This window comes from Scleropages formosus, chromosome 23, assembly GCF_900964775.1.
Source record: "Scleropages formosus chromosome 23, fSclFor1.1, whole genome shotgun sequence".
Classification (NCBI taxonomy): domain Eukaryota; kingdom Metazoa; phylum Chordata; class Actinopteri; order Osteoglossiformes; family Osteoglossidae; genus Scleropages; species Scleropages formosus.
Genome location: NC_041828.1, coordinates 19708401 through 19852579, shown reverse-complemented (window position 1 = coordinate 19852579; position 144179 = coordinate 19708401). Strand labels below are relative to the sequence as shown.

Sequence of the window (144179 nt, the reverse complement as noted above, 5' to 3'; positions counted from 1 at the left end):
GGAGCAGATCTGTTGATGGTTTTGTAGGTCGTAACCAGAGTCTTGATTTTTCTTGTGAAGTTAGATTATCTACTATTGGGACTTGTATAATAAAGATCTTTATGTGTTTACAGGAGTGTGGGGGGTGCGGTGGCGCAGTGGGTTGGACCACAGTCCTGCTCTCTGGTGGGTCTGGGGTTCAAGTCCCGCTTGGGGTGCCTTGCGACAGACTGGTATCCCGTCCTGGGTGTATCCCTTACGCTCTGTGTTACTGGGTTGGCTCTGGTTCCCCGTGACCCTGTATGGGACAAGCGGTTCTGAAAATGTGTGTGTGTGTGTGTGTGTTTATAGTAAAGGTGTTCTGTATGTAGATATGTTTCTTTTCATTTCCTCTCTGAATATTAATGTTTCTGGTAATTCTTGGGTTAAGTATGAAATATCTTTGAACATTTCAGTGTGGTATTATATGAACTCGGAACTCAGTGTACTCTGTAATAGTTCTGCTGTAACGGAGTACTGGTTATACGGCTGTCGTGTGGCGCTTGTGATGTGTACAGCGCAGTTTCCTTTGACGAAAACAGTTGACACACAATGAAAATGTGATACTTTCATAACAGGGAAATACTTTTTTGGTACAGGTACTGTAAACACCAAAATGGAAATATAACCTATATTGCTATCAATAAATCTGTTTCAGTACATTTTCCATATTGTCAGTATTTGCCTTTAACTTGCCTTTGTAGGCATGTCCAAGGTGGCATCAGGACCTGGTTGTATTGTCTACTTTATTGGAGTTACAGTTAGGTTTATGTTTAAGGGTAATGGTTATTGTCTGCTTTACTAAGACTATTTACTTAAACTGTTACTTTTCAGGGGGGTGTGGTGGTGCAGTGGGTTGGACCGGGTCCTGTTCTCCAGTGGGTCTGGGATTCAAGTCCCGCTTGGGGTGCCTTGCGACGGACTGGCATCCCGTCCTGGGTGTGTCCCCTCCCCCTCCAGCCTTACGCCCTGTGTTGCTGGGTTAGGCTCCGGTTCCCCACGACCCTGTATGGGACAAGCGGTTCAGAAAGTGTGTGTGTGTGTGTGTGTGTGTGTTTTCTATTCACACTTGCAAAACCTAGAGGGCAAACCTGATGTTCAGGACATGTGATGCTTACGTGGCGGACGTGCCTCTCTGCAGGCCCTGTGGGAGTGGTGCTGGTGATAAGGCTCCAGCATTTATCTCCTCCCTCACCATAAACACTTGTGCCCCCCCCAGTGTGACTTACCAGCAAATTTTGCTCTGGGATCAGCGCCAAGTCCTGAGGTTCTGGTAAACAGTTCTGGCCATGGAGGGCGCCTGTTACGTGTCCTTCTACTGTAGTGTTCTTAGACTTACAGTGAAAAAATTGTGTGCCTTTTCAATGGTTCTGGGAGTCGTCTTTCATTTACATTTAAGTTTACATTTATTCATTTAGCAGACGCTTTTGTCCAAAGCAACGGACATCTCAGCAAAAGTACAATTTATGCATTACATAAATATTTTGTATTCTCAGTATAAATACTGTGTCATATTCTGCCAGTGTCCTGCATCTGTCATCCATGAGGGGACTTTTATTATTATTATTATTATTATTATTATTATTATTATTATTATTATTATTATTACTTTTCTAAGAATAGAACAGCACCAGGCCACAGCAACACAAAGGGAGAAACAATACTCCAAGACATTACAACCAACAAACCAATGTCTATAACCACTTGTCACAACCGGGATCACAGCGAGACGGAGCTGAACCCAGCAACGCAGGGCGCAAGGCTGAAGGGGGAGGGGAAACACCCAGGACTGGACGCCACTCTGTAGCAAGGCACCCCAAGCAGGGCTCAAACCCTAGACCTTAAGAAATTACAAATATATCCAATATATTTGTAATATGTAATATTTGTATATATTTATATATAAACCAAGGTGAAGGATTAAAACTGGCAGTATTTCACAGGTATGAACACTGTCAGGTGATTTCCAATCACAGGTGTATTTACAGAAGGAACTTTGGGTGTCAACCACAGCATTAAAATACATTTCCTTGCCAAGTAGGTAATAGTGTAATAGCCTATGTTCCATAACTTCATCAAAGAAGAATCTGGATTGTGGTTTAACAAGAAAATAAAGACAAATTAAACTTTTGCAAAAGTTTTTTAAATGGTTTTGTGAACCCCGGCCAACAAACTTATATTCCTAGAATTTGCATTACCAGAATAGAGTAATGAAATTGGGCAAAGAGGTCTTACATTTGAAACAGATCTGAGATGTGCTGAGAAGATCCTGTGAAGACTCATTGCAGTGAGGAAGGTTCTGTGAGTGAGTTTGAAGTTTTGCTCCTGGATCCTGAGGGGGAGGGGGCGCAGTGGCGCAGTGGCGCAGTGGGTTGGACCGGGCCCTGCTCTCTGGTGGATCTGGGGTTTGAGTCCTGCTTGGGGTGCCTTGCAACAGACTGATGTCCTGTCTGGGTGTGTCCCCTCCCCCTCCAGCCTTGTGCCCTGTGTTGCCGGGTTAGGCTCTGGCTTCCCTGTGACCCTGTGTGGAACAAGCAGTTCAGACAATGCGTGTGTGCATGTGTGCGTGCGCTGAGGAAGGTGCAGGCAGGGAAGACTTGAGCATATGTAGTAGATGACCCTTCATCATCAGTAAAGACAAGTCAAGGTCCTGTTCCCATGTTTCCCTTAGTGTAACATAGCAGCAGATACCAACAAAGGTGTGTAATGAAGGGATCATCCCCTAGGAACTGCTTGGTTCTGGGAGCTGTTCTTGCCAGCACTGGAGCGCAAACACTGGTTACAACACGTTCCACTCCCCCACGGACCCAGCCAGACCTGATCCCCCACTCAGATCCAGATTCCTTACATACTCCAGCTTCCTCCTGCCTGTGGACAATGACCACAATGGCACATGTGGTGCGACACAATCTTTTCCACTGTTGACATCCAGTCTGACTCTGAATTTTCCTTGGGGATCCTCAAGCCCAGTAAACAGGTGTGAAAAACAGCAGCATCTGAAATGACAATATTTCAGAGCTGTGCATCTTACAGTACCTTCCTTAGTAGCAGAGTAGTACACTGTTATAGAGCTGCTGATTAGCTACTGTAAGGTATAATTTTGACTCTGAAGTTCTATACAAGCATTAATATTAACATCACACACAACATCTGAAACCGCTTGTCGTGTACAGGGGCGAGGGGAGCCGGAGCCTAACCCGGCAACACAGGGCAAAAGGCTGGAGGGGAAGGGGACACACCCAGAACGGGATGCCAGTCTGTTGCAAGACACCGCAATCAGGACTTGAACATCAGACCCACCCGAGAGCAGGACCCGGTTCGACCCGCTGCACCACAGCGTCCCCCACGTTAACATTTTTTGTGCAAATTTATGTTCTAGGTTAGCTCTATTTGCTCCATATACCAATTATTTAGCAGCTTCTGTTGTGTGTGATACTCAAAAAGATAAAGCTTATGGCGATATTGTTAATTCATCCATATTGCTTGCACAAAACAGTCATTGCCTTGGTTAACTACTTTAGTAAAGGCAAGGACCTCATCAATTATTCTCTCTAGGAAAAATACACACACTTAGCTGAAGCCACTTGTCCTGAGTAAGGGTTGCATCAACCCAAAGCTGAACCCCACCACACAGAGTGCAAGGCTGGAGGGGACACACCCAGAAAGGGACACCAGTCAGTCACAAGGCACCCCAAGTAGGACTTGAACCCCATACCCACGAGCAAGCCCTGGACAAACCTGCTATGCCACCACACTTCTCTTGGAGGAGTGTTGCTGTATAAATGATGTATGTTGCATGTTGAGCAAAGCATAGCAGAACTGCAACCAGCAAATACAATCAATCATCTTACATTAGTACTGGAAAATAATATGAGCGAGTTGGCTTTCATTTCTGTTTTCTGAAATTGTTAGTGTCTTTCAGTCTCCTTGTGCTTGTTAATGCTGCTGGTGCCGTGCCATGTGTTGGTTCAGGGGCCCACAGTGAAGTCCTTTTGACTGATCTGTGACATTTGTATTCCCACCAGTTGTTTTCCTGTATGCTTCTCTTGTAGAGGTTTAGAAGAGAAGGAAAGTAACCCAGTAAAGAGACAGCAAGCCCAGGTAAGGAACAAAAGATTGTCAAAGTGTTTTAGAAATGCAAGAAAGCAAGCAAAATTAAAAAGCAGAAAGAACAGCCTCAGTAAAAAGATAAATAAACAGCTGAAACTGAATGGCAAGTAGGATAAAGGCAGTTCTGCCTATTGTACATGGGTGTCTGTTGATGGTGGTGTTCATAGTGAAAACTTCACTCAACAAGGGCTCAGTGATTATTTTTTCATATGCTGCCCAATGTCATTCTGTGTTGTGTGGCTACAGGGACCTCCAAGGACAGGGAACAGGGAAAGTAAGAGACTCACCAAACACATGTCTTTTTGTCATCCGGAGTTAAGCAACATCATGACCGCAGTTGTGTTCTAGAAACATGCTGACAGAGGCCCAGATGGGGAAGTAGACTCCAGGGCACAAAGTAAAACAGCACAAATTACCATTCATGGGTCTAGAGAAACCCAACTGCGATAAGCTTTTTCATGAAACCAGCTCCTAAACTGGTTCATTTAAAAGTAATATGCAAATTATAAGTGATGTAAGAGACTGTGTCAAAGCTCCCTTATGCTATACAGTATATACTGATGAGCCACAACATTAAAACCACCTGCCTCATATTGTGTAGAGCCCCATCGTGGCGCTCTGACCTGTCGAGGCATGGACTCCACAAGACCTCTGAAGGTATCCTGTGATATCTGGCACCAAGACTTTAGCAGCAGATCCTTTAAGTCCTGTAAGTGGTGAGGTTGGGCCTCCATGGATCGGACTTGTTTTTCCAGCACATCCCACAGATGCTTGATCGGACTGAGATCTGGGGAATTTGGAGACCAAGTTTCCAAATTCCTGAACAATTTTTGCAGTGTGGCAGGATGCATTATCCTGCTGAAAGAGGCCACTACCATCAAGGAGTACTGTTGCCATGAAAGGGTGTATGTGGTCTGCAACAGTCTTTAGGTAGGTGGTACGCGTCAAAGTAACATCCACATGAATGTCTGGACCCAAGGTCTTCCAGTAGAACATTGGCCAGAGCCTTCACCTGTCAGTGGTTTTAATATTGTGGCTGATCCATGTATTTAAAAGTAAAACAGACCCATCCTGCTGGGTTTCTGTAACCTGTTTGAATATACAGACTGGCACTCAAAAGCTAAAAGAAGTATACAGATGTGAAAAATCTTACATTTATTAGCTACTTGTCCTTTTAAATATTACAACAGTGTACTGGAGGATTTTAACTCCAGTAAGTTCATTTCTTTGGGACTTGAACCTAAAACCTTGAAGACTACCGTAAATTAAAGCATCACTATACAATAGGTAACTGTTTACTGAGGGACAAACCAGAGTATCTTCTAGCTTTAAACTTTCCAGTCTGTAGCAGCCAACAGGTTTATCTAGATGCCATAAATAAAGCACAGTGGCCATGAGTTCACTTTTAGATCTTGAATGCCGAGTCTTCCTTTGATACCTCTCCTTCTTATGAAAGACCTCTATTCTTAGGCCTGAGCCCCAGGAGATCAACATTTTCAAGCTGCTGGTGCAGTCTGTGCACCAGAGTTTTTTCACTGGAACACACTAATGAGTTTTCCAAACAAACTCCAGGGACCCAGCCTTAGGGCAAAGAGATCTTTTCTTGGCTTATGACAATGGCATGAGATGTCATGACATGTACAGCATAGGCCTACGGCTACACATGCACTACTACATGCAGTTATGTTGCTAGAACCGAAATAGAAAAGAGTCAGTATAAGATGGACAGCTCGGGTATGAGGGGTTTCTATATTCTTAGCATAAGGGTGACATTTACAGGGTTCATAGGATAAGTTTATATGATTTTAGCTGAGACATCAAAGAGCAGAGGAGACTTTTTCTTTGTAAGTTCAAAATACAACTGTCACTGGCATACCAAGTGAAATCTCAGTTGAGGAACTGAAATCAAAGGTCCAGTAAAAACTAATGGAGCTTCATCCTCTCCATTGCTGGTATCACCTGCTGATGGGTGAGATGCTGCCAAAGACAAAACAAACATCGTCTGGAGCTCAGTCAAAATCGTCATTTAGCAGAATTGATTTTTCACTGATGGTCTCCCTTTGAATAGTAGCCCTTCTTAAAATGTGAAAGCCAGGTTCCATTCTCTTACACCATAGTAGTTGTATCATGAAGGATAAAGAGGTTGTGCTGTTTCTTATATAACTTCTAAGTAGAACAAAGGTTAATGACTTCATTTAGTTTCCATCACCAGTAGACCAGTGACATTGGGCCAATGCTGTGCTTCTAACTTTGAAACAGTTCTGCATGCATGGTGGTCAACCATTAGACCGTTAAACAGCCCGAGCGAGCACTAAGACAAGCAAGGTCAAAATAGCCAAAATGTTTAGTTTCCCATTTACTTGGAAAAAAAAGATGGCTGAGCTTTCACATTGTCATGTACCTTAGGAGCTCAGACTCCACCTCCTCAACCTAGGTGCAGTTCACATCTCACATCATTGATCATTCAAGAGATGTGACACAAGTCACATCTGACATCACTGGGACCTCAGGAGATGTGTTTGTTCCCATATGGCTTCACAGGTAACTTGTTACAACCAGAAACTGTTCTCTTTGCTTACTTTCTGGACTCTACTTAATTTATTTTCTTGCCTTCTTCATTCTGTGTTGTATATTATTTCATGTCATCTATTAGTTTTCTGTGCCTGCCTTGCCTAACATTAAATATCATGGCCAGTATCTGAATATTTGATCAAATTCTGCACCTGAGTCTACCACTGTTACTCCCCTGGGATCAAGCCGAGTGACTGCATCTGTGGCTTATGAACCCGGCCAGGTATAAAGGGAGCCCCGTAACTGCACAGAGGTGCGGATTCTTGCAAATGCCTCCCTTAGCAGTTTTGCGGATTCAGCGTATACTTCTTGCCCCTTCATCCTGTTTCATGTTCTGATCTCCTGGCTCCTGACCCTTGCGTGTTTTCCCGGGTCCTGAGGCTTGCTTCGTCGTGTATCGACATTTGCGCCTCAAATGACCTTCGCCTGTCCCTGACCATTGTTTTTGTCTGCCGCAACATTCTCCTCCTGAACTAAAGCCGACCCGCACTTAGGTCGATTACCTTACTTCCTGTCTTAAGTCCTCTTGCCTGACAACCACCATCCTTGGTGTCTAGTTTATTTCTGCACGACACACACCAAAGTCTGGTTGACTGACTGCAAGGTCTGTCTGCAAGGATATAAAGTATTTTCAAATCCATCGTTGGCTGCATGTTTCAGAACAAAGCATTTTTTGATTGACCAGAGAGGGGTGCGGTGGCGCAGTGGGTTGGACCACGGTCCTGCTGTCCGGTGGGTCTGGGGTTCGAGTCCCGCTTGGGGTGCCTTGCGACGGACTGGCGTCCCGTCCTGGGTGTGTCCCCTCCCCCTCCAGCCTTACGCCCTGTATCGCCGGGTAGGCTCCGGTTCCCTGTGACCCCGTATGGGACAAGCGGTTCTGAAAATGTGTGTGTGTGTGTGTGTGTGTGTGATTGACCAGATTTGAAAATATTTTAAATTTAAGCACATTGTCATCAGCAATAGTTTCAGAACAATCTTACTGACTTTGATGGTACAGAGAATTACCAAAATATATGGTAGTCCAAGAATCACTCATAGCCCAGAACCTGTCTATAACAAATATGACTGGTTGTATGAAAAAAATACTCTACACAGCAATTGCAATTGCAAAAGAAGGACATTATAAAATTCAGTCACATTTGATGGCAGCAACAGTTGTAAATAACCATACCAACAGGTACTTCTAGAAAAGGCTTTTGGATCACCTTCATCAGGCAGCTAACCAACAAAGCATCAGTTAATGAAATTCAATTAATGAAGTTCAATATCCTGGGAGCCTTCCAATAAAATTCAGGTGAAGCCTAGGTTGAAATCAAAAACAACCATTTAATTTGTGTGTGTTCCAAACAGTCACTGCACTGAGAACAGCCTATGGTGAGAAAGTTACAAGATGGAGATACTTGGTCAAGAATTGAGGAAGTCTTCAGACTCTACTGGAAACTAATTTCATAGACTACAGAGTGTCATGATACAGCTGTAATTATACATGCAGTCAGGAGGATCTCCTTTCAGCAGAGCAGGATAAATAAACTTTATAAATATTGTGGCATTGTGGGAATAAATATCACTCTCATGGAACTGTCATGCACACTACCAAGACTGTTGTAGATGGTGCCCAGCATTTCACGGTATGAACAATCAAGCCATTGATACATACACTGGTTTACTCCGAACCTAGTGAAGTAAATACTCAGCTTGCAATTTCTTAAAGCTGAGTAAGTTTCTGAAGAGTATCATAGTGATAACCTTTCAACCAGTGGACCATTTAACTTTCTGACTGAATGTGTAGTTCTTAACCTACAGCTCCACTTTGCCAATGGCTGTAGCACCAAGCAATTCTAATCCTGAGATTACCAAAGTCCAATTTTATCTGTACTGTATCCTCTCGTGTCCTCAAGTTTGGCTTTAGAGCTATTCTAACTTCTAGAACCTGTTTAGAATAGTTAATGTCGGTCAGATGAAGGACTAATGGGTATGCCCAGCAGAGGTCTAATGATGCCTTGTTGATAAGGCAGGTTTGCCATTGTGCCTGTCATATCTGTTGTCTTCAGTGAGAATGAAGCTACGAGTCATGCTTGGCTGACTAGACATGAAATCATCAGTATGCAACACAGACCTGAATATGTCCAGGGTCAGAACTGATAATGGGTTTGACACAGTAAGGAATGAAGGAGCATTACCAATAAATTAGAGGATCAGATATCCACTGAGCACATTAGTAACAATGCTGTGCAGAGAAATTAATCAATCAGTTTTATATCACTATAAACTGCTAATTGTATATGTACAATTTCCAGAGAAAAAGAGTACCTCAAATTGTCAACATAGCGACCGTAAAAATTGTTGACCACAGTAGAGTAAGTCTTTTGTAAAACTGTCTAGTCACAGATTAGTTTGCAGAAAGGAAGAAAGAGCCAGAGTGTCTTCACAGTAGCTGGAGATTGTATTGCCTTGGTGCTGCTATTGTGCTTCCTGACCCATTCCCTGTAAATGAGGCTAAAAGGGAATGGATGCAGAGCACTGCACAGAAAACTGGATGGGACTTGGCTTCTGTGGGTCCTGCCACAAAGATGATGTCCAGATTCCACAGGTAATCTGTCAGAATGAGGCTGAAAGCGTTCTTCTCAAAGAGCGAGATCAATGAACCTGCAGAAGTACCTGCATGAGAGCAGTACACTATTCCCCCATATAATGGGGTCCCGTACAATGACAAACTGCTACAATGGCTTACATATACCATTTTTTCTTACAACATTAAGTACAACAGCTTTTTTTTTCTAGCAATGTGGTACTTTTACATCTGAAATAGGTATTTTATTTACTGCCTACTATGAGTTTCACTCTGCAAAGCAGGCACATGCTATGCTCCTTGTGTAAAAAACCAACCACTGTACATACTTCCTGCTTCCTGTTACATGAGTGCCTCAATCAATCACATTGATTATGGTAAACCTAACTGACACTGCATAAACATGTAAATCTCTCATGTTCAAGAAGGGGTCACAGCAGTCTGGCACTGGGAGCAAAGCTGGTCACGGCACAGCCTGGATGGGATGCCACTCAACTGCGGTTAATGTAAATATTAACTCAGTTGTTTAAATTCATTTGAATTTGAGGCTTTTCCAATAAATGACTTGGAATGATTTGCCTGTTTATACAGCAGAGTGTTCTTACTGGACCTATTTGGTGTGAGCACTTTGCTGAAGGGTACTGCAGCAGGAGTGAGATTTAAACCAAAAACCTCCAGAACAAGCCACTGCAGCCCTACCCTTAAGGAGCAGAGCACAGTACAAGAATGCAATATAGAGGTGTGCTGGGGGCATTGGGAAAACACACCATTGTGTGTGACGGAGCTCAATGACAGCGGTTAAGATGTAGATGACTCTGAGTAAAAATTAGAATATAGGAACACAAACAGAGATATATTAGCCTTTGTTTTGTTGGGGTCCATCCATCTGCTCATCCTACACACCTTCGATGGACCCTGAGTGACCACAGAACAGTGCACACATAAGCAGGTATCCACAGAGATACTGAGTGCTAACGGCTAGTCTCTCATTTCACATCCAGGGCTGATGGAACCCCAATGCCAGGCAGCTTCGATGGCACATTTTTGCTTTTTTCAAGTCATCTTGGGTACAGCCTGGCCTGTATATGCAAATCCTGCTGGCTTCTGCTCTTTGCTCCAGCAGACAGCTCTAGCAAATGTGCTTAACTTTCACCGTTCTCCTAGCAGCTCAATAAAAAGCACATTAGCGGCTAATCGAGGTGAACAGCCCATCCCATTGCCCTAAATCTCTTTAGGCTGACCTGCAGGAAAGGAGAAGAAAGGGAACAGATGATTCAGTGCTGATTTATCTTCAGCAGGTTCGATTATGGGAAATCAGAGGGGAAACTCCAGCCTTAGTATTTCTACATTGTGCCCTTCATAGTCTGGAGTAGAATGGTAACTGAGTGTGGCTGTTAGAGTTAGTGCCGTTGGATCTTAAGTTGGTTGGTTCATACCTCACCTACTGATACAGTAGTCTTAAGCAAGTACTTGCCCTAAATTACTCCAGTAAAAATTACCCAGGTGTATAAATGGGTAAATAATTGTAAGTACCTTAACATTGTTAAGTCACTTTGGAAAAAAGCATCAACTAAATGATAAACGTAATGTAAATGTACTCCAGTAAAATTTCCCAGCTTTATTAATGAGTAAACAGCTGTATGTAACATAATACTGTAAGTCGCTTTGGAGAAAAGCTTCAGCTAAATAAATACAGAAGACTTGTCTTTTATTCATATAGACTATGGATGTTAACCTTCACCAGTCTTTTTATTTTTATTAAAAATATGTTTTTACTTCATCTGTCATTCTCACGAGAATAAATATATTCACAAAACAGTACACTGCAGTTTTAAATATGTTTATTTATAAAACACAACTGTCAAGGAATTCTTTTAACATTTATTGAATGCTAATGTAGGGGGTGCAGTGGCGCAGTGGGTTGGACCAGGTCCTGCTCTCCAGTGGGTCTGGGGTTCGAGTCCTGCTTGGGGTGCCTTGTGATGGACTGGCGTCCCGCCCTGGGTGTGTCCTTTCCCCCTCCGGCCTTACGCCCTGTGTTGCCGGGTAGGCTCCGGTTCCCCGCGACCCCGTATGGGACAAGCGGTTCTGAAAATGTGTGTGTGTGTGTGTGTGTGTGTGTGTGTGTGTGTGTGTGTGTGTGTGTGTTAATGTATTGAAGTTTCAGGATGATTCATTCAGTTCATCTATGTTCTGTAGACTCATACTTGCTGAGTTTTCACATTGCAACAGTGGCTGCACATGTGAATATGAGTCTTGACCAATAGGATGCTGAGTGAGAATCCTGGAGCAGCCAATCAGGGAACAGCTGAGTTTAGCAATGAAGAAAGCGGTAGAGGTGACAAAACAATGTGCTTTCAGTAACATTATGATAGATTTCCTCCCATTTCACCATATTACAACCATTTAAAATCAAATCTAATATTGTCCCTTTCAACCATTGTTCTGAATGCCAATAATACAATTATATTGCTACTGCTGTCTAAAAACTGAATAACCATATTTACTGTAAAGCCTTGTTGATTAGACTGAAACTGGACTGAAATGTATTGTATGGAGTTAATTAAACTACTTTTTCTTTTCAAGAACACTTTTTGCCTAGGGCTTGATGTTCTGGACCTGTATAACAGTCATATGGAGAGAAGATTCTGCATGCATGTATATACAAGGTCATCATGAGATCAGGCTTATGAAGGTCAAATTATTTAATAATATTTTGTATACCCTTATAATGGGTGAGTGACCCATTGTAACTAGTATGTATCTAGCAGTGTAAGTCACCTTGGTGAATAAGGTATGTGGGCTGATAATACCATATAGATTTTGTTGGAAATTGTTTTGGAGAAAACCACCTGCTAAATAAATAAATGTAACTGTAAGTATTTTTGAGATAATAAGATCCACAACAATGCAAAATGTGTCAAATTTTCTCAGTATATTCCTTCCTGTATAGTACTTTTAAAAATATTAAGGACACTGCAAAGAGCTTTTCCTGTTAACAGTGCTTTTATAGTTCTTTGAAAAGTTGTGGATTTACTTTCTGTTTTCTATGGTGTAGGTGGAAATAGGGTTACGGAGCAAACTTAATATGATGACCTCACCCTGAGCCTGAGTAGTAAGGCACAATGGCCAGACGTGGACAGAGGAGGCTTTGAGGAGAACTGCTATGACATATTAATGATGCTGAACTGGATTTATGAAGCAAAATTGCCTGGAGTCAGATAAGTACAAAGGATTCCTATCTGATAATGTACGATGCTCTCGCTGACCAAACAAGGGCAGCTTGCTTTTGGAGAAGGCCCAGTAACACTCTGGTATGTAAATATATGTGGAATGTGGGGGACAGTTCACTGAGTCCTGCTCCTCTGCTGCTTAAAGACATGGAGATGGTTCTTGAGGGGAATGTAGTCTGACCATGACGCATGCAGTGCTTTCCTAACCTGGAAAATTGGGATTTGGGGAAAAAAATGTTTAAAAAATATAAAAAATCTCTACGCTATTGTCTACTTCAAGCCCCGAGAAAAAGATGTCAAACATTAAAGAAAATCTGCAAGGTGATCCAAAAGAAGTCTTTATCAACAATACACACACATTTCAGAACCGCTCGTCCCATACGGGGTCACGGGGAACCGGAGCCTACCCGGCAACACAGGGCGTAAGGCCGGAGGGGGAGGGGACACACCCAGGACGGGACGCCAGTCCGTCACAAGGTACCCCAAGCGGGACTCGAACCCCAGACCCACCGGACAGCAGGACTGCAGCCCAACCCACTGCGCCACCGCACCCCCTTTATCAACAATAGCATAACAGAAAATCCTAGTTGACAGTTACATTTTTATGATGCACTCTAGAAAAGAATGAAGCACAAATTTGAATATGTTTTTGAATAAGACATTTCATTGCCAGCAACCACTGCTGTATGCTGCATTGTTGTGCATTTGACAAATAGACCTTTGATTGAAGTTTAAGGTAGATTACCTACCTATTACCTAGCTGTATAAATGGGTAAAAGATTGTAAGCATGTAATAATTGTGACCTTAACATTGTAAATCGCTTCGGAGAAAAGCGTCAGCTAAATGAATAAATGTAAATGTAATGTAAATGTAGCTGTTAAGCCTACTTCTTATTTAAGTCAAAGTCAAATTCAACATTATTGTCATTCCCACTATATGGGATGAAGTGCAGTGGTGTGTTCAGTTCAATAAACAGAAATGTATACAGAAAAAGTGGTAGTGCAAGAAATAGGGCAGCATGTAAAATTATCTGAAGATTTTATCAGTATTTGAATATCTTTGCCAGAAACAACCATTAAAAATGTGCATTTTTCCCTCCAGTTTTTTTAGTGCTGTGCAGGTGAAAATCCCCTGCTGCTTCACAACTATATTTCACTTTATCTAGATAGTTGCACTTTCTGACTCACTGCCACAATGGCGCCAACTTGTTAACATGTCATTGGCTGAGGCCCAGTGATCACTGCACTCTGATTGGTCCAGCTTGCTGTTCACGGGCAAGACCATTCAAGAAGCACGTGCTCATTGGTCTCAGCTGATACACAGACACACTCAGGCACACGCACACGCACATGCACCCTGATCTTTGTCCCACGGATTTCCTGCTCTTGGTGACACGTGGGTGCCATGTTGTTCAGCCTCTTGTTTCTTCCACACTGAGATGAGCTTTGGGCTGCCGGACGGCAGGGAACAGCTGGTGTGTCTTACCACAGCTAGACAGCTCATGTGACAGCTATCTGTTAGGTCCGACCTGTGGGAAAAGGGAAGACATGTCCCACTAAGAGTGTATATTATGTGTGTGGCTATATTCTACAGTGTGAATAGACTTGCAAAATAGATCTGTACTATGTATATAAAAGCAACTTATGAATAATTGTGGACGATAGACTTTTACAGACTCACTGTTCATACTCTCCTTGTCTCTTTAATAATTAATGTGTGGTACAAAAATTCCACAGAAGCATGTTATTATTAGGTAATTTATCTAATGGTTTAAGGAATCAGCAGGCTTGGGTCTGGACAACGAATTTAGCTTCCATAAACTATGGCTTGGTCTTCACAGTTGTACAGGTCTTTTTTGTATTAAACATATCCACACTGGTCTAATGTTACCACATTAGTATGCCAGCACTGAGACTTGGACCCCCCCCCCACAAAGGTTTATTCTTCTTATCTTTTCCTTTATGTTGTTTTTTTGTTTTCCCCTCCTCAACAGCCAGCTACCACACTCTCCTGTCAACTATAATTGTTTTAAATGTAAAACTGGATCATTCCCAGTAAGTTTATTCAGTGCTCTGTGTTGCTGTGCTGAGATGAGCACTTTATAAAAATCAGCTGAACTGATGTGAATTGAATTCAATTATTTACATACAAAGTTACCTTTCCCATACCTCATCAATTGTACGCACGTAGTCCTTCAGTAACAAATGTCTCAAATTCACACTGAGAGTCGGCCCTATCAGATCATATGACAAAGGGCATTTGTTGTCTGGCTGGCCAATTTCTGAGCAACAAAAACAGGGAATGTGTGAATTTTCTGCTTGGCACAATAACCCAGGAAACTGCAGTTGCGGCAATCTGACACTGATGACCTTCTGGGATGTGTGTATGAATACACACACACACACACACACACACACACACACTTTCTGAACCGCTTGTCCCATACGGGGTCGCGGGGAACCGGAGCCTAACCCGGCAACACAGGGCGTAAGGCCGGAGGGGGAGGGGACACACCCAGGACGGGATGCCAGTCCGTCGCAAGGCACCCCAAGTGGGACTCGAACCCCAGACCCACCAGAGAGCAGGACCCGGTCCAACCCACTGCGCCACCGCGCCCCCCCTTGTGTATGAATAATTGAATAAATAAACATTTTATTGTATATGGTGCCTTTATACGCAGCTTCTCAAAGATTTTGACACTGAGTCTGCGAAATTTAAATCAACAAAATTAAAAAGCAAACTAATACACAAAGATACAGGGAGATTAAAATACAAGTTATGGTGAAGTAAAAGGTGTGGGACTGTCACGCCCCCGGGTGTGAGGCAGGCAGCCGCACCTGCGTCCACTCAGGAAGACCGGGCATAAAAGGGCTCAGCGTCCACACTCGGAATCTTGCAATCGCCTCGTGCTTTGCAGTCTCAGTGTTCTTGCCATTAGTGCCTTGCCTGTTTCCTGTTCCTGACCTTTGCCTGTTTTCCTCGACCACGACTTGGATTACGCCGTTTATGACGTTCGCGCCTCTCAGACCTTCGCCTGTCCCCAACCTTGATTCCACCTTGTCCCTGGAACCTGGTTACTTGAATAAAACTCACCCGCACTTGGGTCCTCCACTTACCTCCCTGAGTGTTCGTCCCTGACACAGACAAAGGGGAAAGGAAAGGAGCACAGAAATCTGTCAGCTGAAAGCAACTCTGAGCATGAGCTTTCTAAACCTTGATGTGAAGGTGCCCAAAGTAGGAACCTTTATCTTGTTGGGGAGGGAATTCTAGAGGTTATGGGCACTGGCAGGAGATACTCTAATCACCCAGGGGTAAGAATCAGGCAAACCAACATTATGAGACTGACAGAATGACAGAAAGACACAGGTGCCAGCAAGCCTTATAGAGCTCTAGAGGTGGTCAAGAGGATGTTGTTGACTCGAACTCTTGCATGTGCACAGGTGTGAAGTGATCACTTGATTCGGAGTTGGTCAGGATCCTGAACATCCTGATCTTTGTTTGAGATTGAGTTTGAGGCCCAAGCGAAGAAAGCTTTACAGCAGTCAATTCTAGAAAAGATAGGGGTATTAATTAGATTTTTATTAACAGGAAAAGAACACGACATGCAATCTGGCAACCAATGCTTCTCAGAAGGATGGAGGAGATTTGTTCTACATGTGTGAAACAGCAGCATATTTTATCACAGTTTTTTTTTCTTTGGGGGGGGGTCATTCATCAAGATAGAACTGTGCCCTATTTTTATTGATAATGTTCAATTGTTATATGATACTTTGAAGAAACCCCATCATGACAATATCATATTTACAATCTCTTTTACACTTTCGCTTTTTACAGTTTTTCTTGATATCTGCTCCTCAGTATTGCTCCTTTTAATAAGTAACATCTAAACTTTGGTAGTGAGCTTTGAATCAATGTGAAGCTTCAATAAAAGGGCTCATTTCTCCCACGCACTATTTCGGCGCGACTTGTTTCTGTTGCTCACACATGGCAGTAAATTCCTCTCATTGCTTCACTTCCTGTCCCATTTTCAGTGGCTGAAACACATCTGATTGGTCGCCGGGAGTGTCACTCGCTTCCTGATTGGTCAGGCAGGCTGTTCACGAGCCTTGCACTCCGGCAGCGCATGAACACGCCCTCGTATTATTGTCTCCAGTAGTACACAAATTTCCCAAGGAGGACGGCTGCCTTCGGCCAAGTTTCAGTGACTAAGCCAGTGAGAGATATAGTTTCGACTTCCTTGATTTTATAAAACCGAGAAACAAGGTTGCTCAAACATCACAAAGTGCTGTCCTTCAAGCCATTGGGAGCTGTGACCTTTGCTCAGGAGATCCTGCTGTCCTCTATAGAGGCATTGCTCACAAAGCCTGTAGAGCGAAAAGCGATGCTGAGAAGCAACCATCTGCATCTTCAGATGCTGTACAGTCCTGTTTCTGCCAACACCTCGTGCCTGATGGAGCACAGATACTCCAGCTGCATTTAGGACGTTCAGTGACCACATACAACTCGTTGTTTTGCAATGTTTTCACACCGTGCCACGTTCAGTTTGTTACAACCTCTAATTTTAGTGCCTGTTTTCAATCTTTCTTTTAAATCTGCTTTTGTATTCACATATTTTTTTAAATGAAATAAGTTAATGAATACTTACAAACATAATTCCTGGTTTAATAATTATTCAGCCCCTACAGTCAATATTCCACTCAGTGTCTTTGGCAGCATATGACTTGTCACGTGTTAGCCTGGTTTTCACATTCTGCGTTGGGAAGATCTTTTAAATATATCTTTTATATCTATTAAAATATATTATTTTTATTTATATAAATAATTATTATCATTACTGTTGTTTCCGATGTTTTTGATGTTGTATCATTTTAATATACATCATTAAGGCAGTACTGTGGTGCTGCAGCTGTGTGTGGGTTATCTCCAGGTGCTCTAGTTTCTTCCCACAGTCCCATGATGGATTTATATTTTTATTTTAGTCATAATTATTTTCTGTATAATTATTAAAATCTGGTCTTTAGGTGGTTCGATTTTTAAACCCTTCATGTCACTTTTGTCATCTTCCTGCAGAACCACAATTGTTCATCTTTGCTTTTTTGTAGACTGGAGCACGTTTTCCACAAGAATAATTTAGTCATTCAGTTGTTGGTAATTTCCCAGTATCTGCCATCAAAAAGCATTTGATAAAGTAAGAAAATACTAGACTATTGCTAATCAAAATACGGTTTCATTTTGTTATTCTTTTCTAATTAAAATGAATACATTTAACTGGCTCAGTTTCACTTGAAGCTGTTTTCTGTTTAGGACAAGTGAAAAGCGAAACTGTGCTCCCAAGTCACACATCCAGTTTTACAAGATCTGTGCAATGAATGGTCTGTCTAACTGCTAGTCAAGGCTGAGCAAACAAGACTTCAGCTGGAACAAAAAGCATCAAACCCTACAGCCTGCGGGACCATTCACAAGACACCTTCACTGCATTCTTGGGTTTTTAAACATGGAGCTCTTGCCCATGGGGCATTGAGAAAATCACATTGTCAGATTTTACCGTAAGATGTCCCTTTTAAACTATTGCATTCATCTTTAGCTTTTATTTTCTTTCTTTTTTTGTTTTTGTTTATGTACTTTTGTATTTTGCTTCCCTTACTGTTAAACAAACAATTAATAAAATAAAACTGGTTGCCTTTGATAGGAGGGCATGCTGGTGCAGCAGGTTTGGCCGGGGCCTGCTTTCCGGTGGGTCTGGGGTTTGAGTCCCACTTGGGGTTCCTTATCCCGGAGTGGCGTCCTGTCCTGGGTGTGCCTCCTCCCCCTCCCTCCTTGCTCGCTGCAACCCTGCTCAGGACAAGTGGTTTCAGAGAATGTGTGTGTGTGATTGCCTTTGTGGCTGCTGCCTATACTCGGATTCTGTACACAGCACTGCTCTCACACACAACGTTCACAGCCACTTGTCCCGAGTGGGGTTGCAACAAGCCGGAGCCTAACCCTGCAACACAGGGCACAATGCTGGAGGAGGAGGGGACACACCCAGGATGGGATACCAGTCTGTTGCAAGGCATGCCAAGTGGGACTCAAACCCACCACAGAACAGGCCCCGGCCAAACCTGCTGCGCCACTGCACCCCCTACAGCCAGGAGAGAATCACTTAATTCTGTTTGTTGCTTGTTTGAGATAAATATCTAATTTAGACCTTACAGGGGACTAATGCTGGACTCACTGCTTCTTTGTTTGTTTCGCTGTAGCTGACGGTATTTGGACAGTACACCACCTCACCTCATCAACCCCAAGTTACATGTGTCCTGTAAAACCTGTTACACTGCAGCCTGTGTGGAACCACCCTGTTTTCTACCCCTCTGTGACTTGGGCATCACAGAATCAAATGATTTACTGGTCTGACATGAACGTGTTATGAAATGGGAGCAATATGAGGAGCAATCCCAGAAATGACCTCCAGGTCCTCCCCCAGTGCCTTGTCTCGTAACAACGAGCAGAGCTGGACTTTTACACAGCAGCCCTTTCCGTCACACAAACTTAATACACCTTTACACGCCTTTACCAAAACTGTCACCTGAAGGACAGCAATACATTTCTTACTCTTAAATTAATAGAACAATTATATTAAAGACAAAACTTCCAGTGTCGCAGGTATGACGAAAGACGAGACTTGTTAGTATTTATGAGAGCAGCCAGAGCTGGACAAACCGTGAAGACCTGAACCCCATAAGGACAGTGACACGTCCTCTTTGAAACCAGGCGTGACACAGCGAATAATCACTTAATGACTCCTTTCTGAGCCATTAAAACTCAGAAAAGAAAGCAAACTATTGTGAACTTCAGGTGTTTTTCAACAAACTTTCTAAGACTGTGGAGCGCTACCTCATTAAAAAATTATCCACGGTGCATCTGAGAGTATGAGGGAGTCACTGTTAACTGATACATTCCCGAGCTATTAAATTAGTTTTTTAGGTGGCATAAATTAATTTGCTCTGTTTAAATTTGTAAAATTTTTCCACCATCAATGGCAAAATAACAGAGGCAAGACTCAAAAACATGGGCCATGTAATAGGCTTCAACACATTTAAAAACAGTACAGTATGAAATAAAAGCAAGAGCGGAATTTTCATTATGCATTTTTATTAAATGCATATATAGCATTTTCACTGTCAAATGCCGAAGTGTGTGGAAGTGTGTGTGGCCCAGACATTACAGTGGACAACACAGCGACAACCTGCAGCTCTGCAAAATATCCAGCACAGTGGATCACGGTATTAAAAATCAAACATTTATATGACTCCTTTTCGATCAGTTTCATATCTATAGTGTGTGTAATATTCCTAGGCTGACAGCACTCAGGATGATTTTATAAAAAATATAAATTAAATGTATTTATTTTTATTTTTAATTAAAAAATATATTGTTGTTCTTATTCAATATATAATAATATTCAAAATATATCAATATTCAATATATACGTATATATTAATATTGTGTACAAACATTATTGTATTTATTATATAAATAAAATATTTTTCTTATTTTTATAATACAAATAAAATAATATAAAATAAAAATAAATTTAAAAAATTAAGTATAACCTAGTGAACTTGGTGCCATATATAGCCGCAGGGTGTATCCTGTGCAGGCGCACTGAAAACACGTTGAGAACTTGTTTACGTTCCCTTGGCAGGGAAACTGAAACATGGTAAGTCAATGATGCAATATCACTTTGACGCACACGCACACAAGCGGAAGAGCTGATGCACAACAGCCTCCTGAATGCTTTTTAATGTAACGAACAGTGAAGTCAGCAGCTTACATTGATAACCTGCCAGTGGTGTTTAGATCTTGCATTGACAGAAAAATATATACTGTTAATACGTGTCATTTTATTGTGCAAATAAAAACATATTTGTACCAAGAGATATCCAGATATGTGACATGTCGAAAACATTTCACATGTTCAGGCATGATGTAACACATGAATGCTGCCATTTCTTGTCTGGAAATGAGTCACACAGACTGTAATTTTGGTGTTCCTGTAGAAGAGAAGAATTAATACTGTAAACTGATTTGAACAGGAGTAGGCTGGATGGATCTGCCGGCTGTAGTGAGTAGAACAGTGAACAGAAGATTCACACAGATAAAAGTGGATGGCCTCTTGAAATCAATGGCCCCATGAAGGTGAGAAGGGTTTACTGGAGTTCAGTTTCCCATCCTTGGACTTGAATCAGGTGGCTTTTCCAGCTTCATTGTTCCTTCTCTGGAAGGTGCTCATTGGCCATCATGTGACAATTGTGAAGTTCGTACAAATTACATGAACAATGAGACATCAAGTAATGTTTTTCCTTTATTGGAAGGCATATTATCAGAGATTTTCAAAGAGTCTGAAGCCTCCAGCCTTTGACTCCAAAAGCAGTAGCTCTAACCACTAAGCCACCTGCTGCCCCTACATGGGACACTGTTGTTCCTTGTACCTCCCAATCTCTAACCCTGTTTTGACACATGGTTTGGGAAGCTGAGTGAATGAACTCCTGCATCAGTATGAGGGACTACACAGTCACCCAATTACCAAATCAGAAATGCTGAATGCATGTCAGGACAGTTACTGTACTGCACTCGTGTTTTTTGACACCTTCACTGGACACCTGTGGTCACATGGTACCTCTTATCTGGGCTGCAGCTTGTTATGCTTGTGCCCTTAGGGAATTGTGGGGTCAGTCTTTCTGAACCCGAGACTCTGACGTCACTGATTCAGAAGAGAAAGAGGCCTATCCCACAGACCGCCCTTGGCACCTGGGTATGGTCAATCATCTGTTGCTTTCTGGGGCCACTTGGGAATAATGGTTCTATTTCTTTAGAACAGAGTAAATTGCTCAAACTGTTTTTTGATGCCAAATTTGGGGTTATGTTCTTCAATATTATGTATATTTTTTAAAAATGCGTACGTACACAGATATTGATGTTTATTCGTGGCCCATTTTGTCGCCATGTTGGATAATGTAATATGTGCTAAACAATATCTGATAGCAGAAGCATCCACCACTGAAGTTCACTCTTGTATGTTTTGGTGATTTTTCTGACTATTGTGTGATCTTTATCTTCGGGAAATGTTGCGGTGGATTGGCTGAGAGACTGCAGGAAGTATTTTCCATTAACTGTTAACTGAACCCTATTCCAGACTTTAATTGTATTGCTAATGCTAACGCTAACCCTAACCCAGTGCTAACGCTATCGCTAACCCTAAGGCTGTGCTATAAAGGAGTACGTGGGATATTGGTCTTATAGCTCAAAAGTGCCACCAGCTGAAATGTGCTGTTTTTGCCTAGCACTGCAGTTTTAGACCGTGGTATTTGAACCTCTCCAGCAGCAGTGACTTGTAGGCCTACTATTTGTTGAAGCAGGAACTGAGATTAGTCTTAGCTAAACACAGCACATGCCAGAGGACGAGGGCGGGGGAAGCGAAAACTGTGGAACAGGCAAACACAGGACATCCGAACTGCGTTCGTTCCTCGGAGGAAGCTCAGAGAGCGAACACTTATGGTTGCCAGGACAAACAAGAAGCAGTCCTCTGGGGAGCAAGGCCTGGATGGCTGTGTTATGGTGAGCCCAACACATCTGTCTGAACTCTTCTTCTGCAAGGTACAGAAACTCTGATCTCAGATAGCACCACCCTAAGCGTGTTTGGTTTTGCAGTGGACTTAAAAAATGTGTATTTCCCGTTCGGCACATTTCTCTCCGGTCCGAGGCAGCTGCATCTCCCGTCTTGCCGCCATCATGGGCAACTCCCCGGTCCACTCAAATTGCCCTTTTAGCCAAGTTTAAGATGCATCACACTGCAGATGTGTGTCCACGTCAGGGGAAGCCCAAAGCCAGGGCTGTGAGGAGGTGAATGAAGCCACTCCGCCAGCTGGCCAAGGGTGACAGCCCACATTCTGATGACTGATCCAGCCAGTGTGGTGCCAAGGGGCTCGAGATTATCCTAGGCTGGAGGGTAGGGACAGTGGATTCTGGCACATGCCTGTCACTGCATAACACAGATAGTTTGTTGATAATAGTCACTGTCAACAGATTTCACAGACTCTTTATACTCAGGCTATTTATGCCCAGACTCTTCATACCAAGATTTTTTTACATCCATGATATGACCAAAAAATATAGATGGGCATGTAAAGATCATGAAGAAGGGAATATTTACACACATATTGTCTGAAGATGCTTATCCCAAGCAGGGTTGGGGCAAGCCAGAGCCCTACCCAGCAACACAGGGCTCAAGGGCGAGGGGACTCACCCAGGATGGGACGCCAGTCCGTCACAAGGCACCCCAAGTGAGACTCAAACTCCAGATCCACCAGAGAGCAGGCCCTGGCCAAACCCACTGCACCACCATGCCCCCCACTAGAGGGGAACATTTGAATTATAAAATTTGAATTAAAAAAGTATTACTATTACATTATTAATAAATTATCAATTTAATATAATTTTTTTAATGTTATGTATGTGAACATTATATATGCATAGAACACAGATTCATACTTTAAAAACTGAAAAAGAAAACTAAACACTGAAGATGGTTAAAGGAACATATAGATGTACACTGATATTTACTGTGGACAGCAACAGTCGGTTTAATAGAGAATGTCCCCTCAGAGAAACATTTCAAAGGCACAGGGCAATATATCATACCATGTTTACATCATATACATATAAGAAAGTAGATATTTTTCAGTTTTCTAATGAAACTCTTCTCTATTATTTAGCAAGGTTCTAGCAAGCCCTACCTAATCATAGCTTTGGATGAATATCTTGCATCTGGGGTTATTTGCCACATATTAAAAGTCAGTTACACAAGGAATCAGATGCAGTTCTTTAATTTTCAGTGCTATAAACAGCTACATTGTAGTGCATTTGATTTGTCTGCAGTCGTGTTAAATGCCAAATTATTATTAGAGTCCATGTGGGTGCAGGAGCACAACTAAACCACAAGGCAAAATAAATGTGTTCGCATACACACAGTGTCACACGTGGGGTTTGTTCCTGCAGCGAGGCTAATGTTCGAAGCAAACCTGTGGGCTGCTGCACAAGCAGAAGGAAACATGTGACTGTGTGCACGTCCTGAGGACAAACTGTACTGACTTCAGTGGAAAAAATAAAAGGCATGACTAATAACAAAAGGGTTCGGCACCTGCCATAAAACATAAGTGCCGTTGTGTCTGCAGTAGTGTCAGCTTATTGTTTTATTCCATAAACCTGCATTTATGTCCTTTCTGCAGGAAAGCACTTACTCTATTCATGGAACTTCTTAGACTAAGCTTATTATATTTACATTTACATTTATTTATTTAGCAGACACTTTTCTCCAAAGCGAACTTCCAGCAAACTCTGTAGCGTTATCAGCCCTCACACCTACTATAAGCTGCTTTGTAATGAATAATGATGAAAATAATAACAGTAATAACAGTAAGATAAGATAAAAACACCACACTCATTGTATGGTGTTTACTACGCTACAGTGACATGTGAACCGGATTTTGATACTGGGACGTGTAAAAGTTGTGGTTACCCTTCAGCACTCAGTGTTCTCAATTTACAAACAGAAATTTCTCTTTTCCGTATTCCATGACAACAGCTGAACATGCTGTACGCAGAAGCATTTAAGTTAGACCATTTTCAGTCATCTTGAGACGTCAGGTGACGCGGAGGTTAGAGCTGCTGCCTTTGACTTGAAGGGCCCAGGTTTGAATCCCATCCCCTGCTGTAGTACATTTGATCAAGGTTCTTACCCCAAACTGATATAGTAAAAATTACCTTGCTGTATAAATCCTTTAAAGTCAGCTAATGTCGCAGAGCTGCTTGCTGTGTTGTCCACACAGTGACGTTGTCCACCTAGCCTAGATGTATTGCTATGACCTCTCTGTTCAGCACATAAAGCTGAGCCTATATTAAGGACCTGGTTTTAAAGTTCCTCCGAACTGTTGCCAGCAAAGGACATAAGGACGTGGCTCCCGTGTTCTGATAGTGCTACTGACACACACAAAAACATTTGAAAACTTTGTGCAGTGCACTTTTGTACACATTGAGCTATATATCACCGTGGAGAAAAGGGCCCGCCAAATCAACAAATGAGCAGCACAATGGTGCAGCGGGTAGCACTTGTGCCTCTCATCTGCTGAGCTGTGGGGTTGGATATGGGTTTGAATCTGGCTCAGATTGTGTGGAGTTTACATGTTCCTGTGGTTCTCCTGCCACAGTCCTAAGATATGTTTTCTCTGAGATGTGCGTCGCTTTGGAGAAAAGCGTCTGCGCAATAAATAAATGTAATATGTTTCAAGTTAAGTGGGGAGTTTAAACAAGTGGGTTACATTACCCTCTTGTGTGGTTGGGTACATACGGAGTAAGTTGATGTAATTAGCATTATAGCTTTCCTGGAACAAAAGTATTGGCTAACTGTGAAATAATCATTCAAATAAATACAGTTAATGTGTCTAAGAAGAAAATGAAGAATTCACCATTTCTGTTGTTGGAAGGCATCTCTAGCTGTGGATCTATTTGTGGATCAACATGCACTGTGTGCTGAGTTTGCACTGTGGAAAGCGGAAGTCCTGGTGTAAAACAATGCGTTTGTGGGGGGGGTTTGGGCTCAATGCTGCTTAGTCCAGTACATGTTCTTCTGGAGCAGAATAAAGGAACAGAAACCTTCTCACTTCCCTTGTCTTGGGAAGACGAGCAGCTTTTAATGCCTGCACGTAAACTTCAGAGAAGTTTTTGACTGTAGGAGTGTTTTAGCATAAAGTATAATAAAAAAAAAAATTCATGTTTTTCTATCAGCGCAATTGAGCCGAAATGTGATTAGACAGTACATGCAATGGGCAGATCAACTGCCAATAGTGGAAAAATAATAATGTTTAAATATCAAATAATTTAATTAAAAACTCAGTGACTATTTTTTATATTTTCAATATTATTTTCATGAAATATTGGTATATCCAAGGTGCTGATCTGTGTTACTCATCTGAAAGCATGACAGGATTTGAAGTTACTGTCAAAAGTATTACACAATGTGGCTCTTGCTCAACCACAGGAAAGTTTCTGGTGTTAAATATTGTTTACCAGTGCACTTGTCCCTCTGAGACTGAAGTTAACCCCCTTCTGTCCTGATTATTTTCCTTCTTCTTTTTGTAAAAGCATTATATTTCACCCTGATACATCTGAATTTTCTATATTAGCAGTAAATTAGATACATTAGACATTTTTCTCCAAAGATACATACAATTCAGCATAAACAAAACTGAATTGATGAAGAGCTACAAACACAGACATGTGACTGTTGAAGAACAATCTGCTTGTCCAATACCTACATCTTTGGTGGTGCATATCACACCAGTAACCTGTATGTAGCATTGGTAGGGAATACAAAGGTGATGGTGACAGATGGCGTGATGTAAGTTTATGGAGCAGTTAGGAGACCAGGAGAAAAGTGAGTCTGAAAGACATGTGTTTTGACACCCTTTTGGGTATTGAGAGGGTTTCAGCAGTTCTGAGGGGTATAGGGGGTTCAATTCTGCCACATTGGAGCCATGACAGAGAACTTACAGACTTTTGATCTGTTCCTTTTGTGAGTTGGACCACGAAGCAGTCAGAGATGGAGGAGTACAGTGTTCTTGCTGGGCTGCTGGGAGAGATCAGATTCTGGCAGGTATAGGAGTGCAGATCCTTTAACCATCTTATAACCAAAGTGTTGAACCGGATGCTGGCAGAAACAGGCAGTTAATGGAGAGATGAAGAGGAGAGAAACATGTGAACATTCCGGCAGGTCAAACACAACGTGTACTTCAGTATTCTGCATCAGCTAGAGAAGGCTGAGGATGGAGGCCAGAAGACCAGAAGTAGACGATTTGCAGTAGTCCAGGAGGGACATCACCATGGCTTGGACCCAAAACTGTATTAAGTGTAGTGTGACTGCAGGACTGGGATATTCCTTCAGCATGCTGACTTGAGTCAACTGTAACTTTAGTTTCTACACTAGTGTGTTCCATTGATGAATGAATGAGTGAGCCATTGTAAGTAACGTATCTAGGAGTGTAAGTCACCTTGGTGAATAAGGTGTGTGGGCTGATAACACTACATAGAGTTCATTGGAAGTTGCTTTGGAGAAAAGTGCCTGCTAAATAAATACAATGTAAATGTAGACTGACGAAGCAGACGAAAGGAGCAAGTTTTCCACTGTGACAGAGTTTTCCAAAAGAAGAACAGGCCAGTGGGGTGATGAAGGATCTCAGTCTTGGAAAGAACAAGTCGTAGATGGTGGTCATTCCTTTAATACTTTATAATATTAATTGAGATTTATTTCCTCAATGGAAACAAGATACTTAAAAAAAGAGAACACAGATGACTCTTAGATGAGTTGCAATTAGAAAAGAGCTTAAGGTGCCTGTTCCAGTGGTGCAAGAATAAAGCCCATGAACAACAAAAACAAAAAACAATAAAAAGGAGTGAATAGGAAAGGACTCATGACAATGTCCACACGATCGGGTAACATGGTGCTGGTGCACAGCGCAGGTCCATCACTCGCATTAGTCACTCTTTCACTGGAAGAGTCCCTTTAATATCAAGAGCTCCAACAACGGCACAGAAGCTGCTTCCTTCTTTTAGGTCCATATCTTCACACTGTCGGCCCAAAACACATCGCATACAGGAAGACCCTGCTGTCAGGGCTATCAGATAGATCTCAGTACAGTGTTGCTGTTGGATGGTCTCAGACAAGCAGAAACCTGCGTTCTAAACACACTGTTCTTCAAACTTCATGTGCCTGGGTGGTGGGACAGGTCATATCCTGAATTCAGATGTTAATGTATTGATGCAGGAAGCTGCTGAACAGCCCTTCAGGAATCCTTAGTTTTGTAGCGCCCCATTGTGGAAGAAAAACTCTTTTCCCAATCAATTATTTATCCATCTATCCACCTATCCAATTAATTTTTTAATTACCTATTTATCTCTCCTTCTGTTGATGTAATGCATGCATTGTATTTTTCTCGGAGATGCACGTTGCTTTGGAGAAAAGTACCTGCTAAATGGACAGCTGGCAGTGTAGTGGTCTGTGCTACTGCGTCTGGATCCAAAGGTGGGAGGTTTGATCCCCACCTCTGACTGTAGTACCCTTGAGGAAAGTAATTCCCCTAAATTACTCCAGTAAAAAAAAAAAAAAATCCAACTATAAATGGGTAAATAAGTGTAACCTTAACATTGTAAGTTGCTTTGGGGAAAAGTGTCAGCTAAACAAACACACACACATTTTCAGAACCGCTTGTCCTATACAGGGTCACAGGGAACCAGAGCCTACCCAGCAACACAGGGCATAAGGCCAGAGGGGGAGGGGACACACCCAGGACGGGATGCCAGTCTGTTGCAAGGTACCCCAAGCGGGACCCGAACCCCAGACCCACCAGACAGCAGGACTGTGGTCCGCGCCACTGCACCCCCTAAACAAATACATATAAATTTAATACTGCCAAGCAGCATTATTGCATGCAAAAAGAAAGCCCAAATAACTTTGAATAAAAGGCATTAATGTTTTGAACTTAGATACCATTACACAAGAATGATCTTCATGTGTACAGATACGATGAAGGACTATTATAGCAAGGCAGTCATCACAGGCCAGCAGCAAACTGGTCAGCAGAACATAATTATTGAACTTGGCTTAGTTTGTCAAAGTACTGCAGAAGTAGCTGATGTATGTAATTTCAGGGCTTTAACAGAACACAACAGGAGAACATCTCGGGTGTTCACAGGATATGAAGGAACAGCATGACCAAGTAGATGGACATAACGCCTTTAGTTTGGGATAGTGACCAAAAATCAACCCCCCCGACTGACAACTGTGCCCTGACACGACTAATACGTGGAACGAATGCTGGGATGTTAAAATTGGTGCAATTTACCTTGTTCTACTTTATCATTAGTACAGAAATACCATCCCGACCTGTCTCGGTGCCTGGTCGCAAAGCCTGAAAATCATTCTTCCTGCAAGGGCAGTAAGGGGAAGTAAGCAAAAAACCAAATGGTTAACTGCAAATATTAAACACTATACTTTGAACAAAACAGATGCATTTCAAACAGTTGCCTTCATCAGTGTGGGTGTACATTATGAAAGGAGCGACATATACACACACCATGTGAAAACCATGTCACTGGCTATGACTTCATCGTCCTTGGGCCAACAGCTGAGGACAATACTTAAATGGTAACCAGAACACAAAGGAAAGGAGGATTATAAGTTCAAGAACAACAGTAGTCAAAGTAATAGATCAACAAGACAGGGACAATGACTGAAAGAGAGACAGTAGTCAAGAAAGTCATCAAAAATTATTGATGACGAAGTGAAAAACTGGATTCATTAAGAACTGTCCTCATTCCATTCAGTGATATATTTGCATTTATTTATTCAGCAGACACTTTTCTCCAAAGCAACTTCCATTGAACTCTGCTTAGTGTTATCAGCCCACACACCTTATTCACCATGGTGACTTACACTTCTAGATACACTACTTACAATGGGTCACTCAGCCGTACATCAGCGGAACACACTCTTACTGACACACTTTGGGGGAACCTGAACAGCATACCTTTGGGAGGAAACCAGAGCACCTAGAGGAAACCCATGCAAACTCCATACAGACTGAGTAGGGATCAAACCCACGTCCTCTCACACCCCTCAGGCACTGTGAGACAGCAGCGCTACTCTCTGTGCCACCATGCTGCCGCGTAACACGCGTGTCAAGTTATCAAGAAGAAGGGGTGCTGAGGGGCACACCCTTCATCATTTCTGTATGAAACCTCTTCTTGATAACTTGACTCACCTGAGACCCATAAAACACAGAGCGCCATATTAAAATATTCCAAATCAACAGATCATTGAGCTATAGAAGGCAACTTTTAGATGTTAAATGTACTATTGCTGACTGTTGAGCTCAACTTTTTCCTCCCCTGCAAAACACGTGCATTTAAATATAAATTAATCCTTTGAGGACATGCAGCACTAACTTTCACACTGCAGTTCCATCCTTTTAACAACTGCCCTACCTGCTGATTCAGGCAGAAGATGATGCGTGTGTCTGTCTAACGCTATCATTTCAATTAATGACAACTTCTCTCAGTCTCCAGCAGACAAGATTCTATTTAAAAGTCTTTCATTATATTTCTTGTATCATAATGAGGATTTCAGTGTATTTTCTATAATTCACCCATATAAAAAACACAAAATTTAGAAAGGAAGCTACTGAATAATAGCTGCGTTATACCAGAATTACTACTTGTATTATACTTTGTATAATTATGCTGTGCAGGTGGAATGTTATATGGCGTAAAAATTTAATCAGCAGTATGCTGTCAAACATATACTTCTGAATCAGAGTCACACGACTTCTCCACGACTGAGAGACTTTGGGCCGACTGGAGAAAAACACTGATGAAGCTGTTTCACTGAGAGATCCGCTGGATCCGATGTTCATTCTGCTAAAAGCCTCTAACTGGTGCCCGATTGCTTTCCATGATGGTTCCTGCCATCCCACCAGGCCGCAGCCACACCGCGGTAACAGGGGGTTAACTGGGATGTTTCAGCTGACTGCCTCTTGACTGTTGAGTCAGTCAGGAGTGCGAAGACTGCTCAGATCACCAGAGTGTACAAGACATTCGTGGAAAGCTGAAGTTCCCGTTATTTAAAGTAAATCCAGGGGCTTTCAGTTGTGAGACTGAACATTTCCTATGAATTTCTTTTCTCAAATGTTACTGCTGTTTTCCAGCGAATGGCGACACTTGAAAAATGGGTGTCTGTCTCCCTCTGCAGGTGGAAAACTGTAACTGCAGACAGTTTCCTGCACACCGAAATTGGGCCCCATCTAATAAACGATATAGGCGTCTGCTTGGAGCGTCACGGCCGCCAGGGGGCGCACTAACAAAAGTTTACCAAGTCGAGAGTTAAAGGGGCCGTTTTCCTTAGATTCGGTCGCAGGTCACTATGGATGAAGGTCACGTAATCCAAGGATTAAAGTGTTTTTTAATTATACTCTTTGGCACCATTAAATTAGTTATCTGGATAATTTGTTCTGCGTTAACAAAATTGTGTTATTTCATAAATTCCATTTCATTTAATGCGTCAAACAGTTTACTTTTACTATTTGTAAGTATTCATTAATAGTACTGCTCTTGTAAGCACAGCAAGATTGTTATTGCTCTCTTTGCACTTTGTCAAAATTCAGGTACCAGTTTACACTTTTGTAATTTTGTGTTTTTTGTCACTGCAATTGTTGCTTTATTGGGGGGGGGGGAATATTCTGCCCCCTCTTACATTACTGCATCTAACAAACTTAACAGATCAAACCTTTATTTAGTACACAATATGAGTCTGAGTATTATAGTCATATGAAGTCAATTTTAAAAAGATATTGATATAAAATCATACTTAAGGTCCCCAAAAGCCATGGCCTCCAATTTATTGCACATCTAACTTGACTTCCCATTATAACAGCAACCAATCTGCTCTAGAAACTTTTGCCACGTACAGCTTTCACCTGCTCAGGTTCTGCACCCATTGACCACAGACCCTCAAGGACCAGACCTCAGTGCTAGACAAGGCTGAGCAGGACAAATCGGAGATTACAAAGACCTGTCATCAATACCCTGAATGCCCCTGCTGCCCGTTTCCCTGAATGTGACGCAAAGTGGTCCTTCTAGGCTGTGGGGGCAAATTTCCTATGAAGAAGAGGCAGGCCACATGGGCACTGGGACTCCCAGGACAAGGACAGAGAGAACCACAAATGACTTGGTTAGCCCTCCTTCTAGCCTCTGCTCCGGAGGAACAGTCACTCCAAACATCTTGAGGAAGTCACTCCGGTGGGGATGTGGCTGCTGATCCACCTACTGTGCTCGCCTGCCCCCTGCAGGCCAACAGAGGGCCGCGTAGAGGTGGGGGGAGAACCTGTGCTGTGCAATTTTATGGTTAGTATTGCAGTAGGAGGTTGGATTTGAAGTGTTTAGAGCTGCCACCTCTACACTTCGAGGTCACAGCTTTGTATCCCATCTCCTACTGTAGTACCCATGAATGAGGTGCTTACAGTGAATTGTTCATTAAAAAGAGTAAATTACCAGCTGCACAAATGGGTAAAATTATTGTACATCACTTTGGAGAAAAGGCTCAGTTAAATTAATAAATGTAAGTCTCCAAATTCAGATTCAGTGCTGACTGCTACCATTTTGACCCCATAAACACACAGAACATTTGTCACCTTGTTATTGATCCACTTTCCTGAACAGCAGATAAGCTTTTACCGCTGTGGAGCAGAGTTGAATTATGCCTGTCCCACACTTCGACTGTTTGGATACAGTTTACTGACGCCTATAGGCTGGACACAAACACAGGTTGCATCCAATCTGCAACTATTTTTATTTTTATTTTTTTTAAACAAAATATATAAGCAAAGAAAACAAAAATAGAGAAATGTATCTTCGAAACAACTGTTTGCGAGACAAGGAACCATTAGACCATTATTTTGTTTACAGTAATGCAACAGACCCCACAGCACCGGTAGGCTGTCAGTCAGTACGGAATCATCAGATATCTCAGCAAACTAAACTGCATAAATATATAAACATAACTGCATAAACAGAGCTATTGTGGATTCATTTGGGACACAGGAACTCAGAGGAACACAACACGAGCATGCTGTGGCCTCCACCACTGTCGTATTTGTGTATCAATGTTCGGAGCATCATATTACTCGAAATTTTACATTTTCAAGAGTTCAGGTGCTCCTATACCATGTGGTACCACAAATGCCCAAGTTCTCCTTTGCTCAACACAAACCACACATCCAGGTTGTAAACTGCTCCATCCTTTATTAAACATAGCTTGCAAGAGATAAATATTACAAAGTTATTTCCTCCAAAATTAGCTTATTTTTTCAGTCAATGCATAATCGTTATTAATCAACTGGCAGTATTCAAACAGCATTATTTTTTTCCATTTTATCTTTTTAAAGACAGTTAAATATCAAGGATGTGCAAAAGGTTTGGATTAATGTTCAGAATAAAAACGAAAATTTAAAAAAAAAAAAAAAAAAAAAAAAAAAAAAAAAAAAAAAAAAAAAAATGCTTTCTTCAGGAATCAACACACACTTTAATATCAGACCCATGCTCTTCTCTCCATACAGAATTGAGAGATTTGCCTCCCATTTTGGCAAAGTGGATCTACCTCCTGTTCCCCATGATCTTTTAAGTCGTTGATCAAGTGACTTTGCAAGGAAATGTAAATCTTAGGAAAGATAAACAAGCAAATGTCTAATGAAATGTTCACCTTGGAAAACTACATCCCTCTCCCTGAAACTCAACCCTTCTCCAAAAGGTTTGTGCAAAAAAGTACTACTGCTAAAACCCAAAATTACTTCAGTTAGAGGGTTCAACATGAACAATCCAGTACAGCTGATCAACATTAAGTCAGAGCAGTGGAAAAACTCAAAGCTCACCTGCGTGAAGTCCCAACAAAGACCGATCTTTTGTGTATTAAAATTGCAAATGACTATGGGGAACAGAATGGATCCTCCCTTACATTGTAAATATAAATCATCCTACAAAATGTGTCCAACTAATTAAGGAGGAGAGGATTTACACAGTTTAGACAACTACTACATTGTGAAACACTGAAGACGGAAAATGAATTAAATGCAGATTTGTTCAATATATGGTACTTCTAAGAAAAACCTTATAGCAGTAAGCCTGGTTCCTTAAATTTCTTCCCTGTCAGAATGTTTATTTTTTTATTTTTTTTTTTTTACAGTAAAATGAAGAAAATGACTCACATACAGTACAAAATACCTAGCAGGGTTCTTTTAACCCTCTGACACTGAGCAGACTTTAAATTGTACAATTAAAGATGACGGAAAAACAAATAGTTTGGGCCAGCTCATGTTGTAGAAAGATGAATGACACAGCGGCACAGGCGAAGATTGCATTGGCCCCCATCAGACTGTGTCAACGCTCTAAATTCTGTTCATTTCACTATCCCACGAAAAGATGAGATCCACCACGTCCTTGGTCAGCCCTTTCATTGGTTAAAAAGATAAAATCCACTTTAAATGGTCTTTCATTTGACTGCCATTGACACAAAATTAAACAGAGAAGGAGGGAGGGGGGGAAGGAGGGGAGGAAAAAAAAAAAGGGGGGGGGGGGGGGGGAGGAGGAGGAGGAGTTCTACACCTAGTACTATGCATGGCATTCCCTCCGGAAATCCAACCTCCCCGGGTTACCATCATTCCCCAGCTAACAGGATATACTACAAAAATAAACAAGAGGATGATAAGCATTTTGATAGATCAGTAAAAAGAAGAGCACTGTAATCTCATACATTTTGCACATTTTGGTACACAATGATACACAGTGATCACAAAACAAAATTACAAGCTTCACAATATTCATGGCTTTTTTGTTTGTTTTCTACACAATATACATCCATTTTTAATTTCATGTTTTTTAAACCAAGGGAAAAAAGCTTATTTACAATAATTCATTATTATTACTTCTGGCCTAGCAAATATTGTGTCATTTCATAGTCCATACATTTTTTTTTTTTTAATTGATTATTTTGCTTTATTACAAATTAAAGTAAAATTAAACCAAGAAATAGCTAAAGAAAAAAGACATTAAAAATCTGCTCTTATGATTGGTAATAAAGTTATATGTATGCAACCTAGCTGTTATCACAGCTGGAGAAATCTTTAATTTTCGCAGCAATGGACACAAAGACAACCCAACACACGAGAGGTGGGGAGAAATAGCTACCTTTCCACATGAAGTCAAAACACGACCTACGTAAAACTGTATTGCAATCGTGTCCTCGAGAAGGAAAAGGGAATTTCTTCACACTCCAATAAATAATACGTCAAGAGAATGTCTTGAGTGTAAACTTCCCTACCGCTCCATATTGCACCAGCAGATCAAATTTACCCACAGGGCTACTGATTGGGGCATCACTGCCATGTGGGACAGTGAATGCCTTCACCCTGTGCCAATGTCTAATGCGAAGGCAGCGACGACAGCCCAACAGCGAGTAATGGGGAGAGGTGGTCAGGAGCCCAAAAGGTAGAGCTGCCATATGTTGTCAGCTGAAGGCTGAGCCACTCGAAAACATCGAATTGGGTCCATTTGTCACAGAAATCCTGGGGTCCCTCCTCTCCGGTCACTTGTCAACAGCCTCGCTCCTGTGGGCCGGAGGGTATGTGAGAAAGAGGTGAGGATTTTGAGGATTTCACTTGACCCTGAGGTGCTGAGTCTATACAACTTGAATGAAACCCACTGAACCAACTAGTGCCACCTGAGAAGGAAGAGCCTGGTAAAGAGGCTAAAGAGATAAAGGCAGCAGAATTTACCACTGCCTTTGCCGGCCGCGTACTTTAACGACATAAACCGGTTATCCTTCCACTACCTGCCTCGAAGCGAAGAGTCACCGAGGACCCCAAACACTAGCTGGTTAAACTGCTTTTCTCATGCCAAAATAAGATCCCACTGCACTGGTATCCAGATCCATGGGAAAATTCAACCTCCCACAGAATTTTTTTAGCCCCCCCTCCCACCAATAAAAATGACCGGGGCACTAGGTCCTTCTGACCAGAGGTCCAACATGACGCCAAAGGGATCAAGTGTAATACTGCACGTGGCTGAACACTGCCATTTCTCTTTCGACACAGAAGTGCTTTCTTCCACAGACATCCAGCCTCCTTTGCTGACCTGTGATGCATCAGAGGCTGTCAGAGAAGATTCACCCACTAAACAGTCATTCTAGGGGCGTTGCTGCATGCACTTCGCGTTAGACCTCTGACACAATGATACTCGTTTTTTTTAAAAAATAAATAAATTGAAGACCCACAGGGGCTTTAATGTTTTCTTTTTTTTTTAAAAAAAAAAAAAAAAAAACAACATTAGAAATTATAAAGGCAAAGTAATTCAGAGCAGAATTTGCAAAGACTGAACCTTGATACAGTATGTGGAAGTACGTTCCATCCTTATACTACATGACCGTATTTTCAGAGACTTGTGAAGCATGACACTACCAAGTTTCCACTGTCTCACTGAAAGTGCTTTCCCTCTGTGTTGTCACAACACAATGATTGACCCATGTCTGGTTGCTATAGATACAGTATACTCTTGTTATTACACATCTCAATCTAGCTGTTATATATACTCCACATAGATAACCACCATTTTTCCATTCATTTAATCATTATTGTCTCCCTGGAAAGTACCTTTGAGATACCAAACCAAATTTAGAGGAGACACAGGAAACCCAAACTCTGAGCTTACAGCTACAAAACTAGTATATCCCAACTTGATGCCCATGAGTCTTCATTCAAGCAAAGAAGTAGGAAACACAAAGGGTCTGATCTTCTAAAGTCCTTCCTCAGCCATGCTGAATGAGGGCAACAGATAGCAAGATTTCTCTTAGATTATCCTCACTGTGCAACGCAACCGAAATGTAAGTCAAAAAGAGACTCATGCTTTCGATAACCTTTGACCCCTCAGGACATAGACAACATGGCTGTGGCTGTTCTGCTGAATCCCATCGCAGTCTCTGGTCCTTTGTGCTGTACGCTGTTGCTGCTGCAGTCCATTCCCAGTTTTGTGTTTGGGGAGGGAGGGGGGCACAAAAAAAAAAAAAAAAACTTCCGCTGGCACACATATCTGCAGAAAGCTTCCAACAGAGAGACGTAACGGTCCAAAAAAAAAAAAAAAAAAAACTTCCCTTCGTTCAGACTTGGTCCAAACACGCTCCAACTCTGACACACAGTATGACTAAATTAGATATTCTGGAGTGTAAATAAGTGCATGAATTTCTCCATACATACATCAGTACCCACCTACTAAGCATAGCATTATATGCAAAGAAAAACAAATCTTGAGTGTGTCTCTTACCCATAATAAAGAGGGACTGTTGCAGAATGGGGGTCTTCCGTAAGCAAAGTCCAGCTATAATGCCCAGCCCACACCCAGAAGGTCCATTTTTGAACTGGACAAAAGTTTGGTCATGTCTGCGAGTGATTGCCGGACCATGAGAGCAGGCAGTGGTGGGTGCCACCCCTTCTGGGACTGGATGCCCAACAACACCTAACCCACTGTAAGTGCTGCACTGCCACCCCAGTGACCGACAGCAACAGACTTCAGTCCTGCGCAACCTTGACCTAAATGACTGGGGGGGTATGGAGGAGCCAAACAGACTACTGCTAAAGAGAGGGGCGCAAAAAAAAAAAAAAAAAAAAACCGTGCCACCCTGCTATTCAGCCACCCTCTCTAAAAAGCAAAGCATAACCTTAACAGAAGCAGTAATAATAATAAAAATACGACAGCAACAACAATAAGAAGTAATAATAAGAATGAGAAAGTTTGCTATAGTAATAAAGCAGCCTCAGGTTCTCTGACAGCTTGGTGGCTTTTTGCTCTTGTTGATTGTGTCGTTCTCACGGGTTAGTAGGTAGGCACACGGACAGGCACTGCATGCGACGGGCTGGGTTGGGGTGTGGGGTGGGGTGTGGAGGAAGGGAAGCAGGCTCATTTCTGTCCGGTGATGGACTGAGATATGGATCGGGGTGGGATCATGTCCAGCAGGTACTCCCGCTGCCGGTCAGCCAGGCTGGATGCCTTGTGCCCACCGACTCCAGCCGGGTTCAGGTAGGTGATGTTCAGCCCTGCGCAGCGACAGACGGCGAGGGAAAGAAGAGAGAGACAGAAGGACAGACCGGTTCACTGCAGTCCGCACTAGCAGCAAAAACACAAACATCTGTACAAGGCTGATGTGAGGGACTCACCAGGGATGTTGTAGAGTTGACGCCGGCTCTCCTCGGCTGTCCGGCCGCCACCGGAGCCGCAGCGCTTGCCTGTCATGCCCAAGAGACCACTGGCCACGGAGAGCTGGGAGGCCTGGGCAAAATTGGAGAGCACGCCCCGCGCAGAACTGGAGATACCCCGCTGGAGGGAAGCTTGAGGCTGGGGTGGCTGGGGAGGCTGGGGGGGCTGGAGGAGGGAAGGGGCAGGGTTCACTTATTGTTCTGCACAGCAACTGGGAAAGCACAGCTGTGTGAAAACCTCACATTTTCACTTACATGGAATCAGAAGTAAACTAAGTAAAAAAAAAAAAAAAAAAAAAAAAAAAAAAAAAAAAAAAAAAAGGGTGCTGCTAGGGTGGGGTTGTGTCGCTGCTGAGTGGAATCTGTTTTCTTTAGAGCTGATGGTGATCCACAGGGGTGGCCTGAGGAAATATTTTGCGCAGAGGGGAATGGAAGAAGGCGGAAACACACCTGCCGAAGAGCGTGGTGTCGGATCATGGACTCCGCCTTGCTGACGCTGGGGACGGTCTGGGCAGAGCTGGGGGACAGAGCGGCCTGCTGCTGCAGCCTCTGCTCAATCTCCTTGTGTGGCACACAACCACAAACAAGTGAGTTCAAACACATGGTACTGATCCGCAAATGCACATAATCAATATTTGTAGAGCATCTTCAGCTTTTGTGAGGCTGACTAGTGCTGCAGGCAAAACGCTGAACCAAAAGTGATGGCACAACAGAGCAGAACCTGAGACAATGCAGCAGGGCCAGCTTCCATAAGTAACATTTAATAGTCTTCACTTTTGGCACTGCATGTTACAATGACAGAATTATAGGAAACTGGCTCAAGAGCCACACGGATGAGTAAACAACCACTGATGGACCTCTATGTAATCACCTGGCAAAATGAGCACTGACTGAGCGTGCATGTCACCAATACGGTTTTCTGCCCCCCCCCCCCTTCTAAACTATGCAGCTGTATCAAATTGATTAATTGGCTAATGATTTAATTAACTCAACAATGAATTTGGACTAAAACTGCCTTTCAATGGCCTCTTTGTCTTTGAGTTTATCCAGTCTATCAAAATTGTTGAAACACACAACCCCGACTGACTGGAGAGAAGAGGGGAAGAAAAAAAAAAAAAAAAAAAAACATGGATACCCACCACTCAGCGCTGTACTACAGCAAATTTTCATACATGTGCAGAAAATTACAAGTACAAATCTTTGTGTGCTCTGATCAACTCCACAAATTGCACAATTACATATTTAGTGCTTGCATTTATTTACTGTGCTAATTTTATAATCAAAGCTAAGTTCAAAAATTGTGTAAAACTACAGATTTTTACACATGCAAAGACAGAAAGACAGTGTCATTCATATTTTTATGCATAACTCACAAAGCAAAATGTTTCACAGCTAATGATCGCAGTTTATTATTCTTTACCAATCTTACACCTCTGTCCAGTGTTAGGTTATGTACACTAAGCTATTAGCAATTTCTTAACCCATTTATACAGTATGGTATTCATACTGGAGCATTTAGGGCAGGTGCTTTGCTCAAGTGGGACTTGAAACAGGAACCTTCAGGTTGACAGCCAAAGCAACTACACTACCCACTACTGTCTGTCCTTTCAGGACAATAGAAATCTTATCACACATAAAAACCATTTGGACAAAATTTTTTGCATGTGAAATTTTTCTTGGGGTGTTACCATGGTGCACTCAGTAGCAATTAGTCTATGCATTTTGTTTAGTGCAGTGTGCCGAAGTATGAGCTAAATAGTACGATATTATTGTACATTGGTTTGTAGAAAAGATTCTGCTAAACAAACACATGTACACACCTAACACATACTGGGTGTGTCTGAATATTACCTGGGTGCCCTTGATAATGACAACTGACTGCCACTATTTTGTTATTGAATGTGGTTTAACAGAGGTCTCCAACCAATCTACATTAGATATTTTCAGTAATATTCTGGATGTGTTCAGATAGTGTCCTTCCAAAGTCTGTCTATAGTATATATAAGTTTAAGGCTGTGTAATTCACAATTCTGATAGGCTCAATAATCACACAAGGAGTAGTGATGAAAGGTTGATGAATACTTTTAATTGACACATGGTAGATGACACATCCAACACAATTAAAATGCTTTTAATTTGACGAGTATTGGCAAATGGAACTTAACTTTGTGAATTAATTAAAGTGTTGGCAAATGAATGAATTAAGCCATTCAGGTAATTTCAATGAAGTCATCAAATTCTTTCATTTAACCAGATTAAACAAATTAATTTAGTAACTTCTGCCCCTCACTGGAAACTGGGCTTCACAATCCAAAGAAAACCAAACAAGTGAACCACCACTGAAAAGCGGAAGGGTTCGTACCTGCTCCTGCTGCAGGGCCTTGACGAAGGCGTTCTTCAGTCGGTTGGTGTGCTCTGCCTTCAGGGCCTTCTTCTGGTTGGATGTCATACACTGCTCACACAGGATGCGTCCGCTCTTCTCCTGCTTCCAGTGGGGGGTGAAGTCGGTACGGCACTGGGCGCAGAAGAAAGGCTCCGTACGGGAAAGGGAGCCACGCATCTTACCTGTGGCGAGACACCGGAAGCATTTTAAGTGACCAGTTACCGCATTGTACTGACATGCAAATAGCACCACGCTACAGAAAGATCTGGAAGGACTGTGGAATTTGCTCAAGGGACTGCTGCGACTCTGCCTCAAGACAAGCGATTTTTAATCACTAGTGAACGAGAGTGTGAATAATGAATTGATTGATTATTGGAACTAAGGCTTGCCCAGAAGTCTGGGACACATTCTGGCCAACCTGCAAAGAAACAACACTTTACACGGTTAACCACCCTGCTCTGCTACATCCATGTTCTCCTTCTGCACCTTTATGCTTAACGGTTTTGCTGAAAATGGTAACGGTCTCCTGCAAATACTCATGAGCACGATGCACATTAGCAGTCCAGTTCTAATTGTTAGCATGTTAATTTGATCCGGGTCTGCTAATTTACGAACCCGTTTCGCCATTGTTCCACACAACAAGTTCTACTAAGCTAAAGAGAAGCACAAGGCCTCCATAGATCACTGAGTCTGAAATTCTTTCAAATGTTAAGTTTACAATTTTTTAAAATGATTTCCTCTGCCTTTGAATGCAAGAATTATATTTGTACTCTAAGAAAGGCTATTTATGCAATACTTGCAATTACAGTGTGCTACGTGCTTTTCATTTTCACTATTGTTGCAATGGAGCCCACAAAATTAGATATGGTCTGGTGAAACTGAAAATTCACTGCAATAAAGGCAAATTCAGGCAGTAACTGCTGGACTTCAAGTGTTGAAACACACTGATAAGGGTAACAGAAACAAAGATTGTCATGCCATGAATTTATCAAAGTTCACCATCCACACAATGTGGCTTAATGGAGTAAAAACTAGGAGTTTTGCTGGTGGTGCCAAATTAAGCCTCAGTGCACATACAGGACATGAAATATGAAAAAGTGTTCCAGCAATGGACAGATGGTCAAAAAAAACACATGGCCACTTTAGGATACTGAGACATGTACAGACTTGTTTAAAGATGTTAAGAAGAAAAACTTGGAAGAGGAGATGAGTATCAGGGTATTGGTGTTTCAAAGAAGCCATGGTTTAAATGCACAAAGAGTGCTTTTCTACACAGTATTAAGTGTTAATGGATACCTAGTCAGCATGAAACGATCCTCTTGGAAGATCAAAAAAAAAAAAAAAAAAAAAAAAAGAACAAGGTCGACACCTGACAAAGCATACTTACAGTGCCAACAAGAGATGACTCTTTTGGAAGCGAACAGTCGGACATTTATCTCACAAAAAGAAACCAATGTGAAGGCAAATATACCTTCTATACTTGGAGGCTGACACCATTGTCAAGTTATTAGCTTAAAATTAAGAGAAAAGCTCATAAAGGACTGAAATTCAGATTTACCAGTAGTATCGTAGTTGGAACAGGTAATTTAGGTAGGTCAGGTCTTCACTAAGTATATCAACAGGTAGAAACACTGTGCAGAAATAACCTTGAAAATAAACCTTTGTTCATTAATTTCCCATCCATCTGGAAGCAGAACCCCGAAACATCATTCAGTTGCCGATTCTGTCCAACCGCACTGTAACCAGCGTGCAATCTCCACTGATGGTGCAAAGACTAGTGCCAGGATAACTAGTAACAAAGTATGATATAAAAGGGGAAAAAAAAAAAAAAAAACCCACACACAAAAGTCCTGCCTTAGGATGTTCAACACTTCACCATTTTCAGCAGTGAAGTAGGTCAACAGCATCGCTGTGAGTCTGACAGACAGTGCTTGTTTCAAAGATGTCAATGCAGAAGCGATGTGCAAGATTTTTTTTTTTTTTTTTTTTTTTTACAGCAGTCAAATAGCAACGAGCTAAGAACCCGTAAACTGCTTCATCTTGACAGTCACTGTTCGTCAGAAGGATGAAGAGGAAGACATCACAGTGGTTAGTCCTCTCCACACAAGGAAACTGAAGGCAATCTTTGCAGTTCCTGAAACACTAACTTCACTGACGGAGCCAAATGATAAAGCTGACAACAGCAGAAAACTCCTCCATCAATAATGCTTTTGACCTTAAGGCCAAAAAAAATTTGAGGCTAAGCAATCATCTATTCTTTGGCCAAAAAGAGTCAACAGAACATCTAACTGGTGAATTTATTCAATCAACGGCTCAGTCAAGGTTAATTGGAGGTCGAGTTTGAACAAAAACCAGCACTGACAGTAGATACCCAACAAGAGGACTCACAATCATTGGCTTTATACACACACTCGTGTGCTAATAAAATATATTCTCCTTAAACATTCGTAGAAAAAAGAAAATACTTAAATGAGCAATATAGTTATATCAAACAGTTTATTTAGCGTATTATATAATGAGATGTACGTCAATTTGGAGAAAAGCATCTGCTAAATGAATAAATGTAAATATAATAAAGAACAGGAATAATATCATCATAATCCCACCTATCTGAAATTCCATAAACTCTTTTCACTTTTAAAAAAATAGTAGGTCAGCAGTTCTCTCCTGAACAATGACAGGACCAAACCACATGATCCTTTGAACTAACCATGTATTTTGAAACATCCACCATTCTGCTGAAACGTATTTTTGCACTGCTGTGTCTATGGATTGTTTTCCAAAAGCTATTAAGGAAAACGCTGTAACAATATACACCATTTCTAGACTGTCAACTATTTTTGCTGTAAAATCTGGAGGTATTAATAAGTGTTAAATCTGTGCAGAAACCCTGCGGGCTCTGCTGTGCTACCATGCCCATGCTGGCTTCTATTAACCCATGTCTTGCTTGCCAACGGCTGACTCACCCTGGCTGTCAATGACACTCTGCACCACCTCCTCTAAGCCGACCATGTAGATAAACTCGCTGTTGGCAGCAGAGGGTAGGAAGTGCAGCAGGGGGGCCGGGGGCTTGGGGGGTGGGATCTCCAGCAGAGTCTTCTCCAGCTGCTTGCGAAGTGCAAGCTTGGCTGCCGCCTGGCTGCTCACCGGCTCCCCTAGGGTGCCCACCCCAGGGCTGGGCAGGGTGGAAGGGCTGACTGTCCCCACATTTGCAACACCACCTGCCCCAGCTGCCTGCATGTGGGCCAGGTTCATGTAAATGCCCGAGGAGCCAGAGCGCTGTGAGGCTGACACCTGCTGACCGGTAGCCTGTGTTACATATAGGAAGAGGAGCAGAAACAACTGAGTCAGACACCATGTCTACTGATTCTCTTACAAACAGAGCAACAGCAAGACGGGAGAGGCACTGGAGAATGTATTCCAATAGGTGGCAGAAAGAAGTTTTACTTGTACTAGAAAGTGGTGTTACTGAGGGCATTCAGGTAAAGAAGTACCTGCTGGTAGCTGACAGCACTACTGATGCTCCCTGAAGAGGGGCGCACCACAGTAGGCTTGGATGGCACCCTTTGGCCTTGCAGCTGGGCAGGGTTGGGGGCAATAACTCGCTGAGACATCATCATTGGGGGCAGTGAAGCATTGGCAGCAGACCTGATCACACTGTGACCCTGCTGGAGAACACAGGGTACAAGAAACTTTAGAAAAATGGAAAAAACAGGCTGACCAAAAAAAAAAAAAAAAAAAAAAAAAAAAAAAAAAATCAGAACAAGAATATTCATTCTTGTTTGTCTACATTAACTGAGGACACCCAGCGTCTTTCCCCATCAGGGAAGTGACGTCCAACTTTGGTGCGATGGTGGTAGTGTTTGTGGGTCAGTGAAATCAGAGCCGTTTTATCTAGAGCCTCATGTTCCTGATAGGGTCCCCCTTGGCAAAACAGATCTGAGGTGAGGGTCTATACAAATGAATGCACTATGACGACTCCCATATTAAGTACAGATATTTTTATAAAACAAACTGTTCTTTTGAAATATTCCCAACTCAGTTTCAGTTTGCTTGTTTTGTTGACACGTTTGGCTTACTTGAAGAAGCTCAATTAAAAATTTACTGCACTTTTAAAAACAAGGTTATGAGTCCTTATCATTTCTGCACTTTCCTCACTTTTAAGAAAAGTATCCCTCTGTATTTGTCTATTACAAAAACAATAAGCACATAACAGCTACTGTTACTACAAAATCTGTTTTGTTGATTTTGACCTTTTCATTCATACCGCTTATTTTTAATTTCTTAGTATGAAATAAGCGCGTAATACTTGTTCATGCTGTGGAAAATAAAGTAATGACACTAGAACACTAGCTGTAGTGTGTTTAATATCCATGTGTGCAGTTTTTATATATACATACACATACAGTACACATCTGCACAAGCACTTTAAAAGAGTACAATAATTCTAAAACTCCTTACAGCCAAAAGGTGGCGTCAGATCTCAGACTGTCACAGTAGCAGAGAATGAGAAGGTACAAACATCAGAACATCTGACTGGCAGTCCTCAGTTCACTGCCCACTTTCATACAACCCTGGACCTGTCATACTGTGTGTGTGTGCTTGTGAAGAGCCAAGAAAGTTTGTAAATATAGACATAAAACATGTGAACATAGATTCTGATGTAAACACAAGGCTGCTATAAGGAAAGTGAAATGTAAATGACAAACTCAGAAGTAAATGTAAATGAGTGTTCAGGTGCAGAGCCATCAGAGCACAGAAGGAGGCCAACCTGTGCAGTGCGGAGGTTCTGGGGCTCGGCAGCGTGGAGCCCAGGGCGCACTGGTATCTTGGCCACGCTCTGAGAGCTGTGCATGGGGGAGGCCTGGACCGAGGAGGCTGCATTCTGGACCACCGGCACCTGAGGAGCAGGACAGATGTGGCGTCAGAGTATAACAGGAAGCCAAGAAGTTCTGCCGAAGCAGTTTTGTTGTTGGTGTTCTGGTTCACTAACATTAACACCCTCAAAGAAGTACAGGAGCTCTATTACAGTAAGTTTTTATATTTTATATAAACATTCTTCAGCTGATATCAGACCATCTGGCCAATGGTTGGTGGATTACTACTGTAGAGAATAGAGGCGGAGCACATTCATGAGTAGGGCAAACATAGTGAGAGGTTCAGAGGTCATGGGTACAAGAGCATGGCCAACCTTCTGGACCACATTCTCCTTTTGCATCTGGCTCTGTCGGAGCTTCTTGAGGAGCACCAGCCGTGCCTCCTCCAAACGCAACTCTTCCCTTAGGGCCTTGATCATCTGCTGCCGCTCCTCTCCACTTTTACCCTAAAATGACAGATGGAAAGACAGATGTGACTCGAGAGCATCAGGAGAACATGCATAACACAAAGGATTGGTTTTTTTAAAAAAAAAAAAAAAAAAAAAAAAAAAAAAACCAAAAAGTTCCATATTTGTGTATATATAGTTCAAGACTCCCATTTAACATGCCTCATGAGAAGTTTTATATTTGCTTATGTAGCATCTCTTAGTTTCTCACTAATGCCCAAATCAGCTCTCTAGGTATCCCTCCCATACCTTAAACATCTCGAGGTTGGCAGCACGGATCTTCTCCTCCACTTGTGTGGTTGCCCGGGGGCTGGAGGCCTCATTATCTGACAGGATGATCACATCTGGTGATGGCGTGCGGCGCTCTCGCTCCACATCTCTGATGAACATCAGGTAGAGAAATAAGATTGAAGACTCTCCCTCAGAATCAGATGATCCTTCTAGTTTACTAGTTCTTCAGTGGTGCTTTAATTCCCATACAGATCATCCAGACACCCATTGACACCAGCTCCACAGCACTCACCCTCTTCTGGCGCTCATGTCTACAGGCTCATCTACCATGTTCTCCTTCCCGTTCTTTCCCATACCCCCGTGGGTTAAGGTTCCACCACGAAGGCTCCCATTCAGGCGCTCTTCATAGCCCATTGGTCCTGCTGGTCCTTGGCCACTGACTGGAGAGACCTTAGCTTCACCCAGGTGTCCTGCAGTACCCTCCAGGCCTGCAAGGTCTTTGCGTTTGAGCAGAGCCAACATCTTTAGACGCTCCATGGCCTCATGGCCCTCCATCTTAAGCCGCTTGGTCAAGGCCTCTTCCCGCTCCTCAGGTACCTCCAGACCTCGTTTCAGCATATTGAGCCGTAGGGCCTCCTCACTTATCCTCTCCATCCTGGGAAGGGCAGAGAGCAGGAAGAACAAAAAAAAAAAAAAAAAGGTTAGAGAGCGCTGGCACAGAACACTGAGGACTGCAGCATCTTTAGTGTTCCAGCTGCTGATCTGTGGGGGGGGGGAAGGAAAAAAAGAAAATAGTCCCAACACCTGGGGTACGCAAGATTTATCAAAGTGATCAAGAGTGCAACCAAACTCCAATAGTTTCTAGCAATTTCACTGCTACACAACACTCAAATACTATGATAAAGCTTATTTTATGTGTGTACACACACACACACACACACACACACACACACACACTTTTTCCTGGAAAAATATATTAGAATTAAGCAACAGTAGACATTACATAGTGGTTAAGAAAGTACGGCCATACTGACAGAATTTTATGTGATCAATCGTAGTTGATCTAATTATTTCAATAGCAAATTGGAGGACTGGCACATAAAGCCCAACATCTATCACAGAAAACCAGTTTTCCATAAAAACTTTATGGGATACTTCATCATAAGCTTTAACTTACACAAAACACTGAAAGATAGGTAAGAAATTTAAACAGTAAGTTTAAACAGAGATACATCGATAAACCATTCCTTTCCATTAAGCATGACCAAAAAAAAAAAAAAAAGCCATTAATGAATCAGAACACAGGGAAACTGGGCTGAATCACACACAAATCTGAGACTAAAATATGCATGCAAGTTACAACAGGATGGTATTAATTTCACCCATCCATGCAGGTGAGTCCTTTTGCTATCAAGTATGATAAGCCAGTTTACTCTCACTAGCCATGCCAGTTAATGTGATATGAGTTAATAGTGAATTCTAATATAACATGGAGTGTTAAAACTATTTTTGCTATGTTAGTCAGACAAAATGTCTTGCTTTCAATACTACAATAATTCTCCTCCAAATAAAGTGTAGCAGCTTGCCTTGCTCAGTTCTCCCTCTATTGGTTTATACTGACAAAGTTATCAAAAATGATGCATTGGGAAATGTGCCTGATAATATAGCCAATTCTTCCGTTTCCGTTTGCTTCTTCCTGGACAGATCAGTATCTGCAGCAAAAATTACTTAGTCATATCTTTATATGTGCTTCATTTATCATCTTGCTACAGACCATAATGTAAATGTCATGCAGATATGCACTGTGATTTATGGACGGCACATTGATTTTATTTAGTTAGAACTGCCTCGGTAAATATCCAGCTATAGAACAGAATAATAAATTTTTAAGGCACCTAAACATCTTTGAACATGCAGTATTTATACATCAGTCAATGTCCTAATTGTTCCGGATTAAAAACAGATTAATACTCTTTTTCTACGGCGTTAGAATTTCATTCAACTTTTGTACAGAAAGTATTTAGCTACATGGGGGAGACAGCTAGTAGTGTAGTGGTTGGAGCTGCTGCCTTTGGATCCAAAAGATGGCAGGTTCAAGACCACCTCTGACTATAGTACCCTTGAGCAAGGTACTTATCCTAAATCGCTCGTTACATTACCCTGCTGTATAAATGGAGAAATAATTGCAAGTAGCTTGATATTATAAATTGCTGAAGGGTTACCTAAATGAATAAATGTGATGTGAAAATGCAGAACAACAGCAGATGCGTGTTCTCCTTTGAACAGCGGTGCTCAATGCACTGTGGACAGTTAGTATAGGTCAAGTGGAACACAGCAGAATGCAAAAAATCAGCTCCGTTGCTCTGTTCTGTTGGAACTGCAACCACCTAGGTCTGTACACCTAGGTCTGTACAGGGTCAGATGACTCTATATCACACAGGACACTACAGCAGCAGCCCCACCCGAAGAGCTGGCCCAGGGGGGTTATTTGAACAGAGCTTTACATGTGAAGGTCTCAGCACTGAGGCATGTAAGACGTGGCTGTATAGTCATACACACCAAAATGCCCACATGAGCCATGCTGTGGTGAAAGTGTGCACACACTATAACCGGTGCTGGCCACCGTTCGCCAGTCTTGGTGAGTGGAACAGGTAAGGATGAGTGTAGCAGGCCAGACTCCAGAAAATAAAGGTTAAAAGGTAATCAGATGCTTGGCCCTTCTGGCCAGCTTCACATTCATGTCATTAAACAAAGGCTAGAATTCACACTACATATTCTCTCATACTGTGTCATCCTGAGACGTGAGGATGTTTTAAAGACAACCAAGATGTTGTCACTGGTTTGTTCATGGGCTTGGCTCCATCCATTGAAGACACAACAAGTAGGGATGAGCACACAATGCCCTTAAGACAAGAACAAAGCAGGAGGTAAGCAATGCGGCCACAACACAGGAAAACACAAACAGCCAGAAGGCGAGTAAAACAATACAACTGCAACACAGAAGAGGAACATCTAGCACAGCATGTCTGGAGTTGACCCTGGGCTGACCTTACAGCTGAACTGACAGAAAAGGTCCATGTTTCCCATGTAATTCTCCCTCACGAAGTCTCTCCTGGTCAAGAGGTCAACGGAACAAAGCAACTGCATGGTGGCTACCATCGAGTATGAACAAGAAACACTTTGGGCTCTGAGCTAGACGACTAAAGGAATAGTCAAGAGAACTTGTGAAGCAGCTGGCTGAAACGTAACATTTTTAGTCCATCAATAAAGGTCAAAGTTCATTTCAGCATGGCCAACAGCAAGCTTCCTTGCAAGGAATCAGCCAGGTGCTGCATCACAAGTGTTCTTTGGTGCACCGCAGAATCCAGCAAGTGTATGGTTTCATTTTCCTCCATCAAATATTCCATGCAGACAATAGATGCAAATTAACACTTTATTTAGGCCACGCATTGCCAAGGAGAAATCTTAAAACATAATATCAGACAGTCCATCAATGCTTTGCTTTACACAGCGATAGAAGTTTGTAGTGAAGAAATAATCATAAAGGCTCGAACAAGGACGGGTTAACTCAACATTTGCTTCTCAGAGAGACATGGACAGTGAAACAGGACTGATTTTGCCAGTTTCCCAGTCTCACATGTTTAGCACTCATTACATGGGCAAAAGCCTCCAAGTGAAGCCATGGAGCCTCAGAACAAAATGTCCCTGTGAATATGACTATTGTGCTATGGGCATCGATGGAGGAGGGACGGGAAAGGGAGAAGGAAAAAAAAAAAAAGCCACAAACTCCATTATATCAGCCCTGAACAGAGTAACATTCGGCATGGACACAATGGGCAATGTCAAGTGTAGAAAAAAGTGCCTCTTTACAAAAGGTCCTGCACTCAAACAATATTTACTATGCACAACAGAAATCATGCATAATACTAACTCTGATAGGTGTCACATTTTGAATTGATATTTAAAAAAAAAAAAAAAAAAAAAAAAAAACCTCAATACTAAACGCCTACATGAGTACTTCTACATGTATTCATTTAGCAGACACTCGTCTCCAATGCAACATGCAATGATTATTAACTAGGATTCAACTGACACCTCAGTCCAAGGCGACTTACAGCGCTCAATACACTACACCTATCAATACAACAGAGTAATGCAACAGACACACTCTCATTAAACGGAGCATAAACAATTCACCTGAAACACCTCTTCACCAGGACTTGCCCGTCTCTCAAACCACACTCTACAGAGCTGCTGGTCCAGGCCAGTGATTCCACCTGGAATACTGTAACTCCCTCCTGTCTGAACTTCTGGCTTCCACCAACAACCTTTTCCACCTGATCCAGAATGCTGTAGCACAACTGTGTTTCACCTGCCAAAGTGTTCTCATGTATTTCTTGTCCTCCTAGTGGTCGCCATCAAGCTCAACTTATTACAGCCCACAAACTAGCTAAAGAACCTGTGCTGCGATACTTAGAGGACCTGGCCACTCCTTACACTCCACTCCCCTTCACTTCTCCGACTGCTTGGTGGTCCACACCAGAGACAAAACCTAAAGTCAATCAATTTTGGGTCAAATTTAGCAAAATGAGATATGTCCCTCTGAACTGCTGAATCCTTTTCAACATTCAAGAAGAGCTTGAAAATGCATCTTTCAGTTAAACCCTCTTCTCTCCTGATCTTTACCCTGCAGCCAAAAAGAAGAAGATGTATGTGTCCTACAATGTAAATATTCTTGAACTACGTGAAGAAACCGGAGCACCCGGAGGAAACCGACATGAAGACAGGGAACATGCAAAGTTCACACAGACTTAGCTGGGGTCAAACATGCCTGAAAGCACAGCTCAGGAGCCATGAGGCACAAGCGGTACCCACTGTGCCACCCCATCATAGACATGAATGGTAAATCTTAATATTGGGGCTTAACCAAACAGAAAATAAAGGCAGTCTAGTAGGGGGAAAAAAGTGACTTGCAGGCCTATATTAGAACACCTAGGATAAATTATAGGCTTCTATAAGGCTTTCACAAAACATCTTATGGAGAAATGCTGAGCTGGCTGTGAATCTCAGGATGACGGGGAGGGGAGGTGTGGCATCTCTTGTTTTACCTGCATCCACAGTGTGCCCTTTATGGTCTTCTCAATAAAAAGAAGCTGGTCTGCGCTGAACCCGAAACAGCAGGTTTATAGTGTGTATGTCAGTGTGCTGGGAAGGTCTGCCCAACACAGCCCCCCTGCCACCCATGTACTGTAGTCCTTAGACTAACAGGCAACTCCAGAGGGGTCCTGACCGACGAATAACAAATCCATTCATAAAATAGTTCTTTTTTGACGGAGAAACATGAGGCCTTCCACTGGTTAAGTGAAGCCCCTGAGCGAGTTCATTTCTCTGTGACAACTGCAGTCTTAGGTCCTGCGTTGCATCAGTTGTCCTTTGTTTTTTGTACTTGTGCCATTTAGCCAAGAAGCAAAAGTTAGAAACTGGCAGCACCCAGGGAAAGCAAGAAAGCACTGAACTCTAAAAGGAGCGATGGAAGCAAAAGGACAAGCAGAAAACCCTGGAAACGCCCAAGCTACAAAACTGCGGTAAAACGACAGCTACTGCTAATATTTTAAGAATTAATACTGAAATGCAATTATTCACTACACAAGGGTGTGGCTGTGCTGTTGGCTGCCATGGCTTGGCCAGTACCCAGAATCCATTTAGAGGCTATGAACATGGTCTCACCTGCCCCATCACTGGCCACAAGTCAAAATCCCAGATGCCACCAGGCTTTTTGTGCAGCTGGGGACTCTCAGAAATGCCATTTTTTATACTGCCAGCTGCTCTTCATACTATGGGTGTAGCACACATGCTTCCTGTTGTTCATTACTTCACACTGTCAATGCGTTGTTTACCGTACATGTTAATATGCAGACATTTCTGTTCTAAAGGATGAAAACATTGTATTGTACAGTGCTCCTTGGCTAAGCATCCATGAAATGTTCTACAGAAAAATAAATTTAGTCTGAAACACTTGTATTATGGGCAACACATGCAGTGGGAATGAAGGGACTCCAGTTTTACGCCACTCGGATATTACGTCCTTTTCACACAGCACTGCCTCACCAGGAACCGATTCCCACAAGCACTACGTGCGAAGAGCACCATTTTAACCACGAGCACTGGAGACTCTACTGTCTGAGTTTGAGAGTGAAAGGCCAGTGAGACTGAAACAGCATACACAAACACCTACCTGAAAGGATACAAAAAGAGTTTTCTAAGTGGTCCTAGTGGGCGACTGGATGAGGGTTTGATCCCTACTCACTCTGGACTGTGGGAGGAAACCCACACAAACACAGTACGAACACAGAAGACACGTATCTCAAGGTGAGCTGGTAACTAAATTGCCCTTAGCCTCTGTGTGTGAGCTGTAGGTAGTTCACCGTAGTGAATTGAGCAACGGCAAGTCACCTTGGGTAAAGATGTTGGCTAAATGTTAGCCGATAACCATTCTAAGTCACTTTGGCAAAAAGCGTCTACTAAATAAAATTGTAAATGTAGCATTCTCTTCCCTGCAGAATGCTCAGACATGTTTCCCAGTGTTGCTGTGTTAAATAGCTAAATTAATGTTCAATACACATGACATTCTATTCATCCAAAAATGGATCTCAGTTGGATTATCTTAACTGTAATGGCTAAAGACACCAAATCAGTGTCATGTTGTAACTGAATTTTCACATGAAAATTTCATTCAGCGATAACTGATCTTTTTAACATTTAATCGTCAACTAAAATTGTCCTTCGGGTGTTATCACAATTATATCATTACATCATTTGCGTCACCCATACTACAATACAGTTTTAAATTAATTTTTGTATGGACTGTTTGTAAGACATTTACGTCATGGAGGAGAGGAGAAAAAAAAAAAAAAAAAAATTTCTCACACAAGGATAAAGTAAAACCTCTGCAATCAGAACTGAATTAAAAGAAGGGGGTTACGAAGGAACATTCATCTGCACACTCTGTCTCCCATGGAAGTTTCCATTAACATTATTTGTAAAAAGAGACAGAAAGAAAGGAAGAAGGTAAGGAAGAGAAAGGAAAAATCGCCTGCAGACCCAAAGTCTGGCAATGCCCAAGCCGAACCACCCACTGTGATTAAGATGGGGGCAGAGAGTGTGCGCAGGCATGAGCCAAACCAACAATGGCACCGGTGAGCCAATGGGAACAGCCCCGCGGTACGTGCGTCCGTCCGCACCCCCCATAAGCCCCCCCTTATATAATGACTGTTTCAGTCGGCTGCTACACAAGCCAGACTCTTTCTCCTTAAACCCACCCCCCCAAAACCACAAAAACCCGCACACGCGCACTACACGACAGACACACAGCCCCGGGCGATCTGCCAACCAACAGCAGCTCCAAGGAGAGGCAAAAAGGAAAGATGGGGGGGGGGGGAAGAGGTGTGGAGCCTGAAGAGATGGCGAAAGGGAGACTGACATGATCTAAGCACAAAAAGGATAAAAACACTAGGATTCCTTTAATTTATCACCACCCCAAAACAGTCCTCGTTTGTTTTCACCACACACACACACACACACACACACACACACACACACACACACACACACACACACGACAGCTTTATGAGAGGGCAGGTCTCAGTGTCGAGGGGGAGTAGGAGTGGATGGCCCCATGCTAAAAAAAATAGCGTCAAACAAAATGTAGACAGGAGAATTTCACACACCCTTTTGTTCCCGGCTCCACGAGCCCTTCCGTTCTGTGTGTCATGCCACGCTGCGCAGCAGCACCCTCCACCCCCACCCGCTGTCCCACCTTCCCAAGCTCGCACACATTCTTCCGCTTGCTGTAAAAATAACCACCACACTTATTTTGGGGGGCCAAAAGAGGTAGCGAAAGAAAGGTTCTTTTTTAAATTAATGTTTAATATGCAACCCCAAGGCCTGAGAGAGGAGGAGGGAGGGGGGGGAAAAAAAAAAAAAAAAAAAAAAAAAAAAAAAAAAAGGGTGGTTGGGGGAGTGGGGGTTAGAGTAGGCTGCATCGTCTTGAAATGCCTCAATTCCTATTGCACCCTCCCCCCAATGTGACTACTTTCTTTTTTGTACACGGCTCATCTGCCTGCCAGTCAGAGAGCTGAGCGACGCCAAAACCCCCACCCGCCACCACACACACACACACACACACACACACACACACACACACACACACACACACAGAGCCTCTAGCCATAACAGGTCTGAGATTTCCCAAACAGACCAACACCAGGCCATGGATATAATAAGACTATTTGCACCCAGACTGTGGAATCTGATGCTCATTTCACGCATGGGCTACATCATGACAATTCGCTCAGCTGACGCAACTTGCGCAAACCCTAATGCAATTACAGCAGGGCTTCCTTCTCCTGTGGGTCCGGCTCCTTCAGAGCATGCGATCAAAATGTCCTCGCGTCGGTCCTGGGCGGAGGACGCACGGTGCAGCTTGGTGGTTTCGCTTGCCGCGGCACTGGCGTCAACACAGAAGCCCCAGCCAAGCTCCCGCTCCCATCTGGCTGCCTCTCGAGCCACCGGCCTAATTGGCAGCGCCCAGGCCTGCTCTCCACGCAATGGCTCGCGAGCAGGGGGAACATTCCGGCACAAAATGGCTGCCATCCATCAGACAGGTGGGGCTGCTGCCTGGGGCACCATCAAGGCTTGGAGAGCAGCGCTTTCTGAGTCTGACCAAGGAAAGGTGAGTGCTGGCTAGCTGTGGGGCGGACATGGTTCCCCATTTCCACTACCCAGAGCGGGTGGGGGGGGGGCACTTTTTCCATATTCAAACTGCACATGTAATGGTGATGAAAGGATTTACTGGAAACATTAAATATGTAGCCTACAACTGGATAATAAATCAGAAAAATTACAAAAATTGCTTAGCCAAATATTTCACCCAAGCTGACCAACAATTTTGCCCCTTTATACAACTGCATATTTACAAAGACCATGATGGGACTTCACCCAGGAACTTTGATTACCAGTCCATGTCTTTAACCACTACACTAAGATATTCAGTAAAGTAGGAGAACAAAAAACAAGCAGGATAAACCTACACTCACAGAACCAGCTATAATCGTTATTACCATCAACCATTTCATTTGCAAACAATAACTTATCTGATGCTTTGGCCACAGTGACTTGGAGCTTCCCTGCGTATACAAGTCAGGTGTGTTCTGTAGGGACACTACAGACGTTACACTATCAACAGTGCAAGTCATCAATAAAGCACCACAGGAACCAGGAAGCTGAAAGCTGAAGCTGATACACTCAAATCCTACTATGTACTTCAACAGTACAGTTAATGGCACACTCTTGAACATGAATTAATATTACTGGGGGTAGAGAAAAAAAAAAACCTTATGAACTGTTCAGCATAACATATCAGCTCTCATAAGCACAGTCCGAAAAGGTGAAACTACAGTTAGAGGTGTGAAGAACCTCAGTGTTGCTGTAGTACTTTGGGAAGTTACTGCCACCATTTGAAAGCTGTAAAAATAGTGCATTGAAAGTGGTGAGAAAGCTACTATGGCTTCTGCTGAAAAATGAGTGTGATGGAGTGCAAGACAGACAGGGAAGCCCATCCTTGCAGGGGGTTTCCTGCATGTCACACCTGAGGGGAAGCGATCACGCCGAGTGAGATGTGCTATTCCTCCAACCAGAAAGGCCATCTGAGCCCAGCTACCTGCAGGGGGATTTGCCAAAGCTTTACCCACGCAGTGCCGCACCAGAAGCAGATTCACCGCTAACTTGCATGACCCCGCTGTAGCCGTGGTGCGAGTGTTTGAGCATGAAAAATACCGAATGCCAGCTGAGCAGGTCGAGCTGAGAGGACTAGCATCAACTGCTGACAGTGGAAAAGCGGCCATGCTTCGGCACAGTAGTGCTATATCTTCCCACCTGTAATAGAGAAGTGCAATGGATATATTCTATAGTTAGATATGACATCTTTACTCATTCTCTACAACTTATTTTGAGGGACTGTTGTGAACATTGTGTGCCTGAAGGAACTGAACATTTTACGGTGTCCAAAAAACAGGGTTCATTAATTAAAATCCTGATAAATAAATGAAAACACCAACCTGTGTCTTCAATGACAAAGTATGTGGACTTGCGAACAGGTTGCTGGTTTGAATTCCGAGTCACCCTGCTATAGCACCTTTACCTATTTATGCTCCAGAGATATATCCACCGACATAGATAAGTAAAATTTCAAGTGGAAAAAAATAAAGTTTTTGGTGAATTACAAAAGACTTGCAGATTTAATGCACAGCCGCTGGTTTGGTTGTGTTTTGAAATTATCCGACTGCTGTGCACTCAAGCATGCTGAAAAAAACCTGACATTTTAAGTATAAGACCAAACTGACACCATTGTTTTTGTGGTACCAAGGACTAAGTCATATGCACCAACTGGAAACTGCATACAGTCCTGTGTAGATTTAATTAGTTTTGTTTATTCATAACTGCAATACTTTGCAATTGTCAAAACCATCATGGAGCTTCCTTGTTATATTAAATTCATCTGGAGATTGTTACTACCTGCCTCTCATGCATCTTAAAAGATTCACTTAGATGCTCTACACTTAAAAACACATACATCAGTCTATGTGTCTGAATTTTTATCAAGTGTATTTTGATAAACTGTGCTCTTATACTTCGAGACAAAGCTCCTTTCCTCCATCTCCCAGAACTCACTTCTCACTCAAGCACTCAGAGGGACAAAAGTACAGAAAATAAATACACCTTCAGCCTTTTTTGAACGCTGCTGCCAACCACAGTGAAAAATAAATTAAATAAATAAATAAATAAATAAATACAGATCAATCCAATCGGAGTTGACCGAAGCTAAACTTCACTTCTTCAGACTCTGAAAACTTTGCCTTTTTTACACTATTACTGCACTGCTCAGAGGCTGTGTTTCAAAATAGAACTAGCAGACTTGAGCACAAACATATTTTCAGAGGCTTTCACAGGTTTTTTTTTCTCCCATTCCCCCCCATTAGGACCATAATAATTAAGAAATTAATCATTTGAATTATAAAACAGTATTCTTGCAGTGATTCCTTGGGAAAAAAAAAAGCCATTTAACCTTTACTTTGTTCAATGTCCTACATGTGTATTGTAATATTTAAGGGGAAAGAATGTCACTGGCTGCCCAAAGCTGAGTGTACTAAGTTTTTGAATTTTTTTAAAAAAAAAAAAGGGCGGGGGGGGGGGGGGGGTACCTTAAAACATGAGAACACTGCTTAACCAAAGCCTGCATACATGAGCAAGTGTGTTTTGGTGGTGCCTACATACACAAGCTCTAGATTAAAGTGAACAGTGAAAGAACAATCAATGGACCATCCTTAGCAACCAAACCTGCTCTACTTGCTTGAAGCAGCTGTGTGCAATTGTTAGAGCTGCTGCCTTCGGACTCAAAGGCTGCAGGTTCAGATCCCACCTTCTGTTGCAATACCACTATATGAATTTAATTCAATGTATTTTTAGTGTTTTTTTAAACACATTGACAGTGCTGAACAAAGGATCAGAAGACATTTAAAAAAGTTTAGCAATAAATTACTACAAGAAATATTACTACTAAAATATATACCCAGCTGTATAAATGGGGAAATGACTGTAGGTAGCACAACACTGCTATAAACTACATCTATTCATTCAGTTGATGCTTTTCGCTGTAACCATTATTTTAAAATGTTCCCATGACAAATGGGGGGGGGGGGGGGGGGGGCTGAAAGGACTGTGCTAACCAGTTAAGACTTTTGAATTCCCAAGTGGCATTCTGGCCTGCTACCAATGACACCTACTTCTGTTTTCACATTTTCTTCACATTTTGGTACGTTATATTTACTCCAATTCTTTAATGATCTTCATCAAGTTAAATGTAATGTTTTTCCTCCAAGCTGCTTTGTCCGGAGCACTGGGTCAAACTCTGTTCTGTTATTTGGTATCCCATAGGGGGCAGCAGTTGCCATTTTTTGTTTGTTAGGGCAGTCCTTAACCGGTCCTAAGGGGCATTTTTAGTGGCTATGTTTGTTTTCCAATCTACAGTACTAGACTGGTACACAAACATGCCCTCACCATAGGATGATTTCCTGTCCATCGTTTTTAGTACTTAACGTGGCATCTATTGCTCATCTTGGAAATTTTTCGGCTTACCATCTGCAGCTGCAAATAAAACCGTAAAGGTCCATTTTAATCCGAGACTATACATACACTCGATTTCCCTGGAATGGCCTGACATCCTGCTCAGGGAGTACCCTGCCTAATGTCTTATACTTCCATAAGATCTGGACCCATTCCTTCAGGTGTCCCCTGTTTCTCCTCATAGTCCAAAAAACACTGCATTTTATGTTGTTTGATAGACTGATGACAGATATGTCCACAGTGTGCGACTGTGTGTGTGTGGCTACCCTGCAGTAGTCTGGGGCCTGACCGGGGTGCACCCAGCTTAGCCTTATGACCTTTGCCTTTGGGAAAGGCTGTGCATCACCACAACCTATGAGAGTATTGGATTTTTTTTTTTTTTTATTTAAGGGGGGGGGGGGTTCACGGGTAAATGTGACTTGATTCACATACCTTCTGGTGCCAGTTTTATCAATAGGCCGAGGAACCAGTGTATTTAATATTTATTTTGGAAGGATATTTGACAACGATATGTGGTACTTAAGGAAAACACAATAGAGCAAAACTGTAATGCATCCAATTACTAAATCATGGAATGTGCGCACTGGTAAAGATACCTTTTACAAGCAACAAAAATACAGAATGCCGACTGCACTTTAAGGATATCATTTCTGGGGTGAAGGAATTACCATTTTATTTTCCACTACTGGCCTTTTAATGCCTGAATACATGCAGAATATATTCAGATTGACCATGTTCCTTTATTTGTTAAATAGTGCTGACCATTCTGTAGATTTAAACCAGAAATCATTGGACAAAAACCGGCATTCCCGCACATACCTCTTCTGATTCTAGCACTGCAGTGTTAGTTTGGAAATACCTTGCTTTTAAAAGCCAAATCTTCTGGATTTATGGCCATAATGTGAATGTTTGGTCTACTGGTCCTTCCCAGTAAACCAGTATCTTCAGAGTGTAGCTACGAAAATTAAAAAAAAAGTATTGAACAATAGAAACTGCTTTCCTCACGATCTAGAACCACCTTACATTTCAGCAGCTGCACTGCTCAGATAATATCTCAATGCTCTGAGGACAACAGAAAAACTGATAATCACATTTCTTCAATGAACGGCTGTAGAGAACAGTTAAGGATCTACTAACAACATATAAGGGGAAAAAGAAAAGCATATCATTTATTTTAAAAAAATGCAGTCAGACAAATGGGTTACCAAAAAAAAAAAAAAAAAAGACAACTTGCTAACTGGCAGGTAGAAGGAATTCAAGGGCTTCATACATTACAGGAGATTCAATCACAATTCATAAACTGTAACAACTATCTGTTGAAAGGTCATAATTCTGGTCATAATTCTGTATCCCAAAATTGATTTTCAATGCCACGGTAAATAAGGTTTCTGGCAGACTCATACAAATATATTCTGGATACAAGGACTAACCATTGAAGTAAAATGTTAAAATTTCCTGTCACACTCAATACATATGGGAAATCAACTGCATGTTACCACAGAAGAAGTATAAGGTTGGAACCACAGTTATAATTTGCATACCTCAACTTTGTGAACCTGTTGGGTTATATGGAACAGAATCTCCCAGTTTTCATTTAAATGGGGCTTGGCAGTGCTGTGCCAGCTTTTCTAGAGTATACCCGTCACAGATGTAAAGGACATAAACTCATAGTCACCTGGACAGATGATTCAAAAAGAGAATACTAGCAGAAGTCTCCCTGATGCCCAACTAGAGCTAACACACACACACACACCCGAATGCAACTATCAAACACACCCCTCCCAGTCCCACAAACTCTCTCAACCACAACACTTAAACCCTGGTCTTCATTAAACAAGACAACAGCTCATTGTGGCCGTTGCCATGGTGACATGCCTTTCTATTTTTAAAACAGCACCACTAATCAATTCCTTTTCTGTTGTCATTGCCCAGGGGAGGGAGTGTTGGAGATTTTGTATGTACCATGGGGCAGATGGGCTAGGGTGTCAAACTGAGCAGTAATGGTAATGAAAAGCAATGGCTGGACAAACAACTTGAGGAACACCAAGAAGCACCATTTTCACCATGGCTGTACTTCAGCCTCCATCTTATACCACTTGTCACCACCGACTCATATTGAGCAACACCATAATCTGTACCGTGTATATCCACTACTGAGAGCAGTACGTGTGTACATGCCCAGCATCTGTGGCCCGAGAACCTGTGTGGGCTAGCGCTCAGAGCTTGCATGTCCCACAGCTGGGCTGTTCTACTCCAGCACAGCCAAAACACCTGCAGGTCCTTAATGTTGTGCCTAAATGCTCACGTTAATAAAGTCACTGCATGGATATGGAGCAACACCACCGCTGACTCCAGATCCCCTACTGAGCTCCAAGTAAGGAAAACTCTGTGTCCAGGCAAGATGTCTCGATAAGGTGATATTCTCACCTGATATGTCAGCAATTTACCTTTACGGTCATCAAGTCTGGATATAATTGTTATTGTCCTGATAGACAACATGACTGTGTTACTGTTTCTGCAATTTTCAAATTCATTAGCATATTCTTCTAGTAAACAAGGTAGAAACAAACTTTGCAACAAAAGATTTTGATAGAAGCATTGAGACCAAATAGAAACAAAGGCATATTCCATACTGAGGCAGATCATATAGAGGAAGAAAATCTAGACTATTACCTCCAACAGCAGCCCATCTTGTGCTGACAGTGAAACATAATATACAGAGGGGCTGATTCACTGCCAGTCTGAACCACATTAATGTACATACAGATATCTGAGCAAAACATATAAGAGCATGTTTGAAAGTAAGGATTTTTTTGCATTACTAAACTACCTAAATGTAGATTGAGCCAAGCACACTTAAATGCTCAAATACATGCTGTCTTTCACTACGGCAAATCAACTGTGCTTTATTCATTCTGAAAATCTTCGGCCCTGCCTTCGACCACAAACTACTTGCGTGTATGTCGAGGAAAAAAATTGGGGCAGAGCAATTTTTGGGACACATCCTTGGCTTAGACTTTAACAGCTGTGCAGAGACATAAGTTTCAGAGAGTGCTTCGATCATAGACCTGTACGGGATTAAGATTATGACAATACGCAGATTGACCTTGGCTGCTCTGGGCAGACCTTTGGGTGCAGAGGTCCTCCTGGTGTCACCTTGCATGTGAATTAAGACCCTGTGCCTTTAAAGGAGAGCCACAGTTGCGTTTACTTATTTATTTTTTTACCCATGGTGCCCAGCGCAGTCAGAATGCACAAGCCAGTCTAAGCCGGTTTGTAACCTCAGGATATGGAATTATCTCTTAATATGTAGCCGTCAGTGGTCAAAACGTCACACAAAGAGAGAGGGAGAGAGAGGAAGAAGGAGTCAGCCAAGGTGGGGGAGGGGCAGAACTCCCCTCCTTCTGGCTTGGGGGTCAGAAAAGAAGGGGGGGGGAATTTCTACTTCCACCAAGAGGCTAAATCTAAACCTGGCACCTTTACAAAAAGACTCACTGCAGAACTTCAGACCAAAGGGTGGGGCTTACGTTGTTTAAATAAATACAAAAAAAGGCTGGGGGGGGGGGGGGGGGTGAAGCTGGAACTTGAACCATCTGGTGTGGCTGAGGTAGCAGAGATTCTGACATTGGGCGGCAGTGGGGGGGGTTGGCGCCTCAAGACAGAACGTGACAAAGAAAACCATACAGACAAACACGCAGCCGCAAACAGCCATTTTAAATATGAAATGTGTCTGTATTCGTGTATCATAAATGTGTCCTGAGCCAACAACAATAGTGACGCATTCGCAGGGTCCATGGGAGCGTGGATATCGTGTGCTTCGTCAAGCCAAGATAACATCTATGAGTAAAGCTGTCTGTGTTGAGCCTAAGAGACACTGGACTGACTGATATACATGGCTGAGAACAAGTGGGTGGGGGAGGGAAGGAAGGTGGGACAGTTCTCCCTTTCAGTTCAAATCTATACTACAACCAGTGGGTTCATGAAAAGGGAGTGAGGGTGGAAAAAAATTTTATATAATAAGTAAAAAGGTGTCCTAATCTTATTCGTGGACATGCAACATGTTGGTAATGACGCCATGAAATTAAAAGCTAGCTGCCGGTGTAATGACAAATTATCTGAGTAGAAACTTCCATTTTCAGTTCCTACAAGAACTGCTGTTGTAACCTTGACCACAGAAATTATTTAGGACCCCTCCAGCCATTTGAAAGGGAAGGAGTATAAGAAGCGCATGAGACATTCTTTGGCACAAGGATGTCCATTACAGAAAAAAAAAAAAAAAAAAAAAAAAAAAAAAAAAAAAGTACAGCTTGAAGAGTTAGAGATGTCGCTGTCTAGGCATAGTCCTTTAAAAGAATTTCTACCCATTTAAGATCTAACAAACTACTGAGGATGAGACCATTAATGCAGTGGTGGAAAAAATATTGTCCAACAACTGCACCGCCATTCTTAAACAATTTCCTACAACACATAATACATGTACCAGGCAGCCCTTATTGTTTTAGGATTCCAGAGATGTAAACAGGCAAAAAAGTATTCAGATGTTGTATGAAAGGCAAACAAACAAACATTCAGATCACAAAACAAGCCAGGCAAATTTTAAATCTGTGACAAACGTGTGCTTTTATTGTACTCCATTAAAATAGGCATTATGTTGCTAAATTTTGTCATCGCAAGCATATCCCAGATTTAAATTTATTCATTGAAGTAATGCATTTCTCCATGGCAACTTGCAATATTAAGTTACATATTACCCATTTATACAGCTGGGTAATTGTACTGGAGCAATTGAGGGCAAGTACCTTGCTCAACGGTACTACAGCTGGAGGTGAGATTCAAACCTGCAACCTTTGTATCCAAAGGCAGCAGCACTACCCAACACACTACCTGCTATCTCCCATATCCTCACAAAAAGTAGAAAAAAATCTGCATAAGCAACGAGTTAAACATACACCTGCTCAGTGACTTGATAAAGTTGTTTAAGTGCAAACAATTTCTGACTAACTATACTTATGGTTAAACAATTAACATAAATCAAATTATTTGGAGTGGACTAACAACATTTTCTTAGCCTACAGTTCAGGTGATGGGGCCAGTTCAATTGCTGATCTTCATTAAACTCAACAGGATTGGACACAATGGAAAAAAACTTTCAGATCACTTTTTCAGTGTCTCACCTATGAAATTCCCTGTCAACAACTCACCTACAAAAACTGGGACTGGTTGTTTGTAAAAGATTTGTACATCATTTGTGTTGATCGAGCCGTCATACCTTTTACAGCATTATATTTGTTCACAACCATGACTTAAGAGAATGCAGCTAACAGCCTGATGAGTACAACCAGAGGAAGACCTAACCATTGTCCAGCTCCATACGACAAGGTCAAGAAGCCTTATGAAAGGGACTAAAATGGATCGAAAAAATTTCACCTTACAGCAAAGCATTTCTAGTTTTCTGTGTGGCCCGAAAAAAAAATCATTCACTGGGGGGCATAAATATTTAAAATACCAAAGTTATTTTTAAACACTGGGATGGTTTTTACAGCAAACAAATGTATTTACAATTCTGTACACATATTAAGGCAGCACAGGTGAACTGAACGCAGTAGTAGCAGAAGGCAAACTTTTTCCTCATTAATGCAGAAAACATCTAATACTGTAAAGAAAGTCTACTTATACATTTTCCTCAAAGACCTTTAAGAATAAGAATTTTAAATTTTACTTTTTAATAATTATTGATTTAAAATGTGTCTGTGCATCTTGCAATGCACAATGAATACCAGAAAACTATACACCACTAATGAAGTTTCTTGCTCTACAGCATGATATCAAAACAAATCATGTCAGTCACCCCCCTCCACCCCACTTTTAATAAAAGTCTTGTAAAACAGTATAATTCTAAACTGAGCAATTTCAGGAAAAAAATTGTGCAACATTCACTGCCTTGATAGCATAAATGTACACACTAATATTTCATGAAGCACATTTTGCTTTGATGGGTGGGTCTATCCCACCCTTCTTTAGAGAACAGGTCAAGCTCTGTAAAACTGAGAAGAGCTTCTGTACACAACTCTTTAGGTCAGTCCACAGAATTTCCCAAGGACCACTGCAGAACTGTGATCTTCCTTTTCATAGCCATTACTTAGTTGAGATGGCATAAAAAATGTTTCTTAATTTAGCATACCTTTTCTCCAAAACAAAGTATAATGATTACTATGTAAAAACATTTAGCAGACCTTTATCCAAGGTGAGACTTTCACTGCCTGATGCACTAGACTCCTGACAATCATTCACCCATCGCTGCACCAGAACTGCATAACACACACATACAGACATGCACATGTCACAGGGAATTTAGAGTTAGCAGTTCACCTTAAACAGGTCTATGGATCAGAGGCGTTTCTGGGGGCACTGCCCCCCCCCGGAAATATGATTGGTGGCCCCCCAACACCACTGGACTAGACTAGACTACTGTCAATTTGACAATGCCTAACACTATTGGATCAGAGTGCTGTCAATAGCTGCTGGATTTGCGACACAGTACCACATTTTTCAAACAGCAGGAGACACACAACTCGACCACAGACCAGTTTATGTTATGAACACACTCAGTTGTATATGTTATGAACACACTCAGTTGTATATGTTGAAATATCTGGACTGGGGTGTTGTTCTCTGCTGCAATAACACACATTGGTGAACTCCATATAGCAGCAACAGTAGTGGGTGATGTAGCCTACTGATGGAGGAAGCCTCGATTGCCCTAGAAAAGACTTCAAAAGCTCCCAAGAGTCCCCATTATGATATTACGTAGTTAGTTAGCTTAACTAACATAACTTTGGCAAACTAGTGAATGGCTATGACTTTCCCATGTTATTCAACAGCAGTGCACCACCACATAAATAGAAAAACACACACACACACACACACACACACACACACTTTCAGAACCGCTTGTCCCATTCGGGGTCACGGGGAACCGGAGCCTACCCGGTAACACAGGGCGTAAGGCCGGAGGGGGAAGGGGACACACCCAGGACGGGACACCAGTCCATCATAAGGCACCCCAAGCGGGACTTGAATCCCAGACCCACTGGAGAACAGGACCCGGTCCAACCCACTGCACCACCACACCCCCCTGAAAAGTAACAGTTTAAGTAAATAGTCCTAGTAAAGCAGACAATAACCATTACCCTTAAACATAAACCTAACTGTAACTCCAAAAAAGTAGACAATACAACGAGGTCCTGGGGTGCGGTGGCGCAGTGGGTTGGACCACAGTCCTGCTCTCCAGTGGGTCTGGGGTTCAAGTCCCGCTTGGGGTGCCTTGCGACGGACTGGCGTCCCGTCCTGGGTGTGTCCCCTCCCCCTCCGGCCTTACGCCCTGAGTTGCTGGGTTAGGCTCCGGTTCCCTGTGACCCCGTATGGGACAAGCGGTTCAGAAGAGTGTGTGTGTGTGTATGTGTGTGTGTATTATTTTTAGTACAAATTTACTTCATTTCTTAAAGAATTTTCAGATTTCCCATGCACCCCCCCCCCGTGCCACCTCATTTAAAAAAAAAAAAAAAAAAAAAAAAAATCTTGGAATTGCCTCAGCTTTGGACTGAGGCAAGAAATCAGAGAATGTGGAGGAAACCCATGCATTCACAGGGAGAACATGCAAACCACACAACCCAGTGAGGATCAAATCCACATCCACATTAAATCGCACAGCTCAGGCACTGAGAGACCCCTGTGCTACCCAGGGCACTACTGGGGCACCCCAACCAGCAACTGGCGCCACCATGCAGTCTTCTTAGCAGTTACAGCTCGGCTTGTGCAGCATCACATTTCTGACCTCCATTACTCCTTGTTTGCTACTTTCATCTATTATAATATCAGTAATCATGGCTCCCATTTGAACCACTCAAACTACAGCAACTTATTTGGCAATTATGAATTCATTTGCATTGCCGTCACTATTTTTCTGCTTTTATTTTTCAGTTTTCATGACTGAATAAATGCATAACTTTTTGCTGTTGCATGTATGCATGCATTTTTCTTCTGAGCACTTAAGTGTACAATACATAATAGCTACAAAAGAGCTAAACAAGCACAGGTATTATAATTAAAGGAAATCTGATTTGTTCTGTCCTAATTATTCTTAAGTCCTACCTATTGAAGTAATTGTGTTGATTTTAAGTGGATCTGGTAATACACACACACACACACACACACACACACACACACACACACTTTCAGAACCGCTTGTCCCATACGGGGTCGCGGGGAACCGGAGCCAACCCCGCAACACAGGGCGTAAGGCCGGAGGGGGAGGGACACACCCAGGATGGGACACCAGTCCGTCGCAGGGCACCCCAAGCAGGACTTGAACCCCAGACCCACCAGAGAGCAGGACTGTGGTCCAACCCACTGCGCCACCGCGCCCCCACAGGATCTGGTAATATTTTAGCACAAATGAGATTTCTGAGCCCCAACATTAAATGTATAAAAGTTACCATTGAAGACGTAATTACCATTAGCTTTAATTTGTGAAAAAATTGATATTACAAAGGGTTTTTCAGGAATACATTGCATTTAGCTGACGCTTTTCTCTAAAGCAACTTAGTGTTAAGCTACTTACAATTACACAACAAGGTAATTTTTACTAGAGCAATTTTAGGGTTAGTACATTCTTACAGCTGAAGGTGAGACTTAAACCTGCAACCTTTGGGTCCAAAGGCAAGAGCGCTAACCACTATGCTACCAGTTGCATTATATTCATAAAGTATGGGCAGAATGCATTTAGATTTCTCATACAAGTGTGACTTAAACTACTTGTCTCCATCCAGAGTATAAGAGGGAACTCAAACCACTACTTGTACATTATTGTTCACTGCTTACATGGTAATGTAATATACTAGATTTAGTCATAAAAAGCCAACCCATTGATGTGGATAAAATTAAGACCTTAATGAAACTTTTTAGAAAAGAAAACTTTAATATGAAAAGAAATAATGTTGTTCCAAACCAGCTGAAGGTAAAGGCTGAGTTCAGTAATTGGTACAAGACTCTAAGATACAAGTGAAGAAAACGTGGTGGAGTATAAAGTGCGGGGGGGGGAATACATGTGAAGCAATTTAACACCTTTCTGAAAACTCAGTTGTCACTCTGGTGTCTGCACTATAGTGCAATGCATCGACCAAAGACGACAGGATCTCAGAGCCCTACTGACAATGGTAAAGTACGCAGCATGAGTAGGTGACTGCTATCAAAGGACTGACCATTCTGCTCCTGAATGTAGCTGGGGTGCTGACTCCTGCTGTGTATTTTACATTCCCGAACTGGACTTCTCAACCTGGACACTTTCTTCACTAAACTGCTTTGCTAGGCTGAAGCAACTCCAGCTACTCATCTTAGGGGCAGTCGTGGTTCACCTAGAGCAGCACGGTTGCAGCACAACAACTAACACACCTCAACACACATCCTGCTTTTAGTAAAAGTTCATGTACAACATGATACAGAAGATCTTAACACAATCCTTCTCACTTAAAACTCTGCAGTGCTAATAACTGTGACTGACATTAATGGCCACTTTGCCCCAGTATTTTGAAGGAGCAAAATGGATGCTATAAGAATATTTATTTTTGCAAATGTGAGAAAACCTTAAAATTTAAACTAATCAGGAATGCTGGCTCAGTCATGAGAGCTGGGCTAGATTCTCTGGAGGAAGTGGTGAAGAAAAAGACCCTAAACAAACTTCTTGCCACTATGGATAATCACTCTTACCCTCTGCACACAACCATGGATAAACAGAGGAGTAGATTTAACAACAGACTGGTCCAGCTATTCTGCACCAAGAAGTGCTACGTGATGTCAAATCTTGCCAATGGCCAATATGCTCCATGAGCCCTCAGACTGACTTTTCATCCATCTATCTCTAATCTAACACTTAAGCAACTACTGCTTCAAAAGTATACCCATAAATTCTAGTATACAGTAACAATCATAGGATTGTTTCTGGTAGGTTTTAGAAAAGCCTTATTGTAAATATGTGCGTTCTATGAGTCAAAGTCTTTACAATAAATATACTGTAGATCTTAGGTAGGCTGTAACAATATTAGTTAAATCAGGAAAAAGGCAGGTTTGCAATCCATTCACAGAGAAGCCAGCTGCTGGAAATCCACTCCCCTCCTGCAAGAATGAAGCAGGGATGTACGGGTACAGTTTAGCAATGTCTGTCGTGTTCTCATCTGTCATTTTGTTATAGAATTAACATCACCCAGAGAAAGCAGCATGGTAACATTTCACACCTTGTCAACATCAGAACTACACAAAGAAACTAATTGTGTAATTCAATTGTATAGTCATAACTGACACTACACGAGCTGAGGACAGCTACCTGAAGAGTATAGACATCACAGGTAGACCTCTCACTTTCCAACTGGACAAGAACTTTGAGTCAAGCAGTCATACCCATTTCTGTGTTCTATGTATACAAACTGGCTCTTACTAGTACAAATATTCCAATTACAAATTTTCAAAGTCAACATTCTGATCATGAACCGCTTGTCCCATATGGGGTCACGGGGAGCCAGAGCCTAACCCAGCAACATGGCATAAGGCTGGAGGGGGACACACTTAGAATGGGACGCCAGTCCGTCACAAGGCACCCCGAGCGGGACTTGAACCCCAGACCCACCAAAGAGCAGGACCCACAGGTCCAACCCACTGCGCCACCGCACCCCCCGTATTATATTCACGGGTTTTCTAAATATTTCTGCCACCAGGGAAAAAAGCATTTCTACATCCAACCATTAGTAAATGAAACACACTCAATCAGAAGTCAACGCCAGCTTCCAGCTCTTTGCTTTAGCCTGCAACACAATGAAATGGTCAACCATTGGCATTTAATGAGTTTGTTGGGGCAAGTTGTTTTACATGTTATAGCTTTATGCAAGATTTTTACAGAAACTAAGCCATAAATCCTAAGATATCACCTTTGTTAATCTTCTGCTTGTGATAAATAAACTTGGAAATTGGTCAGAAGTCAGTAAACTCCTCATATGCTAACAGGATGAAACCAGATTGCAGTCAATCTTGACAGTTAAGTGGAAGTATTTTTTCCCCTCACCCAATAACTTAAAATTGCTTTATTTTAGTAAAAACAAACTAAATAAGTCTTGTAGGGCTTTTTTCATTACCGCTTTATCTGAGGGAAGTACATTCATGGTCGTGGCAGCATCGATGGAAGGGAGAATTTCACACAAACTTGCCATCCATGTTCTCTTGATTATCTACCATTTCCATGCAGTGGAAACAGAACCAGGAGAAAGAGGCCAAATCAAGAGCCTGTTCCAGTCCCTGCTTTCCTCACCCCTCAGAACCATGACAGTCCTGTCACTTTGCAGTACACCTGTCCAACATGTGTTTTCAAATGTATCATGAATAAATGGGGATGTTTCGCTCATACCCAGTGTCTTATCAGTCCTACACCCAAACAAAGCCATCGTGTGATGCAGGTTTTTAGAAGCTTTAAGAATAAAGACTAAATCGAAAGGTATTGGTATTAAGTGTACTAATTAAGACAATGGTAAAAGTGACTTAGGAATCTGGATGCAAGTACAAATTAACTTAGTCTTTTTGGCCCTAATTATGCTCACAGGTCATGAAGATAGTATGCACACATTTCTTCCCCCCCATATTCCTACACAAATATACAACTCCTCCAAGGAATGCATTTAGAGATGGGTGAATACAAAAACACTCAAGAATAACTTCAAAAACTAAGTAAAACCACATTTTTAAGACAATATTGACAATGACAATGAGAAAGAACAGCATGCAATCCTCATGCAATGCAGATTGCTTTAAATCAAGATTAATGTGGGCCAAAGCACCACAAGACCTGGCAAAAAGAAGAGGGCACTGGGCCAAACTAACAATGCAAAACCAAAAATACTGGTTATAACTTGCAATTAAAAAAAGTTAAGTTCAAGTGGCACATACAGACCTAAATGCCCTATAAATCCTCTTTTACAAGTTTGCCAATTTCATACTTAACCCTATTTTTACAGATCCAAAAATGTAAGACTCAAATTTCACACACAAAGATAGTAGCACAGTTAAGGATCTGTGGACCTAGTTATGGTGACTTTGTTCAGCATGACTACACCATCTAACCCCAGTTTCTCTAAAAGGGAGAAGAGAGGTGAAACACAAAAGCCTTGGAGTACTAAACCGCAAAAGCTCTGTCCCTAGACCGGTAAAAGAAAATTAGCTACGTCCAGTCTGAACCACATCACGTGACTTCCCTCAACACCAACTAGTGAGCTGTGAATCTCTGCAGAGCAGGTTTAAATGAGCAGAGTCAAACTCAAATCTGGAAGCTTCTTTGGTGTCATGCTTGCCTAGCAGGCAGGCCTGCCAGCATGTATACGGTAGGACCCCTCCAGCAGGGAACCACATTCAATTGGCATTCTTACCAGCTAACACAGCGACTGTGCCCAGTACTGGGTGTCATTTATTAAGCTAAATGGCCAAGAAGACTTATAAACTTCACACAGAGAGCTATTCATTGCAGTCAATTGTTTCCTTGCACTTGACTATATGCTATCGCATGCCCAGCATGATCCCTTGACTTGTAAGCCCTGCTTAGGTGTTAATACAATGAGCACATCACACGGCAGCCGACCTGCAATTAAGAAGAAAAATAAAATCTGGGGTTCAAAACAAACAGAATGGCCTCAGCTGTTCAAAACAGTTCTGATCCAAATACATTTCTTTTTACAATTTACCTGGCTGACATCATTAAGTATACCCGCTCTCAAGTGTAAATGCACACATACATTTAAACAGAAATTTTAATTAAAAAAAAAAAAAAAAAAAAAAAAAAAAAAAAAAAAAAAATTAGCAGGTGGCTGGCTTTTAACAACTTACTTAAAAGTATTAAAAGCAAAATTATTCTTGCTAGATAATCATCATTACAAAAATACCTAAAGGAAGGCTCCCACTCAAAGTGAAAGTACATTTATTCAGTGTCAGTACAAAAACAGGATGATGAGGGACTAAAACCAGGATCGTTATTTTGCCTTATTCAACTTCACTTAAAACTTTGTGTGTCTATAAACTTTGCCCACAAGCACTGAAATTGCAGGGCTCAGCATTTACTAACACATTCTTTGAAGTCTGCTTGAAATGATTGGGAACAATAGAGTCTGTCGCAGTACAAATGCAGCAGTCACATGCAATGGTCCAATGGCTTAAACAGTGACGACATTCACAAGCACAAATGCAGAATGAGTCAAAACCATAACTAAGACTTTGCAAGAAGATTTCAGAAGTAATAGTATGAGATTAAACTAAGGAAACCAACTTCCTGAATGTGAAAAAAAAATGTGTACAATTCACAAATTCCCAACCACCAGCTCCAACATACCTTCACTCAGAATTTGCAATGAAGCTAAAAAAAAAAAAAAAAAAAAAAAATTTTTAAAAATTGAAACCATTTTCACAGTCCGGGTGAAAAACTTTGTCAGTGACATACAATACATTTGTAATGGGATATAATGCACAAGCTCACCAACTACAATAGCAATTAAGTTTCCTTTTAGTTTGTTTCCATTTTTTGGAGTATGGTAACCTCTGGTTTTATATCCATTCATTGTTATAAGAGATTAATCCCTTGCTTATCACTACACTTCAAATGTGTTAATTAAAACCACATATCAATTAATTCCACATGCCATTTACTACCACACTGCTTTTAGTCCTGGGGGACGTTTTTTTTTTTACTTCAGTAAATTTTTAAATAAAATGTAACATTCCTGATTAAATGCTAATTAAACACCCCTCTTTAAATGGAAAGTATTGATCTCTCAATTTTAAGAGGAAGGAAAAATATTAATAGAGATCAAATAATTGTGCAAGTGGTACACAATGACAGAAAACTGCCAAAACATATGAGTTTTTAATAAAATATGAGGTAATAAGAAAGGGAGATCAGAGGTTTAGCCTCATAAGACCCATATTACCAGAAGTCTGGAACAGGATGAACCAAAGAAAGGCACATGTGCAGGTATTACCAACTTAGACGTATACCAAGACTGCTCAGTCTGCTATGCTAAGCACTGCTGTTTCCGAGTCGGTGTGTCAGATCATGGTATTCACCTGAATTGTCATATTTGTTTGTATCAAGGTGCAGGAAAAATACCTGTGAAATGCTGCAAAGGCCACCAAAAGCACAAGTAAACAAAACAGGTTGTGTGTGCCTGCCTACATGTAACAAGGCCTGCAGCAATTAGTGCAGAACACGCATCAGAGCCTCCTTTGGCACACCGTTTGCTTCCCATTACCATATAAATCCGTGTGGGTTTAGGCATGCATTATCAAGCAGCAGAGTCTCCCAAGACAGAACTGTGCACTGTGGCCAAGACACAGGGTGTAATCCTGTGCTCTAGATTGTCCAACTCTGCTCCAATATCAATATCGAAAGAGCAGCTGATTGCATAGTGAATAGAGATGTTACCTTCAGACCCAGAGGTTGCAGGTTCAAATCTCACCAACTGCTGTAGAACCCCCAAGCAAAGTAATTACCCTTATTTCCTGCAGTTCCCAAAAAAAAAAAAAAAAACCCCCCCCCACACACAGCTGTACAAATAGGTACATAACTGTAGGAAGCTGACATTTAATTGATGCCTTTCTCCAAAGCAACTTACAATGTTAAGCCATTTACAATTACTTACCCATTTACACAGCTGGGTAATTTTACTGGAGCAATTTAGAGTAAGTACCTTGCTCTAGCATACTACAGATGCCCTCACCCCTTCAGGGACAGCTGGTAGTGTAGTAGTTAGACCTACTGCCTGTGGCTCCAAAGGTTGCGGGTTTGATCCCCACCCCCGGCTATAGTACCCTTGAGCAAGGTACTTACCCTACATTGCGCCAGTAAAATTATCCAGCTGTATAAATGAGTAAATAACTGTAATTTTAACATTGTAAGTTGCTTCAGAGAAAAGCGTCAGCTAAGTGAATAAATGTAAGTCGATCAGGAAAAGCGCATCAGCTAAATAATCGTAACTGCAAAAAGAGTAAATCTGGTGGATAAGCAGAAAAATATGGAGCTATTACAGTCAAGGGGCATCAAGTGTACAATTTCTCCCATGGTTTTCAACAACAGCTGGGATACGCCTTTTCACCAATTCAGTGTAAGCAGGCCTCTCTGAAAATATTTCTGTCTGATCCTAAATTGGCATAGCACACTCGCAGATTTCTTGCTCCATTCCCATGCAACCGTCACACGCGACTGATGGAGCACGGCCCATGTCCGGGACACCAGCGAAACCGTGACAGCCCGGCACGCCAGAGACAAGCAGGTCCACTCACTAATCCTCAGACTGACGGTGAGGGGACGCTTCTGGACAGCATGTATATGATGGGGAGGGAACAGGCCTGGGACATGGCAAACAAGGAGAGAATCATTCAGTCATGCATAAAATGAAAAGATAGGTATGGACAATTTAAAAGATGCTTATTGAAAAAACAGACTTCCGGGGGGGTGGGGGGGGAGGAGAAAAAAAGTCAACAGCTCCCTAAAAAATTGAAAAGAAAAAAAATTGTGGTTGTAAGAATCCTGAGTTACTAGGGAGGTCCCAGAGGCAGTGACAGTCTCCCCATTTTACACAAAACAGATCAAGTAGATACAACTCCAAGCAATATTTCAGTCCAATATTTTGCTCAGAAAAATATAAAAATCTGTGGCTAATTAGCAACCCTGCGAATTGGACAGAAACCAAATTCAGCGTACAGTAAACCGGAGCTTTTCATTTTTAAAAGTCCCGTCTCTTTCGCTTTTCGAAGCATTTTTGGGAATTAAGTATTTTACAGCTATACAAACATTTTATCCTTTACTGCAACTTGAAACTCTACTGTAAATCCCTGCAAGGTGAATTAGAACGACACCTTCTCTAAGTCTTATGTCTTCTGAGAAACAAGCCGTACGCGTACATTTTTTTTTTGTGGCAGAGCAGAAGTCAGTCGCCAGATTTTTAAATTAAAATATACGAAGGTTGAGGAGATATTTTGTAATCACACTTAAGTTTTAGAGAAAAAAAAAAAAGGAATAAAGAAACCCCAAGTCCAGATTCTGAAAACGGCTGCAGTAGACCAAACTGACCGCGCCGTTAGGACAACGGTCCTCCTCGAGCGCGAAGCGGCAGCGCGAGGGGCGGCACGAGGGGCTCCCACGAGGCGGGCGTTCCGCCGGGCTCGCGCACCTTCTCTATATAAACGAGGGACCTTTTGACGAGTAACGCGTTCGCTGCACCATCATGGCACGTCAGACCAGAGGTTCGCGTAGGAATCTCCCTCAGCCTCACATTCCGCTATTTATCTGACATTCCTCCTGAGTTACGGTGAACACACACACACCACGTCCGCGGTACAGTTAATCACCGAGGCGACGGTAGCCATTTGCGTGCATATGAACAAGTTGAGAAAACGTCTTCACTTACGTAAATGGCCGTGTCTCCTGTACATCCATCTGCTTCGCCGCACTTTACGTCTAGCCATTTAGAACAGCACTGCCACTGATGATTTAAATAAAATTGTCATCCTACCTGTAGGTTTCATTTAGAGGAGCACGATAAATGAGAAAGACTGCGGACTCGACTGTACTCCCACAGCCGGGAGCCGATGTGGGTTAACCCCTGGAGACGCGACGTGAAACAATGAAACGGATTTCACACCCCGAAACAAACCATTTGCTTCACTCAGACGTTGGATTTTGACCCCTGCAATCATTTTAATATTCAAATAGGCTAAAACGATACATTTACAGGACGCCGAGAATCCCAGAGCGGATTACTCGGCTGCTTTAACACAGTGTCGTTGACTGACACTGAACAAACCCCACGTCTCTAGAACAATGTATGTCTGCATTTTTCGGGGCATATTCAACCGCCGTATCTAATCCGATTTATCAAACTACAGTCAAATGTGGGAAGAAACCAGCACGTCAGACGACGATGCTCGCCGTCAAACAGAAGATTTTCATCTCCCATTCGTCGTCGTTATTTCAAAATTCCTGTCAAACGGCGGCAGGCCGCAGCGCAATCCTCGGACTCACCTGACTCGCCTTTACCCCCTCAGGTTCCGCTTGCTCCGGGTGCACTCTCCGATCCTGAATCGCCGCAGAAGCTCCTCGCGACCAGTCCCCGGCACCGGCAGGCAACACAAAAGCGCTGATTGGGCCCCGGCGAGCGCTCGTCCCCCTCGGTCTCAGCCCAGACAGACGGGTTATTGGTCGGCGGCTGCGCCGGAGACGCGCCCCTATTAAGGTGTGTGTTGTTGTCTGTGTCTGGAGGGGAGGGGACAAGAAGCGGCCAAATGATGGGAACTAAATGGGTTGTTACGCGAGCTCGCGCGCGCCCGCGACGCTGACAGATAAACTGCGGACAGCCATGTTAACGGTGCCGCGCGAGGGGTGTCGGGGCCGCGCGGGTTGGATTCCTCAACAATACCCGCAAAAAATGTCAGCAGTGCCAAAGTCCTTTCACTGCCACCATGGAACAACTTTAAAGTTAATCCTAAAGGGGACTTTAGTTTTGACATTGCAATTGCATAATTTTCCCAATATTTACCCAAAATACAGTATATTTACCTGTGTATCTGATTTATTTTCGGTCCCGGCGTCTTAATGAATGGCGGCTGACTTGTTGGTGACGGAAAATCGCGGAGGGCTTCATTTATGATCCCATTCATGTTTGTTATGATAGCACTTAAGACAAAACATTCATTGAGCTGATTTATGTCTAATTGGTACATAATTACTTAGCTGCGCAATAGCAATATGCGCTGGCTAATTACAGTTGCTGATTATATTTAATTGCGTTCATTAGCCAAAACAAGGGTTTTACATTGAAATACCTGCAATTATGATGGCAATAGGCTGTCAGTGTGTGCACTCGTGCGTTACTCTGTTCATGATTGTATTTAAAAAAGGCAGAGCGTTTGTTCGTGAATGATCTGCGCCTTCCTCGGAACTGCCCGCTCGTGAGAGGGACTGAGGAAGGTGAGGAATACAGCAGTTCGGGCAGGACAGGTCATCATATTCACGTTCAAAATGAGATTTTTGCATTCATGTTCAGATTCGCGTGTTCGCAACGTCTGAGCTTCTCTGGACCGTTCGGTCGCGTGTGCCGTGTGGGAACTGCTGCACGTGCTTACAAAGCATCCGTTCTAGAACTGTCCAGTTGATCTGGATCTCTGTGTGTGTGTGTGTGTGTGTGTGTGTGTGTGTGAGAAAGAGACACACTGTTTTTCTTCCATTGCTGGTCAATTGTCATACTTACATTCTGCATTAGTCCTCATCATGTGTTGAGGACTAAAACGGCAAACTCTTCTGCATCAAAATTCAGATGCAAATAATATATAGATATTTGACACACACAAATGAACACAGATTTTGCTATTAACAAAGGATCGAAATGTTCAATACAGAAAGAAACCGACGAACGCTATACTTAGAAGTTAAATCTAAATGGTCTGTTTCCTTGTCCTGCGGTATAATAATTATGGCGCCGTTATAGCATATATGTATATTTAATAGAAATGCATTTTGTTTCGAGTTTGAGAACACGTTCTGAATAAACTGGTCAGTTGCGTGTCTGTATACTGTACACTTGCGTGTTCACAAGTACAATATGTGTATTCTAACATGCGCATTTATAACAAAGTATACGCATACACAGGACAACAAAGTACGCGCATTCCGAGCAATACCATTTTTGTCTTGCATCAATGGACTGATGTTCAGTGTGAACATCTGGTTTTCGTTGCCATTCAAAAATGTGTTGCGTCGTCTAGTGGTCGTGTACCGTTAATACACTGAACAGGTGGTCCACATGTCCCTGCTTATGCAGGAAAGATATTGCCATGGTTGTCTGTATCATACAATTTAATGATAGTCAAGAAAAAGTCAAATTTTCACAATACAACATTCATTAATTTAGTAAAGCTTTTCATTTCTGGTAGGGGAGTATGTAGGTGGTCAAGTATTTGCAGCGTTTAGAAAATAGCATTTTGTTCATGGTGTTTGAACCCTGACTATCTCCACAGCTGTTTTTTTTAAGGAAAGTTAAATAATAGCTTGTACACAGAACACAAATAGTATAGTTTCTAGGATTTCTTCTTCAATTAGTGATGAACTGTAATTAAAATCAGGCTGCACATTTTTTAAAGGGATTCCAGTAGTTGAACTGCGGAGAAATTGACAACACTGCTTTTGAGCTTTAACCAGAGCTTTAATGTTTGTTATTGTGCTGTATTCTATAGAACCCTGATTTCCCAGCATCCTCCCGTCACAGGTCTGCAGTTTTGGAGCTGAAATAAACCACAATAGCAGGAAGCTGCATTTTGCTGCTGCCACTTCCTGTGACTGATGTACAAGAGAATGTGCATTTGACAAGTGGTCATAATGGAAATGCATAATGTTTTTGCTGTAATGCATTGGGTTACTCTTTTTTTTTTTTTTTTTTTTTTTTCCCCCCCACGGGGGGGGGAAAACATAATAGAATGAACTAATGAACAACCTATATATGTCAATTCTAACAAGTCTGCCAGTATGAACTTTTCTATAACTTTTAGGGGGAAGAAAATCGTAACAGTTTAGAAGATGCCAAGTTGTTGGTGTCTGAATTGCAGGACAGGTTAAATTTTACGGGGCAGCAGGAACTGTGTGAAATTAATATAATCGCATTGGGGGGAGATGGGATGATTGAAAATAGGAAGTTATACATTTTTCTGACAACTTAACTCGTGCTTGGGATAGTTGATAAAATCTCAGAATAGCCTCAAAGTTCATCAAGCTCTCTTTGCTTCAGTCCAAGTTCAAGTAAAAACTGTGTGCTGTTACTGATGGCAGCGCTTGTGTTCCCAAACCACTTCCATTCAAGGCCACTGGGCAAGAACCGTAAATGCAAAAAATAGCTACAGAACCCTATGCCATAATCTGATGTTTTGGTTTACTCTTTTTATATCTAAGAGGGTTTATGTTTGAAAATGGCAGCATATACCTTCAGCCAGTGTTGTTGGTTATCAGCCATTAACCAGGATGGTGGGCCTCCAACAACAGTCTGTGAGACTCGCTGTGTCCAGTGATTACACTGTATTGTAATATAGAAAAAAAAATTGAAATGTGAATTCATTTCAGGAACCCGTAGGTGCAAATAGGGTTTCTTCACAATTTTCCCTCATTTAAACAGTGTAACTCTTCCATATGCAGTTACATGTAGGTTCATAATACCAGGATGAATATTAAACACCTACCATGGCCTTTTCAGTCACTAGATCAAAACATCAGGGATGCAGCAAGTAAATATCTGCCTCCCTTGCTCTTCATTGAACCACAGCAGCAGGTTGCAAAGTGGTTAGAGGTTGCAGGTTTAAATCCCACATCCTGCTGTATTATTCTTGATCAAGGTAGCTACCCTAAATTGTGCTAGCAAAAAAAAAAAAAAAACAGCTGTATGAATGGGTAAATAAAGATAGCTCACCTGGTGTCTTTGAAATACTGTGACATTTCATGTTAAACAGTTGCTCTACACGGTAAACTTTGTCTAGCCAATTGTTCCATGAACTATCTTTAGTCTTTAAAATAAGTTTTCAGTCCTTGTGCAGTATAAATTTGTGCTCTGTGCATATCTTCATATACATGTTATAATTACATTAAAAAAACTTTCAGTTAAAATTTTTTCCCTTCATGATTTATACACATGTATCTAAAACATATTCTGTTACAGTTATTCATTTAGCTGACATTTTTCTCCAAAGCAACTTGCAATGTTAAGCTACTTGCCATTTTTACCCATATATACACCTGGGCAATTTATTACTGAAGTAAGTAAGTACCTTGTTCAAGGGTATTACAGCAGTAGACAAGAGTCAAAAAGGAGACCTTTGGGTTAAAGGCAGCAGCTCTACCCACTATACTATCAACTGTTCGTGTTATATATGAATTGTATTATTTACATTTATTCATTTAGCTGACAGTTTTTTTCAGCGTGACTTCCAATGAACTCTATGTAGTGTTATCAGCCCACACACCTTATTCACCAAGGTGATTTACACTGCTAGATACACCACTTACAATGGGCACTCATCCATACATCAGTGGAACACACTCTCTCTGTCACTCACACACTATGGGTGAACCTGAACAGCATGTCTTTGGACTGTAGGAGGAAACGAGAGCACCCGGAGGAAACCCACGCAGACACAGAGAGAACATACAAACTCCACATAGACTGAGCAGGGATCAAACCCACATCCTCTCGCACCAGCCAGGCGCTGTAAGACAGCAGCTCTACTCACTGTGACACTGTGCTTCTGTCTCACAGAAATTATAATAAAAACATAATTCTGTGTTTTCACTGAATAGTGGTTTGCACAGAGAATGTATTTTACAATAGTCTAGCTCACATGTGCATTTGAATTCCCAAACATGTCCAGTCACCACAGGACCTTAGTCTTGTGGTTGGATGAATTTTTCAAGCATTTGTTTAGCAGTTGTTGTAGAGCTCCCTCTACAGCCTATTACACCACACTGTACTTTCATCTATCCCACAAGAGTGTTACCTGTGTTGAATTCTGTGTTTCATGAGTGTGAATCAGTCTGTTGAAGATCTCTGCCTAGGATCCCAGTTACAGGGAGGTGGTTGTTTCAATGCAAGATGGGGGTGGGAGCATGTATATTGTTGACTGATAAAGAAATCTAGTGATGTAAGCTCTTTTGTCAACATTTTCCAGCGTATCTGACAGGCCACTGCATACGCATGGGTTTAACCTCTTTCCTTTGATGATAATAAAAAATGTTCACACTATTAAACTACAAGTGTTTACACCAATAAAAAGTGTTAGCACTCATGAGTAAAGCTAAAAACTTGTAGAGGTGACAAAGTGACTCTGGGCACTTGCAGAAGTTTTAGTCCTGAAGAGGATAGTGTTTAAAAAATAAGAATAATGAAGTTAACTTGTGCATGACAGTTTGTGTGGGCTGGCTCGACAAAGATGAAAGCTGCACATTTATAACAGCATGAATTACATTTAAATAAATTAAGAATTAGAAAATTGAAGTATAATGGTGTGAAACGGGATAAAAGCACAGTAGTATGCGGGCAAGACCATGGAGTGCTTTACCACAACTGAGAATGTGGGTACCCAGTTCCAGCAATCCCATGCTTCTCAGTGTTGCTCACATAGGCTCTTTGTGCAGAGGGGCAGTGGATTAAAAAGTGAAAAACAGGTCTTTGTGTTTGCCCTTTAAATACAGCTTTTTGAGGTTGTTTCTCCCTACTGGTGTATTTTTGTTATTAGGGTGCTGTATTTAACAGGTAGCAATAAAAGTGCTGTATGGATGAGTGACCCATTGTAAGTAGTGTATCTAGCAGTGTAAGTCACCTTGGTGAATAAGGTGTGTGGGCTGATAACACTACATAGAGTTCATTGGAAGCCGCTTTGGAGAAAAGCATCTGCTAAATAAATAAATGTAAATGTTAAATGCAGTCCTTCAATACCTGAGGCCAGACAGTTCTATGTGGCTTTGAGGATCAATGCGTAGGATCCATGAACCAAGGCTGTGTGCACAAATGGTATTGATTGCAAATGCGTGATTACAGCTCTGTCTCATGCTGGAGAGTATAAACACATTCTCCAGCAATTAGATATACATAAGTTGTGTGTAGTGCAGCTCATTAACTGCTCATTAAGTGCTCATTAATACAAAGTGAAACTCAAAGTGGCATTCCCCTACCTGACCTGATCATCCAGTCACATGTGGGCAAGTCTGACAAAGGTCTCTTCATTTGGGGAAAGTATTAAAAATTAAATACTTAAGTCACAATATCGTTTTGTTTTGGCTTTATTATCAATGGGCAGCATCAGATGACTGCCAGTCACACTTTTACTAGTGTGAATTAAGAATGCAACAGCTTTATGCTATCAGAATAGGTAGTCCATTGCTGCAATTTATTAGTTATAATATAAGGATGTAATTGTTGTTCAAAGGCACTGAACATACCTCAGAGCTCATTGCAGTGTATCATACAGAAGTGGAAAAACATGTGATGCTACAGTTGCACTGGCAAAGTCAGGCTGCTCCTTTTAACATAGTAACCAAACAAGAATCTCACTTGTCATAGAGGCTACTGTGATCTCAACTGTCACTCTGCAGAAGTTAATGACTGTTACTGGGTATGATGTTCACGGCTCAGCAATCTCCAAGGCATTTCCTTTATGGAAGAGTATCTAGGAAAAAGCCCTAGCTGAGAAAAAGGCTATGATGTTACTAGTGAAGAATTTGCAAAACATCAATTGGAAGATACCATAAAGATGTGGCAGAAAGTGAAACATTTTGTCTTTGAACACGAAGTGGTATGTGTGGCATCAACACTTCACATCAGCCAGTTAACACCATCCCCTCTGTAAAATGTGGTGGTAGCAGCATTATGTTGTAAGGATGTTTTTCTGCAGCAGAGAATCTGTTCAGGATTAATGGGAAAATGAATGTTGAACAATATAGACACATCCTGGAGGAAAATTTGATCCCCTCTGCCTGAACACTTTAACTGGAGAAGAATTTTATTTTTTAACTGAACAATGACCCAAAGCACACTGCCAGTGCAACAATGGAATGGCTTCAGATGAACAGAGCTGATCTCCTTGACTGGCCCAATCAGAGTCCTGACCTTAACCTCATCAAACATCTGCAGTGAGATTTGAAAATTCTTGTCCACCATCATTCCCCAGCTAACCTGGCATAGTATGAGTGACTTTGCTCCATTATGTGCAAAATTAATAGACTGATCCAGCTGGCTCTGAAAGGTACAAGAGGTGGTTTAATGAAGTTCTGAATAAGGAATGAATAATTAGTTGATGGGGGTGCGGTGGCGCAGTGGGTTGGACCACGGTCCTGCTCTCCGGTGGGTCTGGGGTTTGAGTCCTGCTTGGGGTGCCTTGCGATGGACTGGCGTCCCGTCCTGGGTGTGTCCCCTCCCCCTCCGGCCTTACGCCCTGTGTTACCGGGTGGGCTCCGGTTCCCCGTGACCCCGTATGGGACAAGCGGTTCTGAAAGTGTGTGTGTGTAATTAGTTGATATTTGATTTTTTTTTAATTTTATTTCTAATGGTTTATAATTTTATTTCATGGGGGTGTGCTGACGCAGCAGGCTTGGCCGGATCTGGCTCTCTGGCGGGTCCGGGGTTCAAGTCCCGCTTGGGGTGCCTTGCGATGGACTGGTGTCCTGCCCTGGGTGTGTCCCCTCCCCCTCCAGCCTTGCGCCGTGTGTTGCTGGGTTAGGCTCTGGTTCACCGCGACCGCACTTGGGACAAGCGGTTTCAGTCTGTGTGTGTGTGTAATTTTATTTCTCTTTTTAGGTAGCATTATAAGAAGGTGTGTAAAAATAAAAATTCACAATCAAATTCATCAAAATCCCCAGGTTTTGCACTCATTTATGTGACAAAAGGGTTGGGGGATGAATACTTTTCAAGGCACTGTATATAAAATACCTACATAAATGTTTATCAATCGCTCAAAGTTATGATGTGATTGAGGACTTCAGGCAATGCAAACACTTGTGTATTTTCTGAATTCATAACAGCCAGTGTTCAAAACTGATAGTTACCAGAGCTTCAATTTATAGTTTCACTTAGGTGAAAATATGTAATGTTTACTTCTTTGAAAACAATACAATGTAATCAAAATCTAACAATTGAGGAGACTAGGAGACCAAGTGACTGAAGAATTTCAATGACAAGGAGGTACAAAACTTGGAGAGAGGGCAGTGGTTTCCATAAACCTTAGAGTCAATTTCTCTTTTTTAAGGACCTTTGCATATTCAATGATTGATTAATTTATTGTTTGACAGTGTGACAACAGGTGTGCTGGAATTCTCTAGATGGTTCTATGTGACCCCTGGTGAGCAGTCAGGCTATTGTACTTTTTTTCTGACACTCTGGAATCACTCAATCATGGTAATCAAAATTTGTTGCTTAACATTTGGAGCACAGTAATGATGAGTTGTGAAGATAAATCCATCTGGTGCATCAATGCATCCCTTTAGAAACACACAAAAGAGATATTTTCTAATTAATGTTCTTTTTTATTTGGTTTTCAGGCGCTGTGGAATTTAAACAAACAGAGAGAAAGAAAATTGAAATTTACAGACATGTTCACAGCCTGGCATGTGCGTTCAAAATAAAAACCAAAGACCTTACTGTCTTCTCCCAGAATTCCAGAGTACAGTGAAATTCTTCAATAAATTCTGCATTTTGCATACCTGTATTCAGTGACAGGAATAATTTCAAATGATCAATTTGTAGTCAAGGCCATATTTAAAAAAATCAGTAATAGCCAAGACAAGCCCCAGTGAAAGATGTATTTGTTTAGCAGTCATACAGTACATTCCATATCAAGTACAAACTACAAGACTGCCATCAACTTCAAAATCCACTAACGACAAGAACAGGACCAAAAAGAGCTTTGCGTTCCTCCATCAGAACGGAAGAAGGAGCTCGTTGGGTACTACCTGAGACTACAGTGAGAAGAATGCACGTTCACTGTTCTGTGTTTCCTGTAAAGAGCAGCTTTACTTATTATTGTATCTGCACTACGTCCATGTTTCTACTACACGCGTGATTTCCTTTAAAGCAACATATGGAATTGATCATTACACACCTATTATGTCACATGAGAAACACTGATTCTCATTAAATAACCATTTTGTGGTAAAGCCAAGGGGCACAAGGGGTTCACATACTTTCAAGCAGCACTTTATTATCTCTGACTCATTGCAGATGATTTTATCCAAAGCATATTAGAGTATTACAGTCATGTGCACACCTTAGCATTTCTACTGGAGCAGCTTCAGCTAAGTACTTTTCCCAAGGGCACCACAGCAGTAACAGGGAGTGGATTTTCACTGCAGTGTAAGTGTATATCCTCAAATATATCCTCAAACACTATGCTACCAGCTCCATCAAGAAGCGCCTCAGTCATTTGAGGACAGAGGTCATCAAGAAGGAATGAAATATAATAATCGGGCAGTGTGAATAGCGATACGTTGGTCGGGAAACAACTACAGCAAATGAATAAATATTAAACACAAAAATACCACATCTCAGCATAAGCATGCCTGCATGTATCGAAATACAAATCTGAATTTCCTTGTGTCTTTGGAGGAGTCTGACCCTTGTGCAGGCTGAGGAACTTTTAAGTGAAGCAGGAAAAAGACAGCTTGGTCTTTGGTTATTGCAGGTTACTATTTGGTGAAACACGCACCTTTTTTCTTTTGGTTACACTTGCAGGAGAATTTCTCTCAAAACAGTTTAAAGCCTTAGGAGATACTTCTTTGAAAAAAAACACACTAAGTGTTGTTTCCCGAAGGAAAAAAAGAAAGTCAAAACTTTTTCATTGGTGCTAGCATTCGTTCTCTAGTTTTCTAACTGGTGGGTTCACAGGGTAATAGGTAGGGTATCCGTTCAGGTTTGAATACACTAGAGTACTTGTGTTATGTGCTGTTCTTCCTTACTGTTTTTTACATATTCAACTTTTGCTACAGTCTGTGTCAGTTTACTCAGATATGGCTTACGTATGCATTTTTATGGCTTTTAAATGTATCTAAAGCAATTTTTTTCTTTTGTCCAAAAACCACACCTTGCTTTTTTGTTCTCTCACAATTTCTAACATACATTTTCACATTACCCATTAACTGGTAAAAGGAAATAAAACACATGGAATTAAAGGGTTATAGGGAAACAAAAAATAATAATAATAATAATAATAATAATAATAACATTTAGAAATGAACATTAAAATGCCTCCAGTTTTGGTTACATTTCCCATACACTAGGAAAAACATCAAGGATAAAAGAGAGATAGAACCAAAAGCTCAAAAAAAGAACATCCAAACAATATTTCAGCAATGAATCTAGGTTTACCACTACATGACTCAAGCTAAACAAAAAAAAATACATCTCCCGTATCATAACATGTTTTCTTCTTTTTTCTTTTGGTACAATACGTTTTTCACACATTTCAAGTAGAAAAAGAGAAAACTTAGGAGGAAATTTTTTTGACAGTAGCACAATGGATTAACCTTTAATACACATGAGGGCTTTGGTCCAACCCTGAGGGCAATGGGATCTCAATGAGGGCTACTGAAAAATGTACACATAATAAGAATAATGTGTACAATAACAACGAGTTTGAATACAGTTCAGTTATTTAATGTTTTCTTTCTGATCCTCACTTCGAACCCTACTGTGCTCAAGGTCAGCAGATCAACAATCAGCAGTTCAGAGAACACACACACACACACACACACACACACACACACACACACACACACACACACACACACACACACGTGCGTTCCTGTGCTTTGGTAATGAGTTTGTGTCACATGTGGTTAACGTCTATGAATGTTAAAATATGTATGAAGTATTTGGTTATTTTTTTAGCCTTCAGAAAAGCTATTTGGCAAATTGAAGACCAAAGTTAGAAAGCTTTTTTGTATTAACATAGAAAATCTTCTTGAAAATATATCCCATTTTCATCTGTAATTCTTTCAGTTTAAAGTTCTACTCATATAAACGACAACTCAACTTAGTTCCGGGTTTTAAGAGGCAATTTAGAAGAATCACCCAAATAAGACACAAGCGGACTTGCTGTCTTTTGTTAAAGCCTATATTCATATTTCATTGGTTAGGCAGCATTGGTATGTATATTTAGACTTTGGTTCATTGTTAGAATTTATCAATATTAATGTCTGGTCTCTTCACAACCACATCTACCCCTTAAAACAGGAACAGCGAAACGTGAAATTAAAAAATGACTTAGATCGTAGTATATCACTTCCAAGAAGAAACATGTAGGAAAACGAACAAAAACCATTAAAAAACTTTACATCTTTGGATATCGTTCAGCTACGTCTTTGCCCAAACATTTTGTGGACAGGTTGACGAGAGGGGAGCTTTACACTGGGAGCCAGGGCCATGCTGCGGACTCTTAGACACTAAACACAAACCACCACACCAGTCCCACACTGGTGGAATCTGAATCTGGATGGCTGCCTAAGCAGAGCTGCTGTGGATCCATCCAGTCATGGAGGTCCTGTCTGGTTCTGTTTTGTTTTTATGGAGTGCCTTCCATGTCAAATCATAAACCCCCTTGTTTCTGGGCCGCAACATTACCTCTCTCATGGGTCTCCTCTGTACAGTGAAGCCTGTTCTGTTTGGTTCCACAGTACTGGTGAGGCTCTCACTTGCAATTAAAGCATTTTTGAGTTGTTGTACGTAGATGAAGTGAGGAAGACTCACATATAGTTTGTCATCACAGGTCGCAATGAAAGCCTTAAGTTTCAGGGTACTGAAAGGGTGTCAGCACACGATAGCATGCAGTCACGCCTATTAGTTAGCCTTAGAAAAATAACATGGCATAACCAAGGAAGTTGTCACACGACCTGCAAACACAATGTGTACCACACACAGCTATGACAGCATTTGTGCTTTGCTGCTCCAAGGCTGTGTGGGGAGATGTTTTCTTCATCAGTCCCCTTTGACCTAGCCATTGGCAGGGCCACGGCAGCAAGGTAAGGTGGCCGAGAGAGCCTGTTCCAATGGCAATAAACACACAATGGCAAAGAAAAAATAAAAAAATCTCAAAATTTGTATATGATGGAAACCTGCCACACTCTGGCTAGTACAATCAGGGAGAGTAGAAGTCAGCCCAGCAGGAAATGTCATGTAGGCGGGGTTATTCAGGGGGTCATACAGGCCTTCAGAGTGACAGCAGCTAGCATGGGAACACTGGCTTTGGCAGGGTGGGTAGGGTGTTTGGGCTGAGGTAGGTTTGCTTAACCAGCAGCATCACAGATATTTAATGGCTTGGTCTCGTCAGGCTGAGGTAGCTATCTTTGGAAGTAAACATCTTTGGAGGGGTGGAGGGGGGTGCTTGGTTCTACAAGTAGGAGTGCTGAGGATAGTTGGCATCTATGCTTCCTCCAGATCAGTCTGCCTCAAGGCCAGTGTGGTGAAGAATAATCTAATGGTCTTACGTTTCCATGAGGTTATACAGTACCAGGCATTGCACTGTAAACATCTAAGCTGCTTTTCCATGGTGAGAAGACCCCCAGTTATGGTATCAGTTTCCATCTACAGGGGGATCTGTCTAAAGCTATAAGGCCTCCATTCAATTGTGTGGTGCTGTTTGGTACTGGAGTGAAAATAGTGAAGCCCAAGTATTGGTGTCATTACCAAAGTAAATAGAGAAATATGGAAAGTTAATATTTTGGTTATAAAGATGACCTTGGTAATACACGATGGGCATACAGTCCAAAGCCTGGCACCATATTAGGTTTGATATAGACATGGACATCTGACAACAAATAGGCTATCATTCTAGATCCATGGACATACACGTGTCCATGGATCAAGGCCATTCAACTTTGGTTCGGGGTAGAGGTCAAAGGCCAAGTGGTGCAGTTAAGGTGTAACGTGGTGGCAACACACGTACATTCCAGGACCGCGGTCCTAAATGTGGTTGACATCAGTGCACATTTGTTTTTTTTAACAGCTTGTGGCTACAAGGCGGTGACTGCCCACTGGGGACAGGAGCACTAGAGGAGGCATAGGCGGGCAGGTGAAGTGAGGGAATCGCTAGATGCCGAAGAGTGTGGTCGGGAAGGGAGGGGGAGAGACTAGCTGGACCTCAGGTGCACCCATGCTAGCCTGTGCCCGTGCCTGGCAGAGCAGACGAATGCGGCTCGACAAGGACCTGGCACTGAGTTGGTTGGGGCAGGCCGGGTTGCCCCTCGCCTTGTGGGCAGGAGATACAGCCCTGTGCAGCAAAAGAAAGACAGACAGTGGTTGGAGCAACCAGTCAGACCACAGTCACTTATTACCACACCATGTTGATGTGATCAGAATCATAGCTCCTACCTGAGGCACTAATTCAATGGCACTGGCTTTCGGACCCCCGTTGCTGTGGTGCTGGTGGCCCATTTCATGTCCCTGAGGAATGGACCAGCTGTCTTGGGTCCCTTTCCTACAGAACAGACTGGGGACAGAGTGTGAAATTAGCTCCAGTTTCAAGCAGTGGGACTCATCCCTGCACTGAGGTTGAAGAAAACTCCAAACCCATCACTGCTGATCCCTGATCTCATCCCAAGAGTACCGTGTCAGCAGGCAGGGTGGGTGTCCTTCTGACTGGGGAGTCCAGTGCCTCTGACTCCAGCTACACTCCCACCCTAACTCTAACCTACCACCCATCACAGCTCCAGATGTCTTTTAACCACTGCCTCGACTTCTCATGTAAACACAGCAAGTGCTGTGTCATCTGCTACAAATGGGATGGAATCTCCCCAGTGTTAAGAGTCCTTTTCTGAAAGTCTCACTGTTATGTGGAGACATGGAGCCAGGAGGCTAAGGCCAACAAGCAGACTGATAACACAGACCTTTAAATATAGGTACAAGTACTACCTGGTTATCCCTGGTTTGCTTACTGAAGATAACTTTTGCTTTTGCAAACAGACAAATTGGTTTTGGACACTGACTTGTAACCTGAAAGTTGTGGGTTCAAGACCAACCTTCCTGTTGTTCTCCTAAAAGGAACATATTTGGAACATAAAAGGAACCTGTATTGCTTATGATTCTTAGTGTCTTTGACAGCTGATGTGGCAGTGTAACAAAAACACCAAGATAATTAAATGAATAATGAATTAAAGGTGACTTATAAAGTCACTGTGCGAGGAAAGTAAATCCACACTGACACAACGCTGCCATTACCTGCGGCGGTATCCCAGCATAAGGAAGAGCACGCAAAAGATGATGCAGGCCATCCCAATGTGGATGCCCACCACAATGCCTGCTATGGACCCCTCGCCATCCTCTCGGCAGTTACAAGGCTTCTCTCCACCTGCTCGAACCCCAGCACAGACAGACAGTGTTACTGAGATTTCGTCCATGCCTTTTCACTCATTTACACAGTATGGTATTAAATATAAATGATAACCGTCAGGAATTGTTTTGGAATGCATATTATGGAATAAAAACACGCTGGTGTGACGATATCTTCTTGGAATGGTAACAACCAACAAATGTGTTTCTGCAAAGGTTTGAGGAGCAGCATTCTGAACAGTTAAGATTTATTTCACAGCAGGGCACACAGGGAGACCCCATGAGGGATGAGACTGACAGGTGAGCAGTGGCAGGACAGACAAAGGGATGAGTTCCTTGCAGCAAACAGCAATAGCAGGACTAAGAGGCAGTGAGTTGCATGCAAACTTAGATGGACATGTACACGTGGACATGTGACACACAAGGATGCACACAGATGCCAAAAAACTGTGTACATGATCCCTTGAACCAGGGGGGTCCAACATGCAGCTCTCCACCTCACTTACTGCGGTGCACAAGAACACTTGTGATTAATTATTAATGTACTTTATACATACTAGAAATACTTCAAATTCATTAGAATCAGAAGATAATACAGCAAGACACACACCACATATAGATAAAGCACAATAATATAAATAATAATTTTTCTGTAAGACTTATTCAGTACTTCACTAGGATTTTTACTCATGTGGCCTTCAGACCAGTTCACAGTAATGACTATGGACTTTGGGCCAAACTGTTTGGACACCCCTGGTTGAAACCATAGCTGCCCCCCAGAAAGCCTTCTTTAACCCAGTGGGGACATGTCTCAGCACAGTCACACATCTCACTCCAACTCAACCACTCTTTCCCCCACACCACTTCACCTAGCCCCCAATGACTGGGTTTCAAACCAGGTTGGGTCCAAGTCATGGTGGCTCTTACCACTGGCTTTAGCGCTGGTCCCATCCTCGGTCAGAGATACTAGGCGTTTGGAGCAATTGCCTTCTCCGTTTCCATTATAGCCCAACAGCTTGACTTCATACACAGCACCAGCATCTGCGAAAATACAGCCCCGTTCAGATGTTTTGGTGTGACACGGCATGAATTGCGGCACCTTCCGAAACCTGCCTTGGCCACAGTGATAAGGGGACCAGGGGATTCATGGGCATAAGAGGTACGTCTTTCCCAAACGGTGCACTCAAAAAGTTCCACGTTTGACCCATCCTCCTGTAAAACATGCTGTAAATATTTCCGTACAGCCAACGTGTCTGTCCACTGTGAAGAGACACAATGAAAAGAGGTTTGGAGCACTATAAAACAGAGCAGTGATTTAATTTTATTGAGGTTTTGTTCCAGGTCACTTACAATAAAGATTTGTATACTAAGCTACTGATTACTAATTATTCACCCATTGATGAGGCAGGGAAATTTCTGCTGTAGAAATTCTAAGTACCTCGCTCTAGGTATTCAAGACCTATTTGCAGTACAACAGACCTGAACACTACAGTGTCTGTTGCCACGTATTTCAGGAGCAGTTTAACTAAGCTACATGGTAAACCCAGTATAAAAGTACAGTATATAAGTAGAGGTGGGCCTCGGGTTACCACATGCCTGACTTATGACACGACTTATGACTTACAATGACTGTCCCATTAACCTCATTGTATTATTTTCAATGTTTGGTCGTAGAGTCTAAAGCCGACCGCTGCTGTGCGCGGCATCATATCGTTTATCGACTCAGTCTGTGTGTCTGTCAGCGATTGTGTTTTACTGATCAAAACATTTTGCTTGTCATTTCCTTGAAGTTGCTTGTTTTAAAATAGCAAGAAAGTGAAAAACTGAGTGTTCTGGCGGGGCAAGAAAGTAGATTTAGAAATGAAAGCACAAATAATAGTGAGGCTTAATAATAACAGGTGGTCCCTGATTCACGAGGGGGTTATGTTCTGCGAAACCCATCGTAAGTCGAAAATGCAACTTAATACACCTAACCTACCGAACATCATAGCCTAACATACATGGGATGGACATTACGGGCTTGTCGCCTTCATGCTGGGCAACTATCTTGAGTTTCTCCACAAGGGTGATTGCCCTCCTCTTCTTCTTCCCACCAGTAGCAGGAGACACAGATGGGCGTTTTGTAGACATGATGGATGTACAAAACAAAACGTAGTTACAGGGGGGTATCTGTATAGCGATTGCATGACAGTCTGAGAGATGCGGATCGCTGTCGCTGCCCAGCATTGCGAAAGAGCATCTCTCTGCATATTGTTTACCTGGGAAAAATTCAAAATTCAAAATTCGAAGTACGATTTCTACTGAACGTCTATCACCATCACCATCGTAAGTCAAGGAGCATCTGTAATACTATACTACATTTATTTATTATTATTCTATATTATTGTTGTTGTGACATGAAATCAGTGATATACAACATAGGCATGCACATTATTTTATATATATCCTTATGGTTCATATAATGCTAGGGCATTTTTGACTTCTCACAAAGTCGATACACAGCTTTAAGTCCGGGATTGACTGTACACAAAAGTGTAAAATCTCACTGGTAAAACAATTCCAACAACACACTAAACACTCCACATGTCCAGGTGTTTGCCGAGCTTGGCATTCAGACTGCAAAAGTTTCATCACCAGTTGAGGTGGCATCATTGTGCTCAATGTGTGTCAGCTGGACACATCACCTGGACATCTGGGTCAACAACCTGAGCTACAAACACCATCAATCTTCTCTACCATTTCTACACAAAACACTCAAAGGTTGTCAATATAATTTTTAGCCTTTACATATGAGCTCATGTAAGTCACAGCGGGCATTTAGAGAGGTTGTTCACAGGTCTTTAACTCTGACATCATTTGTGTACCTTGCTATTGTCAAGAAAACAAGTTTCAGCAGCTGAGATCCCTTAAAAGCCATTGACTGATTTAACAAGTAAATACAGTTGGATGTTGGGTGGGAGCTGGATGGAAGGACTACACTGCGACGCCACACCACACGTGTGCTGAAGGAATTGTACTGACCCAGGTTGGACAGGGTGTGTGTGTTGATGTGACAGGGCAGCAGGTGTGCTGTGCTGAAGTCCAACTGGGGCACTTTGCGGTAAGACAGCTTGAAGCCCTCCACCTTGCCCGGCTTGCTGGGCAGCTCCCAGAAGACCTGCACGGCTGTGGAGTTGAGAACTTTGGTGAAGAAGGTTGGGGCAGTCGGCACTGTGGTGTGGGAGGCGGCGGTAGGGTGTGCAACACAGATGAAGACGGGAGGAGAAAAGAGGAGAAAAAGAGAAAAAAGTAATGTTACATAGTTTGTAAAAATGAAAGCTTCATATTCTGTCACTAAAATTGAAGTAACATGTTTTGGGTGGGTCTGAGGTTCAAGTCCCACTTGGGGTGCCATCCTGGGTGTGTGTCCCCCTTCCAGCCTTGTGCCCTGTGTTGCCAGGTTAGGCTCCGGTTCACCGCGACCCCGCTCGGGACAAGCGGTTTCAGACTGTGTGTGTGTGTGTGTGTGTATGTTACTTTTGAACCACTTTGTGCATTGTGTATTGTTCTTAAATTTTATTTGTCTTAAAAGCATTACATTTTAAAAGGAAAAATATTGAAACACTAACTTTCTGAGGGATTTCTGGAGTGATTGTATAATATCAACATGTTGTTTAATATGAATATGTGCTTTTTGATTTTCACATAAATAGTTACATAAATAAAATATGTGGAAAAACATGTCCAGGTCACTTTGGACCCGTTTGGTGCTTTCAAGGCCATCCGTAACGGAGAGGAAGAAGCAAGGAAAACTGCCAGAAAATGGACATTGTTTCCAAAGGCTCAATCCGAAATTGCCCCGTGTTTGTGTGTGAGACACTTCTCATTACCGCCCCCTAGTGTTGTGGCGACCACAGTGCGGGACTGCTGGCTGGCTCCCAGCGGTGAGTACGCCTTCAGGTAGATGGAGTAGGTGGTCGCAGGCTCCAGGTTACTGAAGTCGTGCTGGAAGGTGGTCTTGCTCACAGCCTCCTGCAGCTCCTTACTGTCCGGCTCTGCGTGAGGAACGTTGTGGCGTTCACAGACAGCTCTACGTGTCCGAAATGCACCCCAGAGGGCAGCACTGTTTTTTTAAAATATTAAAGCAGTTCTTGGATCATAATGATTTAAACAAAGCATAATTAGGAGCTAATGCATAAATAAGCAAATGCAGACATCAGAAATCATTTTATATGCAAAACAACCATACATACCTCTATAACACAATAAGTAAAAATATCCCAACTGACACAGTATATGACTGTTAAGGAACACATAAATATTATATTCAGGGGGTTTATACAAGTATAAAACAGAGCACACAATGAAATCAGAATTAATTTAATTGTCTTGGACATGTGGTCAGACTACATTACAGACTCACTTCGCCCATGATCTCTTAAGTTCATGTAAGGTATAAATGTTCATGCACTATAACTTTAAGATCATGCTCGGATCAGTCCTTTACACAGGTAGTCATGTAAAGTTTATATGTATCTCAAAAAAACACTACTTGGAAGGTGACGAGGAATCGTTGATATTCTGGTAAAGTTTTATGCAGCTACTCGTGTGATGAACATTGGTTCATATGGTGGAAAGCAACAAACTAACTGCACTTCAGGATCACACATCTGCATCTAAGTGTCTATTTCTGCTAATGTAATGAACACATTGTATTTTCTATAATATGTACGTCGCTTTGGAGAAAAGCATCTGCTAAATGAATTAATGTACATGTAAATGTAATGATGGGTCTCCACAGTAGGAAGGTCTTACACATCACCAACAGCAGTGATGTACTGAAACTGTAAACCCAAATAATGAGCAAAAAGCAAAATGATGCCTGTATTTGTTCCCTGTTTCAGAGTCCAAAGTGCCCGTCTACCTGGAACGGTCTTTTATCTGAGACCAGTACCAGCCTTAGCAATTGTGGGGCCTAATTTGGACCATTTTGGTGGGGCTTCCTGGATTTAACATTATATCAGATATCACATTAGGTATCAGGAATATGTGCTTTTATGTTGTATTAAAAGAAAATAATGTCTATATTTATTAGCTAATATTTTGACGTAAAACTATATTTATAAGTACTTCTTTTTGCTTTCTGTTCTACAAACTCAAGTTTTTCTCACTTTTCGAATTTTTTTGCTGTCCCTCTCTCCCAAAGGAATACTGGGAAAAGAGACGAAACTCTCAGTGATGGACTGGCCTTGCCGATGATGCCGAGGCAGAGTGCTTCATCTCAGCTGTAATTCACACACTTTCTTTGTCACCTTCTGGAGATAATACTGCGAGACTGTTCACTCTGTAGGGGGTGTGGTGGTGCAGCGGGTTTGACCTCTCTGGCAGGTCTGGGGTTCAAGTCCCGCTTGGGGTGCCTTGTGACAGACTGGCATCCCGTCCTGGGTGTGCCCCCTCCCCCTCCAGCCTTGTGCCCTGTGTTGCCAGGTTAGGTTCCGGTTTGCTGTGACCCCGCTTGGGACAAGCGGTTTCAGACAGTGTGTGTGTGTGTGTGTGTGTGTGTGTGTGTGTGTGTTCAGTCTGTCTTGGAGCATGTTTGACCTTCGATAAGATTTGGCAACTCCAGTGAGTGCAGGGCCCCTTGTGGGTGAGGGATCCCACTGGGTCCGACAGGTTCGGCTATCCAAAGCGCGGCCCTGTCTGAGACACACTGTTCTATTTCAGTGATATTGCTGTGAGTCGCATCCAAGACAGCAGCATTTTCGAATACCCAGCTGCTAGTCTAGGTAGGTCACAGGACAGATGCACACCAGACTTAACTAAAATCCCTTAAAAAAACAAGGGTTCTCTTTTCCTTTCTTGTCATTGCTTAACCCCTTAAACAGGCACTAAAGTGCAGCAGTAGAAACCCTCACCGCCCAGCTTGCGGATGTGCAGAACATAGCCGATGATGCCGTCGGTGACTTCGGCGGGCGGCTGAGCCCAGATGACCTGCAACGCGGTACTGGAGAGCGCCACGGCCGACAGGTCCTGCGGGGAGTCAGGCATCTCTTTGGCCAGAGAGACAGCGAGGCGAGCGCTGGCCTGGTTGGTCCCGGCACTGTTCTCCGCAATGCACTGGTAGATGGCCTCGTCCTCGGACGTGATGCGCGTCACAGCCAGCGTGCTGCGATAGTTTTATTGCATTATTTTCCCGCACGTGAGCAATGAACACTCCTACACTTTTGCGAGCAACAGGAGCATAATTTCAGTATTCAACATGAATATTGGAGCTTCATTTTTTTTTTTTTTAAATTTACCGACATATTTTAGGTTGAAAACCAGGCACACTCTGAACTTCACCTTCAGCTCTAGGCGGGAAACACAGACATCGTGCGGCTGAACCAAGGAACTGAACCACATGTAAAGCAATTGGTTTCATCGTACTGGTAACTTTTTGGTCATGATTTCATTTACAGAATGTATATTGACTTAATCGTTCATTAAGGAACACCATGTGGAAAGAAGTAAACAGTAGGGTAAAGGTCATTTTTATAATTGAACAATTAGTATAACATTTTTGGTGCCACTGTCACCAAAGGCCACACCAAAGGGTTGTCATCAGCTCAACAAATCCCCATTTTTAGGAGACATACAAAGGCAAGATCAGTGAATGTGTGCAAAAGTAACAATTATAACATAAATACTTCAAGTATAAATGAACACAATGCTCTGTATATATAATTCTGTGTATAGCACATTGGAGCCTAATATTAAAACAAACATAAAGATATTTGTTGCATACCATTTCTGACAGTCTTCTCGTAAATTCTTAAAATATATATATATATATCCATTTTTATGTGATGGAATTAAAAGTGAAGCTAAAAGTGGGCAGTGGTGAAGGCACCTGTTATTGTTGGTGATCTTGACATTGTCCCCTGGCATTAGGATCTTGCCATTCTTCAACCAAATCAGATGAGGCTCTGGGACCCCTTGGGCGACACAAGTGAACACTGCACTGCCACCGGCCGGCTTGGAGACAGACTGCGGCCACTGCAGGAACTCAGGGGGAGCTGCAGATTTGAATGGCAAAACATTAGTACAAAGGCAGAAGATGGGAGAGAAGCGTAAGGAACGCATTCGATGCTATAGTGTATGGTGTATTATTGTACTGAACTTGATGTCAAAGTGTGACATCAAATTATACTAGGAATTTACCAAAGACTAAATGTGTCCTCTAGTTATAAAGAACTGAAGCATTATAATATGTGACGGTACAGTATTGAATAAAAAGACAAAATGTAAAGAGGTGTTTTTATGCAGCAGTAACTCTACTCCACAGTAGGGGGCAGCAGTCAGTCTTCCTAAGACACTTGTCCCAAAGCAATGGCAGGAAGACAAGAGGACTCTAGGGAGCCAGTCTGAGGGCACCCAGTGTCACCAGCACATGGGACCCATGTCACTCCTTAGAGAGGAAGACGGGAGGGAGAGGGGAAGGAGAGGGGACACCCCTGGAGGGTTAGAAAGGATCCTCCCATGGCCCTGAGCAGCATGTTGCCATGGAAACAGTTTCTAGTTATTCATTTTTGTGTACCAGCCTTATCAACGAGTTTCCACGAGAAAAAAGGAAACAAAAAAAATTGAATTATACAACAGCTACGATACAGGTTATCTAAAGCCTTTGTGAAGAAAAGGCGGAACCCAATGGCCAACTCCTGAGGTCATAACAGTTACAGAATCCTGGCATGTGAATCGCACTGTAGTAAAGTGAAACGGTAAGCATGGTAACAGTGTTGACAACAGATTGTTGAACTGACCAAAGGGATTAAAAATTCTAAAAACTGAAATGAAGGCAATGACCATAATGTTTATAAATGATGAGTCGGGCGGATCAACAGTGTACGACCTTTAGCATGTTTCTAAAAAAGGAACGTTTAAAGATCTTTCATCAGAGATATGAACACCGCAAAAAAATACTTGCATATCTCCAAAATTTAATAGCCCCAAATTTAGTGGGAGTGTGTATAATTGTCTGTGTATGTTCATGTTTTTCATCACAGGGCAAACACTATTTCTGAATTTGCAACTCTGGAAAATGATTTATGGAGAAACGTGAAAAAAGCAGAGAAAGAACAAAGACGGACGGAACTAAACAAACTGCCAATCAAATGTATCAATCAGTCCCTTCAGACCCACTAAAGTATAGTGTGAGGAGACAGGGAAGGATTGACTGCCGGGGTTCCTCCCCGGGGCTCCAGTGTGAGCCACCGAAAGGCCTCTGGGAACCAGAAGAAGGGAGAAAGGGGAGCAGGGCTTCTGGGGGGTTGGGGTCAGGGGGCACCAAGAGGTCCTTTTCAATGGGGAGCCATTAATCAATCGCCCAATAAATTGTATTCCCCAAAGCTTTCATCAGCTGGCTCCCTGATTTCATCTATTAACGGAAAAATATAGATTTCTGAGGCTCATAGTTCTCAGAAAGAGCCATCAGTAAAATGTTTTTTACATCTGAGATACTGTTAAAATAAACTTCGGATGTTCATCCAGACTTTGGTCAAGTCATTCGTTATGTGCTGGGAGCACTAATGCTATTTTCATGCAAATCACAGCAGATATGAAATATTACACTTGCTAAACAGAGGCAGATGTGTAAGACAAAAAGGTAACAAAGGCTTTTGAAACTGTGCATCTTGGCCTTTTTACATATAATAATATACAGGTTAGGCTGTAATGCGAGTCTAAAACATCCGGACTCCCTCACACGTTCACTTAGCTAACCGGACTGAAAAACACAGTAAAATCATAATCATCGAGATATTACCGAAAAGTATTTTGCTAACTTGCTGTACACTAAACTTCGAAATTGAGACGCTGCTCAGACTTTTAAAATATGTATGTGAAAAGTACACGATGTATTAGATATTCCCCCTTTTAAAAGAACAAATGCAGACTTCATTATAGGAAACTACATCTCAAAATAGTGGACGAGAAACAATAATGTCGATATCACCAGCTGAAGATCACAGCGGTATGGAGCCTGTCCCGGAAGCATAGGATGGTGGGCTAGGCAGGGTAAACCCCAGATGGGATGCGAGCCCATAGCGGGGTAGTCACTCACACACACTGCTGCACACAGCCACACGCTACAGGCAATTTAGAGCCAGCATTTCACCTGAAACACGTCTTTGGACTGTGGGAGGAAACCAGAGCGCCTGGAGAAAACTCACGCGAACAAGGGAGAAGAGGAAAACTCCATGCAGACTGAACAGGGAACAAACCTACTCCCAATCACACAGACCACATGCTGTGAGGTATAATGCATATAATTACTGTGATACTGTGAGAAGGTACACTTAGTCTGGATTTTCCAGTTATTGATTGTTATTCTTTATCCCTTCTCTTTACTCAACCACATGGTGAGTGTAGAAAGATCCCTTTTTCTATACAAGCCTCTAGTGAGGATCTACTCAGCTCACGGCAGCATCCAGGTGAAGTGAGTGCATGTGAGTACCCCAAAACTCTCCCCAAAAAGCAGACCCCCCCGGTCACTCTCCCAAGCTCATGGTCAGCAACGGTAATATCTAAAGAATGATCTGGAAGTTGAGCACCAGTGTTTTGTTGTCCTTCTCATTATCTGTTCTGCTACATTAGTTAATATCACAATATCTTTCATCAGAGGCCTTTAATTATGACATGTTGCTCTCACAGCTCAATCGATAAGATCAGTGTGGTGCTGAAGAGTCGGTGCCATCGGCTGTAGCTGTAAATCTAGAGATAACGGCTCTGCTCTCAGCTGGTCCACAGTCGGGGGGTGGGGGGTGAAAGGGGGCTGGGGTGAGATAGTCGGCCCTTCGTAGGCAGTACGGGAAGACAGATGGGGTGTAGAGACTATGCTCAATTGGGCCACTCCAGGCTTCTGCAAAGGCCCAGAAGAGACATCCGAGGTGCGCAGACTCTGCATGTTGGGCCGTGGGGTGTAATTAGTCAATCCCATCAAAACAGCTCTCATCTCTGCTCTGCAGCACTTCGGGGTGAACTTACTCTAAAAATTTGATCCGATGAGTGTTAGCTAGATTATGGAGTGGTGCTGGACACTACCCCTAACCTTAACCCTATTCCTAACCCTAACCCCAACCCTAACTGTTACCCTAAATTTGGGCAGCAGAGGCAGCGTGGAGGTTAAAGCTACTGTCTTTGAACTTGAAGGGCACAGTTTCAAACCCCACCTTCTGCTGTAGTACTCTTGATCAAGGTACTTACCCTGAACTTATTCAGTGAAAAATTGCCCAGCTGTGTAAATAGGTGAATAATTTACTGTAAGTTGCTTTGGAGAAAATAACAGATAAATGCAATACAGGGGGGAAAAAACTATTGAATTCAGATGCATGCTTTTTTCGGAGCCGTCTGTTGTCGCTAACAATGACCGCACTTCCTTTGTGTGCAGCCTCCTGCTCTCAGCCTGACGACCAGCTGCGAGGGGAACAACTGTCCCCACAGGCCTGGGTGTCAGTCAGGGGGGAGTCGCAGTGTCACGCTCTTCTGTCAGGCCCATCAATCTTCTCACCAAACCCAACCAAAGCCAGAGCCTCCTTGTGTCTCGCCTGGCCCTCCCAACCCCACCTTCCTCTGTTTCCCTACTAGGGGAAGGTCAGAGGTCAGAGGCCAGAGGTCATCCCCCACCCTGACATCGTCCCCTCCCCTGCACCTCTCACTCTTTTCGCTCGCCATCTCCTCTCCTTAATATGGGCTGTCCATTGTCCGCCCCGCATCTGCCCTGACGACCCCACCCACAAATTCAGACCGTTCAACCTCACCCATAACCTTGGTCAGTTCAAGACCAAGGCGGTAGGCTGGCCTGGCACATTATGTAGTGTGTGAAAGAGCAGACACCGTAAAAAAACCTGATCCCAGGCCAAATGAGGAAGACGTGGACCAGACCGATGCTCATTTGAATACAGGAGTGTTTAAGGGGTGGATTTCCCAGTCCAAAGAGCATTGTCCAAGGGAACCGCAGATGGGATGCACACAGATAGACACAAACTGACGGACATACGACCAACCTTACACAAAACATACAGGTCGATTGAAAGCGATAGAAGGTAGATATACACTGATAGGACATCACTGAAAGCAGTTGTCAGTGGCAATATTGATTGGAACATTGTCAACATAAGACATAAACTGGATAAAAGTAATACAATAATTTCGCAAATACTTTGATTGCTATTTTTTCCACAGTCTTTACCATTTTGAGAGTAGTCTGATCATTTGTGCTGCAACATAAGCTGTGGTGTCCAGGAGGACACATTTAAAATCTAATTTTAGAAAGGCACACAGCTATACCACTTAAAGTACTTATTTGAAATAACTAAAATTTTTCATTATATCATTGGAGAACATATTTTCATTATTTTCATAATTTTTCTTAGACTTAGATTTACCTGACTTTAAAGTGGATTTTTTTTTCTAAGAAAATGAAAATTTGACATAAAGCCTGATACTAAAGTACAAATAGACAGTTAAACAATTGTTCAAGCAAAGGGAAAGATGAAAAAAATCCTGAAGAACTATCATTATTTTAAACTGTTCTTAGAAACATCAAATGTGAACCATAAAACTAGTAAATGATCAGGACAAACAGCTCAAGCTGTTATGTGGCCATTAAACACCTCTTCGGTGGAGGAGCTCAAACACATCAGCCAGATGGTCTTGGGCGCGTCGGTGAGAAGGACGTTAGGTAGGACAGACATGTTTTCCACATCACCAGTGTCCACAGTCTTTGTTCCTCTCCCAAAATCAATCAATAAATTAATGAATACATTTAACGCACCCTCTGCCAAGTAACCTATCAGCTTGTGATGTACAGAACTATTGATTGATTAGGTTAAAGCAACCAACAGAGCAGCAGACTGGGTGCTAAATCACTGGAGGCTTCAAACGCTCTTTACACATATGTATTGATCACCAAAATAAATGGAACCCTTGATGAAGACGAACAAGAAATCTGAGAGCAACAAATTTTAGTGCATGGAGTTCGTCACATGCTGTTGGCCCTTTGGTTACAGCTGGGTTTTCAGACTGGATAAGAGCAAAACTAAACTTTTTACCCGAACACACTTTGGTGAATTGGTGTCAACAGTGGGATACATCTAAGCAAATATTTGGTGTGAAATATACAGTAGTTGAAGATTTATAATATTTTTAATAACCTTACAACGTTAGGCTTGTACACTAAGCAAATTATAAAGATTTTCTCATTGATTGATAGAGAAGGTTGTTCTTACTAAAAAATGGGTTTGGCAGCAGCAGAATTCAAACTGGGAACCATGAGGTTAGACGGTTACAGCCCTGACCGCTGCGCTCCCTGCCACCTACAAGCACACCCCGAGTGTACCTATTATTTGACTGTTTTGCTGCCTCTGATCATGGGCCCTTAAGATCACTGCATCAGGTACAGTAAAGAGCACAAGGATATTTTCCACTCAAAAACTCCTCTGACTGAAGGCTGTGACTTGAATTACGTGAAAGACAAAGAAACAGGTGACAAAAAAGACTTGAAATACACAAATATCAAAACATTGATGGAAAACAAAAATGTTTTCCAGGGGCCACATCTCTTGACTTAGATTTGACTGAATAACCGATGATCTAAACTGAAGGAAACAGTCCATAAGCATAAATCTAAGAATACTGGGAATGGCTGCATGCAGCGGAATCAAGTTTTGAAAAAGGTTTTCAGTAGTGAGAAAGTTTTTTGGGAATGAATATACACACACACACACACACACACACACACACACACACACACACACACACACACACACACACACACACACACACATTTTCAGAACCGCTTGTCCCATACGGGGTCACGGGGAACCGGAGCCAACCCGGTAACACAGGGCGTAAGGCCGGAGGGGTAGGGGACACACCCAGGATGGGACGCCAGGCCGTCGCAAGGCAACCCAAGCGGGACTCAAACCCCAGACCCACGGGAGAGCAGGACTGCGGTCCAACCCACTGCGCCACCGCACCCCCTCATTCTTTACATTCTTTGATAAATGGATGGTGTGTAATGGCAGTAGAGCGACTGCAGCGTAGAAAGGGGGTCTTCATTTTTTATGTCCAGGTGGAATTCTCTATCTACGTGTCATTATAGGAAGGCAAGGAGGGCCCTCAAGTCATGATCTCCAGAGAAGCCAAGGCTCCCCTTGGAGCAGAGGCAGAGAGGAAGCCCTGAAGTCATGTCCAAATCCAATATAGGTTAATGGTCTCACGCATTCAGGTCCCTCCTGACCACCTCCAGCGCTTCCTATCCCATCCCTCAGTGTATTAACAGGCTCCCCTCCCCTCCCCCCATGAACTGTGTCCATCTGTGCCACGCTCCACTGGAGTAGATGTGGAGGAAAATGAGGATTTTGATGGGAAGGGTAGAATCTAGCTGCCGCAGAGGAGAGTATGGCACAGCACTAGGATGAAGCAACCCCTGTTTTTTAAAATAATAAAACAATTACCGGATCGGCCGCATGTGGTGCCCAGCTCGCTGGGGGGACCAGCAGCATGCTCACCTTGCACTACGAGTCGGCCCAAGGCGGTACGCCTCATTCTGGTTCCCGGACGGTTAGCGGCGCACACATACACTCCAGAGTGCTGCAGTGACACGTCGGAGATCATCAGGTTGCCCGTGCCCAGCACCTGGATGCCTTCCACACCAATCGAGCGCCCATCTGCAAGGAGAGGAAGGTCTGTCACAGGGCTACATGCAAGGAGACCCACGAGGCCCCTGCCCACAGAGCTGAACTGTGTGGCCATCGCCTTGAGAGACTGTACAGAGTGTCTGGGTGCAGACTGGCCAAGACCACAGGAGGCGGGCAGCCTTACCCAGGCGGCTCCAGGACACTATGGGCCGAGGGTTCCCTGTGGCGATGCACTCTAGGATGGCTGTCTGGTGCACCGTCAGAGTAAGGTTCTGAGGGCCCGACAGGATCACTGGCTCCTTGTAGGTCCGTGAGGCCACAGCTCCAGAGAAAAAGCAATTGGGGAGATTCAACTTCTTCTGCTCGAGGGACTCGGATGAAGTGGCTTTTACTCAAATGTTCTTGCACAATTATTACTGAACAAATGTCATTTGTAAGCACTGCAATAAACAGATTTCATTTTTCTCCTTGCGTGACCTGTCCATGTTACATGATTGCCAAATTTCTATTTCTATTTCACAAAATTATGCACAGTTTGAGTGACTCTTGTGATTGCCAGTGAGGTCACGTATCCTACAAAGTTTTCGTTGTGGAATGCAGTGAGAGAAGGTTATACAATGTGTGAAATACGTAACGTGTGAATTAGAAGGCGGCTCACTGGTGACGTTGAGATGGGCCTCGTGGCTGAAGCGGGTGTTGGCAATGTTAGCGGCCACGCAGCGGTACACCCCTGCATCTTCCCGCCGCACGCCTGTAATCTGGAGGATGCCCGCAGGTAGTAGAGTATACCTGAAAAGGAAATACGACACATTCGGTGACGGCACCCTTAAAAAACATCAGTGTTCAGATGTCTCATTTGCCAGTCAGGACAGGTATTCTGTATTAAAAGCTGCCAAACGAAAAGTCCTGGCACATGTAGGGTTGGTACTGGGTTCTGTTGTCTGTATGGGTGTATTCTGTTTTTGTCCATTCCACCACTGTATTTGCACTGTATAGGTATATTATAGGGAGATGGCAAGTAGTGTAGTGATTGGAGTTGCTGCCTTTGGAACCAAGGCTCACAGGTTCAAATCCCCCCTCTAGCTGTAGTATCCTTGAGCAAGGTACTTACCCTAAATTTCTCCAGTAAAATTACCCAGCTGTATAAATAGGTAAATAATTGTAGGTAGTTTAAGATAATAAATTGCTTTGGAGGAAAGTGTCAGCTAAATGAATAAATGCCATGTAGGATATATCACATGGAAGTCTAGTGTTAAATATATGTGCATTATTGTTTCTCTATATATATATTGGGTATCCTCAGAGCTCAGGGTTGTCCTGTCTCTGTGATTCAGTGAATGAACTGTACGTATTAGTGTGCGTACATGTATGTGTGTGTTCACTAAGTACCTGGTGTCCTGTGTGTTCAGAGTAGTCCTGTTCTTCTCCCAGGTGATATTGGCCTCTGGGATTCCATTCACCTCACACTGGAAACGGGCCACGCCGCCTTCGTCCACAGACATTGACTCGGGGTGTGTGTGAAACTTGGGCAGAGCTGAGAGAGCGAGGGGTGAGAGAGAAACACCTCGGTATTCTGTGCGGGAGTTCTAAAATTTACGTCCTCGACCCAGCGATCCACACAAATGGCTGCTGTGGTGTCGGAGTGTACCACGGTCTTCCGGCTGTGGAAATCCTAGTGAGAGCAGAATTAAACTTCTAGCCCGTGAAATGCAACTCGACATCCCGTTCTGTCTGTGATCACCTCTGCCCATCTGCTCAAGCGAAACCTTTTCTCATGAAAATAGTACATTTCTCTGCATGCCTTGTATGTTCACACCGAGAACCAGTTTTGTAATGAGACAAACAGGCGTGGAAGTGCAAAAATTTGAGGGTGGCAAATTTTGCTACTGAAATTGAACAATTGATAGTAATCTTGGAAGAAAAAATTAAAAATTGAAATTAAATTAAAAAATCAGAAACCCTTGCTTAACGAAGAAGAATCAGTTCCATTATAAAACTGAAAATCAGTTTGGCTTATAAATGATGTAAACATGGTATGATGCATGCCACCCTGTGTCTTTGGAATGTTGTTTCTTTGTAGGTGACAAAACTGAAGTGTACTGTCCCTCTACACAGTAAATGGTGTAAATTTGTTAACCATCTTCAGTGTTGAAAATGTTTCGTTTTCAGGCCGTTTTCAGCCGTTAAAGTATACATTTGTGTTCTGCGCACGTGTTTACATACCTGTTATAATAAATAATTATCTTGAAAATAACATTATCACATTTTATTTTCCCTTCTTCGCAATCTGCACGTATCGATATGTAAAATAATTATTTTGTTATAGATAAAAAAATGTATGTAGAGGTTTATTAATATAGAGATAGAAGCCAAGGACTGCTCATCTGGCTCTTGCCCAGGGGCCCAAAAACCTGACCACCTGCACTGCTAACACCAGATGAACTAAAAAAACAACATGCTAGTCTTTACCCTGCCATGCAGATAGAGCCGACATTTGCCTTTTTCTTTTAAACATGCAGTAATAAATAAAAAAAGGTGTTTTCCCCCTATAAGGTAAAAGTCATTCAGCCAAAAGAAGAAGCCAAAACAGCATTACCTCTTCCCTAATCAATAAATTGTTAGTTGGTGTTAGATGGTTTTAAATGAAAGTGCATTACTATGGTAACCTCTGGCCTAGAATAAGCACCATCAGAGGATGGCCATAATTCTACTGCATCACTGGTTTTATTGGGCTAAAGGGAAGGTTGTAGGTCACTCCTTCTTTAAGAACAGCTGTAGTTAGCATGTGACCGAGGAGTGTGTGACGCTGGAGGTGAAAACATTATGGATTGTTACGTTACACATCGTTATAGGGGGGGTTCAGGAATACTCTACTAATGTGTCTGAAAATGTTTCTTATATTCAGAATAATCTATATGTAATGTACATTCAATTTCTTCATCTGAAAAACACATGAAGAAACATTCCTTCGTGGAATTACACTGATGCTAAATTGGATAACGTACAAAATTTTTCTTATAATATAGAATATAATTATAATAGAAATTATAATTATATACTATGCTATATATACAACATTATAATTATATAGTGTATTATATACACACACACACACACACATTTTCAGAACCGCTTGTCCCTTACGGGGTCACGGGGAACCGGAGCCTACCCGGCAACACAGGGCGTAAGGCCGGAGGGGGAGGGGACACACCCAGGACGGGACGCCAGTCCGTCACAAGGCACCCCAAGCGGGACTCAAACCCCAGACCCACGGGAGAGTAGAACTGCGGTCCAACCCACTGCGCCACCGCACCCCCCACGTGTATTATATAATTATGTTATAATCCAGGTACTGCATTCGGAAGGGCTGAAGAATTACGGATGTTGATGTCTGAATGAAAGTTGAAGGTAAGGTCAGCAGGCGAAGAAGAAACCGTAACATGGAGACTGGTGTGGACCCCCTCACTCACATGCGATCTGGACCCGGGCCTTACGGCTGACCAGCAACCCAAAGCGGTTCTGTGCCGCGCAGTCGTATTCGCCCGCATCCGCCTCCATGCTCTCCCCACGCTTCTGGAAGCTCCTGATTAGCAGCGTGCCGTTGGCCAACACCCTGGCCCGCTGACCCACGGGCACTGGCACACCGTTTCGCCGCCATGTGACTGTAATGGGCCCCTCCCCTGCCACCTGGCAGTCCAGCATAAGGGGTCGGTCCCGCACCGCGATGACATCGCTGGGTTCCCGGATGAAGGCCAGCTCTGATGCTCTGGCCACAACTGCCAGGAAAGGGGAGACAGGGAGTCAGTGTCTGTTGGTTTACCTCCCAGCGAGGTGTGGTGGAGAGTGTTGATGATTATGATGATGATGTAGAGGAGGAAGAGGAGGATGATGATGAGGATGATGATAACGACGCCGATGACAAGACAGACGTTGCTGATGGCGATGATGATGTCTGTAAAATGAGATGGAGCAAAAAGTCAACGATGGGAAGATGAGAAAGTGTGAAAGGTGTCATGCTGCTCACAATAAAATTACAAATTCATGACTGAGGTCATTAAAAACGAAAAAGACTGCAATACAGGTCATTCAGGTAATAGAAGTGAAAACAGTTAAAAGGACCAAGACGCAGATTAGGATGGTCACCCCTGCAGAACACAACCGCTAGTAGTCTGTTCAAAGTTTTCTACTCAGGAAAAAGAGAGTGATTTTCACATTTTTCATATGAATGAACACAGAAGACACTGTATGTAACAAGGCCGTGGACTTCTTTTATGCTTACCATTAAAATGCAGGCTGAGAAATGCGCTTTTGTGGTGTTTACCCATTGAGCTTCCTTTAAAGATGTATTAACAGTATGATTAAAAGGTAACATTCGAAAAATCCAAGTTCTGGATGAATTACAAGATCGGACCAAGCTTCAGGGCCACATTCAGCTTAAGCAATAAGCAGACGGACGATTTCGAAGGACCGTGTCATCCTGACCGTAATCTGGATCAGCTGGCAAGATGAAGTCTCTGCGCAGATGGACAAAGTCAAAGGTGGTGCAAACATTTTGGGGGCAAATTGGTGACTGTCTTTTTTTTGTGTCTGATTGATAACTCTCAAGGTTCACGATCTAGGGCACCCAGAGCTGCCCTCCCCCAGTACCATTGTACCACGGCCACAAGAGGGTCAGATAACCATGGAGCCACTGAGTCAAGGAAGCTTGCACAAAGGCGGCTGTGGGGTCAGGTTCGAGTAACTTCTATTTAGTTTTGGTGGAAGAGCACAATGGTGCAGTGACACCCTCCCCTCCACCAAAGCCCGACTCTGAAGGACCCATCTGCCCCCCTTGGCTCCCCCCCTCGCTGCCCCTTCCCGGCTTCTCTTTCAGTCCAACTTCGAGGTGACTTTCCCATGCCACCAGATCACCCAGACCTGCCCTTGGTTGCATCTCAAAGCCAAGTTGGACACAGGCTACACTGACCCCTCCCCACCTTCATCATCACTCCACCCCAACTTGTATCATTTCCACTGAATTCCTCTCCCCCGGCTGCTCAAGGACATGACAGCACAAAAAAAAATTACACTAGAAGAATGAAGTTTGCATGATTTGAAGTTGCAAGGCTTGTTTAACATTGTACTTGCTGTTTCTGATCCAAAGCAAATTAATTTTTTGGCATTTAGTTGGATTTTCTAATGGCGTCATTCATCTTAAGGAGCCATTCAGGATACTCCAAAGAACTTGAGCCGGCACACAGAGGGACCATATCCTTAACTATCGTACATCCTGGTGTCTCCATAAAAGATGTTTTCAAAGCATTTAAATGAATACCTTTAGCAAGATATATAACGTTTTTACTATTTTTCCAAGTACCTTTGGAATCTCCTTAAAGGCCCCAATTAGAGATAACAATATTTTTATATTTCATACATAAATGCGTTGAAGGTTGGATCATAAATGCATCTGCAACCAGAGAGCCAATTTTATATATACGTATGTGTAAGGGGGGGGATGCGGTGGGTTGGACCGGGTCCTGCTCTCCAGTGGGTCTGGGGTTCGAGTCCCGCTTGGGGTGCCTTGCGACGGACTGGCGTCCCGTCCTCGGTGTGTCCCCTCCCCCTCCGGCCTTACGCCCTGTGTTGCCGGGTGGGCTCCGGTTCCCCGTGACCCCGTATGGGACAAGCGGTTCAGAAAGTGTGTGTGTGTGTGTGTGCGTATGTGTAAGGAATATAAACTGTCGCATAAGGGTTGTATTAATGAGGTGCTCAGCCCTAAGAACAGTTTTACCACATTTGACTGAACATCAACTGCGTGTTTGTGAACTGTGCATGAACACAACTTACTCAGCAGAAACACAAGTGTGACTTAGTCACCCCGGGCCACGCTGTGTTTAACATGCAGTACACACACTACACCCATGAACATGGGCTCTCACACACATGCTGTATTTACACTGTCCTCCTGTTCACTATGTATCCTTACTAAAGCGTACACCAAGGGTGTCCAACTGCTCCGGGGCCACAATCATGACCGGGAACAGGGACAAGGGCTACACATGTAAAAAAAAATCGTAGTAAGTGGCACACTGAACCTTGGATGCTGAATCTTAACGATTGGACACGTTCTCGTGGACCGCATACGGGACGCCCCAGGTGTACACCTTTGCAAGAGCATATACCGTTGATAACCAAAGTACTGTGTTTATGGCAGTAATAACACCCCCTCCAAGTCAGGACACAAACTAATACGAGATGTTTGTAGTCAGTTACCCTGCGTGGTCACCAGTCAGTAGTGCTGCTTTTAAATCAATGCCGTCATTGATTAAAACGGGTGTGTTGCGCACAGCTCTCTCTTTGGCTAATAACCTTTCTAATGACCTCTGTGCGCCTGACTGTGATTGAGTGTCCAACTTCGGGGATAAATTTGCATCCTCCCATCTGTGCCCAAATGCAATGAACACAGAGGGTTTGTGGGGCTTTGTGGGGGTGACCAGAGCAGCAGACCTCAGCCCCCCGTTCCTGTGACCCGAGCCCCTCGGGGGTCATGAGAGAGTTGGCGGAGGAGACGGGGGGTGGTGGACAGCTTGTGTCCGGCCGGTGAAGCCCCCCGCTACGGCCTCGCTCCCCATTGTCCTTGTGGCTGCCCGTGAACCCTGAAGCCCATTGTGGCCATGCCGTTCAGCCCCCCCATGACAGTGAAAGGGGGTCCAGAGCACCCAGGAGAAGGCAAACATTAGCAAATCCTCTCATTGATTGTGCACCCCCCCTCTCTCTTGGTCCTCCCTAAGTAAGTAAGTAAACCTTGGGTGCAAGGGAGGACCAGCATCCTAAAGTGAGAGCTTTCCATTGCTCCTCCTCCACGTGAGTCACAGCTACAGGGCCACCGCATCCAGGGCCTCTGGAACACTTTGGTCGCACCTGTTTTTTGGGGAAATTAAACAATGATACCTCTCTATACCATTAAATACCCTGGAGCAAGTCCCTATTTGCATGGTCGCAGCAAGACATGGAACACTGGAATAACAACAATAATAATAATAATAATAATGATGATAATAATAACGGACATCTCAGTAGACTCATATAACATTCGTAATCACAGCTGGAAAATGTGCGTTTTGCCCATATTCTTCCATTATGCTACTCATGTGTTGAACTTTGGGAGTGCATCATCTGCCATCTAAGATGGTTTGCCCTACGTGTTGCTGGAAAACCATCGTAACGGTGGGCGGAGATTCATTATAATTCAAATTTCAGGGGCCGGGAGAAAGCACAAAGGACAGAAAAGTCTGACTGAAACTTATTTTCCTTTCTTTGACACAGAAAACGCAACACAGGCTCTTTGTGCTGGATCACAAACCCATGTGCATCGCAGGAATTCCTTCCTCTCCACCTCCCCCTGCCCATTATCTCCATTACAGTGGCAGGAGGCCTAGCATAAACAATGGTTGAATGAGGGTGTCGGGAGGTGGGGGGGGGGGGGCCCACACACCAGGCGTAGCGTGGAGAATGATGGGGGGTGTGAGACCGAGGTGTGGCTTGAATTGGAGGGCCTGGGGCTGCACTTTTGTTCTGCTAATGGGAGTTAAACTCTGCCCCTCCTTGGCCCGCAAGAGCGCTTTAAGGGCGGGTGAAGACGGGCCGGCGCACCGCACCCCCCACCCAAACACCCGCCGTGGTCTTTGTTTAAAGGCGCTGTCATTAGCTGACATGCGCCAAGTTCAAAGCTCCGTAAACACGGGTAAACAAATGGCCCGCATTGTTTCCTCCTCTTGCTTGACAAGGGCTTGGGTCAATTAACAGCCCTTCTGCACACAGCTTTTCGTGTCTCCACCATAATACGGCGCCATGATAACACAATTAGCACCGCCGCGGTTCGCTTATGGGGTTCTGCTGCATATATTTATTCAAAGCTCATTCGCCAGTATGGTTACCTAACGTTTCAATCACATAACGTATGTACCGCGGTGATAACCTTACAAAAGAATTCCGAGATCAAAGCACTACTTCACCCATTACCGCACTGGTCACCCGTGTACGTTTACCGAAGTGTTGCAGGTTCGAGAACGGTGCAGTAGGTTCTTAATGTGACTTGAACCACCCGGCTCCTGGGTTCACATAGGCCATGTGTTTCAGACCCCAGCACTGTCTGCCATGCCTTAAAAGTGACAAACTGCGTTTTAACCATAACAATGTGCAGGTTTGACTGCGTTAGTATCCACACAACGGATCATTTTCCATGGAAACAGACCCAGCTTTTCTAAGCTGTGGCTCAACACCTTCCCGAGTCTGTCGTTTGTGAGACTGTCAAAGCTGAGAAGATGGGGAAGAAGTGCAGAAATTCCCCCCCCCAGCAGAGAAATCTTTAAGCCAAAATGTGTCGGATTGCTTTTCTGTTAAATACTGATGACGCAAGTTTTACATGACACTTATTTTTATTTAGCTGAAGCTTTTCCCCAAAGCACCTTACATTGTTAGGGATCTGCCGTCAGCTGCTTGTAATGATTTAGCCATTTGTACAGTATTTTCCTACCACAGCTGTTCAGAGGAAGCACCTTGCTCTACAGCAGGAGCGGGGATTCAAACCAACATCTACTGTAGCTGTAATTGTTCTCCGCACAGCTCAGCTAAAAATGACATTAAATAAAATGCTGTGACAGCCCTTCATGAAAATGAACAGAATCGGTGTCGCTGTACTCATTCCGCTGTCTGCCTCCACAGTTATGGTAGTTATGACGTGGGAGAATTGAATTTCCTTTCATTAACAATGGAGGTGTGGCTCTTTGCCTGGGTATGTACACACAGATATGTGTGAACCTGAATACTTAATGCACATTGCTAATCAGAGAACAGTTTGTTCTTTAATGAGAGATTTGATTGCTCAGGCTATGAGGCTATACTGGATTCGTTTTTTTTTTAGAAAAATCCAATATGACACACACACACACACACACACACACACACACACATTGGCTGAAGCCACTTGTCCCAAGCGAGGTCGCAGCAAGCCGGAGCCTAACCCGGCATCACAGTGCAAGGCTGGAGAGGGAGGGGACACACCCAGGACAGGACGCCAGTCCATCGCAAGGCACCCCAAGCAGGACTCGGACCTCAGACCCACCAGAGAGCAGGACCCAGCCAAGCCCGCTGCGCCCCCTCCAATATGACAGTAAAAAAAAAAAAAAAAAACACCCGCCAATGCCAACATGTGTTGCTTCAGTAATGGCCTATAAAGGTGTCCTCACAGCAGATGTCCATGGCTTGTGGATCTAGACACCTTTGTCATCAGACATAATGCAGGCTTCTCACACTCTGAAGCACTGAAACCTACTTCTGAAGCAAAAACACATTCCCATATCATTGTCTCAAACCATTGTCCCATTACCTGTACTGCGAAGAGGACGTTAACTTGAAGATGCATATTCCACAACATTATTTTGAAATATTAATATGATGATAATAAAATAATGAACTTCTCACTTTTAATCTTTTTAATTAGTTTGGATTTGAAGGAGGTTTTCTTTTCCATAAATGCGCCATGTGCTCCAGCACATGTGTACAAGCTCCAATCCAATTCTCCACGACCGTCTCATTCTCATGTTCTCGCCACATTTCTGTTTGCTGATCCCTGCTAAGACGGCATGCTTCCATCAGCATATTAAAGTAACTTTATGAGGGGGCGCCCTGTCTATTCACATGCAGCAAATAGAGACACATTCCCTTGTCCATGCAGTGCTCTGTTTCAGCGTGATGCTCCATGCATGGATTAGTCCCCTGAATCGAGGGGGGCGTCTTGTTGGATTAGAAGGACCCGTTCGGCCTCTGGAAGGAGCGCGCAGGAGCTTCAGGGTAAGGTGGCAGCGTGGGGACAGACTCGGAGCCTGGCTGTGGGCAGCTGTGTGAGGATTATCCCCCCATCCCACATCACCCACCCTTCCTATGAGGTCTCAATCAGGGGAGCTCCACAGAGGACTCCTGCAGTCATATGGAAATGAAGGTGTGATCTGAAGGCCGGGTGGACGCACGAGGGCCAGTGGCAAGGGTCTTGCCATTGTCCACTGGCTTTCTCCCAGCCTTTCAGATGACCATACAGGGGCTACACGGGTTAATCTCCATGAATCTCACTACCCCCCCCCCCCCCCCCCCCCCACCACCACCACCACACCTCCTTTGGTCCTTCATAGTGCAAAACTGGTGCTCCCCCAACTCCACATGTTCCCACACAAAACTGGAATCCACAAGGGTTCAGCTTGGAAAATTATGCACAGACATTCCTTCCGCTGTGCTGAAAATTAAATGCAAGTGGTAAACATTGGTAAAGGTACTGAGCTTATGACCAAAAGGATACAGGTTGTGGACGAAGGCTCGGCCGTACCTGTACCTTCTTGTGTAAAATACCGTACAGTAATCCTAGATATTTCAATGGAAATTTAGAGCTGAATCCAGTGGATGTCAAAGTACAAAACAATCTTAAAACTGTTACTAAAATTAAATGCATTTTGAAATCATTTGTCAATCAGTTATAGTCACACACACACACACACACACATGCACACACACTGTCTGAAACCGCTTGTCCTGAGCAGGGTCGTGGCAAACCGGAGCCTAACCCGGCAACACAGCGTGCAAGGCTGGAGGGGGAGGGGACCCACCCAGGATGGACAATTATATTCAAGTTTTGGCTAAAATTAATCAAATTTACTATTGAAAGGCACAACTAATGAAGCCTGAACTTCTGCGAAATCTCTGGATTTCTAACTGCAACTGAGAGACGAGTCCTGTCTCTTTGCCTGCAAACATTTGATGACATGTATTTAATGGTAAAGATGGGGCAGCAGGTAGTGTAATGGTAAGTGCTGGTGGACCTAGAGGCTCCAGGTCTGAATCCCACCTCCTGCTGTAGCACCAAAACCTTTATTCATTTAACTGACACTGCTCCAAAGTGGCTTACAGGGTAGCATTACCTACAGTTATTCACCCATTTACACATCTGGGTAATTCATACCGTAGCAATTTACTGAGCAAGGTACTTAGCTTTACTTGCACCAGTAAAAATTACCCAGCTGTATAAATGGGTGAATCAGCGTAAGCTCCTTCAGAGAAAAGCATCATCTAAATGAAGAACCGTAAATATGATAAGGCAAACAAGTATAATGCAGGAAAGTGACGAGCTCCATGGACACAGGACGCAGCTGCAAGCTGATTGTTCAGGACATGCCAGGTGCTGCCTACTCCTTTCTACGCGTGAACAGATGGGTTGGGGGTCAAGCTCTCCCAGCGTAGTACGAAATCACATATTCTCCCTGTTGTCTCAAGTCCAGCAGGTGCCAGGTTGGTCAGCTCGGCACCTCAGCCAGCTCTCAAGTCATTCTTTCCAGTACATTACACTGAGGGGGGGAGTATTCCACCGGTGAGGTATACCAGGTGGCACATCATTCACTGTGAAATCACACAGGTAAAACCAGCAGCTTACTGATCAAAGCTTCCTAGCAAAGAATGGTATGAAGAGAAAGTGAGTAGAGGGAGCCTAAAGAGTCCCTACACACACACACACACACACACACACACACACTTTCAGAACCGCTTGTCCCATACAGGGTCGCAGGGAACCAGAGCCTACCCGGCAACACAGGGCGTAAGGCCGGAGGGGGAAAGGACACACCCAGGGCGGGACGCCAGTCCATCACAAGGCACCCCAAGCAGGACTCAAATCCCAGACCCACCAGAGAGCAGGACCAGGTCCAACCCACTGCGCCACCGCGCCCCAAGTCCCTACACATGCTAACTATACTTTATTAGAAATGGTCTCCATGCTCCCCCATTCTCTGCACAAATTTTAATATTTTCCCATGTTCTGCTTGACATGTTCTTCCAAGAAGCGAAAGAAACATAAAATGACCATAAACGAAATTAGCTCATGTATACGGACTTTGTGGCCACCCTGTAGTTCTCATCACCATGGCTGTCAATTATTTATGGAGGTTTACTATATAGAACTTCCAATTATCTTATGAGAGGGCAGAAGAAAATTAATGTGTTGTTGTATGAAGATATTAAAGGGCTTATCATTTGCAATTTAGTTTAAACACAGCATGCATTTTGCTGAAGTGCATCATTAAGACCCACATTGAATTCCTGACTTAAATCAAGGCAATAAAAAATGACCCCCCCCCCCACACACACACACACACACACACACACACACACACACACACACAAATAGAAACACATGGAATGTCTTATTTATCTGCATGCAGCCTTTAATCACCTCTTCCTTCAGAAACAACAAGTAGAAACATGCTTGTCAGTTGGGCAGCTGGCAGTGTAGTGGCTACAGCCTTTGCATGCAAAAGGTTGCTGGTTTGAATCTCTACAGCTGTTGTACTGCCCTTAAACAAGGTGTTTACCTTCAGTTCCACCAGTGAGAATTACCCAGCTGTGTAAAGGGTAAATCAGTGTAAAACCTTTTGGAGGAAAGCATCAGATAAATGAATAAATGTAATGTCGCCAACACAGGCCGGAGCACCTCCACAGAGTGCCTGTCGCTCTTTGTCTGATCAGGAACAAGGTCCGACCATGTGGGGTCTAGTGCTAACGGAGCAGCGCAGCAACAGTACTGACTGCGCTCATCTGGAGCTCCCACATACAGGGCAATTGGTTCATTTCCTCAATCAACTGCACAAACTGGAATGAAAGGAATCACGACACTTCCAGCATCTCCTATTCCAGTATTAATACAATCAGCAGGTTTTACACACCAGTTATATGGAACATTGTTGTGTTACTCTGCTCACTCCTTCATCCACAGTAACTTTGCAAGGATTTACCCCTTTATAGAGCATGGTATTCTGCATGGAGCATTCCGGGCAAGTACAGCGAGCAGGAGCAGATTCGAACCAGCAACCTACCAGCAGTATTTTATCAAACTCACGATACTGAAATACATAGCTTAAGTTTATAGTTTTTCAAAGTCAATATTGCTGAAGAAATTTGCTAAATTCTGGACCACTAAATGTGGTATTGTAATAAAGGACTTTACATTGTCATTGTGCTCTGGATCCATATAAAACAGTATACTGTATATATTCTTATATACTAAATGACATGATAATTTCAAACAGGATTACAGAGGAAAAGAACTTGGAAGAGCTCAGTCCAACAGTAAAGTCTAGAAGAAATACCCTTTCTTTACCCTTGCTCTTTTTCCATCAGGATCTCTAGCGCGGTGTTTCCACCTGTCACTTTCGGAGGGGAAGAACCCAGGTTCGAATGGTACCTGCCGGTCTATTCGTCTAAATGGAATTGTCTTGCTCTAAACAACAAAAGTTACTCCTTTTACCAACTAAGACTCCGAGGACCGCTTCAACAAAGTGTCGGTGTTTAACACACCCCCTCCTACAGCAGTGTTCTCGAGCAAAGTCAAAGAAGTGTATAATTCATATATTTATGTGTGACAGTATAAAAACACTATACACTATAAAGGCAGACACAGTATGTATAGATAGATAGATAGATAGATAGATAGATAGATTCATTCGCTCAGTGACTCCAGTGAAATTAAACACAGTCCCCAAAATAAACATTTTACATTTTCCGCACTGGAAATGAAAAGTAACCCAGCTGATCGTGATCTCGCTTCTTTGGTTTTCCGATTTAAGCATAAAACAGATGAATAAAGTACATAACAGTCGGGCGGCTGTTAAAGTGCAGGTTCGGTGAAACACACGGGAACCCAAACTGGCTAGAGCTCCGCACATCCTCACAGAAGGTCTGTTGTCTCAGCGCGTGAAACTTGATCAAAGACATAAAAGTACATCGTGGGCGCGCGCACTTACTTGAAGTTGAACAAACAAACATCGGCAGAAGCGCCAGGAGCCTCCGTGGCTGGTTCATCCTTGAAGAAAAATCTTTTATAAATTACGAGCAGTTAGGGTCTTGAACAAAGTTTCTTCGCCCTCTCGGAGAGCACCATAAAAAATAAATTATTCGAAATATCCAAGTGAAACGGCGAGAGAGAGAGAAACTTGGGGAAACGAAGCAGCATTTGGAAGTCAAGAAGACATTTCCGTCTCCAGCTCCGTCCCTGAGCACAGCTGCTTCAAAACTCGTCCCCCTCTGTGTGTCCAGAGCGCTGAGGATGGAGAGCGTGACGCGAGTCAGAGTCCCCTCGCGCTCGGGGTCTCTGCTGGGGGTCCCCGCTGGACCAATGGCAGGACGACGGGAGGCGGCCCGCTCCTTTCACAGTGCATTAGTATTCATGGGAAGGGGTTCCCATCCGCGGGCGACACCGCCGCCACATGTGTTGGAGAGAAGGCACCAGGACAGATGTTGAAGGTCTCTGAAGACCACAGCAAGGCTTTTTCTTTTTTTTTTTTTGCTCAGGTAAAATACCAAACTATATAATTGTGTCAACAAGTGCAAGTAGTTCAGTATACAAATCTTCCTTTGTAAACGGCCTTGGAGGAAATGTCAGCTAAATATATATCAGTTCTGAAGGCAGCTCTGGCCAAGTTGTATTCTGATGTCAAACAACAGAATAAGCAAAGGAATAAAAAGAAAATTGTGACTGAGGTTCAGATTTTTTTCCATGACTTCTTTCAAAGGACCTAAATCTGCAACATTTTTTTTCCACATGCTCATGCAGATCTTGGGCAACATGGTCTCTCATATTCTGAGGCTGTGGGTTCAACAGTGGGTTTGAATCCAGCTCAGTGTGTGTGGAGTTTCCCTGTGTTTATGTGGGTTTCCTCCAGGTGCTCCCGTTTCCTCCCACATTTGAAATTCAGATGAATTGCTCCCTCTTAATTTTCTATAGCGTGTGACAAATTCCTTATATGTGTGAACATACTTGGCAATAAAGCTCGTTCTGATTCTGATTCTGATTCTGAATGCATGTATGTGTTTGCATGTGTCTATGTGTGAGGGAATGAGAGTGTGTGATCGTCCCTGCGAGGGACTGGAAAAATTTCCCATTCCTTTCATGTTAAATATGTGCAAATAGTGAAAAAAGATACTAGACAAAGCATCAATGATCTTCAGATATGTATTTATACATCTTAATATACTTAATAGCATGGAGTTCATGAAGTTAATACATGATACAGTATTAATTACATGATGTAATTAATACACAGCACACATCATCTGAAACCACTTGTCCCATACGGGCTCGCAGGGAGCCAGAGCCTAACCCGGTAACACAGGGCGTAAGGCTGGAGGGGGAGGGGACACAAGTCCGTCGCAAGGCACCCCAAGCAGGACTCGAACCCCATACCCACTAGAGAGCAGGACGTAGTCCAACCCACTGCACCACCACACCCTCCTGTAACTAATACTGATAACTTAATAAATATTACTGTACTTGACTAGCTATAGCAAGACATTAAATGATGAAGGACTGCATGAGGGAAAAAATGATAAAAGTACATACTCTACTAAAAATATTAAAGTATATATGATTCCATAATGTCCATCTTGCCTGCTTGGAGCATTGCACTTTGTAAGGAAATAACTTTTTCTTTCTGCAAACAATAATGTTGTTATTGACTGATTGTCCTTCGCTCAGTTGAACTTCAAATGAAATGTTTGTTCAGAAATTCAGTATGAAAATAATAAGAAAAATCCAACTTCTAAATATGTGCATTCAAAGTTATACACTTATTATGAACACTGTTACTCAAAGTAGCAATAAAGCAGAGAAGGAATAAGAATTAGAAGAATCAGAAGAATCCAATTTATTTGAGCAAGTATGCACACGCAAGGAATTCTGCTTCGCTTCCCAGTGGCTCATATTGTAGAGTAGACAAAAAAAAAACCTACAACATACTTATACACACATATAAACATATATACATACAGGGATTTATTTTGAGGGGAAAAATAAATAACAGGGAATGGAACAAATAATGAGGGACTGAATAAATAACGAAGAAGTGAACAAGTAGAAACAAAACAAATAAAGAAACAAATAAAATTCAAATAATTCCTGCTATAAATTTAATTATATAAATAAAATAATTTAATATAAAATTGATAATATAAATATTTTTTAGTATTTAGAATGTATCTATTGTTAAAGCTACTGCAAGGAAAGTAAACTTGACCACCTGAGTCCCTCCCAAGTTTCAAATGCTCCACTAAGCAGATATGCTCTACAGATTTCTCATACTAATATAACATATGCATTTTTCTTTCTATGCTAAAATCCCCCTTTTCTCAATTACATTACCTATCCTGGTAGCAGTTTCAAATGAAAAACTCTTATATAATACAGTATAATATGACTTAAAATTATTGTATATAATAATATATTATATTGTATATTTATAATACCCTTTCATATAAATCAATAGTGTAAAGTCTGTAATACGACTGGTCATATTCACAAAAACAACACAAGAAGAATGTCCTTCAGGTCCAAGGTGGTATCTCTAACCATTGCGCCACCTGCTGCCTTTTTTGGTCAAATCGCCACAACGGAGGACAGAGATTCCTTAGTCTGACATTGAAACTTATGCATTGAGCCTCCATACAATTCATCCAGTTAAACATTGTTCTTTTTTCCCCAGATATCCCCCTTTTCGCTTGATGGTGACGTGGTACAGTTAGAAACAGAAGCAGAAATGGCCATTTCTTCAGACATGTCTTTAGTAGTGGGCCTGGACTGCAAACACTGAGTTGATTTGTTTTCTTTGGCTCCTTCATTAGGTCCTTTACTTTGAGACCATGATGTGGAAAAAAATTGATGTTCCTTGTCATCCTTGAAGGGCAAACTGGCCATTGTTTCTTCTTACAACTGCTGTATGAGCAGGGAAAGTTTGAAAGTGTAGGTTTTAGAGCAGAGCGAGAACTAAACCAGTCATGTGACCTCCCCGAGTATAAGAGCTGTATTAACGGCTCAGACTGGGCACATTGAAAACACACGTTAAGTAATTGATCTTTTTCTCCAACACTTTGTCACCCAGCGTCACTTTAGCTCCAGAGCACTTAAGGTTTCAGGGAGCATAACATTACATAACACCTCAGTATCTTGCATTTTCATAGGCACTGGAGAGCTTCAACAGCACAGCAAGCTGTCTTGCAGGAAGTAAGGAGAAGAGGGGATTTTCTCTATTTCATCTGAAAGAGAACAGAGTCTCTCCTTCCATAACTTCACATCAAGCATAGTCAGTTGACATTAGAGCCCACAACTGTGAAAACTGATGAGTCACAGGTATCAGACAGACCAGTGTTTTGTGCAGCATCCAGACCAAGTTCATCATTCCCACCTGTGGTGGAACTTGCCCAGTTATATAGCCATTGGAAGACAGTTATTTTCAGAAATCTATACTTAATAAATATTTAATTGTTTTTTTCTTTTAGTTATACCTTGCTGTAGGCATGGACTTCATGATTTTATTACACATTGCAAAAATTTCTTTTTGGTTGCCTTAGTGTGAGACTACTTGTAGATTCATGTCAAGGATATGAGAACCTGCCAAGAAATAGAGAAAAGATCTACACCTGCTCTGCAGTTCTATCCTATTCCTCACAGGTGAGCACAGAATCCACACTTAAGGGCACTAGGGGGCATCCAAGATGCCAGAGGCTTTTGCAAGAAATATACTGGCAGGGGAAAAAAATAATTATTTGTCTAACAACCAATCAGATCCGGTGGATGGTGGAACTGGAAGCAAAAGCTGAGCGCTCTGGACCAGCGGGGAGGAGCTGCAGAGAAAAGACCCGTCTGTCAAGTTTGTGTTGGCAGAGTGCCCAGTGTAATGGAGCTGTTTATTGGGCCTTTAGTGTAAAATGTCCAGCACCATGCACAGCTATATTAAGTGTCCTTGTGAGAATCAGTGCTGGGGCAGCCGCAGCCCCTTATCCTATTAGTTTCATAATAGCCTTGCGGTTACCCATGGCGACAATCACAGGGTACTAATCTGGGCTCGTATTCAGCCCCCCGTGCGCTTTTCATGCTATCGCTTTCACAAGCTGTTGGCTCCATTATCCACAAGGAAGGGGGGAATCTAGAGTGAGGCAGGGGGAGAGGAAACGGAGAGGAAGAGCAAAAGAAAGGGGCAAAAAGGAGCGAAAGGGGGAGTGAAAGGAGACTAACAAGGAGGTGGAAGAAGTGAACTGCAGAAAGGGAAATATATTTTAAAGATGAGAACAAGCATAGGAACAATTTAGCATAACTGAGACATAGCAATTAAAACCAAACACATGGCAGAAAACATGAAAAAAAGTTTTAGGGTATAGCAGCATGTGACTGGGAATGTCATCTTTTAAGGCACTGCGACAAAAGTACTGAAAGCAGCCCTGGAAGTTAATACAGGAACACTTGATCCAACTTACAAACACAAGTTAGGGTGGAAGTCTTTTTGTAACTTGATTTGTTCATAACTTTAAAGTCACTTTTACAACTAAATTGTAATCACTGTAAACTGAATAATCCAGACATCCATTCACTCATTAGTGGGTTAGATTCTGTAAAAACTGCAGACAAGCTGTAATAACTAAAAAAACTACCCTAAAACACTTCCACCCATCCAATATTGATTACCATTTGCCCACTGCAAGATTGCAGTAGTCTGCTATATCCTAGAAGAAAATGATATGAAGGAGGGCCCAAGACACCAGCATGCAGTGTACTTTTACTAAGTTTTATTAATGTTAAACTACATTAAATGTTAAACTTTTTAAAATGACTGAAAATAAAAATTATTTCTTTTACACAACTGTGTATTCAACGCAGACCAACAGCTTTACGCCACTTTCAACTACCGATTTCAAGAAGCTTTTTTCCAAAGTGACACACATCTTATTTAGCTGATGCATGCAAGGTGCTGAGTTAGACCCGACCCATAGCGACCACTTGTGTGGTTTCCAAGGCAAGTCAACGGAGAATCAGAGGTGGGTTGCAAGGTCCTTCCTCTGCATGTCAGGGGAAGCAAACACAAGGAAAAACACAGAGCCGCTGTACACCCCAAGCGGGACTCAAAACCCAGACCCACCACACGGGAAGGGATCAGTCAAACCCCCCATTTAACTGATACTTTTCTCTGAAGCATCTTATAATTATTTACTCATTTATACAGCTGAGTAATTTTATTGGAGCAATTCAAGATAATTACCTTGCTCATGGGTACAACAACCAGAGGTAAGATTCAAACCTGTGAGCTTGGGGACCAAAGGCAGCAGCTCTAAGCACTACACTACCAGCTACCCCATGCAAATAACTGCCCTGGGTTTTCCAGCATGGTCTGGAAGCAGGACAGCAAAGGTAAGAGGTCAGGGATCCTTTGATCACGTTGCGTTTATTGTGAACAACTGCGCACTGTTGCCAAAATGAATATATAGGCCTATCCAAAAAAGACCATCAGCAAAACTTTTCCTGCTAATAGCTCTGCTGTTTCCCCAATTATTCTGTTAAAGGGCTGCTGATGCTATTTTTTGTCCACCAGACAGAAACATTCAAGAGCTGCTGACATCCTCCATAATTAAAGGGTATTCGCTAGCCTACTGGCTACAGTTGCTGTCTTTTGACCCAAAAGATGCCAGTTTGAATCTCCCTTACTGTAGCACCCTTGACTATGGAATTTTCCCAAACTTGCACAAGTGGAATTATTCATTTGTATAAATGCGTAAACAGTTTTAAGTAGCTTAGCACTTACAAGTCGCTTTGGATAAAAGCATCAGCTAAAGCTGTCCTGTGGACTGCTGTAACTGTCTGGTTTGGCTCGGCTACCAAATTGGACAGAAACAGGCTGCAAAGGATGGTCAAGACGGTTGAGAGGATCATTGGTGCACCCCTGCCTACCCTTCAGTTCTTGTAGAAGCCCAGAATGAGGCAGGCAAAATCATCACTGATCCCACATACAGAGCACTGTCCGCCAGAACAACCAGACACAAGAACAGTTTTTTTCCCTCAGGCCATCACTCTCATGAACAGTTAACATTCCACTATAGGTCTCCTGTCAGTGCAGCAATATCCAACCACTTTGGTAATTTACTTCTTATTTATTTCCATTTTTTGTATTTATACTAAAAGGGGGTGCGGTGGCGCAGTGGGTTTGGCCAGGGCCTACTCTCCGGTGGGTCTGAGGTTTGAGTCCTGGTGGGGGTGCCTTGTGATGGACTGGCGTCCCATCCTGGATGTGTCCCCTCCCCCTCCAGCCCTCTGCCCTGGGTTAGACTCTGGCTCTTGCCGTGACCCTGCTTGGGACAAGCGGTTTCATAGGAGTGTGTGTGTGCGTATGTATGTATACTACTACTATTCCTACTCTTGTATTTGTATACTCTGTAAGTATGTTATTTATTTATTCTGTAATTCTGTGGCAGCTGTTTGTCTGTAAATACTGGAAGCATCAAGAACCACAGAAAATTCCTTGTGTGTGTCAGTACACTTGGCCAATAAAACTCATTCTCATTCTCTAAATGAAGAAATGTAAATAACACACCCAATATGGCTGACAGACACTCCTGTGTTATTTCCTACACTTCCCATAATGCATCCCTCTCACATCCCTAACACACCGACGGATGGAGAAATTTAGATGCAGACACTTGCATCACTTAATGACTGTCAAACACTCAGAGAGGTAATTAATGGGTATGATTCTAGGCGGTAAGATTGGGAAACAAATAGTATTTTTCTTATATCCAGTAAACAGCAATGAAAATTGCGCCAACTAGTGTACATTAGTGGATGTAACATGATGCATGACTTTCAAATGATTTTTGGACACACACACACACACACACACACACACACACACACACACATACACACATTTTCGGAACCGCTTATCCCATATGGGGTCACGGGGAACCGGAGCCTACCCGGTAACACAGGGCGTAAGGCCGGAGGGGGAAGGGACACACCCAGGACGGGACGCCAGTCCGCCACAAGGCACCCCAAGTGGGACTCGAACCCCAGACCCACCGGAGAGCAGGACCTGGTCCAACCCACTATGCCATCGCGCCCCTCATTTTTGGACAGCTTTTGGATAAATTTTGTTATACTGATTTTTTGTAAATCAAAAACTGGGTGTCAATCAGCTGTTACACTGAACTTTTTGACAGAGCTTTTAAATCGAGGGACATCTGTATTACTTAATGGGATTATATGATGAAAGACATGAAGAACACATAACGGAAAAATGGGAGTAAATAAAAAAGAATGACAATAACAACAAAGTAAAATAATTTTAAAAAGCAAGTACATCCTATAATCACTGACATTCAGGAACACTAAATATATGCTGTAAATACCACACATGCACATATTGTGTTTGTAATCTATGAGTGTATTTTGCTGCTGTCTAATTGTGATACATGGAAATGCTACTTATTTTACAGGCAGAAAAATAGAATACACAACAGTGAAGAAACCTATGCTTGGAGGTTTCGAATCCAGCTGTTTCCATGGACTTAGTACGTTCTCCCCTTGTTTTTGTGCCTTTTCTCCAAGTGCTTGTTTCTTCCCACAGTTGAAAGACACGAATTTCAGGTTAATTGGAGGCTATAAATTACTCATAGTGTATGAATGTGTGAGTCAATGTATAGGTGTATAACTACCCTGCAATGGACTGGTATCCTGTCCTGGGTGTACACTACTTAACATTGAGCACAATGCTTCCAGAAGAGGCTCTGCGGCACTATCAGACTGATTTTGAGGGTTTACAGATAGTCAGTATGGGAGCAAATAATTTCTGTTTGAAAATTCAAAACTCAGATATTTGAAATGTACAGAAACTTTTCAGTAACAAACATGTTACTATTTTTTGTTTTAAGTTTTTTTTGAGAAAGACCTCACACACCAGTTTTGCAGCACCAGCACACCGCAAACAGTAAGTGCTACTGTATTTATTGTTATTCTTGTATTGCTAAATTTAATTTGATATGGGTGGAAAGATTGAGAATCTGCAATTAAACACCAACACCATGGTCTAGCTCTGAGCCACAGTTTTTTTATTGAGTTTCCTTATTTACACCATGTTGCGAATACTCCTGCTAGAGCACTCAACACGTACTACTTTCTCATTCACCGAGGTACGTGCACAAGCCATCTCAGCTCACCAGAGGGGTGGGCTGTCTTAACCCACACCTCCCCCACCTCCACATGAATCTCTGCTCCTAGAACATCCCACCCTGTGCAGCTGTCCTGTTTTCTGATATTCATTCATCAGATGCTTTTTTCTGAAACATGCAACTTGAGTAAACAAGTGCATTGTCACCAATAGAGATATAAATGCAGACTCATAATTCTCAAAGTAGCCAGTTAGTCCCATATCACTCTTTTGCCAGCACACATTATATAACTGAAAGCATGTAGCATTGATGAGAAGAACCTCGCTAGCAGTGAGGTTCATATCTTTCAACAATCTCTGGTAAAAAAAAAAGTAATATACAACAGCTTCTTCGTGTGAGCTGATTATCCATTACTGGAATGGCTTTGGGCAGCCATCAAAGTTTCCTTTTGATTCTGGAATGTCAGCTTCATCATTTTCAAGAGTCAGCAGCCACATGCTTCAGCAATCACTTTTTTAGGAACCATATTGCAATGTCTCAGACATTACTTGCCTGCCCTCTTCATCACTACCTTCAGCTTCACTTAAAGCAACCACAAGAATAGCACTAATGAGTTATTATTGATTAATAAGTGACACTAACTGGCGTACACATCTGTAAAATTCTTTCTCTTCAGTTGCTTCAAGAAATACAAACCCAGTACAAATTCAGCACAAAATAATGAGCCTTGTTTGAGGTCACTGTGCTGTTATGGATGGGCATAGTGATATCAAATGACCTATTAATTGTTAATATCTCAAAAAAGTAAAAGAGATAGTGGTAACTGAGAAGGCACAAACACAGCACAAAACAATCAGCCTAGTTTCATGCCCCTGCACTGTACAAATGATACGACATGTGAAGAAAACAAGTTATGATCTATGAAGAGTTCATTCGCCTCTTCTCTCCAGGCTGAACTGCTGCAATGTCCTACTGACAGGTCTTCCTTCCTGTGGTATGAGCTAGGTATTTCACAACTTTGCACTATTTTGTTTTGTAAAGTCTACCCCAGCAAGTCACCTTGGATAAAGGTTCACCTGAATAAATAATAAAACAATTGCAGCAAATCCTATAGCAATTTGGACCACACAATGAAGACACATGCTGTAATGTTTCTAGATTATTCAGAAACAAGAGAATTGAAGTTTAAAGAAGAAAAAAAAAAAAAAAGAAAAGGGGGGGGGTACTTTTGTCAATGGAAAGAAAAAGAAAAGAGGTGTTAAAATTTGTTCGAAATACTGAAATTCTAGAAGAGAAATACACAATAATGCTGTTATGTGAAAACTCAAATGTGTACAGTAAATTATTCCAGAATAAGTTGGATGGCACTGATGTCACATAGGAAAATTACAAGTTATCAAAGTTCTGTGAGGGAGACAAAGACTCCAGAGCCTCCAGTGTGCCAGCGGTGGCCTAGAGGGAAAAAGAAGCAACATCTCAATTTAGCAAAGAAGTAGTGGTGCTGTTTCTGGGTTATTCTCAAAATTTGTTCAAGGATACTACCGAATCATAATTTACTGTGTAAAATACTTTGATAGCTGTGATGTTAATGAAATAATTAATACACAACATTAATTGTACTCCAGTTGTGTACATTGGCCCACATTACATTTATTTATCAGACACTTTCCTCCAAAGCAACTTCCAATGAACTCTATGTAGTGTTATCAGCCCACACACCTTATCCACCACGGTGACTTACACTGCTAGATACACTACTCACAATGGGTCACTCATCCACACATCAGCGGAACACACCCTCTCTGTGTCACTCACACACTATGGGGGAACCTGAACAGCATGTCTTTGGACTGTGGGAAGAAACCCACACAGACAACATGCAAACTTCACACAGACTGAGTGGGAATCGAACCCACATCCTCTCGCACCACCGAGGCGCTGTGAGACAGCAGCACTACTCGCTGTGCCACCCATTAACACATTCAATTTAATTCAGATTAAAATGTGAAGGCAATGTAAATATAAAGAGAACAAAATGAACACCATGTGTCTGATGCAAAACATTAATGAACATCGGCACCTTATTTAATCAAGTAGGCACGTGCATTTATCTTCACGTCAGAGCATCTCACCCGCCACTCCTCGACGCTACTGGCAATGCGCTGTTCAGTGAGGGCAATGCGCTCGCGGCCAACCTGAGCTTTCTGAGCCAGTGTAGCATTCTCCTTCTGAAGCTTTTTCAGCTCCCTGTGTAGATACTGTCGCTGTTGCATGTAGTATGGCATCACAAAACTGCACAGGTCCTTCTCTGGCACCCCACTTGGACGCCTTACAAGGATAGAGAAATTAGAGCACGTATGTATGATGGTGTATAATGGCCCATGCATGTGTGCAGTACTCTCAGGTACTTTGGCACATACCCGAGCCAACAGGACAAAGAAATGTGACAGTGGGCAACTGTTTCGCTCACCATGCTGGGTCCATGCTCTCCGTCGCCGCTGCTTCCAGTCGGTCTAGCTCCTCAAGTTTATACTGGAGATTTCCCTCCTCCATGATCTGAGCAATGTCATCCTGCAAAGAAGCACCAAAATATGAGCATAACAGCTGCAATGTGCAGGTAAACTCATTCTTAGGGGCTCCAGCATGGGTTCTGCAAAGACTGCATGTCAAGAAAGTTTATTTAAAACCACTAGAACCAGAATCAGAACGAGCTTTATTGCCATGTTCACACATACAAGGAATTTGTCTTGGTGACAGAAACTTCCACAGCACAGACAGAATGACAGTGACAAGACACAGATGAGAAGATAGAATATGTGAATAAAGGATAAAAAATATAAAGTACACAATATACAAAAAATAGTCACTAGACATTATATGTATGTTCTATACAAATGCAAGGGAATGTGAGTAAGACATATGATGTGATAAATAGATATAAATATAAATAGCATTGTGTATTGCATTGGTTTACTCTCTAGAGGGGATTTAGCTGTTCATGAGGTAGATGGCCTGGAGAAAGAAACTTTTCTTGTGCCTGGCTGTCCTGGCGCTCAGTGCTCTGTAGTGCCGGCCAGATGGCAAAGGTTCAAAGAGGAAGTGGCGGGGTGAGGGGTCTAGAATGATTTTGCTAGCCCTTTTCTGACTCTGGATGAGTGCAGTTCTTGGAGAGCTGGGGGGGTGTGCCGATGATTCTTCCAGCAGTCCGAACTATCTACTGTAGTCTTCTGATGTCTGATTTTGTAGCTGAGCTGAACCAGACAGTTATAGAGGTGCAGAGGACAGACTCGATGACTGCAGAGTAGAATTGCATCAGTAGCTCCTGTGGCAGGTTGAACTTCCTCAGCTGGCGAAGGAAGTACAACCTCTGCTGGGCCTTCTTCACAATGGAGTCTATGTGGAACTCCCACTTCAGGTCCTGTGAGATGGTGGTGCCCAGGAACCTGAATGACTCCACTGTTGCCACAGTGCTGTTCATGATGGTGAATGGGGATAATGCTGAGGTGTTTCTCCTAAAGTTTAAGATCATCTCCACTGTTTTGAGCGTGTTCAGCTCCAGGTTGTTATGACTGCACCAGACAGCCAGCTCTTGGACCTCCTGTTTGTAAGCAGACTCTTCACCATCTAACTAAGCTAACTTAATGAAAATATTCCTGTGCTGCAAAGTCCCATAAGTATCAAAAAGGTTTTTTTTTTTCCCCCCTAAGAACACCACTGAAAATATTTTGTAGTAACTTTCACAAATCCTGCTGAAATTCACAATATTGTGACACCGTGACTTGAGTAGTACCTCACCTGAATTGCTGCCTGCAGCTCTGAGACGAACTGCTTGTGGATGCTCTCCGTCAGCTGGGGCTTCTGCTTGTAAAAAGGGTGGAAGGTCTTGGCAAACCTGTGGAAACTGAGAAGGACACAATCAGTCGAGGCAAGTTCTCCAAAGTCACAGCAGTCCACTGACAGACTCAGAATCAGAATGTGAGGTCATAAATAATGTTTAACTAGATGACACCTTCATCTTACAATAGCAGACAAGCAACTTTACAATCATGTCTGACGTATAGATTTATAATACACAGCAGGAGGTATATAATATTCCAATCACTTAGGTAAATACCAACCAACCAAGAGCTTAGATCTGAACCTACAACCTCCGATATCAGAGAGAGAGTGCCATCTTCATTCATTCATTTTTAATGAATAAAAAAATGTTACAAATAACTATATAAGGGTTAGAAATTCGAAACCTTTCTTTCCTTTGTTTGAGGTTTTCTCACCAAAATCTGGTTAACTTACATTACTTCATTCACTAATTCTTTCTCTACTTTCATTGCTATGAAAAGGAAATTAAGACTCAAAAAATGGAAAAAAAAAAAAAAAAAAAAAAAAAGTGGAGATGCCACGTAGAGACTTTGAAGTGTACAGCAACAGGCCCCTCGTCGTGTCGTGTCGGTCAACTCACCTGACATCGGCTATCAGTCTCTCCAAGCTCTTCTCCATAACTTTGTTGAAAAGCTTCAGTCGGTTCCTCCGCGGATCAGCTGTATCGGATTTGCTGGTTCTGTCCGCACACGGGCCCGAAACGTTTTCACGCCTCGTCTCATCTTCGGAACCACAAGTCCCCTTACTGTCCGGTTCTCCGTTGCCCTCCATCTTTTTCTTGTTTGTGTTTGCGACTGCCCGCCAAATCATTAGCCCCGCCTTCACAGTAGTCGCGGGCTCTGAGTGGCCTTAGCCGTCACTTTAAAGTCTTCTATTCGATAAATTGACTGTCAATCAAAACACTCTCTTCGTTTATCATTGGTAGAAATCCTTCCACATCGCGATTCTCTGCTTAAAGACACAGTGCACAGTAATCTCATACACTGTACTGTCAAATATATGAATATACAGTACATTATATGAAAAGTTATATGAATAAGTACATGTGAATTTATATAACTAAATTAACACAGTTAACGACTGACAGTGGTTCAAGCTGTTGCTTTGTACTGGAAAAAGAAAAATTTCGTTAAAAACGTTTCTGAAAATAAAATAAATAAATAAATAAAATGAATAAGGACGGGGGACATATTACTATTCTATTTAGGCAAGTGTGCCGTTAGTCTATGTAAAAATTTATTCTAAAGTTTTGCGCTGCAGTGTCACTGAGACGAAGGTCAAGGTGAGAATATATTAGCAAAGTGTCGCAATGGATTTCTGGAACAGGAGAATTGAAACGAACAATTTTTGTCCTCTCTTTTTCGTTTAAAGCGTCGTCGAAATGAAGAAAATAAAAATGGAAAAAGCACTGCTGTACTAAACTTTTTTCTGCTGTCATAACATGACAATGAAGTGGTTAACCAGTTAGAAGAGAAAATGTAACACAATACATGTAAAAAAAGAAAAGCGTCAGCAAATGAATAAGTGTACATCCAGAGTATTTTGATTTATTTTCATAGCATAAATACGCACTGTCAGGGTTCACATCCATATCAGTGAACACTGCATGCATTTTCTTCTGAACTTTACCCTGATTTTGAAACTTTTTTCTGTACAGTACGTCTGAGGGGTGGCACCGCAGCTGTGGCTGTGCGCTCAGATACGGGTTTAAATCCTGCTCTGTCCCTACACAGTTTCTAGACTATGTTCTCCCAGTATTTGCACGGCTTTCCCCAGGTGCTCCGGTTTCCTCCCACAGTCCAAGACGTGTTTCAGGTGAACCGGTGGTGACTCTAAACTGCCTGCAGTGTGTGTGAGTAAATGTGTGTGATTTCCCTCTAAGTTCGGACCTGTCCAGGCTGTACGGCTCTGTTGTTCTTTTGTTGTACATTTTAATTTTGTTGCATTTTTTGCTTTATTTATTTTACATAAAAACTGCTGCAATAAAATTACACAGTTGTATGAATGGGTAAATCACTGTAAATAGCTCAATATTAATGTGCCTTTGAAGAAAAGCGTCACGTAAATGAATACCGTAAATGTCAAAAGTGTAGTACCAACATCTGGCCATTGAGGGCGCAAGAGGGCTGTCTGCAAGTCTTCGCAGATCTTTTGAGAAGAGAAATGTGTGAGTAACTCTAGATCTTCTTAACTTGGAAGATGCTCAGAAACTCTGTTAGGCGGAGCGCTTTCCCACAAGTCTAGCAAGCTCAGGGTGCTCAAGCAAAGCAGCTCTACATGCCTTTCGAACAGATGTGATCTCAAAAGTCTGATATGTGTTGGAAAAATTTCCTTTAACCCACCTGGTGACAGGTGAGGTATATGGCAGAAATTTTCTCCTTATTACTGCCATTAGTTCTGCAACTGCTGCAAATTCTGTACCATTTGAGGCACACATGCAGAGCACAGTGGTTTATTGCTGGTTTATTGTGTAGATCAAACTAAAAGTCCTGTACTTTAGCTCCTTAAGAAGATACTGGTTGATATGTTCCTGTCACAAACTGGAACAGTTTGGGGAGGCAAAGTTCATGAGCCATTTTTCTAGAGTTGAGCTGCCCAGCAGTAACACATCTGTCCCGCACTGGGTACGAAGGCTTGCCTCTCTGTTGCTCCTAACACTGTTTTACCATGTGTGTGAGGTAAAGTCGCCGTCGTGATTTAGCAGTTTGTTTGCGGAACAACCAATCTTCACCTCCAAATAATTCAGCGTCGATGGAAGAAATCAAACATGCAGTTACGCTTAGTTAAACAAAGTCAGTTTTATAATGGAACATGTATGAAAAATTGCAGTTATGCTTTTCATTTGCAAATTCTTTTGATCATCTCTTTTCCATTTCAGCATGGGGCAAACATGAAAGGAGTTACCATGTACAAGCACACCACAGAAGTGTAGGTACATACTGTATGACACCAGGTCCAAGAAGCACTAGGTCCCTTGAGCAAGACATGGAAAAGGGTTCGGAACAATGAAATCAGATGCTCATGAACTTCCAGCAATGCATCATGAGACCAAAAGATCTGGCATAACTTTGTCTGATTTAATGTTTGGTGTTGTTTTGTCGTGTAAATTATCCAAAGCAGTTGGTCAGAATGGCTAAGGGACTATGAACCTGTGGTGTTACTTCTTCCAGATGGAGACTCAACCTTCAGCATAGGGGATGGTGACAGCAGTGTAGGCTGCTGTCACACTCTAGTATAGGAGGCAGCTGACAGGACAAGGGTGCAGGAATGGAAGGCATGACAATCATCAGTACAGATGACCGAGGGTGAGTGACAAGGCTGCTGGGAAATGAGGATCAGGCTCCTTTCCAGTCCTGCACCCGTGGGCTCCCTGTGGACCCCCTGCCCCAGGCGTGGCTGTGGGGCCTCAGAGAAGCCTGCAGGTGCACTTGGCGCTGTTCTCGGGGCTCAGAGCACTGAATTGCTTGGTGGCCACAGACTGAATGAGGGACCAGAAATTTTTGAAGGAGATGCCTTCACCATCCTTCACGCCCATCTGCTGCAGAATCTCGGCCATCCCCTGCTCGCTGCTCGAGGCCTGCGAAGGAGAACACAGTGCATGAGTCCATCTCATTTGCATATGTAACAGCGAGTGCGGCGGGATCCAACCTTTGATTAGAACAGGAGGTTTATATGGATAATATTTTAAAAAATCTAACTGCCCATGATGAATGATGTCTGGCAGATACCACACTTCACTGTGACTTGTGAAAAGATCTCATTTATTATCACGAACAAAAGGCACTTTCCTGAAGTAGCTATTTTTTGTTAATAGATGAATGTTTCTTTCTCAAAGCCATTGTCTTTGGGGAAAAAACAGTTGCTTGTACTATGAATTTTTCTATGTGAGAGACATTGGGTGTTTGCATACGTTAAAAATGTATGTCAGGTACCCAGTATCAGACATCACTTCAGCCACAGAACAGGTATCAAGAGTGCTTGTTGTCCTCTGTACGGACCCAGGCGGTAGCTGTACAATGTCCCTCACAAGTTTTATTAGAAATGACGGTGTCAAAGATGTTGTTTTGTCAACAAGGCAGTAGGGGTAAAACATTGCTGACTGGGGAGGCAGATGGTGACAAGCAGCCAGTATGGTTATTTTAAAGCAGCAAGACCGAAATGCTTAATGTAAATCAACAAAATAGGGGCACTCTATATTATTTTCCACAACGTGTTCTGAGAAAAAACTACTATAGTTAAGAAAGAATTCAAGTATATAAATTATATGGAAAAAAAATATATCATTAAATGTTTCTAGACTGAACTGATTCCTGCAATAATTAGAAAATACAGGAGACATTAGGACAACTTAAGCTCATATTGTTGGAAAAGTTCTAAGACAGTTGCGGGTCGTTTGTTCGTGTCACTGACAGGTAGCTGTCTCCAAACTGGATCACTGAAAATGTGACTTGTGGGCACAGGGGGTCATAACCAAAATTCTCATAAAACGAGGTTTGTCCTGCATTTTTCTGTACACTCCTGCTAATACACACAAAGGGACGAGACCCCTCCATCACCGCAAGTCAGATTTTCAAGGAATTTAAATGCAAGAAGGCTTTCCGCAGGGCAGACTGCCATCTCATCGGCATGCCAGAAGGGTGCTTGTCGTTTGGTCTCTAGGTCCTACAATCTGTTTTTCGTACTATGAACCACCTATTATGAAAGCAGAGCAAAGTCATATGGTGCTGAAATGTCGTGTCTCTTGCTGTGTCTGGCTGTGAGGACTTGCAGATGTGGACGGGGGTATGGTTCACGACTCAGTCCTGTTTTGAACACGCGGTTCTGAGGACACGCAGCTGCTGATTTGCAAGTCATTCAGTTTGGGTTTTCTTCCTCAAACTTACCAGGGTTCTGCTGGAGCTAAACCACCTCTCTGACTAATACAATGATGTTCCCTCTTTACATGCTCAAACTGGTCTTTTTAGACAATTCCAGCTTCTTTGGAGTTTCAATAATGAGGCACAAAAAAGATTTAAAATGTTTTATTATAGTTCCGTAAAGTCTTCCCAGATGTCACCCCATTGCAAGTGGATGTGCCTGCAGCCTCTCCATTCCTCCTTATATTCCCCCCATTCCTTTTCCGTTACCCTTAAAACAGGTCACCCAAGGCCTCCAGTACACAGAGCTTGGAATTCCAGAAATTTCCACAGCACACAAAGAAAGGGAAAGGCACCAACTAAGATAAAATAGAGTAAAAATAAAAGACAGAAATGAATACCATATAGTGAGTAATATAATGAAAAGTAAAGAATAATCAGAAGTAAATCACAATGAAGTAATGAGTGAATAATAATGTAATTGTTAAAAAAGAACACTCCATAAACTGCACACTTGAGCATATACAGCTGCGTAATTATTTTTTTTTTCCCCTGAATTGTTGAATGTATTTAATTCAAAATATCATGTCATTACTTCATTGCTCATTCCAGAGTTGGATACGAACCTTGACTCTGTTTTCAGTTAACTGCTAGTGGTCTGAAACTGACAATCAGAGAGGACAGAGTACAGCATCGCGTTCTCACTACAGAGTCGGCCTGCTTGGAGGAGTAAGAAGCTCAGTGTTAGACTCACATACTGGCATTTCCTGTGTTTAGCGATGAGGCCACAAGAGTCTTAATCAGCGATGAGCCTCCGAGAAAGCTGAATGGAGGGTGTGGCAGTGCACACACACCAGGAGCTTACCTTGTCGAGGGACGGCATCTGAGCGGAGAGCATCCCCTTGAACTGCTCAACGTTCATACTGGAAGAGTTGTCAGTGCAGGCCTTGTGGAACTCTGTGACCAGGGTGTTGAGAGCCTTTTCCAGCTCTGAGCACTGGGGCACAGGACAACATCATGAGGTCGAGTATAGCAAATGAGGAGAAAGACTTGGCAGAGTAGTAATGTGGGGGTTCCAATAACTCCATTAACTCTGTTGTTGCTGTTAAGTGGCAAATGTCCATCATTTACGGATTCATTCAGCGCAAAAAACAGGCATACCCTAAGAAAATAAGTCTGCCGTGACATGCATACCAGAGTGCAGCATGCCTGCCATTCTTTGAAAGTAAACAAAGAGTCAACAGTTCTTGACCCCACATCACCTGCTCATATTTTAGAATTATTTGCTATGTGTAATATATAAAAAGATCTGCAAAAAGTCACACACATAGCATGAAACAGTTTCCACAACAGATACAGTATCTGGCAAATCTCTTCTTTATACTAATATGATGTATTTAGTCAGAAGGAGTGAAATCAACCTCATCTCGTATTTGCGGAAACTGGAACGGGGACGTGAAGAAACTATTATTTTTGAGACAAAACAGCTGTCAGAGGGTAGTAAAAGAAAAAACTGGAAATGTATGAGAGGTTTGACAATCCCACAGCAAAGGGCAAGTGTTCCACCCCTATAGTGTGCGGATGGAAAATTCATCTACATTCATCCATCTAACATAACTAAATAATAGTGGGAAAACATCATTCCTTTCCCACCAAATAGCAAAGCTGTGACTCCTTCACTCTACCAAATTCCAACACTTATAACCCTGCACTCTAAACTGCTTTGGACAAAAGGACAAATAACTGAATGCAGATGTGAATAAAGCCAGTAAATATAAACATACAATACTTTTACTACAGCACAACATAACATTTATGTGCAATTAAAACTGTTGGCCTGGCACACTTTCATTGTAAGAGACCATATTAATGTGTAACAATTATGACAAAGTATCTTCAACCAGTTGAGGTCAAACATGCACACACACATTTTTGGAACCACTTGTCCCATACAGGGTTGTGGGGAACCAGAGTCTACCCAGAAACACAGGGCGTAAGGCCGGAGGGGACACACCCAGGACAGGACGCCAGTCCATTGCAAGGCACCCCAAGCAGGACTCAAACCCCAGACCCACTGGAGAGCACGACTGTGGTCCAACCCACTGCGCCACTGCGCCACCGCACCCCCACCACTAGGTCAAACATGCTTTTAAGTAAAATAAAGGTGTGTCTCCTTGAGAACTGGCTATGCTTGCAAATTCTTGCTATGCAAACCTTACACACGGCAGTTGCGTCAGGTACACCGAGAGGAAGGTACCTATAATACCTGCTGCTCGGGCGTTGACAGCCAGTGTGGTAGCTCTTGTTTACCTTCAGGGTGTGCAGAAGGTCTTACGCTATGGTTGGGCAATACCAGGGGATGGGCTAAAATACAGGTCTTAGACACTAGCTGCTGGTTGCCTTTTCCCAGGATGCCTTCGATTACAAAATCGAGAGAAATCCTGCAGTGGAATCTGGTCTCTGACAAGCTTTTTTTTTTTTTTTTTTTTTTTTTAATGTGGCTGGATGAGAAGTGCGACATAAACTGGTTTCAAGTATTAAAATTCAGACAGGAAAACTAAAAGAGTTTGGTGTTCCCGTTTTCACCTGGAACAATCAGAACTGCACTGTAAGAATTCAGAGACTGTTCCAATAAGGTGATGGAATGTATTTACTTCTTAAATATTCTTTTTATGATGTACTGTCTTCTCTTTTATTCCTATCCTCTTGAGGAACAATTAAAAATGGCACTGGAAGAACTGAACCCTCGGGTTGTGTCGACAGATTTCTATTGTTGTCCAAAATTTGGCGGTTCATTATAACTGTTTATAGAGCAATAATGAAACACAAATGATCATTGAATGTTGTTACACACCTTTTAACCACCTTCATTCCTAGTCATTGTCACAAGTTCTATACTTCTTTTGGAGTTCATTGTTCATAGATCACATTTACCTGAAATGGTACCACTTGTGTGTGTGTGTGGACACTCTTTGCTCTTTATTATAGTCTCACCCATTCATTTCGTACACCCAGAGGTGAACACACACACACCACAGAAGTACAACATGTGAATAAAAGAGGTAAAATTCCGTGAAAGTGCTGATCATTAATGTTATGTGTTCAGATACCTGGTGTGGAGGATCTCATGGAGCTTTAGGTACTCAGATGAAGGAAACCTTATTTATGACAGATAAAAGCTGTAGCCTAGATATGTCAAATCTGAGCGGATCACAGTAGTGGGGTTGGAGAATGGCGGTATAAGGATTACAAGCAAATGCCAATGAGGTTGTCCTTTCTTCCTCTCAGCGATGTTAACAGTAAAAATACAAACTAAAATGTGTTTTCATGCGTCCAGCAGTGTGTGTGTCCCTGCTGAGCCCTGATTGATGCCCCGTGTTTCTCATTTTGCTCCCAGGCGGCCAGAGCCAGAAGGGGAAACCTCTCAGCCAGCACTGTGTGAGAGTGTGTGTGTGTGTGTGTGTCCACACCCGTCCATAGATTTCATTTCTGCGAGCTTCCAAAAGTTCAATAAGATCTTTCAAAACTCGGAAGTTGCTTGCTCAAAAATCCACACACACACACAGAAACTTTTTCATGAATTAAAAAAAATCGTGCTGACTAAGAAATCTGTCCACATATACCCGCGTCTTATTGAGTCCACTTTGCAGCAGCGCAAACAAAATGTTTGAAACATTATTACCCTTTTTTTTTTTTTTTTACCTTTGCGTGTATGTTCGACACCGAGATCATAAATTACTTCAGTGTTCAGCACGAGAGCAGCGCGCGCGGACAGAAGAGTGAAGTTATGCGGCGCGAGAGCGAGCTTGGAAATCCGAGAAAGTTTCGCTATCGCACAAATGTTACGTTTTGTTTTACGCTGTTTCTGCGTTTTCCCTAAATATCGGAGAATGTAAATCGTACCTGTTCCGCCATCTGGATTCGATCTTCGGGGTTTTTTTCCGTTAAAAAACAAATAGTTGATTTCTACGAAGTTCAGTAATTGTAACTCTCCCCACTCAGAGTGCCATTACTTCTGTCATGTTGGCTCGAGTCCCGTATCCTCCCTCTGAATGATGAAAACACACACACACACACACACACAAGAAACTGGATTCCACCTTCCGTGTGAGTCACGCAGCTGGGACTTGGGAGGTGGTCGTTAAAACTGCGCACATACGTGTGTAACGAAAAACAGGAGGGGAGAAACGCGATTTTGAGCTACAACCCCATCAGTTTGGCTGTTCGAAGTTTTTTTTTCTCTCTCTCTCTCTCTCTCTCTCTCTCTCTCCATTTGAACGTTAATTCCGCGAGCATCTGGAACCTGTTAGCGGCAGTTGGAACATGTCGCCTGTGCGCCGCGCTGCAAGTTCGGACTGGCGAGCTGCTCCTCGGGGCACCGCCGTTAACCCTTCCCTCTTTCACGCCACTCCACGGAGCACGTTTTACGCTTTCTACACCCCCAGCCCTATTTTGATCATACAAACACGTCTCATTTGATGTCGCCTCAGTCAAAGGTGTCTCTTTGGAATGTTGCCATGGAAGGAAACCCGTTTTATTTACTCATTAAAACACTTGCCCGTGAACACACACACGACACGGTCAAGTAAGATGGTGGAATACTTCGCTTTACCTCAGTCTTAGTATAATAATAGATGAGATGAGTGCAGAATATTGGAGTTTTTTTGAAAAGACTGAGCGAGTTGAAACCCGGAACAAGGATTGTCTGCTGGCGGTGGACAAATAGAGACTTCAGGTATCAGGGTTCTTTCCGGCTATATATTGAAAACGTAAACGATCGCAGTGTACAGGTAAACACACACACGTACAAACGTCTGTTCACGTATTATTGTGACAGTATCGCAGTAATTCACTGCAATGCTGTAAATGTTTTACAGCCCCACCCCAGCAAGAGCAACACTTGGAAGCGGCCGAGAAGCTTAAAAAGTGATTGCGCTTCCAGGAGTCTTTTTCAGACTCGCTTCAAAAATGCATTTCATTTCAAGTGTGCATCTCCAAGGTGTTTTCGAGATTTTACTCTTCTTCTGTGAACGTTTTGTGGAAGATGCTGGAAAACAATGCGCGCACACACACGCAGTGACTCAGCTTCCCTCATTCCTTTTGTCCTTGTGTTTTGGGACGTGTTTTATTCCTTTTCTAGGTCATGGTGGGCGCATGTTCTGGTTGCATACAGTTGATAATCAATAAAATGCCTGTAAATACGAAAAGTTAGTATATGCCATTTTTTATCATCATTGCTTCATTTAATAATTTATTTTTAAAAGTATAATAAGCAATTAAATGCAATTTTAAGCAGTCTTTGTAATTGTCCAGATTTTTCCATTTTCTTGCTGCCACCTATATAATCTGCCAGTTTCAGTGGTAGCTCATGACTCATGGGTTGACCTGAAAGGACAGTTTTTGATGGTCTAATAACAAGATTATAAAAACTAGGCTTCTGCATTTGTATTTCCTCATCCACACAACTTTTGACCCAGTTAATGTGTATCTGTTGTCCTCTGTGATCAGCAGGTATATGAGTTAATGTGCTTCAGGTTTCCTTGCTGTCAAATATCTCAGTCCTTTTTTACTGTCATTATTCTTTAGGAAGAAGACTGAGATCCTTTGAGCGCTGAGTGCCTGACATACCTATGATCTGGATGATAATCTTTCAAATCTGACATTTTTCCAGCTCTGCAATGCTTCTTGGGAAATCCTGCAGCGCTGCCAGAGCACAATGGACGTTTTGCATCAGCGTTATATGCGTTGTTCCTCCCTGCAGCGATTGCACTCACCTGTGCTCTGTAGAGGTGTGGCGGCTTAGGGTGCGGCTTTTCACAACAGGCTGTCTGAGTCTCTTACTTACAGTTAGACAGTGAATGACAACCAGCGTGAACCTTTTCAGGAACATTTCTACCAGCTTCCTAGTCACTCAGTATATGTAGTAAATAGGATTTACAAACAATGACTTCTGCATTGAGCTGTAATTTTTCCCCCTGCTTTTACCTGCTTTTTACCGTAGAAAATAATGCACCAATCTGAAGCAATATAATTGCAACATTTAAGACATATGCTCAGAATACTGCATTTTATATGTTGAAAGGCAATGACAAAACCACTTGTCCCATGCAGGGTCACGGCAAACCAGAGCCCAACCCAACAACACAGGGCGCAAGGCTGGAAGAGGAGGGGACGCACCCAGGACGGGACGCCAGTCTGCTGCAAGACACCCCAAGCAGGACTTGAACCCCAGACCCACCAGAGAGCAGGACCCAGCCAAACCCGCTGCGCCACCCCACCCCCTCAGTAGCAAAAAGAGTAGTGATAAAAATACATTTTCTCATCCTGTTCGTACAGTAGTTTGTCTGAACTTGTTTGATATCTCAGTTGAGACATTTACAATGTTTCTTCGTCATGAATTATCTGTTCCATATGCCCATTTAACAAAATAGAGGGATATTAAAAAGGTCTAAGTGAGTGAAGATCACAACCATTAGCAAAAGAAGTGTGGATCAAAACATCTGGGTCTGGAGTACATCACTGATTTTGCCCAACACTCAATAATACAAGTACTATCACTAGTCGGGTAGTAGCTTATTTAGTACTCCACACTACCTGGAAAGGGAACAAGTTTTAAAGACATGATGAGGCACAAGGCGAGTGAGACATGGCTGGACATGTGTCTTTGTGTTAGTCGTGGTAATATTGACTACCTATATAACAATGTTGGATACACTGTTGTAAATAAAAGTGCTGGAGGGGTCTAAACAATGTAAGAGACTTCAGTTATGTTGTATTTACTGGGTAAGGGGATGTGGTGGCGCAGTGGGTTGGACTGGGTCCTATTCTTCAGTGGGTCTGGGGTTCGAGTCCTGCTTGGGGTGCCTTGCGATGGACTGGTGTCCTGTCCTGGGTGTGTCCTCTCCCCCTCTGGCCTTATGCCCTGTGTTGCTGGGTAGGCTCTGGCTCCCCATGACCCTGTATGGGACAAGCAGTTCAGAAAGTGTCTGTGTGTATTTACCAGTACAGCAGTGTTGAGTATGGCTTTTTCTGTCCATAACAGAAATGGTTCAGTAATGTATAAACAACCTTTCAAGTCAAGAGTTTTCAAGAATTGTAGACAAGAGAGGTTTGCACACTTAGCCTTTGGGGTGTGTAGAGCGATTCCTATCTTGGTGTTCCCTCTCAAAATTGGGTGGCCTGTTATAACACAGATGATCACCAAATGTTGTGTCACACCTTTTAACCAACTACATTCCTGGTCATTTTCACAAGTGTTATAGTTCATTTTGGAGATTATGGTCCATAGACCTCATTCACCTGAAATGGTGTCACTTCTGTCTGTGTGTTTGTGTGTGTGTGTGTGTGTGTGTGTGTGTGTGTTGACTCTTGAATGTGGTTTTCAACAATCTTTACTCTTCATTATAGTCTCATGCATACATTTCCTACAGTCGGGCAGATGTTAAGAGGTAAGAGTCAGTGAAAGTGCTGATCATTAATGTTAATGTGTTCAGATACCTGGTGTGGAGGATCTCATGGAGCCTTATGGCAATCGGACAAAATAAATCATATTCATGATAGATAACTGTTTTAAATTGCTCAGATTTGACCAGAATCCAATCCAAGGGTGAAAAGCACTCACTCACTCACTCACTCACTCACAGTTGATAACTGCTGGTCCAGGGCTGAGTTGTAGTTGTGGCACTGGCCACTGGGCTAGGTATGGTGCACCAAGGACAGGGCGCCAGTCCATCACAGGGTAACCACACACATTGACTGACACACACACACACACACACACACACACACACATTTTCAGAACCGCTTGTCCCAGACAGGGTCGCGGGGAACCGGAGCCTACCCGGTAGCACAGGACGTAAGGCTGGAGGGGGAGGGGACACACCCAGGACGGGATGTCAGTCCATCACAAGGCACCCCAAGCAGGACTCGAACCCCAGACCCGCCGGAGAGCAGGACTGTGGTCCAACCCACTGCACCACCGCCCCCCCCACATTGACTGACATTTATTATAAAATAAACATTGTTTGAATTTCTCGCTGCATGTGACATGCCACCATACAGTCCCAGAAATCCTTAGTGAACATTGGTTGGCTTGCTCCTGCAAGACCATGGCCCAACAGTAGATGGTGTAGTAAGAGACTGAGCCAACAATTAGTCACTTCCTGCTTCTCATTTGCAAAACCCCAATGCCCTTTAGGGCATCTGAGGGAGGACGTGAACTTTTCATTATCTGCACAAAGCATCACTTACTGATGACTCCTTGCTGATATACTGAGAGGCAATGTGCCATTTTTCAAATGATTCAAATGAATTTTGCGGGACTGAAAATGCACAATACAATTTAGTACTATTTTGTTGGTTGACATTAATTAAATCCAACGCTTTCGTTTAAAGTTCTATGACTTAACAGAAAAACAAAGATTATAGTACTTTTCTGTAGCACCGGGATGTTTTCAATTCTAAAATGTACCAAGACACATTTCACAAGTAGCTCCTGTTCCTGCCGGTTTCCTGCAAGTTTGCAGCCCCTCTGCCGTAGCATTTTAAAATAAGTCTGGCAGAAATCAGGATCCCCCCCCACCCCTGCCCAGCACAGCTGCTTGTTAAATTCATCAATTCTTCCATGGGGAAACAGGATCCAGCTGTCCAGAGGCAGGAAAAGCTCTCATTGTAACAGTCATGGGTGTGGTGGTTTTGTGCGGTGCCCACTCAGCCGGCACCGTGCCACAAAACACCTCAGCAGGCATCGCAGGAGGGCCGTCATCCTGTGCTGTAAGCGCACTGAGAAAGTAAAAAATGAGCAGAGGTGACGAGTGCTGCAACATGTACGTGCTGGCCTTCCTATCCCTGCCATTGCTGGAACTCGTTCCGACCGGGATTCACCGAGACAGGAAGTAGCCACCAGTAGGAGGCTGCCGTTGGACTACATATGCAGATACCAAAGTTAATTTCTGATAGTCACCTCATCTTGAAAAATTAATGATTTACTTTAAATGTGTTTATCTGCATATTTACCCTTTGATCTTTCTTTTTCGCCTGGCTTCTTTTGCTTTCTTGAGCCTGGTCCCTGGAAGGACAGGACCCATCATAACGTTTCCAGTGCTCAGTGCAAAAGAATCCCCGTAGTGTTAAACAGATTGTTTTCTACAACACATATCTGTCATCTGCAGACAGACGGATTGCCGACTTTATGTTAATAGGGGTTTTTTCCTGGAGCGGTCGAGCGGTGTTCCCCAGCAACACAGCCCTGTGACATGGCTTTTACTGGGAGGAACCGCACAGCCTAATTATACATTCCTCAAACATGAATAGCTGTGGTCCGTTCTGCACCAGAGAGCACTTTTCAAAATGACTCAGATTTTCTTTTTGACAGAAGACACTTTCTGCTGTAGAAATGAGCGCTGATACCACTGGTTCTGATCTTCTCCTGTCCATGCTGTAGAGGCTGAATGATGACTAGATGCTGATGCTATTCACATACTTTGTATGAGCCACACCTGGTGTGAATGGTGGAGTTTAGACCATAGCAGATTTTTTTTAAATCACATTCAGACATTCTTTGCATTTATTTGTGTAGAGATTCTTTTCACGACAGACAATGAGTTGTAGATAAAGACACGTGATTGTTGAGGCATAGTCAGCTTGTCCAGTACTACCATTTTTGTTGCTGCACATTACAGAGTAGCTGTATGTAGAAGCGATAGGAGATTAAAATGTCCATTTTAGTGTATATTTCTTATTGTATGGTGTTTACCACAGGACAGTGACATAACAAAAAGATTACTGTACTGAAAAGCTGTGGTTACAGTTCAGCACTCAGTGTTCTCACTTTAAATAGAGACATTTCTTCTTTCCACAACAGCTGAACACAGAAGCACATGTGTGCAAATGTACTTTGCCATATGTTCATCGAGCTGACATGTTTCTCCAAGGAAATGCTGCCAGGCAATAAGCACCTTTCTCAAGGGCAGTACTGCAGTAGGTAGGACTTGAAGTAGTAACTTTCAGATCTGAAGGTAACATCTCTAACCTGCTGCCCTATTGGAATTTCAGTGAAATCATCAGTCCTATAACTGCTTTCAGTCATCTTGAGGCATCAGCTGATGCAGAGGTTAGAGCTGCTGCCTTTGACTTTAAGGGCCCAGGTTTGAATCCCATCCCCTGCTGTAGTATATTTGATCAAGGTTCTTACCCCAAACTGATATAGTAAAAATTACTTTGCTGTATAAATCCTTTAAAGTCAGTTAATGTTACAGAGTTGCTTGCTGTGTTGTCCACCTAGCCCAGATGCATTGCTATGACCTCTTTGTTCAGCACATAAAGCTGAGCCTATATTAAGGACCTGGTTTTAAAGTTCCTCCGAAGTGTTGCCAGCAAAGGACATAAGGACATGACTCCCGTAAAGCAGTTCATCACCTTCCAGGTCCGACATGTGGAATCCTCAGTACACTGTGTTCTGATAGTGCTACTGACACACACAAAAACATTTGAAAACTTTGTACAGTGCACTTTTGTACACATTGAGCTGTATATCACCATGGAGAAAAGGGCCCGCCAAATCAACAAATGAGCAGCACAATGGTGCAGCAGATAGCACTGGTGCCTCTCATCTCCTGAGCTGTGGGGTTGGATGTGGATGTGCATGTGGGTTTGAATCTCGTTCCACCTCAGAACCAAAACTGAGAACTTAATGACTTCTGATTTGGACCATTGTGGTTGGACCACCAACTTGCTAGAGACAAGGAGCACAGTGCTGCTGCTGGGGTGTAGGGAGGCCACAACTGTGGTGCAGTGGGTAGTGCTGGCGCTTTACAGCACCTGGGTTCGTTCATTTGGATGTGGACAAACTTCGGCTTGTCACGATGGAGGACAGAGAATGAGCAACGGAGTCAGGTGCAGGCTCATCCTTTTATTTAACAATGGGGGAGAATGGTCGGGTTAAAGGAGAAGGTCAGGCAAACGTTGTCCAAGGGAGTACACAAAGCAGAGGTCAGTGAAACGGAGCAGGGGGATCAGAAAACCAGGGAAGCGATGACAAAGGGTAAGGGAGCAAACACAGAAATGGAGTGCTGCGGTGTCTCTAGGTGAGGATCCGCACTTGTGGAGCTTCTGGGTAATCTTTTTATGCCGTACCCCCTGGATTGGATGCAGGTGTTCCTACTGCGTTGTTGGATGAGGGCGTGACACGGCTGAGTCTGTGCGAAGTTTGCATGTTCTCTATGTGCTAGTATGGGATTCCTCCCACAATCATTCACAATAAACGAATGGTAAATAAACTCGCAAATTAATTCGTGATATTTTCTTTGTAATGATATTTTCTCTTTCTCAGTAAAAAGTCTGTTACATGGAGAAAGTTTTTGTTTTCTTTTT

At 42.6% G+C, this 144179-nt stretch overlaps 3 protein-coding genes across 4 annotated transcripts; all 3 read right to left on the bottom strand.

The window, feature by feature from the left end:
• Window positions 1-36265: 36265 nt before the first annotated feature.
• LOC108942469 (transcriptional repressor p66-beta-like) lies at window positions 36266-74811 on the bottom strand. 2 transcript variants are annotated; one of them, XM_018765865.2, is made up of 11 exons: window positions 74602-74811; window positions 45613-45975; window positions 45339-45468; window positions 44958-45089; window positions 44538-44666; window positions 43261-43434; window positions 42733-43075; window positions 39746-39948; window positions 37834-37944; window positions 37345-37549; window positions 36266-37224 (listed from the first exon to the last, which is right to left on the bottom strand). In XM_018765865.2, the coding sequence occupies exons 2-11, from the start codon at window positions 45972-45974 to the stop codon at window positions 37088-37090; spliced, it is 1926 nt and encodes a 641-aa protein (XP_018621381.1). In that variant the 5' UTR covers window position 45975; window positions 74602-74811; the 3' UTR covers window positions 36266-37087. The 2 variants fall into 2 exon arrangements, with proteins under 2 accessions (XP_018621381.1, XP_018621382.1); XM_018765866.2 differs by having other exon boundaries at window positions 43261-43431.
• Window positions 74812-86085: 11274 nt separating this feature from the next.
• Window positions 86086-105876, bottom strand: LOC108942494 (immunoglobulin superfamily DCC subclass member 3-like; the record flags this gene model as incomplete). The annotated part of the gene is made up of 13 exons (XM_029248516.1): window positions 86086-87365; window positions 87467-87584; window positions 88313-88442; window positions 89351-89464; window positions 91445-91633; window positions 92293-92457; window positions 94318-94568; window positions 95292-95457; window positions 101950-102108; window positions 102263-102400; window positions 102737-102867; window positions 103468-103612; window positions 105549-105876. Coding segments are annotated over 13 exons (2148 nt in total), but the record flags the coding sequence as incomplete, so codon positions are not given.
• Window positions 105877-125295: 19419 nt separating this feature from the next.
• On the bottom strand, window positions 125296-128734 carry pmf1 (polyamine modulated factor 1). Its single transcript, XM_018765896.2, has 5 exons — window positions 128534-128734; window positions 127870-127975; window positions 126545-126645; window positions 126207-126402; window positions 125296-125526 (listed from the first exon to the last, which is right to left on the bottom strand). Exons 1-5 carry the CDS (start codon window positions 128722-128724, stop codon window positions 125461-125463), a joined length of 660 nt encoding a protein of 219 aa, XP_018621412.1. The 5' UTR covers window positions 128725-128734; the 3' UTR covers window positions 125296-125460.
• Between the last annotated feature and the right edge of the window lie 15445 nt (window positions 128735-144179).

Excerpts from the sequence above, each read along its gene's own strand:
- LOC108942469 (XM_018765865.2), bottom strand. The coding sequence starts at position 45,974 with ATGGAGAGGATAAGTGAGGAGGCCCTACGGCTCAATATGCTGAAACGA. Across the intron at positions 45,090-45,338 it reads CCAACCTCGAGATGTTTAAG|GGTAAAAGTGGAGAGGAGCG; the intron begins GTATGGGAGGGA and ends CTGTCATTTTAG. Across the intron at positions 39,949-42,732 it reads GAGTGTCATTGACAGCCAGG|GTAAGATGCGTGGCTCCCTT; the intron begins GTGAGTCAGCCG and ends GTCTCGCCACAG.
- pmf1 (XM_018765896.2), bottom strand. The coding sequence starts at position 128,724 with ATGGAGGGCAACGGAGAACCGGACAGTAAGGGGACTTGTGGTTCCGAA. Across the intron at positions 126,403-126,544 it reads GAGAGCATGGACCCAGCATG|GCGTCCAAGTGGGGTGCCAG; the intron begins GTGAGCGAAACA and ends TATCCTTGTAAG. Across the intron at positions 125,527-126,206 it reads GTAGCGTCGAGGAGTGGCGG|GCCACCGCTGGCACACTGGA; the intron begins GTGAGATGCTCT and ends TTTTCCCTCTAG.